The 144,179-nt window shown below is 44.7% G+C and overlaps 1 protein-coding gene across 1 annotated transcript; it reads right to left on the bottom strand.

The window, feature by feature from the left end:
* Positions 1-34,625: 34,625 nt before the first annotated feature.
* CMKLR1 (chemerin chemokine-like receptor 1) lies at positions 34,626-97,520 on the bottom strand. Its single transcript, XM_030218269.1, has 3 exons — positions 97,439-97,520; positions 61,336-61,432; positions 34,626-36,299 (listed from the first exon to the last, which is right to left on the bottom strand). The coding sequence occupies exons 2-3, from the start codon at positions 61,393-61,395 to the stop codon at positions 35,235-35,237; spliced, it is 1,125 nt and encodes a 374-aa protein (XP_030074129.1). The 5' UTR covers positions 61,396-61,432; positions 97,439-97,520; the 3' UTR covers positions 34,626-35,234.
* Positions 97,521-144,179: the final 46,659 nt, after the last annotated feature.

The raw sequence follows: 144,179 nt of genomic DNA, 5'->3' as shown, positions 1-144,179 counted from the left end.
CAGGAAAGAGGGGGCTCTTTCCTGCCCCGAAGTCACTAGACCACCAGGGAAGATCGTGAGTAAGGGGAGAGGTGGTGACGGGGCCGGGGGGAGGGGAGGTGAGGTGAGGGGGTGACCAGGGGGAGGGGAAAATGCGACAGGGGGGCGGGGTGAGGTGTGACAAGGGGCGAGGCGAGGTGTGGAAAGGGGCGGGGAGAGGGCGTGAAAGGGGCGGGGCAAGTGTCCTCTTTTTTTAAGGACAAAAAATGGTAACACTAGCGTGTTTTGGGCGTGCGCAGATCCACTTTTCAGCGCACCTGCAAAAAAATGTCTTTTTAAAATTTTTACTGAAAATGGATGTGCGGCAAAATCAAAATTGGCCCACATCCATTTTGGGTCTGAGACCTTACTGCCAGCTATTGACCTAGCAATAAAGTCTCATGCGGTAACCAGGTGGTAATGATCTACACGCCTCAAATGCCATTTGATGCGCGTCCGATACGCGTATCGGATGTGCGCAAAAATGAAATTACCGCAAGAGCCATGCAGTAGCCGGGCGGTAACTCCATTTTGGCGTGTGTTGGGCACGTGTAGATGCTTTCACGGCTTAGTAAAAGGGCCCCTTAATTGCTGTGTCCAGAAGCTAAGGGTGGCCCATCTCAAAGCTGGAGATTTACTACCACTGTGTTGGAGATTGAAGGCCAATGAGTGAGATTTTTCTCGTGGGCACCAGGCAGGTCTAACGCCAGTTCTGGTAAATCTGCATTCCAAAAACTGACATTATAAGCCGATTCTATAAAATTCAGGCGTACTTTAGAGAATACATCTAGGTGTATTTCTTTTCTGCGCAGATTTTTCAGGCGCCATATATAGAACCTAACCCTTAATGCAGTTTAGGCAAAGGGCCCCTTATTGTCATTCATGCTTTAAACTTATTTGAACACTAGTAAAAAAGCCCCGTTTCTGATGCAAATGAAACGGGGGCTAGCAAGGTTTTCTTCTGTGTGCATGTGGGAGTGTGTGTGTCCCTGCCCTCTGCCCTCTCTCCCTTCCCCTGTGCTGTCTGTCCTCTCTGTCCCCTCCACCCCTCGGAGTCGAGTCCTTCAGTGTTAAGTTTCCTGCTGTGCTGTGTTTATGTTACAGAGATAGTGAGGGCTTCTGCCCTCTCTCCCCTCCCCCCTCTGAGTCCTTCACTGTTACAGAGAGAGCGATTTGATTTCCTGCTTTGCTGTGTTTTCCTTCACTGTTTGTGTTACAGAGAGAGCGAGGGCGGGGCAGACACTCATGGGGAAACCGGATATCTCTCCCCCTTCACACTTCCGGCTGGAGGCTTCATTTAGAACGTTGGTGGTGCCTTTTATATATAGAGATATGACCCAACTTAATCCTATCAACCCACCTACACTGCTCTGACACTGACACTGACTCTGATACCGATTATTTCTTTGACCTTGTCTCCTAATCTCCTTATACTCATCCTCCAATCTTTTCTTCTCCATCTTCCTATGCCATACCCCTCCCAATCTCCTTTCCTCTTACCTATCCTATCCTTGTTTACCTCCCCATATCCAATTCACTTCATATATTCTTAAAACCTTACTATTATTATGTTTATTACAGCTCGTAATATTCTTCTTACAGGACTTTTGTAATATATATTTTTTTGTTTTTTTACTATGTAAGCCGCATTGAACCTGCTGTATGTGGGAAAGCTTGGGGTACAAATGTAATAAATAAATATAAATAAATAAATAAACATTCAAGGCAGGCATTTTCTAGAGAAAAAAAAATATAAAAGATGAAAAAAACAGTAATGACAATTTGAGAAGCGCTTGTTAGCTCCCAGGCAATATGGCAAATGGCTTTGCAGACAATTAGTTGCAATGGAAAGGGAGGTACAGTAGTCTAGTATGAACAGTCTAACTTTTATCTCTTTGAAATACAGCTGTTTGCAACATTTAAGGCAAATTCAGTGTGGAAGCGGAGAATTGAGCCCTGGAGTTCTGTTGCAGTGTATCATTCTGTGCTTCTGCTGACATTCAGCATCTCATTACATTGTGCATCTCCCTCCTGTCCTGTGGCAGCTGTCCACGCAGATTGTGATCAGGCCGGCTGCTCTGCACAGGTGGTGGGGAGTAGAGGGGGTCATTAAGGAATAAGAAGTTTCAGTAAAAAAAAGAAAAAACAATGATTTGTGACACAGCTGGTACCACAATGGGCTGCTCATTACTATCCAGTGAGGCCACTGTTGATATTAGATGCCAATAGGATCTTTCATCCTGAGCTGTTTGTAGGCGTCTGTCAGACAGATCTCAGATGGGATTTCAAATGAGCTTGTAGTACTCCACTGCATTCCTTTAGACTGATATACATACATAGTAACATAGTAGATGACGGCAGAAAAAGACCTGCACGGTCCATCCAGTCTGCCCAACAAGATAAACTCATATGTGTATACCTTACCTTGATTTGTACCTGTCTTTTTCAGGGCACAGACCGTATAAGTCTGCCCAGCACTATCCCCACCTCCCAACCACCAGACCCGCCTCCCACCACTGGCTCTGGCACAGACCGTATAAGTCTGCCCAGCACTATCCCCACCTCCCAACCACCAGACCCGCCTCCCACCACTGGCTCTGGCACAGACCGTATAAGTCTGCCCAGCACTATCCCCGCCTCCCAACCACCAGCCCCGCCTCCCACCACTGGCTCTGGCACAGACCGTATAAGTCTGCCCAGCACTATCCCCGCCTCCCAACCACCAGACCCGCCTCCCACCACTGGCTCTGGCACAGACCGTATAAGTCTGCCCAGCACTATCCTCGCCTCCCAACCACTGATATGTCTCACATCTAAAATCATACAAAACACATTTTTAGGGAATAATTATATTTATTTATTTATTTATTTGTTGCATTTGTACCCCACATTTTCCCACCTATTTGCAGGTTCAATATGGCGATAAAAAACATATGAATGATTTCTATATGATATATGGTTAAGGTGGAGGTTAAAACCATATATGAGCCTTGTTAGGGGAGTAGTTACAGTTGAAGGGCTCTTAAAGAGAGAGTTAGTAGTGCCAAGTACGTGCGGTTACATGTATTATATACAGGTGCTTTCTCTGTCCCTATGGGGTTCACAATCCAAGGGGCCCTTTTACTAAGTGACGGTAAGTCCACCATGGGCTTACTGTGTGCCAAACAGGAACTACCGCTGGGCTACACCCCCAGGATGCGCCATTTCCGGTGCTACAAAAATATTTTCTATTTTTGTAGTGCTGGTGTTTACCGGGTGGTAATCGGGCAGTGCTACATGCTGCCCAGTTACCACTGGGTTAGCGCAGGAGCCAGTACGGCCACCTCAATGGGTGGTGGTAAGTGCTCCCCCCTGAAATGGCCATGCGCTAAGTGGTTCACTTACCGCATGGCAGGGGCGTATCTGGACTTCGCTGTTAGGGGGGTCCAGAACCGAGGTGAGGGGGCACATTTTAGCCCCCCCCCCGGCGCCATTGCCGATGCCCCACACCACCGCCAGAACCACCTCCAACAACTGTGGCCCGCCCGCCGATGACTCCCCGCTCGCCGTCGCCATCGCCTTGACGTCACCTCCCTTTGCTGGCGGGGGACCCCAACCCCCGCCAGCCGAAGTCTTCTTGCTTCGTTTGGTTTCTGGGTCTGTCTGACGTCCTGCACGTACAACGTGCAGGACGTCAGACTCACAGAAATAGAACAAAGCCCTGCAGATCGCAAAGCTTCGTTCTGTTTCTGTGAGTCTGACGTCCTGCATGTTGTGTACGTGCAGGACGTCAGACAGACTCGGAATCCAAACGAAGCAAGAAGACTTCGGCTGGCGGAGGTTGAGGTCCCTCGCCAGCAAAGGTAGCAGACGGCGACGGCAGGTTGACGGTGGGTTGGTGGCGGGAGGGGGTGTTGAGAGGGTCATTGGCAGGGGAGTTCAGGGCCAAATCTACGGGGGCCCTGGCCCCCGTGGCCCCATAGCAGCTACGCCCCTGCCGCACAGCCATTTCTTTTCTTCAGAAAAAGACAGCCTTTTTACCTGCTGCGGTAAAAGGGGGCCTCAGCGCACATCGAAAACGTGCGTTGACACTACTACTACTATTTAGCATTTCTATAGCGCTACAAGGCGTACGCAGCGCTGCACAAACATAGAAGAAAGACAGTCCCTGCTCAAAGAGCTTACAATCTAATAGACAAAAAATAAATAAAGTAAGCAAATCAAATCAATTAATGTGAACGGGAAGGAAGAGAGGAGGGTAGGTGGAGGCGAGTGGTTACAAGTGGTTACGAGTCAAAAGCAATGTTAAAGAGGTGGGCTTTCAGTCTAGATTTAAAGGTGGCCAAGGATGGGGCAAGACGTAGGGGCTCAGGAAGTTTATTCCAGGCATAGTGTGCAGCGAGACAGAAGGCGTGAAGTCTGGAGTTGGCAGTAGTGGAGAAGGGAACAGATAAGAAGGATTTATCCATGGAGCGGAGTGCACGGGAAGGGGTGTAGGGATGGACGAGTGTGGAGAGATACTGGGGAGCAGCAGAGTGAATACATTTATAGGTTAGTAGAAGAAGTTTGAACAGGATGCGAAAATGGATAGGGAGCCAGTGAAGGGTCTTGAGGAGAGGGGTAGCATGAGTAAAGCGACCCTGGCGGAAGATGAGACAGGCAGCAGAGTTTTGAACCGACTGGAGAGGGGAGAGGTGACTAAGTGGGAGGCCAGCAAGAAGCAGATTGCAGTAGTCTAAACGAGAGGTGACAAGGGTGTGGATGAGGGTTTTGGTAGAGTGCTCGGAAAGAAAGGGGCGGGTTTTACGGATGTTGTAAAGAAAGAAACGACAGGTCTTGGCAATCTGCTGGATATGAGCAGAGAAGGAGAGAGAAGAGTCAAAGATGACCCCAAGGTTTTGAGCTGAGGAGACAGGGAGAATGAGAGAGCCATCAACAGAAATAGAAAATGGGGGGAGTGGGGAGGTGGGTTTGGGGGGGAAAATGAGAAGCTCGGTTTTGGTCATATTTAATTTCAGGTGACACTAGCACAGGTCCCCTTTTACCGCAGCTTAGTTAAAGGGCCCCAACATTTTTGCACTTGGGGCAACGGAGGATCAGTTGGTTTGCCCAGGGTGACAAGGAGCTGTCCTGGGAATTGAACCTAGCTCTCAGCCCACTGTACTAACTGCATCTGTTTTATGGAAGGAAAAGAAGAAGGACGGTGAAAATAACTGGGTAAAAAAAAAAAACCTAAACATGTAGATGATACTGCTGGTATGTGTTTCTTCCGATCAAGAAATTGAAACTAAAAATATTGAGTTAGCCTGACAAGGCCTATGAATTATTTGCCAAATTAACTGTGCATAAAATTGGAAATAGACAATGAATCAGTCTGTCCTCCATATAAGTGATTTATTGGTGTCTTCAGGACAGTAGAGGACAAGAAGCAAAAAAAAAGAAAAGCCACCGAATGGTTGAAGGAAATCTCAGACTGGCTGCATGACTTATAGTCTTTCACACACATGATATACCTTGCCGTCTGACAAATAGAGAGGCAAGGACTGTGTGTGTGGTCATCCAGAGTGCTTGTGGTGAAGCAGAAGGTGTAATTAGCCCAGGATTATTTAGGATCTAAAGCCCGCACCTGTCACTTACTCACAGGCAGATAATCAAAAGCAAACGCCTGAGCTAGAGGAATGGCCTAGTGGCTAGGGTGGTGGACTTTGGTCCTGGGGAACTGAGGAACTGAGCTCCATTCCCACTTCAGGCACAGGCAGCTCCTTGTGACTCTGGGCAAGTCACTTAACCCTCCATTGCCCCATGTAAGCCGCATTGAGCCTGCCATGAGTGGGAAAGCGCGGGGTACAAACGTAACAAAAATAAAATAGATACTATTGGAGATTCTACATGGAATGTTGCTACTATTGGAGATTCTACATGGAATGTTGCTATTCCACTAGCAACATTCCATATAGAAGGCTGCGCAGCTTGTGAGTCTGACGTCCTGCTGCGGTAAAAAAAATGGTCCAGTGTGCACCAAAAACATGCACCCACCAGGGGCGTAGCTACGGGTGGGCCTGGATGGGCCCAGGCCCACCCAGTTTAGCCTCAGGCCCGCCCAGAAGCAGATCCTTACCCTCTCCCACCCCTGCCGCAGCGCTTCATTTAATGCTGTCGGCGCTGCTGTTGCACAGTCTCCCACCCCCGCAGCGGCGCTTACACTTTGCTATGGCGCTGACAGCAACTCTACAGATGCAGCACCGACTTCCTGCTCCGGGCCTTCCCTCTGCCGCGCTGATGTAACTTCCTGTTTATGGAGGCGGGACGCAGAAGGCCCCGGAGCAGGATGTCGGACATCGGTGCTGCATCTGTAGAGTTGCTGTCAGCGCCATAGCAAAGTGTAAGCACCGCCGCGGGGGTGGGAGACTGTGCAACAGCAGCGCCGACAGCATTAAATGAAGCACTGCGGCAGGGGTGGGAGAGGGTGAGGAAGTCAGTGGGGTGCTGGCCCAGTAAAGGGAGGCTGGGAGGGGAGGGGCCTGAAGGGAACAGAAGGGTGCTGGACTTGCCAGGGGCAGAGGATTAGAGGGAAGGGGAGAGGTTTTGGATTTGCAGAGGGGAGGTTGGAAGGAAGGCGAGAGGTTTTGGATTTGCAGAGGGGAGGTTGGAGGGAAGGGGAGAGGTTTTGGATTTGCAGAGGGAAGGGGAGAGGTGCAGGGAGAAAGATCCAGATGCATAAGGGGAAGGAAAGAGAGGAAGAGAAGCTGGTTGGGGGGGGGGGGGGGGGATCAGCGAGGAGAGGGACACATTGGTGTGGAGGAGGAAGAAAGGGGACATAGGGAAGTATACAGATACAGAAGGGAGATGATGGGCATTAGGTGGGAGCATGGGGACAGGGACACAAATGTGAGATGCTGTATGGGGATGGCACATGGGCACAGAGGGGTAATGCCTGACAAGGGGGGGGGGGGATATGGAATAGAGATAAAATGCTGGACACTGGAGATGGGGGTATATGGACATGGGGGGGGAGAGATACCAGATAAGGGGGAGAATAGGAACACAGAAGGGATATGCTGGGCATGGGGTGCATAGGTGCACAGAGGAATGATGATGGATGAGGGGATATGAACACAGGGGAGATACTGGACAAGGAAATATAGGGAAACAGAGATGGGAGATGGATGATGGGCATGAAGAAAGAAGAAATGTTAAATAGGAGACCCTGGCAAGTGAGTTAAAAGAAGACAGAGGGAAGCAGAAACCAGAGACTGGGACCAATATGATTTGAGAAAAAATGACCAGACAACAAAAAGGTATAAAAAATATTTTATTTTCAATGTTGTGAATATAATATGTTGGATTTGGAATGTACATCTTGCCAAAGTTGATGTTAAACATGGCTGGGGTCCAGGACAGAAATCTAGGAAAGGACCCCAAAGTCCATTACCAGGCTGCACCTTCAGCTTCCAGCATGCAGGCTTTCTCTGGCCAAGGAACCAAGCACAATTGCCCTAGTTGCATCCCCTAACACCATCCCTGGCATGTGCCATCTTTATATTTTGTGCAGGAGCAAATGCCTGTCTTTCTTGTTTCTCTGGTGTTGTACTACATGCAAGGTCTAGTTTCTTGGGGTTTCTGTTTAATTTCTATTTCTAGAGTTTGTGGTCACTTATTCTGTATTTGGCATTTGTGTCTTGTGTGTGTGACTGAGGTATTCTGTTAGCATGAAGTTTCCATGTAGCATTCTGTAGTAATTTGGCTTGCTCAGCTTTCCTGATAAATGCATTTGTATTGTAGGGCCCTACTATAATATTTAAGGCACTTCTTTTTCATAGGTAGGATCTTTGTTTTTGGAAGTTAGTGTTGGCATGGTAGATTTGCTCAAGGTTCTGAGTGACTTTTGTTTTATAGATTTTTTTAAAGTTAATTTATAATATGTCTGTAATTGAGATTACACTAGAAAACAAAATTTCTTTATATGATGAGTTTTATGGAGAATTGTCCTTGCTGTGCTCTGTATCCATTGTTGGTGGAGGGCCAGGAGGTTCTCTGGATGCAGAATGTGTTTGGCTTCAATACCATATATGTGTTGGAGGACCATGGCTCAGTGGGGCTGAATAGTGAGTCTATTGTACTTCCCTTAGGTCTCAATTGGCCTGCAGCCAGTGAAGCCTGCACTGCAACCCTCATTGAAGTTATGGGGAGTGGGGTAGGGACAGAGCATGGGTGCATCAGGTTGCTGTTTTTTCCCTTTCAAAAAAGTTGGCAACTCTAGTGCCCACCCATCCAACCTGTTGGCCCACCCAAAAATTGCCTTCTGGCTACGCCACTGGCACCCACACTACCGCAAGCCACTTTTTACCGTGGTTTAGTAAAAGGAACCCTTAAGCCTCCGTTGTCTCAGGTACAGAGTTAGATTATACAACTCTGGGACTGGGAGCTAGAAAAAAAAAACTTGCTCTATTTGAAAGTAATTTGCCTTGAGCTACTGAGAAAAAGCTTGAGCTAAGCCCAAATCTCTTTACCAGTATGTAAAGCAGGAGATCTCAACCCAGCCTCTAGGATACAACCAGCCAGTCAGGTGTACGGGATATGCACAATGAATATGCATGAGATAAATGTTCAAGCACTACCTCCATCCTATGTGGAGAATAAACAAGCAGATCAAAGTGACATCCAAAGGATTTTATTAGAGATATCGTATATAAGAAAGTTGCCTGACACAGGCCATGTTTCGCCCACAGAGGGCTGCGTCAGGGGCTACAACAAACAAACAAATCAAATTATAAAATATCAAACTCATAAAAACTATATAATATACAAAATTTAAAAACATAAGATATTGCTATTGCTTTTAAAACAGAGACATAATCAACATTAAAACTTTCTTGTGAAATATTAATAAATATAATAATCACAACAAACATAACACGGAAAAATATAAATATATTAATATAATATACAAATGAATCGGGAGGATACGTTTTAGGTACGTGTCCCTTTATTATTTTATTATTTGACCTCTTGTTATGCTTATGTATATATATATTTTTTATTTTTTATATTTTGGTTGCATTAGTGCCCTTGCTTTGCTGATATTATATATTATATATATATGTGTGTGTGTATATATTCTGTTTTAGTCTATCAGTGGTACTAGAGACGTGACTTCTTAAGTCGGAGGGATTGAGACCAATCAATCCTCCTCATATTGCCAAAGTTATTTGCCTCATCTACCTCAGTTTTTCTTATTGTTTTCCTTGGTTCTTTATCATTTTGGATAGATGAGCACAGCAGTTCCCCTACTTAATCTAGCCCTGACCCACATCATTGTTGAGGTGCAGTCTACAGAGCAAAAGCCAGATAAACTTCAGTTTTCCTTGTCTGTGGGCAGTTCTTCCAGTGAACTTGTTGATGATTCAATCTGCTTTTGCTGCAAAATAAATTGATGCTGGTTTATTCTATAAAATAATAAGTCAGCAAGGTTCCATTATAGGAAAGGTGTTCTAGCTACTGTTAATCTCTGGAACAGTAGAGAGAGCTTACTAAATATTGTCACTAACAGAAAAAAACTATTTGAAATAGTAGATGATCTCGCCTACTTCGGTCCCAGTAAATCAGTTTATTTAGATGTATTGAGTCTGATTTACTGAGGTCTTTACCCCGTGGATCTAGAATACAGCGTGAGTATTGTATGCAGTTCTGGTTACCACCACCTCTTAAAAGAGGTGGAGTGGTTAGACAAGGTACAAAGAAGGGCAACCAAAATGTGAGGAAAGGTTAAAGATATTAGGGCTTTTCAGTTTGGAGACGAGATGGAGAAGGAGAGACATGATAGAGATTTATAAAATGAGTGAAACAGAAAGAAGAAATGCTAGTGTTGTCTGAAATGCTAGGTCAAGGTACGTAAGCAAAAGTATACACAAATGCATGTTTTAATCCTTAAGTAAAAGTACAGTGAAGAACACATTAAAAAAATTCACTTAAGTGACAATAAAAATGTTATTGCCTGATATGCGTTTTTTTTAAAATAAAAGTAAAAGTACGGTGACTACAATGAATGCAAATACTATCAACATTTTTATCCCAACAACTTTATTGCTGTATAATTCAGATTTAACATTTAACAGATTTAACAAGATTTAACATTTCAAAGCTGTGTGTGTACTAACAACTTTAAAACAGAGGATAATAAGTACATAAGTGTTGCCATACTAGGACAGACTGAAGATCCATCAAGCCCAGTATCCTGTTTCAAACAGTAGCCAATCCAGGTCACAAGTACCTGGCAAGATCCCGAAACACTACAATACATTTTATGCTGCTTATCCTAGAAATAAGCAGTGGATTTTCCCAAGTCCATTTTAATAATGGCTTATGGACTTTTTTTTTTTGAGAATGCTAGCCAAACCTTTTTAAACCCCGCTAAGCTAACTGCTTTTATCACAATCTCTGGCAACGAATTCCAGAGTTTAATTACATGTTGAGTGAAGAAATATTTTCTCTGATTCGTTTTAAATTTACTACTTTGTAGCTTCATTGCGTGCCCCCTAGTCCTAGTATTTTGGGAAAGAGTAAACAAGTGTTTCACATCTACCCACATCCAGTCCACTCAGCATCATATCTGATTTGAAATGTTAAATCTTTTTACTTTAAGTAAAGCTGAATTTTGAAAATGATTGTCACTCATGTGGGTGTGCTTGTGAGTCATTAATCCAGCACAGCTAAAAATGTGTTCAACAACTGTGTACAGGAAGTGGTATGTTCAGTCTGATAAAAAGTTCCTTCAGATCAGGCCAGGCTGCACTATTACTGATGCCTTCTGCCAGGTATTGATCGAGGGAATCTCTGTCTAGAACACTTGACTTCCTTAGAGCAAAGAATGCTTTATTATCATCATAGTTATTATCTTCTGTATTAGAAGTAAATCTGTCTAATTAATCACTTACACCTTCAACTTCATTATCAACACCAGTGGCGTAGCAAGGGCGGGGCGTTGGGGGGCGGTCCGCCGCCCCGGGTGCACGCCACTGGGGGGGTGTCGGCTCCGCTGGTTCCCTGCGCCCTCTGCCTTGGAACAGGTTACTTCCTGTTCCAGGGCAGAGGGAGCAGGGAACCAGCGGAACCGACACCCCCCCCAGCGGTGTGCACACGGCAGGCAAGAATGCACTCGGGGGGGGGGGGAGCTTGGGTGATGCATCATGGGGGGGGGGGGTTAATGCGCCCAGGGGGGGCTTGGGTGATGCGCAAAGGGGGGATGTCATGCTGCACCCGGGGGAGGGGGGTGCGCAGCGGCGAACTGCCCCGGGTGGCAGCTGCCCCTGCTACGCCACTGATCATCACCATGATGTCCAATTACAGAGAAGGCTTTCACAAAGTTGGAATCATTGTTCTAACAATTTTTTTATCTGATGACAAACTCTATATGAATATCTTTGAGAACTGATGTAAGAACATCAAATGTGAGAGCACCCTTCAGTCTTCTGAAGGCCAGGCAAAGAGATTTGCTCTCTAGAGGCTCTTATCAATCCAGTGGACAGTCACCTCAGTGTAAAATTTCCCATGAGATAATGAGCAGTCTGTTGTGGTAGCAGTGGCGTTCCTAGGGGGGCTGACACCCGGGCGGATCGTCAATGCGCCCCCCCCCCGGGTGCAGCGCGACCCCCCCCCCCCCCCCCGCGAAATGACGGACACAAACAGGCTGGCTGGCGGGGGCGGGCGTGGGATTCCCCTTCGCTTACTCTGCTATCCCTGGTGGTCTAGAGGTACCTCTTCGTCTTTGGGGCAGGAAAGAGCCCCCTCTTTCTTGCCCGGAGCGTTGCTGCTAGCTGCCCTGCATACTGTGAGTCCGGCTCTCGGCATTTCAAAATGGCCACCGAGAATTGAAGCAGCCTCGCGAGACTTCAACTCTCGGCGGCCATTTTGAAACGCCGAGAGCTGGACTCACCACAGGATGCAGGGCAGCTGTCAGCAGCGCTCCGGGCAGGAAAGAGGGGGCTCTTTCCTGCCCCGAAGAGGTACCTCTAGACCACCAGGGATAGTAGAGTAAGGGGAGGGGAGGTGACGGGGGGGGGGAGTGGAGATGACAGGGGGAGGCAAGGTGATTAGGGGAGGAAGGGAATATGCGCCAGGGGCGGGGTGAGGGTGTGGAAGGGGCGGGGCAGGGGACGTGAAAGGGGCTGCTCCCCCCGGCGAAACAACACCCCCCCCCGGTACATCTTTACCTGCTGGGGGGGTGGCGCGCGTCTGTCAGCAATGCTCGTTCCCTGCTCCCTCTTCCCCGTTACAGGAAATAACCCGTTCCGGGGCCAGAGGGATCAGAGAACGAGCATTGCCGACAGACGCACGGCACCCCCCCAGCGGCGTGCACCCGGAGCGGACCGCCCCCACCGCCCCCCCCCCTTAGTACGCCACAGTGTGGTAGAGACATGTCTGCTCACCAAAAATTGCAATTAGCTTCATTTCTGCTTCAAAGTGAGCCAACTCATCACTGTTCTGTTTGCGTGGAGACCAGTAACCGACAACACTGCTGTTTTCATAGATTGTTTCCTGAACAGCAAAATTTAAGATGAGATGATTCACTGTTGTTTGCATGACAAGGTTTTTGCATTAGCAAACTCCTGTTCCAGTTTCTGCTGCTTCATTTGGTTTGCTGAGAATTCATCATTTACATCTTCCTTCCTCTTTTAGGGGGGTCTTTTACTAAACTGTAGTAGCATTTTTAGCCCATGGCGTCTCTGTGTTTACCGCCAGCTGATTTCTACCATGAGCTCAAAACACTACCGTGGCTTAGTAAAAGACACCCTTAATTTTTACTTTTAACTGCAGTCATCAGATGTAACCAAGTCAAAGTATTAAAATTGGTGAAATTATTACTTCAGCAAAAAGAAAAGTAAAAATGTTTACTGTACTTCTTTACAAGTAAAAGTGACAAAACTTTACTTAAGTACGGTAACTAGTTAGTTTTACTTAGTTACTATACAACACTGATAAATGCAAATTGTATTTGATTTTTTATTTGGTTGTTTACTCTTTCGAAAAGTAGAAAGACTGGGGAGGGAGGGGGGCATGCCATGAAGTTAGTAAGCAGCATATTTAAAATACATTTGAGAAAATATCTTTTCATCCAGTGTACAATTAATCTCTGGAATTCTTTTCTAGAGGATGCGGTAAAAGCAGTTGGAATAGCTGAATTTAAAAGCGGACTGGATAAGTTCCTGGAGGAAAAGTTCATGCATCATTATTAACAATGCTTATCAAGGGAAGTGAGCAGCATGGAATCTCACTACTTTATGGGATCCTTTAGAAGACAAAGGGGCCCTTTTACTAAGCCATGTAGGCGCCTACATGCGCTCAATGCGTGTCAATTTGGAATTACCCGCCCGGCTACCGAGTGGCCCTTGTGGTAATTTCATTTTTGATATGCATCCACTCTGCGTGCCAGAAAAGAAATGTTATTTTCTGGCGTGTGGCAGAAACCGGGCAGTAATCGTCATTCATTACCGTATGGTTAACATGTGAGACCTTACCGCCAAGTCAATGGCTGGTGGTAAGGTCTCAGATGCAAAATGGACGCGTGCCAATTTTTATTTTACCGCACATCCGTTTTCTGCAAAAATAAAAAAAAAGCCTTTTTTACAGGCATGCCGAAAAATGGATCTGCGTGCTCCCAGTGCAGCCCATTTTTTGGCACACATTAGTAAAAGGACCCCAAAGATCCTTCAGCCACTAAAGTAACTCTATCTTTAATTTTCACCTGTAGGTTGTTTGCCTATCTGTTGACTAGACTGTAAAATCCAAAGATGCATCTTCTACATCTTTACAGCCCTGTGTGCACTTTGTAGGGCTATATGAACACTTAGTAGTAGCAACATTAGCCATGTTCGCGAGCTAAAATAATTCTGAATCCATGTTTAAGGTCAGAGATGGTACGACCCAGTTCCATTCCTCTCTGGAATGTACCTTCTAGGACAGGGGTAGATAGCCACAGTTCTCGAGAAACACAACCCAGTCGAGTTTTCAAGATTTCCGCAATGAATATGCATGAAATCGATTTGCATGCATTGCTTCCATTGTATGCAAAGATGTCATGCATATTCATTGTGGTATTCTTCATAACCTGGCTGGGTTGTGGCCCTTGAGGACCGTGGTGGCTCATCCCTGTTCTTGGAGGTATAAGAAACAGTAAAGGGAAACAGAGAGAATCTTCACCTGGATAAATACAGCTGAATATTGGGCAGTATTATTATTATTTGTTGCATTTGTATCCCACATTTTCCCACCCATTTGCAGGCTCAATACGGCTTACATAGTACCGTGATGGAGATCGCCAATTCCGGTATGAGAAATATAGTGTGGTATTGCGTTAGAGTTCATGAATGACAGAGTTGATAGGTAGTCAAGGATGAAGATTTAAGTTTTGTCCAGTTCTTGTATAAATTTCGTTGTGTTGCAGTGTTCAGGTGTTTAAGTTGGATCGTTATAGTATGCCTTTTTGAACAGGTAGGTTTTTAATGATTTCCGGAAGTTTGTTAGGTCATGCATTGTTTTATTGATAGGTGGACTATAAGGCTGAAACGGCTTGGGCCTTTCAGCTTGGAGAAAAGACAGCTGAGGGGAGATATGATAGAGGTATCTAAAATAATAAGTGGAGTGGAACAGGTAAATGTGAATCACTTGTTTACTCTTTCCTCAAATACTAGGACTAGGAGGCATGCAATGAAGCTACAATGCAGTAAATTTACAATGAATCAGAGAAAATATTTCTTCACTCAACATGTAATTAAACTCTGGAATTCGTTCCCAGAGAATGTGGTAAAAGCAGTTAGCTTAGCGGGGTTTAAAAAAGGTTCCTAAAAAAATCCATAAGCCATTATTAAAATGGACTTGGGGAAAATCCACTGCTTATTTCTAGGATAAGCAGCATAAAATGTATTGTACTATTTTGGGATTGTGCCAGGTACTTGTGACCTGGATTGGCCACTGTTGGAAACAGGATACTGGGCTTGATGGATCTTCAGTCTGTCCTAGTATGGCAACACTTATGTACTTATACGTACACATTTTTTAAAGTTGTTAGTACACACACAGCTTTGAAATGTTAAATCTTGTATATGGACTGATTTGTGCAGAAGAAGTATTGTCGAGTGGGGACTGTCGCTTACATGTTCAGTGTACAGTGCTCAGTCTGTTTAGTAGCGCTATAGAAATGATAAGTAGAAGTAGTAGTAAGTACATTGTGTTTCCCTCCACATCTCTTTCCCTACCATGGCTACACACAGTGGCGTATCAAGGGGGGGCAGTGGGGGCAGTCCGCCCCGGGTGCACGCCGCTGGGGGGTGCTGCGTGCCTGTCTGCTCCGCTCGTTCTGTGCTCCCTCTGCCCCGGAACAGGTTACTTCCTGTTCCGGGGCAGAGGGAGCATGGAAAGAGCAAAGCAGACAGGCGCGCAGCACCCCCCCAGCAGGTAAAAATGCACCCGGGGGGGGGGTGCCCTTTCTCCGGGGGTGGGGGGGTCGCGCTGCACCTGGGGGGGTCACGCTGCACCCGGGGGGGGGGGGCGCATCGGCAATCTGCCCCGAGTGTCAGCCACCCTAGGAACACCACTGGCTACACATAAAATGAAGGAAACGTCAAAACAGCATTTTCATAAATGCAAATGTTTAAAGAAATTAAGATCATCATCAGATTATGTAGGTTATAAATCATATTCCTTCAGAGGCGTATTTCTTTAAAAAAAACCCAACAAGGTTTGGACGGCTTCCTAAAGAAAAAGTCCATAGACCATTATTAAATGGACTTGGGGAAAATCCACTATTTCTGGGATAAGCAGTATAAAATGTTTTGTACATTTTGGGGATCTTGCCGGGTATTTGTGACCTGGATTGGCCACTGTTGGAAACAGGATGCTGGGCTCGATGGACCTTTGGTCCTTCCCAATATGGCAATACTTATGTACTTATGAACAGTAAATACATCCTAATAAATAAAAATATATATATTTCACAGTTTGGTCTCGGACTGTGTTCCCTGCCGATCTAAGCATGTGATTTAGAAGAAGGGAACTCCGTTTTCTCCAGAAAAGACATTATTTGGGTCGCGTTATACAAATTCCTGTGGGATGTTAACTCTCACCATTTTTAACCACTACAGCATGTGCTTTCCTTCCCTTTTCTATTCTAATGCTTTCCAATGTGATTTCTTGTGTGGCGTTTCTCTTCTTGCCTAAAAAAAACAAAACAAAAGAAAACAGTTGGAAAAGATTGACAATTACTCCCGTGTACTCTTGGCTGTCTGAAGATAATTCCTACTGCCAGATCCACAAAACACTAGCAATAGAACCATAATGGAGTCCAAAATGTGAGAGGGATAAGTGGATAAATGGCCTTCCTCACCTCTGGAGACCTGTTTCTCAGTTCGGCTTGCAGTGAGATGTTTAGTATTCTCATCCTCACCTTTACTGTTCGCATCACAAAACCGGTAGCAGCTAATCCACACTCACTGCCATTCTGCTCCTGAATGAAATAATGGAGCAAGGCCTTTTCACGTGTAGGTCTGTCAGACTCCGTCTTTCACAGGCCCTATAGCACCCTATAGGGAAATGTTATCGTCTCAGTCACAACAGAAAACTTTGTTTCCTGCACAGCCAAAACAAATTCCTCAGTTGCTTATTTTTCTGCTAGTGTCTAGGACAATTTCGTTTTATTTTATAGTGAATTGAAACCATCAAGACTACATGTGAAAGTTTGATTTAAGAAGAAGCTACAGGCAGACCGTCATATTGTTGGTCACATCTCTTCACTCATTAAGGATTGAATAATTTTTTTTATTATTAATTATAGCAAGAATAATGGGGAGCAAATCCAGTGCTGTGCAGACTTCTACGGTCTGTGCCCTGAATAGATATGGATGGGCTGGAGTGTAAATTTTAAGGGGCTTCGACGTTCACTTCAGAAATTTTAGTACAACAGTGCTGGGCAGGTCTGTGCCCTGAAAATGGCAAGGACAAATCAAACTCAGATATACATATAAAGTATTACATACCATGTAAAATGAGTTTTATCTTGTTGGGCAGACTGGATGGACCGTTCAGGTCTTTATCTGCCGTCATTTACTATGTTACTCTTTGGGGTTCTACATGGAATGTTGCTACTAATTGGGATTCTGGAATCTTGTAACTCTTTAGGATTCCAGAATCTTCAGAAATGTTAGTACAGGAACACTGCTGGGCAGACTTCTACGGTCTGTGCCCTGAGAGAGGCAGGGACAAATCAAACTCGGGTATACATATAAAGTATCACATACCATGTAAAATGAGTTTATCTTGTTGGGCAGACTGGATTTATGGTTTATTTATGGTTCATTTGTATCCCACATTTCCCCACACATGCAGGCACAATGTGGCTTACAGAAAATTAGGAAAAATTACAAATTGTGAAGATACAGATAAAGCGAACAAAGATTACACAAGGGGAGCATTAACTATCAGTGGAAAACTAGGCAAGATGGGGAATGTATTGGGGAATATTACTCAGCAGAGTAACTAGGAGAGTACGTTTTAACAAAGAGGTAAGTTTTCAGCAATTTCTTGAAGAGGATGTGGTCCATTTGCAATTTGAGGTGCTTCGGCAGTGCATTCCAGGATTTTGGGCAACAATAGCGGAAAGAAGAAGAAAAAATCATCTTGTATTTGACGCCCTTGCAGTTAGGAAAATGTAGTTGAAGATATGACCGTGCAGCAGGCACAGAATTCCTTAGTGGAAGATCAATCAAGTTGAACATATAGTCTGGATGGACCATAAGGTCTTTATCTGCCATCATTTACTATGTTACTATGGAAACAGAGAATGTGCTGTATCCAGCATCCTGTCTCTGACAATCCAGGCACAGGTACCCAGCAGGATCCCAAAGACTAGATCCATTCCTTGGTGCTCACTATTAGTGATAAGAAGTAGCTTTCCCAAGCCTATTTGGCTAATAATGATTTATAGACTTTTCCTCCAGAAACTTATCTAAAACATGTTTAAACCCAGCTGTGCCAACTACCTTGCCCACATCATCTGGCTAATGACATGAGGACAAAGTTTGTCCCCATCCCCACCCCAAATCTCATTTGTACAAAAAGTGAGCGATTGTCTTTTATTGAAAATGATGGAATAATTTCAGTGAAGTTTGAGGGGATGGGGTGGAGATGGTGTCAAAGCTTGTAGGGATGGGGACAAACTTTCTCCCCATGTCATTCTCTACATCTTGTGACACAATGCCACATCTTAATTGCTCACAGTCTTTGGAAGGCTAAGTGCTTTGAAAATATGCCTCAGTGTGAAAAAAACATGTTCTCCAAATTTGTTTATGTGCTATCTATTAATTTCATGAAGAATCCCTTAGTACTATTTGAAATGGAAAGCAGCTCCCCCTATTTACCTGTTCTACTCCACTCATGATTTTATGGACGTCTATCGTATCTCCTGTTAACCGTCTCTTCCTCATGCTGAAGATCTTCAATCTGTTCCACCTTTGTTCATAATGAGCTGTTCCATGTCATTTATCATTCTGGTTCTCCGCCTGTGTGCCTTCAACAGTTCCACTAAGGGGCTCATTTTCGAAAGAAGAAAAGCAGCATTTAGATGTTTTTTGCACAAAAATGTTCAAATTGTTATTTTCGAAACCCATTTTACAGATGTTCATCTATGCAGTTCATCTGCAATGCATCCAAATCTCAAGGGGGCATGTTAAAGGCGGGGTTTGGGTGTTCCTAAGACTTGGACATTTTTCAGCCATAATGGAACAAAAATTCCAGGACTGAAACTAAGACGTTTCGGTCAAGAGCTGTTTTAATAATGTGGCAATATAGATGACAAACTGCTAAGGGAAGAACAGAGAACTACTGTATATATACACTCGGTACAGTCATACCGCACGGACTCAATATGGACACGGATTTTAGTTACTTTTTATAATTTCTTCATGACAACACACATTTTTTTATGCTGATGTATGTTATGAGATTTGTTTAATTATTTTTTTATTCCCCCCTTTTTTTTGGTGATTTTCATTATTTTTGTTTTTTTATTATGCACATGGTTTCATTATTTTGGTTATTTTCATTTTTATTTTTATTTTTATTTTCATTTTCATCCTGATTGATTTTTTATTATTATTTTTCTATTTTTAATTTTTCAGTGTCAGTTTCAATTTTATTTTTATTTTTATTATTATTTTTTATTTTTTATCTCCATTTATAATACATCTTTTTATTTTTTATTTATTTTTTTATATATCACTATTAGTTATATATATATTACATATATTTTTTTATTGTCTTATCATCATCATTATGGATATGCCATCATCATATTAATCTTATCCTTTTTATTTATATACTAGAATTTATTATACGGTTGGCCCATATGCAGGGGATTTTTAACATTCCCATTTGTCTTACGCCTTCATAAACATTTTTTTAATTTTAATACAAAGTGATAACATTAGAATGGTTTACACTTAACTCTCATACACTCGGGCTCATTTTGTTAGCCATCACCAGCAGTGTTATTCAATTCCCTTTGTTTTTTAAGGGCAAAGCAGTTGGTTTTATCGCTTCATATTAGCACGTGCCGGCCCTATCCAAATGATACACATCACCTTAGCAACGGTGTTTGTTGATCACATGGGAAAGTGACGTCATCTTTACTTCCTGTATTTATTCCGTTATCGCGGGCCTTTTGAAATTTTGCCTTTGATTGCGTACGACTGAGTAGCACAGCTCAGTTCCGCATACGGTGAGTCTTTGCATTTTTCTTTGCCTTTTTTCTATTCTAGCCAGTTTTATTATGACAGAACTTACGTAGTACACATCGAGCCGTTAGATAAAACTAAACCCAGCGCTTTTTATTTGGCATTTTTTATTTGGTATTCATGAGGTTTGATTAGTTTATAGTTCTTTTTATGACATGGTTCGCTGATTACATCTTTTTTATTTTTTAATAATGTGTTTTACATTCATATGCCTTAGTCACGCATATCTTTTTTTACCAGTTGGGTGTTCAACTGACATCTCAGCTAGTGACGTCACCTTTACCTCCGGCACAGCGTTATGCTTTAGATGGCGTGTTCGCCATTTTTTAATCTTTTCAAAGTTTTGTTTTGTTCGCTACTTCGGTACAGTGCTATGCTTGAGTTGGCGAGCCTGTTTTTTACGATTATGATTTTTAAGGGCTATTTGGCGCATCCATAGGCACCAACCCCATTTCCAGTATTTGTGGCATATACTACGTTTTCGCGTTTTTGTAAGTTATCACAGCTCACGCGCATGTCACTCTCGGTGAGTGTGCATCAATTTTCACACTGCATTTAGGCGCAGTTTCATCCTTTTTCATTAAGCACAATATGATGTAAAAGGTTTTTACAGCTCATTTTTTGGTTTATTATCACAAGGTATGTTTTTTGATTTGATGTTTTCGTGTTTTCTTTTTTCTCCTTTTGTCTTTTTTCTTTCTCTTTTTTCACGGCATTTTTTCATACATCGGTTGCATTCAGCAATAGCTATTTTGCATATTATTTACATATATATGTTTGATTATTTTCTCTTTTTGACACTTTGATGTAAATTGATTTGGAAATCCCTGTTCAATGTTTGTGTCCTGTTTTGAGTTTAATACATATGGATGTATGGGTAGTATGTATTTATTAATTTTATTGATTTATATATTGATTTCAGATACTTGTTTTAGCAGTTTTTAGTGTTGATTTATCACCTGACCCACAAGGCATTTTATCTTCAGGTAATAATAGGTATGTTCCCCATTTTTGACGTTATATATTTCAATGTACCTTATATTATGTTTTGTCCTCATTTATCTCTATAAAAATTTTGTTTGATAATTATTTATTATCATTTATATTTATATCACTTATGTCCACAACAGTTTCATTCATTATCATATAAGATGTATACTTTTTTGTTTATTGACATTTTCAATTTTATTTATTACAATTTGAGATATATGTATTTGTACATTTATATTTGTACATTTATATTATTTAATTAAGTTGTCTCAATGGTTTAAATATGCATATTATTTTATCTGGAGTTTTATGATTTGATTATGTTTTTAACTACATTTGTGTGTGTTTTTTATGTATATTATTTTTTAGACCCCTGACGCAGGCCTCACGGCCGAAACACGTCACGTGTCGGGTCAATTGTGTTATTGTGAATAAAGACCTTGTTCAGGAAGACACTCATTGTGAGAGGACTTTTTTTGGATCCACTGTTTGTTTCATCCTGTTGGATTTGCTGTGGAGAGCTCACCTTCTGTGGGTGTTTGTTTAATAATGACTAAGCCACAAAAAAATGCCCTAAATGACCTCCCCTTACTCCCTCAGTGGTCACTGATTCCTTCCCACCCCTTAAAGATGTGAAAGAAATAGTACATACCAGCCTCTATGACAGCCTCAGATGTTATGGCCAGTCCTATTAGAGCAGCAAACAGGTCCCTGGAGATGCCTAGTAGTAGGTGCAGTGTACATGGACAAGGGGACCCAGGGAAGAGAAGTAGGATAGTCTGGCCTTCACAATAACCAAGGGAGATGTCTGAAATTTCAGTCTCTATTAGGAAACATCAATGGACTCGACACAGCAGCTGTGTTTCGACACCTATGCTCCTGCCTCAGGAATCTTAGGATGCTCCAAAGATGTAAAAAAAATGAGCACAAAACTTTCCTATATGTTCTGGCTATTTAGGTGTCAAATCCTAAATAATGCCAATCTAAGAAATTCACATTCTTCACCAGCAGTACCAGCAGGAAGTATAAAGAAAGGGACTCAGGCCCATAATCCACTCTAACTATTACACTTGTGGTGGAATTTGCCAGCCCCCCTCCCCCACTAAAAACCTACTGTACCCACTTATAGGTGGCACTTGCAGGCATAAGGGCTATTGTAGTGGTATATAGTTGGATCCAGTAAGTTTCTGGTGGGTTTTGGCGGGCTCACCATACAATATAAGAGGGTAAGGGTGAGATGTGTACCTGGGAGCTTTTATGTGAAGTCACTGTAGTGCCCCCTAGGGTGCCCCAGTGCTCTGCTGGGATTTCCATGTTGCCAGTCTACTGAGAATGCTGGCTCCTCCTACATCCCAATGGCTTCATTTTGTACGTTTTTCACTTGGACATTTTTTTTTCTTGAAAATGGACCAAAAAGATAGACGCACAGAGCACAAAAACATCTAGCAAATAGCCATTTTTGAACAAAAAAAAAATACATTTTGTTGTTTCGAAAATGGCTATATTCCCCACTTGAATTTTGGATGTTTTGAGCAAAATGTTCAAAATTGGACTTAGACGTCTTATCAAAAATGTCACTCCACATCTTTTTTGAAGTAGGATGACCAGAACTGCAACCTCTACCCAAGCTGCCATGGATCTATATAAAGACATACTACTACTACTACTTAACATTCCCTGCTCAAAGAGCTTACAATCTAATAGACAAGTGAACGGTCGGTCCGATAGGGGCAGTCAAATTGGGGCAGTCTGGATTCACTGAACGGTAAGGGTTAGGTGCCGAACGCAGCATTGAAGAGGTGGGCTTTAAGCAAAGACTTGAAGACGGGCAGGGAGGGGGCTTGGCGTAAGGGTTCAGGAAGGTTGTTCCAAGCATAGGGTGAGGCAAGGCAGAATGAGCGGAGCCTGGAGTTGGCGGTGGTGGAGAAGGGTACTGAGAGGAGGGATTTGTCCTGTGAACGGAGGTTTCGGGTGGGAAGGTAAGGGGAGATGAGGGTAGAGAGGTAGTGAGGGGCATGATGGTGTTCTCCATTCTTTTCCTAATACTTCCTAACGTTCCAATTTGTGTTGTTGTTTTTTTTTTTTTACCACCACTGTGCACTTAGTTTTTACAGCCAGAGTTGCCATCTAAGCATCACGTGACATGCAAACACATATGCAACCTTTTAAGTTTTGGGTTTTTTTTTATACCATTTAAGTTTTGTATATATTTTTAAAGGTTATATATTTGATTGTATTATGATCGCTTTTGTCAAGCAGTACCACTACTGTTACCCCTTGCTCAATATCTTGTGTTCCAGATTGGACTATATCTAAAGTAATTTCAAGTGCAATTCATAAATTGTCCTTTTTGTGCATCTCCACCATTCAACTACAGGTAACATCTTCTGCCTAGAAACATTTAAGTAACAGTATCCTCAGCTTTGGGCTCAGGGATTAGAGGTATTGAAAGTGATATCAGAACTGATAATGTGTGGGAAAGCGCGGGGTACAAATGTAACAAATAAATAAATAATTCCCTGTCACATTGATCTGCAGAATATCAACCGTAATCTTACTATGACAAGCATCATGGCAGTATTACTAGGCCCAGTGAGCAGGAAAATATGGCACAGGTTGATGGGGCTATTGGTGAAGCTGACATACATTTATGTATGTATTCATTCATTTCTTTATTTATATTTTGCTCACATTGGTTTGCCTTAAGTCCTAGACACTGAAGAGCAGCAGCAGAATTCAAGCTCAGGGGAATGGCTTTATATTTTCTTCCAAATGCAAACATGAAAAAGAAATAATTAAGGGATCCTTTAACTAAGGTGAGCTGAAAAATGACTTGCGGTAGTGTAGGTGCGGGTTTTGGGCGCGCGCCAATCCATTTTTCAGTGCGTCTGTAAAAAAAAAAGGGCCTTTTTAAAATTTTTGCCGAAAATGGATGTGCGGCAAAATCAAAATTGCCGCGCGTCCATTTTGGGTCTGCGACCTTCCCTCCAGCCATTGACCTAGTGGTAAAGTCTAACCTGGTAACTGGGCGGTAATGACCTATGCGCGTCAAATGCCACTTGGCACGCGTCCAAAAATAAAAATATATTTTTTCAGCCGCATGTATCAGATGCGCACCAAAAATGAAATTACCGCAAGAGCCACATGATAACCGGGAGGTAACTCCATTTTGGCGCACGTAGACACTTACGCGGCTTAGTAAAAGGGCCCCTCTATTTTACCTTTGATAATCATGCCAAAAAGTTCAGGAAACCATAGAAACAGAGAGAATGCTTCTAGTATATCTAAGCAGACTTTAGAATTTTTTTTACCGGGCTATTACCTGAATATGCAAGTTCACCCAATGTTTTGTGATCCTGAACAAAGTTCAAATGTGCCTACAGAGATGAAATTCACTTTGTAAAAATCATTCCTTTGTGTTCCTGAAGTGAGATTGGAGAGAGGGAGGCTCCCTCGAGCAGGCAACTGCAAGGTATTCAGTCTAGAGTAGAGAGTTGCACGGGGACAGAAATCTTACCCATCCCCGCCCGTCCCTGCTGGAATCTTACCCGTCCCCACCCATCCCCGCTGGAATCTTACCCATCCCCACCCATCCCCGCAAAAATTTAACCCATCCCAACCCGTCCCCACCCGTCCCCGCAAGAATTTAACCCATCCCCACCCGTCCCCGTAAGAATTTTAATGGTACATAAAAGAAAATTCCAGTTAGCTCCCTCAGTCTCTCTCTGGATTTGAGCCACAGCACTGTAGGCAAGGAAGGAACAGAAGTTGGAAGTTGGAACACTCTGGTGCGCACATGTAAGACTTGTCTCCAATTCACTTGCACTGTGTGCTGAGAGGTCGCCACATGCACGCGCCAGTAGGTCAGGTGACATCTGATTCTCGTGCCTGTGTCAGAGCTGAGGTCTGTGCACCAGCCTGGTAGCAAAGAGTAACACAGTAAGTGACAGCAAATAGACCTGAACGGTCTATCCACTCTGCCAATAGTCACACTCATGATCAAGTCATCATTAAATCAACAAGTGTGATATTATATACTTGATTATGGTCTTTCTTTCGTGTTTCTGGAACAAAGACCACAGAAGTCTATCTGGCCCTATCCTTATGTTCCAACTACTGGGGTTGCCGTTGAAGCCCACTCCAGTCTATTCGTCTTCTTATTTGTGGGACACAGACCGTAAAAGTCTGTCCAGCACTGTCCTCATGTTCCAGCCACTGAAGTTGATGTCTAAGCCCTTTCCAGCCCATCCTAAACCAGATTGCCATGTATGAGACACAGACCTTACAAGTCTGCCAGGTATCAGCCCTAGTTCATCACAGCCAGAGTTGCCATCTAAGCGTCACTTGACACATCCACACACATGCAGCCATTTAAGGTTAGGTTTTATATAACGTCCATTTTCTAATTAGAGATCCTCTGTGTTCATCCCACGCCTTTTTGAATTCCGTCATCATTTGTGACTCTACCACCTCCTTAATGGAAGACTTTCCACATTTGTGCTGTTAAAGCAAGGAAGAAGAGGAGGAGGAGGAGAAGACAGCACTCAAAGAAATTGGTATTCGGTAGATGAGAGGCTGGTGCAGCTTACACTTCTACTAGAAGACCGCAGAACTGCTTCCATCCCCGCGGGAACCCCGCAGGAACTGCCTCCGTCCCCACGGGAACCCCGCAGAGCTGCTTCCATCCCCGCGGGAACCCCGCAGGAACTGCCTCCGTCCCCGCGGGAATCCCGCGGGTTCCGCGGGATTCCCGCAAACCCCGTTCCCGTGCAACTCTCTAGTCTAGAGTCCCAGACACACAACCTCATCCAACAGGCTGCCATATCAAGTGACCCGGATAAGAGGGAAGATAGACCATAAGAAGCAGGACAGTTCTCCTCAGACAAGATGTGTTGAGGTTCTGTGATGAATAATTTATCACCTCACCACAGATCAACCGCACATTGATCCATTCTTGGTTTTGCCCCATTACATGCCTGCATTGATAGTTTTGATTTTCCTTAGGTATTAATTAGAAATAAAACAAATCAAAGAAAATAAGATGGTACCTTTGTTATTGGACTAACTTAGTATATTGTTTTAAATTAGCTTTTGAAAGCAATACCTTCTTCAGATCAGAAATAAGCAGATGAGGACATATATCTGCTTCCTGAACCATTACGTCAAGCTCCATCCCTGGCCGCCTTCAAATCCGGGCTAAAGGCCTACCTGTTTGATGCTGCTTTTGACTCCTAACTTGTCACTTGCTCGTAACCTTTATCTTGTCTTCCTCTCTTCAATAGTCTCTTTTCCCTATGGGTCCTGTCTGTCCTACCCTTATCCCTTATTTGGCCTGTCTGTCTGTCCTGATTTAGATTGTAAGCTCTTTTGAGCAGGGACTGTCTTTTCTTCATGTTCAACTGTGAAGCGCTGCGTACAACTGGTAGCGCTATAGAAATGATTTGTAGTAGTAGTAGTAGTAGTAGTAGAAGAAGAAGCCTGCCCTTGCAGATCAGCAACGCGGCCGCGCAGGCTTCTGTTTCTGTGAGTCTGACGTCCTGCACGTCAGACTCACAGAAACAGAAGCCTGCGCGGCCGCGTTGCTGATCTGCAAGGGCAGGCTTCTACATGGAATACTGCTAGCGGAATAGCAACATTAACATTCCATGTAGAATCTCAAATAGTAGCAACAGAATCTTCAATAGTAGCAACATTCCATTTAGAATCATTCCTATGTGTCCTATCTGTCTGTCGTACCCTTATCCCTTATTGGTCCTGTCTGTCCTGATTTAGATTGTGAGCTCTTTTGAGCAGGGACTGTCTTTTCTTCATGTTCAACTGTGAAGCGCTGCGTACGACTGGTAGCGCTATAGAAATGATTTGTAGTAGTAGTAGATTGCTCTACGACTTATAAGTCATGTCTTATCAGTTACAAATCCCCTCCTTTTTTTTTTGCACATTCAGCTACACGGTAAAATGCAGTAGGATTTAGAATGATTCTTTTAGGCATTAACATCATTAGACAATTCTTTCTACTTTCTAACGTTAGCTCCTCGAAGAATAATCCTGAGCAGTGCATTCCATTACAGCTGCTTTTTCACTTGGGGTTACTTAGAATGACTGAAGCAACAATTCTTTGCATGAGTCATATCATATTTTTCTTACCTGTACAGCAGAACAGTTTGTGCCTTTCTGGCTGAGCTGGAAATCCAATTTCTAGAAGATCTCAATTACAGCAATAAAAAAATTCAGCAGGCACTGCAGATACTGGCATCTTAGGAAAATAAATGAATCTCTGGAGTTCATATTGACTGGCAATTTTGTTCTTAGTTAGGGAAAAAAATGCCATCATAGGAAATTAAATAAAATACCATTGACCAAATGACCAGAGATAACAGATAAGTAGAATTATTGTGTCTCTCCAGCCTCAAGCTGTCCATCGTTTCCCATTGCAAAGCAAACTGGTAGATTGCTCTTGGACGAACAAAAAGAAATCTTCATCATGTGTGGATTAGGTAGGTCATCTTCAGGGAAAATCAGGATGGCAATAACGGGACAAAATTCCGAGTGAAAATAGCGTTTTGGTCATTTATCAAGATAACTCTAAAGTGCAAAGAATACAAAAGTGATAGGAAACTCAAGAAGTCCAAAACAGCGACAACGATAAATGCATTGTACATGCAGAGTGGAGTTGGATATCACATTCTACAGTAGACAGGAAGGGAGCAATACTGAACTATCATGGCAGCTTGTAGTTGAGTGGGTACTATGTACCCTGTGGATTTGCAAGATAATATAGTAACATTTATTTATTTAATTTATTCATTAGGATTTATTTACCGCCTTTTTGAAGGAATTCACTCAAGGCGGTGTACAATAAGAATAGAACAAACATGAGCAATAGGCAATTACAGCAGTAAAAATATTCAAATAACAATGCAAAGTAAGGCATAGTATACTACTTACAATGTCAACACAATACATAATAGAACATTTTAATTGATAGTGAAGGGTAAATGCAAAGATGTAACATATAGATAGGTAAGAGGGTAGAAGTGACTAAACATGTCCTGTTACAGAATGTGCATCCCAAGTCACTCTTTGTGTTTGTGAGTGAGACTAACAAGTTAATTACTTCTTCCATTAAAGGCTTGGTTGAAGAGCCAAGCTTTCACCTGCTTCCTGAAGTAGAGATAGTCTTTTGTTAAGCGGAGCCTTTCAGGCAATGCATTCCAGAGTGTGGGGGCTACTCCGGAGAAGGCTCGCTTGCGGGTATCGCATTGTGTAATGTCTTTTAGAGAGGGTGTGGTTAGTGATAGTCCTTGGGAGGACCTTTGTGTCCTTGACGGTGTGTGGAGGATCATCCTATTCTTCAGGTACTTGGGGCCATTCCCTTTCAGGGCCTTGAAGATCAGACAGTTTTAAATTTAGCCCTGTATTGTAAATGTCGGCAGATAAAAACCTGCATGGTCCATCCAGTCCAGTCCAGTCCTTGCCAAGTTTGGGGCACAAACCATAGAAGTCTGCCCAGCGTTGTTATTGAAGGCCTCTCCAACCTTGATCCTGATCTGTCTTTGCCATTTATGGGACCCAGACTGTAGCCTGCCCAGTACTGGTCTCAATTCCCAACCTCTGAAGCTGTCATCAAATATGAGCATCCATGCCTAATTTACGCATGGGTATTTGCACCATGTTTTAGTTGGTGCAAATGGCCGCACCTAAAGTTAGGCACAATTCCCGGGTGTAAATGCTATTGTACAAATCGTGCCTAACTTTAAGCGCAGTTTGTAGAATAGCACTTTTTTTTGGTGATGATTTTTTTGGCACCATAAATAAAATTTACCCCTAAGGGGGGCAGTTTTATGACTGGACATCTCCCACAATGCAGGATTCTATTCTATGAAGGAACCTGGGTTCCCTGGGTCCTTCATAAAATACTAGTGTAACCTGAAATTTATGCCGCTGTAGTTACACCAGTCAAGCAACTCCTGTAAGTGTGAATGCCTACATGCAATTTCACAAGTAATCTTCGATCTTTTAATGATCATAGACTGGTCTTACCCAGCCCATCACAAGCCTATACTAGACAAAGTGCTTTTTCATTTATTGCTTCAATTTTTATGGAATGAATTGCCTATTTTTCTTCAATACGAGACCTCACTTACCCAATTTAAGATTGGGCTTCAGACACATTTTTCAAATATGGTTTTTATGGTATTTCGAATGTCTGCTTCCTCGAGTATCTATGTGATGGGGGAGTGCTTACAGTCAGCTGCTGTAGAATGAATTTAGGTTTTATGAATGATAGTTCTGTGTGTTTGTTTACTGTCTTATTTACTATAGCATTCTCTTTCTAATAGAATATTTAATTTATTGTAATCTGCCTTGACTTGCATTTGTGAAAAGGGCAGTTTTAGCAAGTTTTAATAAATGATAAACTTATGGTATTCTGTAAGTTATGTGGGTAACTGGGAGTCCCACCCCTATTTATTCCGCTTGAATTTACATGGTATATAACTTACATACACCATTACAGAATAGTGCTTAGGCACCCTGCTGGGTACGTGTACATTTATGTGTAACATAGTAACATAGTAGATGACGGCAGAAAAAGACCTGCACGGTCCATCCAGTCTGCCCAACAAGATAACTCATATGTGCTACTTTTTGTGTATACCCTACTTTGATTTGTACCTGTGCTCTTCAGGGCACAGACCGTATAAGTCTGCCCAGCACTATCCCCGCCTCCCAACCACCAGCCCCGCCTCCCACCACCGGCTCTGGCACAGACCGTATAAGCCTGCCCAGCACTATCCCTGCCTCCCACCACCGGCTCTGGCACAGACCGTATAAGTCTGCCCAGCACTATCCCCGCCTCCCAACCACCAGCCCCGTCTCCCAACCACCGGCTCTGGCACAGACAGTATAAGTCTGCCCAGCACTATCCCCGTCTCCCAACCACCAGCCCCGCCTCCCAGTGCTGGTATTCTAACAGGCTCATTTTCAAAAGAGATAGACGTCCAAAAAGTGACATAAGTCAGCATTTGGTCGTTTATCTCACAGAAACATCCAAATCAGTATTATCAAATCCTCTTTTTGGATGTCTTTCTCGGAAGTTCATCAGAAGGACTTCCAAATCTCAAGGGGGCATGCTAGGGGCGTGTTCAAGGTGGGGGAGTTCCTAAGACATGAACATCTTTCAGCAATAATGGAACAAAACTTAAGACGTTTTGAGCTGGACCTGTTTTTATAACAACTAGCTGGAATCCTCACTAGAGGTTATTACCCAGAGGACAACTGTGGTGGTTTCCTTTGCTTTGGAGATGGATCAAGATGCTGTGTTGAAACTTACTTTTCATCATTTAGACTCTGTCTTCCTTGAATCTAAAATAAGAATTTATCCTGATTTGTCTAGAGAAACACAGAAAAGGCGTAAAGCCTTTTTGGCTCTACGCCCAAGGACTTTGGCATTAGGTGCAAATTTTGTACTTACATTTCCTTGCATATGTTGAGTATTATTTCAGTTTAAACATTTTCAATTCTTTGATCCCAAGCAGTTAGAAGAATGCTGTCTAAAGAAGAGGTAAATGTTATAGTCTAGTCACTGTATGATTGCTTGGAGTAAACTAGCTGGGTAGCAATAATTATAAATTGATTTCCTAGATTGGGTTTATTTAAGCTCTTGGATCTAATTTACCTAATTATAGTGGTCGAAAGTGGGGAAAAGATTTCTGTCATTGATAACATTGAAAATTTCTTTATGTTAAGATTTTCCAATTTCTTGTTTTATCTCTCTAAGAATCTATATATATAAAAGGCACCACTGAAGCCTCCAGCTGGAAATGTGAAGCGCCAGAGATATCCGGTTTCCCCATGAGTGAAGGAAAACAGCACAGCACGAAATCCCAGGAAACAGTGAAGGACTCAGAGGGGGGAGGGGAGAGAGATGCCCTCACTCTCTCTGTAACAAAAACACAGAACAGCAGGAAACAACACTGAAGGACTGGACTTGGAGGGGGAGAGGGAGGGAGAGAGGGCAGAGGCTAGGGACACACACACTCCCACATGCACACTTGAAGAAAACCTTGCTAGCCCCCGTTTCATTTGCATCAGAAACGGGGTTTTTTTTTACTAGTTGTATAATATATCATTTGAATAAAAATGAAGGCAAAAAAACCCCACTAGACCTCATATAATTGATGCTGCTCTTATCATCCCTTTTTAAACATTTTATTGAATAGGTGAAATATAAATAATAATCAATATATAGTCTCAAGTTCAGAAATGTGTGTTGATGCTGGAAATACATTACAGACCATTGACCAATAGTGACCATTGTTTCATATTTGCTGATATTTGCTTCCACTTCCTGATGCCATGCAAGCAAAAACAAAAAGGAAGCACAATTCAGCTTAAAACCTCAGGTCTTGTGCAAGTCATGTGTCTTGCCTGTGCATCAGAAAATTTCCACTTTTACCATCTACCATCTGCCTATGTTAAATATAGGTAACTCCCCCCTCCCCCTGTTGATGAAGAGTACAGGAAAGTTGGTTTATGCAAACTATATGTGTGCAATAAAGAACTTAGGGGCCCTTTTAAAAGGCGTGCCAACAAGTGGGCCGTGGTAGTGTGGCCACATGTGTTGGATGCGCGCGGACCATTTCTCCAGCACGTCTGAAAAAAAAGGAGGGTTTTTGTGGACTGGGAAATGGACATGCGGCAAAATGAAAACCAGTGTGTCTCTATTTACGGCCTGAACCTTAATGCCACCCATTGACTCAGCGGTAAGGGCTGACACGTTACGTGCTCAGTAACCGCCCAGCGCGTGCCAACTGCCGATTACTGCCGGGAACGCCCCTGTGGTAGAAAATTATTTTCTATTGTATGTTTTTGACATGGACAAAACTCAGAATTTCTGTCAGGTGTACACATTAGCTGGGTGGTAATGCCGATTTGACACATGCTGCACACGCATAGGCCAGTGGTGTAGGTACGTGGGACCACGGGGGCCGGGGGCCCACGTAGATTTGGCCCTGGACCCCCCCTGCCAACGACCTTCTCGACCCACCCTCCCACCGCCAACCCGCCGTCGCTTACCTTTGCTGGCGGTAGACCCCAACCCCCGCCAGCCGAGGTCCTCTTCTTCCGGCGCAAGGCTTCCTTCTGTTTCTGAGTCTGACAGACTCAGAAACAGAAGGAAGCCTTGCGCCGGAAGAAGAGGACCTCGGCTGGCGGGGGTTGGGGTCCCCCGCCAGCAAAGGTAGGTGATGGCGGTGGCGAGGAAGGGTTAGTGGTAGGAGGGGGGTCGAGAGGGTTGTCGGCAGGGGGGGGGTCAAAGTTGTTGTTGGTGGCGGCGGCGGGGGGGGGTTGGCAATGGCGAGGGGGGGCGAGGGGAGGGGGCGTGGGGCGGCACCAGGGTGGGGTTAAAATGTGCCCCCTCACCTCGGACTCTGGACCCCCCTTCCACCGAAGTCTGGCTATGCCCCTGGCGTAGGCCCTTACCAACCTTTGTAAAAGGGCCCCTTAAACAATTGAAAACAATTAGAAGTGGGTATCCTAGATCAAAGAGCACTAGCCACGTTTGCCAAGAAAGGTATAGAATGATCTAATGGTGCTTTAATTAATGGCAAAACAATGTCTAAATAAACACACAAATGTAGATTGTGGAATGCCAACTTCCATATGATCCTACTGGCCCTTACAGGTATAAATGATTGTGTTTTCTCCGTTTAGATTTTCAATAAGTATCTCTACGTCATCTACAATAATACCAGAATTATACATAGCAATTCTGATTTCTACTTTCTACTAAAATGAAGCTGCACATTCACACCATCTAAATATGATTCATATATGTGTAATTTACAAACCACACAGGAAGCCCTGCATCATCAGCTTGGAAGTTCAGAGAGCAAACAGTTTAAATCAATTCATCTCAAATTTGAGACTAAGCTTCAGAGTATACTAAGTTTGTTACATTTGTACCCTGCACTTTCCCACTCATGGCAGGCTCAATGCGGTGGGCAATGGAGGGTTAAGTAACTTGCCCAGAGTCACAAGGAGCTGCCTGTGCCGGGAATTGAACTGAGTTCCTCAGGACCAAAGTCCACCACCCTAACCACTAGGCCACTCCTCCACTAGCAAAATTCCATGTAGAAGTCAGCCCTTGCAGATCACCAATGTGGCCGCGCAGGCTTCTACATGGAATGTTGCTAGTGGAATAGCAACATTCCATGTAGAATCTCCAATAGTAGCAACATTCCATGTAGAATCTCCAATAGTATCTATTTTATTTTTGTTACATTTGTACCCCGCGCTTTCCCACTCATGGCAGGCTCAATGCAGCTTACATGGGGCAACAGAGGGTTAAGTGACTTGTCCAGAGTCACAAGGAGCTGCCTGTGCCGGGAATTGAACTCAGTTCCTCAGGAACCAAAGTCCACCACCCTAACCACTAGGCCACTCATTTGAATATCAGCTTTGCCATGGACACTTTACAGATATTTGGATACTAATATCATCTCCTCGTGTCTTAATTTACCCAATTATAAAAACAGCATTGTGATTTATAAGAATGAAAACTATTTTTGTGTTCCTCTTTGTGTATAAGATATTACAGAAATGGTGGATTCTGCTTTTTATACCATTTAACATTCTTTATTAATATAAAATCCATAAACAGCAGTCCTATATATCAATTTATTTAATAGCACATCTTGTTCCACAGTTGTTTTCAATAATCTTTCATCAAATGTAGTAATCATGTCAATAATTCAATAATTTCAATTTGGTGCAATCACAGAACAGTTTTACGGTTAATCCCTGTCCCCAATAATGTAGGCAATTTATTACACATTCAGTAAGCAGTTTAAATTACAGCGAGGCACACAACTGTGTTGACCGTATAAGGCGAGACGGCCCAGGGTGATACAGAGGGATATGGAGCCACGGTCAGAGACTCATTGTGGGGGCTTCATTTGCATAGGTCAGCAGGGGCTGAAAGGCGGGGCCATATGCAAAATACGCAGTTGCTCAGTGGTAGGGATTAGAGAATGACACAGGGACAAAATTTGTCCCCATCCACGTGGGTTCTATCTCCGTCCCCGCCCCGTCCCCGCAGGCCCTGTCTCCATCCCCACCCCGTCCCCACAGGTTCTGCCCCTGTCCCCATGGGCTCTGACCTTATCTGCAGAAGCCTCGAACAATTATGATTTTATATTTAAATTTTTTTCTTAAAGTATAAAAAGGAACAATATGCTGTGCAACTATTGTGTATAAATTACAAATAGAAAACAATAACAACAGCGATCAGCTATAATAACCCTCCTCACCACCACCCTCTACCCTTCCAACCCCAACAACAGCTGATTTCTACTACCCCAAGGAATCCTAATCCACCCTGTTAAAATGTCCAGGGGTACAAAATACAACCCGTTCTGTATGCCCTAAAGGGAAGAAATATGCCCTATGAAGCACTGTTATGATTTTTTAATCTGTGGATAAATAAGAAGTCATCAGCAGTCTCAGGATTCAGTCTAGCTCTCCTGTCTTCCACAGTTCTTCCTGCAATAGAAGGTGTCTTCTTAGAAGATGTACTGGTAGCAGGATGTACAAATTTTGCTAGTTGTGGCCAGCAAGTTTTCTTGCTTTTCCAAAAACTCAAAATATCATTGTCTGCACCACTCAAACATAAATAACAGTCCAGTTCATTAACAGACTTCAAAGTAGAAAATGACATGTTGACAAAGTTTATCCCCGTCCCTATAGGCTCTGTCCCCATCCCCGCCCACGCCCCATCTCCGCAAGCTCTGTCCCTGTCCCCATCCCCGTGTCATTCTCTAGTAGGGATGGCCTTGCATGTATATTTATTTATTTAACACCTTTATACCCCACATTTTCCCACTAGTTGCAGGCTCAATGTGGCTTACACAATACCGTAGGGCAGGCTACAGTTCATTAGGATACAATTAAACAATGTAATAATAGGGATAGTAAACATATAGGTATCATATTAAACAACAAAGTTAATAAAAGATAATAGAAGTTCGTTCGATAAGGCCCATGAATTTTGATGCAACCAAAAGAAGTGGGTTAAGTTACGTCTGGAGGGTAAGCCTTCTTGAACATGGTGGTCTTTAGTAGTTTTCTGAAGTTTAGATAGTTCTGAGTTGACTTTAAAGATTTGGGTAGTGCATTCCATAGCTGTGTGCCTATGAAAGAGAAGCTGGATGCGTACTTGAGGCCGTTGCAATCTGGATAATGCAAGTTCAGATAGGATCGAGAAAAATTGGAACTGTTTCTGGGAGGTAGATCTATTCGATTTAGCATGCATCCGGGGACTTCTCCAAAAATTCTCCTATATATGGTATATGTGGCCTTTGGTATAGTCTATCCTCAGTTTCTGCACATTTCTTGACTAAAAGTAGTTGCATGTGTTCTTTTCTGGATAAGGATGATTATGGCTTCATTCATATTGCTTTGTATATCTTACAGCGCAATACTTTCCTTTTCGGTTACTGAAGAAGCCTTGGAAAAGCTCCGGTGGCTAACCCGTGAATGGACAGTGTCATCGCTTAATGCATTTGCAAGCCTGGACAGGATACTCGTCTTAAATTGCTTAAAATCTTGACCCATGAAGACGTAAAGGAGAGGGTTCATGCAGCTGTTGGCAGTGGCAAGTGCAGTTGCGATGGGCAAGCCGAACTTAAATACAGAAGAATGAAATGACGAATGCTTGATTTCCAAGATGGACAATACATGATAAGGACACCAACATACAAAGAAGGCTACAATGATGCACAAAATAATTTTCAATGGTTTTTTGGATTTGGCTAGCCTGTTTCTTTTAAGTTTAAATATGAGAATGAGATAACTGCCTGCAATGATTATAAAACAAATGAGAAACCCAATGACAAAGCGCGCTATGGTTATGCTTCCGTGTCTTGTCTCTCCAATATCATTATTGCTGATACTTAAGGAGTAGTTATTGAAGCAGGAAATTACACCATCTTTGGTTACAGTGTCCCGAAAAAACAGAGCGGGTAAACTCATGAGTGAGGCAAGAACCCAGGCAGCAATGCAGATAAAACAGGCTAATTTAGTGGTCCGATGGTTTTGTGACCAGACTGGGTAAATAACTGAAATGCAACGATCGAGGCTAATGATAGTCAACAGAAACACACTGGTATACATGTTCAAAATCAGAATGAAAGAGGACAGCTTGCACATGACTTTCCCAAAAATCCAATGGAAATTCATAGCGGTGTATACAATAGTCACTGGTAGGGAGGATGTGAATAGAAAGTCGGCGATGGCCAGCTGTAAGAGATAAATGGTATGCACCGACTTTTTCATCCTGAGACCTATGACAGCAATAACAATGCCATTCCCCAGTACCCCCAGGACACAGGTGATACTGTAGATGACAACTGAGAAGATCCGGACAAAAAATTCTACTTCATTTTTGGGACCTGCTGGCTTTTTGATAACTTCTGGAAGACTGTAATCGTAATCCCCAGAGTAACTATAAGAGAAAGTGTTTGTCTCCATCATCTGAAAATATAAGAATATCAATTAGGATATAACTTCAGTTCTGAGTCTGAATATGAATGTTCATGCTATGACATTTGTCTACAGTACATCATATATTAGGATAAGGCTAACACCTGTGGTATGATTAGATCTTATAATGATAACAGATTATGGAAAATACAAGACAATACAATTTTTGTTCTACATAAACGCAAACCTTAGAGAATCCAGTATATAATCAACCAAACACCAAGGCCTATTTATTAAAGAAAGTTAACACTGATACAGGCGTTAATGTAGTAAACACTTGCATTACTGTTTACCCTGATATTAATGCATTTGTATTAGTCTGGTTGTGAGTCCTTGGGCCCTGGCCGAGGCCTAGTATAGGGTTAGGCCAAGGCCGAGGGTGGACCGAGCAGGTACTACACACTACCCCAGCTACCAAGCCCTGTACACACATGCAGCAACCAACTTGCACCTCCAGAAAAGGGAAGATAGGGCAATCAGGCGGGCCTCACGGCCTAACTGGAACCGACTCATACTTAGGGAGGGGAGAAAGAGACTAAATGAGGGGTCCCCCACGAGGACTGGAGCACCAGCAACACCCTCAGTGCTGCTGGTAATCATGGAGAAAGGAAGCATACACAGAAACACGTCAAGCCGTAGCCCACCACACACAAAGAAGGTGAGAGACTGTAATATAAGATACTGTAGGCAGAGACCCTCAGCAGACAGGGAAGGGAAAAATCCGCAGAATGGAGTGCGGAGCCTAACACACACACCCAGCACAGAAAGGGACAGTGCTCTGCAATACAGGAGGTAGTACAGCAAAGAAAGGACTGAAACAGTCACAAAGGGAAGACTGCAGTAAACAGACACCTGCCAGAAGCAGAGAAGCTCTGCAGACAAAGGGTTAAACCAAGCTCAGCACACACACAGCAACCAGAGGCAGGGAAGACTGCAGACAAGGGGGGGGGGGGATTCAATGAAAGAGCAAACAAACAACCTCCAGGGAGAGAAACAAAAGGGTCCTGAGTCTGCTACGAGGGCAGGACCTGCCAAGCAGAAAACAAACATGGCACAAAGGGAACTCCGAAGGAAGGGGAAGTAAAACAAACAAACTGAAAAAGAACGAGGTAGGAACTCACCACACAGCCCCACAGCCAAACAGAGAAACCCAGGTGTAGTGAGAGAGGTAATCAGACACACGCAGGCAGCAGCCTGCAGACAGAGACAGAGCAACAGAAACTGCAGGCAAGGGAAGGAGTAATAACTCCATGCAAGCACAGAGCTAATAGCTCAGACCGAGCAAAGGTAAGGCTTCAGAAGAATTGAAGTAACGCCAAAGCAGGGGTTGTAGGGATAGGTGAGCTTAAGTAGATCAGACTGACATCAGCTCAGACTCTGACAGACCAATCGGGAGCGGTTCCAAGCATTCCCCTGTCTGACTAGCAGAATTCTAACAGAATCATAACAGTTTGTATGATTCCTTTCCTACACCCCTTCCCGTGCACTCCGCTCCATGGATAAATCCTTCTTATCTGTTCCCTTCTGCACTACTGCCAACTCCAGACTTCGCGCCTTCTGTCTCGCTGCACCCTATGCCTGGAATAAACTTCCTGAGCCCCTACGTCTTGCCCCATCCTTGGCCACCTTTAAATCTAGACTGAAAGCCCACCTCTTTAACATTGCTTTTGACTGGTAACCACTCGCCTCCACCTACCCTCCTCTCTTCCTTCCCGTTCACATTAATTGATTTGATTTGCTTACTTTATTTATTTTTTGTCTATTAGATTGTAAGCTCTTTGAGCAGGGACTGTCTATCTTCTATGTTTGTGCAGCGCTGCGTATGCCTTGTAGCGCTATAGAAATGCTAAATAGTAGTAGTAGTCTCTTGTAACCAGAGCTAATATTGTGATGTCATAATGCCTCAGTCCACCAATAAGAGCCAACCTCATCAGTAATGTCACAATGGCTTGATTGTCCTATACTTGGCTCACTTTTATTACATAGCTCTTTGAGCAGGGACTGTTTTTCTTCTATGTTTGTGCAGCGGTGCGTACGCCTTGTAGCGCTATAGAAATGCTAAATAGTAGTAGTAGTAGTAATACACAGATTTTGACATTAATATGAACTAAAGATATAAATGAACAAACAAAACTTTTAGCAGGAAATAAAGGGGAAAGAGTATGCATGCCTCTTTAAGGGCTGGGGAAGGGGATGAATACAGTAGTCTCCGAATCTAGGGCAAGCTAGCTAGCATTGTCTGCAGAGCAAGATTGAGTGGCTACAGGTTCAGCTAGCTTAGTGGCCCTGAGAAACAAATGGGAGGAGGCAGAGTTCCCTGGTGCACTAGAAAAGATTGCCTTGTCAAAAAGGGGGAGGAAGGAGTCCACACCCTATGATCCTTGAAAAGGAACCTAAGTGAAAGGCCAGGGAAAGGCAGTCAAACTGACCCAATGCCACAGGCTGCTGACAGTGACTTGAGGGGTGTTTCCTGGTATTATCTTGTGGTTTTGATAACGCTGAGGGTGGAGAATAGTATGGTGAAGTTGCTGAATGTTTGGCAGTGGCGTTCCTAGGGGGGCTGGCACCCGGGGCGGATCGCTGATGCGCCCCGCCTCCCCAGGTGCAGCGCCCCCCCCCCCCCCCCCGATGCAGCGCGGACCCCCCCTCGGCGAAAGGACACCCCCGCGAAGGAACCCCCCCATCGGGTGCACGCCTCCGGGGGGGGGAGGGTGCTGCGCGCACCTGTCCTCCGTTGTTCCATGCTTCTTCTCTGCCCCAAAACAGGTTACTTCCTGTTCCGGGGCAGAGAAGAAGCATGGAACAACAGAGGACTGGTGTGCGCGGCACCCCCCCGGTGGCATGCACCCGTGGCGGACCGCACCCACCGCACCCCCCTAGGAACGCCACTGATGTTTGGTACTATCCAGGGATGGATGGCCATTAAAGGCTGAGCTGATCTTAATGGTTAAGGATACAGAGCCAGCCTTGTTGCTTTAAAAGATGTTGAAAAGAAGCCATTTTCAAAAGGGTTGTGAAAGCCCTAATTGCCAGTCCCTGTTGAGGGTTGGGGAGCAAATCTGCATGCTCAGACTGAGGAAAGGTTAACTAATTTGCATATTCTCTTGCTGCTGGAAAAACTGTCTACATTGCTGTTACGTTTCCAGAATAAAATTACTAAGAATTTGAAATTGAAAAAGAGAAATGTTGTAGACTGTTTTAATTGCAACAGAGTATTCCTAGGATGCATTTTTGGAGTTTCTGAGAAAATTCACCCTGAGTTTACAGGGACCTAAAAGGAGAGACCTTGTCAGTTTTAAGGGTTGTGGCTAGAGAATCCTTCTTTTCAGTAGTATGGTATGTTTATATGGCTGTTTGCTGATTCTGGTGAAGCTTCTGCTAGCACAAAGCCATTTCTAAAATATATTATAGGCAGGAGCATCCTAAGCTAGAAACATGCCCTGTGGAACAAGTAAGGGCAAGGTGCAATTTTGGCACTCTCTTGTCCCTAGCTCATCATAGTCTTGCCTGCAGGAATGTATGTGTATTTACTGGCACATACAGTAGAAGCAGCCATTTTAGATATCTATATGGTGAAAAAATGAATGACATAATCCTGGAGGTTTTCATGTGGAGGTGACAGCACCTCCACGTGGAAGTGGTGATGTCACAACATACACACGTAAGTGGCACAACTTCCGTGTGGACCTAGCCCATTTCACAAATCTATATGTGCAGGTGCTGCCAATTTAGTGAGGCCACAATTTTAACTTTTTCATTTTGGAAGTGGAAATAAACAATGGGAGATTAAGAAGAATGACTCTCTTAATCCCTCTTGTAAAACCCTGGCCAAAATGAGACGCTCATTATTGGGCGTCTCTAGAGCACCTTAGTAAAAGACCCGCTGTTTGTTTCTCCTGTAAGAAGAATAATTATGAAAGTTAATTAAATACACAGCATATTTTAATGATGAAACATTTATTCATATTTTAAAAATTACACTCCGTTTTATTAGGGTAATGTCACATTTGGGTGTGCTTTAAAACATTTCCTGGATGGTAAAATGCTCCACCATACCATACATGGTTTTATCAAAGGTAAATCGTGCCAAACGAATCTCATTGAATTCTTTGACTGGGTGACCGGAGAATTGAATCATGGATGTGCTATAGACATAATCTACTTAGATTTCAGCAAAGTTTTTGACACGGTTCCCTACAGGAGGCTCTTGAATAAACTTGACAGGCTGAAGATAGGACCCGACGTGGTGAACTGGATTAGGAACTGGTTGACGGACAGACGCCAGAGGGTTGTGGTTAATGGAATTCGCTTGGATGAGGGAAAGGTGAGTAGTGGAGTGCCTCAGGGATCAGTGCTGGGGTCGATTCTGTTCAATATATTTGTGAGTGACATTGCCGAAGGGTTAGAAGGTAAAGTTTGCCTTTTTGAGGATGATACCAAGATTTGTTACAGAGTGTACACCCCGGAGGGAGTGGAAAACATGAAAAAGGATCAGCAGAACCTAGAAGAATGGTCTAAGATTTGGCAATTAAAGTTCAATGCAAAGTGATGCAGTTAGGGAGTAGAAATTCATGGGAGACGTATGTGTTAGGCGGTGAGAGTCTGATATGTACAGACGGGGAGAGAAATCTTGGGATGATAGTATCTGAGGATCTGAATGCAACGAAGCAGTGTGACAAGGCGGTGGCCGTAGCCAGAAGATTGCTAGGCTGTATAGAGAAAGGTGTGACCAGCAGAAGAAAGGAGTTGTGGATGGCCCTGTACAAGTCGTTGGTGAGGCCCCACCTGGAGTATTGTGTTCAGTTTTGGAGGTTGTATCTTGCTAAGGATGTAAAAAGAATTGAGGTGGTGCAAAGAAAAGCTACAAAAATGGTATGGGATTTGCGTTACAAGACATATGAGGAGAGACTTGCTGACCTGAACATGTATAACCTGGAGGAAAGAAACAGGGGTGATATGATAAGACATTCAAATATTTGAAAGGTATTAAACCGCAAATGAACCTTTTACGGAGATGGGAAGGCAGTAGAACTAGAGGACATGAAATGAGATTGAAGGGGGGCAGACTCAAGAAAAATGTCAGGAAGTATTTTTTCACGGAGAGAGTGGTGGATACCTGGAATGCCCTCCCGTGGCAGGTCGTGGAGATGAAAACGGTAACGGAATTCAAAAATGCGTGGGTTAATCATAAAGGAATCCTGTTCAGAAGGAATGGATCATCAGAAGCTTAGCAGAGATTGGGTGGCAGCACCGGTGGTGGGAAGCGGGGCTAGTGGTTGGGAGGCAGGGCTAGTGCTGGGCAGACTTCTACGGTCTGTGCCCTGAAAATGGCAGATACAAAATCAAGGTTAGGTATACACATAAAGTAGCACATATGAGTTTATCTTGTTGGGCAGACTGGATGGACCGTGCAGGTCTTTCTCTGCCGTCATCTACTATGTTACTATCCTGCTTATTTTCGAAGGAGAAAGGTGGCCATCTTCTGACACAAATCAGGAGATGGGCGCCCTTCTCCTAAGGGCGGCCAAGTCGATATAATCAAAAGCCGATTTTGGCCGCTCTCAACTGCTTTCCGTCACAGGGCAAGCCAAAGTTCAAGGGAGCGTGTCGGCAGTGTACCGAAGGTGGGACGGGGGCGTGGTTAAGAGACGATAATGGAAAAAAGAAGGGCGGCCCTGACGAGCATTTGGCCGACTTTACTTGGTCCATTTGTTTTCAGGACCAAGCCTCAAAAAGGTGTCTGAACTGACCAGATGACCACCGGAGGGAATCAGGGATCACCTCCCCGTACTCCCACAGTAACATAGTAACATACATAGTAGATGACGGCAGAAAAAGACCTGCATGGTCCATCCAGTCTGCCCAGCAAGATAAACTCATATGTGCTACTTTTTGTGTATACCTTACCTTGATTTATACCTCTCCTTTTCAGGGCACAGACCGTGTAAGTCTGCCCAGCATTATCCCCGCCTCCCAACCACCAGCCCCGCTTCCCACCACCGGTTCTGGCACAGACCGTATAAGTCTGCCCAGCACTATCCCCGCCTCCCAACCACCAGTCCCGCCTCCCACCACCAGCTCTGGCACAGACCGTATAAGTCTGCCCAGCACTATCCCCGCCTCCTGCCACCAGCTCTGCCACCCAATCTCACCAACCCCCTCCCACCCTAAAAAAAAAATTAAAAACATTTTTTTGCCAGCCTCTATGCCAGCCTCAAATGTCATACCCAGCTCCATGACAGCAGTATGCAGGTCCCTGGAGCAGTTTTAGTGGATGCAGTGCACCAGTGGCGTAGGAAGGGGGGGGGGGGGGTGTGCCGAGGGGGGGGGGGGGTGCCGTGCTGCACCCGGGGGGGTGCGCAGCAGCGACCCGCCCCGGGTGTCAGCCGCCCACGCTACGGCACTGCAGTGCACTTCAGGTAGGCGGACCCAGGTCCATCCCCCCTACCTGTTACACGTGGTGGTAAATGGGAGCCCTCCAAGACCCATCCGAAACCCACTGTACCCACATGTAGGTGCCCCCTTTACCTATAAGGGCTAAGGTAGTGGTGTACAGTTGTGGGGAGTGGGTTTTGGGGGGGATTTGGGGGGCTCAGCATCCAAGGGAAGGGAGCTATGTACCTGGGATCAATTAATGAAGTCCACTGCAGTGCCCCCTAGGGTGCCCGGTTGGTGTCCTGGCATATGAGGGGGACCAGTGCACTACAAATGCTGGCTCCTCCCATGAGCAAATGGCCTGGATTTGGACAGTTTTGAGATGGCCGGCCTCGGTTTCCATTATCGGCGAAAACCAATGCCGGCCATCTCTGGGGTCGATCCAAATGTTGAGATTTGGCTGGCCCTGACCGTATTATCGAAACGAAAGATGGCCGCCCATCTTGTTTCGATAATATGGTCGGGGACACCTCTTTACGGTGCCATCCTTAGAGATGGGCGCCCCCGTTCGATTATGTCCCTACTACTACTACTACTTAACATTTCTAAAGCGCTACTAGGGTCACGCAGCGCTGTACAATTTTAACAAAGAAGGACAGTCCCTGCTCAAAGGAGCTTACAATCTAATGGACAAGTATGCAGTCAATCAATCAAATGGGGCAGTCTAGGTTTCCTGAGTAAAGGTAAATGGTTATGTGCCGAAAGCTACAGTGAAGAGGTGGGCTTTGAGTAGGGATTTGAAGATGGGGAGGGAGGGGGCTTGGCGTATGGGCTCGGGAAGTTTATTCCAAGCATAGGGTGAGGCGAGGCAGAAAGGGCGGAGCCTGGAGTTGGCGGTGGTGGAGAAGGCTACTGATAGGAGGGATTTGTCCTGTGAGCAGAGATTACGGGTAGGAACATACGGGGAGATGAGGGTAGAGAGGTAATGAGGGGCTGCCGATCGAGTGCATTTGTAGGTTAGTAGGAGAAGCTTAAACTGTATGCGGAATCTGATCGGGAGCCAGTGAAGTGACTTGAGGAGAAGGGTGGTGTGAGTATATCGGTCCATGCGGAATATAAGACGCACGGCAGAGTTCTGTATGGATTGAAGGGGGAATAGATGGTTAAATGGGAGGCCGCTCCACGACACACTGCATCCCCTCCACGATACATACAGTTGTAGCTTGTAGCTTGCAGAGAATTTTAAAAGGGAGCTACTTTTCATTGACACTTTAATTGTTTACTATTATCTAAAGAGGACACATGGAGCCAAAGAATCATTGTGGGGCTTTGTGACAAGGTAGAGTAATAAGGGGAGGGATTTGAGGAACCAGATTAGAATAGATAACATTCTCCTGCCAAGCACAGGCAGAGGGACGGCGGCTCCATTAGGCTTGCAGGTGTGCGCCACCATAAGGATACAGGCTCAAATTTGATACCTTGCATTCATTCATTTGCATGTATTGGAAACTAGGTATAGTGGAGCACTACAGCACACAGCAAAACTGACGGAGACTTAAAAATGTAAATGAAATTCACATTTCAAACACCTTCCATAACCATCACTCTCCAGAGCATGCAAAATCTATGATTCACTAGGTTTATACCTTGTAAACATTCTACAGGGAGACAGATAGCAATTTTACAAAAACAAACTGTGATGTGTATCAGTGAAGCAGGATATTAAGTAACCGCATAGGAGTGTTAAGTTCTGCTCTACTTAGTGATTAGATTGAGATTGGAAAGCCTAATTAAAGAGAGACTCTGTCTTTTATTGAAGTGCTAATGGCCATGGGATGCATGCTACCTCCTGAAGGCACACTACCAAACTCAGAAATTACCATCTGAATTGTAAAAGCATTTGTACACACTGACATTACAAAAAAATATAATAATCTTAGGACAGAATAATAGTGGCTTGTGTACAGTAAAAATAAACAGCATGTGACATGTATACGATATTGCTAGAATACTCCACAGTAAATGATGGTAGATAAAGACCAAAGTGGCCGGTTCTTCCTGCCCAATATAGATTTGTCCTTTTGGAATATGTGCAGATAAAATTTCAAAAATGCGACCCAACCCTGCTCTCCTCTTGCTCGTGCATTCATCTGACCTCTTAACTTTCTTCTCAGTTCCAAATGTGCCCAAAATTCATCACCGTGTTAGCTTCCCTGTGAGTTTTGGAGCCCTGATGCACTCCATATGGAGACTGGAGGGTCGCCAATTTAACGTCGATTTTTAAACAGGGTTCCAGGGATGATGCAGGAAATTACAGACCGGTAAGGTTCAAAGAAGTGTGACCAAAATGATAAAGGGGATGGAACTCCTCCGGTATGAGGAAAAGCTAAAGAGGTTAGGTCTCTTCAGCATGGAAAAGAGATGGCTGAGGGGGGGGGGGGGGGGGGGGATATAATTCAGGTCTATAAAATCCTGAGTGGAGTAGAATGGGTGAAAGTGAATCAATTTTTCACTCTTTCAAAAAGTACAAAGACCAGGGGACGCTTGATGAAATTACATGGAAACAGGGGCATAGCCATGGGTGGGCCTGGGTGGGCCTAGGCCCACCCACTTTGGGCTCAGGCTCACCCAGCAACAGTGCACCTAGACGCCCAAGCTGCCGGCGCACCGCAAGTTTTGTTACCTCCCTGCTCCCTCCTTCCTCCCCTGTCATCCCCGTCCGGACTCCAGCAGCAGTGGCGCCATCTGCTATGAGTGCTTCCTCTGCGCTGGCCCTGCCTCTTCAGAAAGAGTATCGGAGGTGAGGCCAGCCGGAAGGAAGCAGTCGTCGTATAGCAGTGTGCTGCTGATGGATGCGGCGCCATTGCAGACGTGCAGAAGAGGCTGGCTGGCGAGAGAAGGGGAAAAGGTGCGTGCAGCATGGCGGGGGCAGGCAGGGGGAAAAGGTGCAGCATGGCGGGGGCGGCGGGGAGAGGGGAAAAAGGTGCAGCATGGCGCTGTACAGCCGGTCTGCTTTTTTTGGACGGGGGTTGAGGGGGCAGTTGATCTCAAACATAATAAGGGAATGGTCCTTGAATGGCAGTGGGTCAATGGCTGTGGGGCAAGAAAGAATAGCAGTGAAAGATGCTAGATGGGGGACAGCTGCTGCAGGGGGAGAGGGAAGACAGGGGAAAGATGCTGCATGGGGGGGAGGGAAGACGGGAGAAAGATAATGCACACGGAGAGGGAAGACGGGACAGATGCTGCATGGGGGGAGGGAAGACGGGAGAAAGATAATGCACACGGAGAGGGAAGACGGGACAGATGCTGCATGGGGGAGAGGGAAGACAGGAGAAAGATAATGCACACGGAGCGGGAAGACGGGACAGATGCTGCATGGAGGGAGGAAACATGGGGGAAAGATGCTGCACAGAGGAGGGAAGACAGGGAAAGATGCTGCATGGAGGGAGGGAACATGGGGATAAATGCTGCATGGAGGGGAGGGAGCATGGGAAAAGGATGCTGCATGGGGGAAGAAGGGAGAGATGCAGCAAAGGGGTGGAGGGGCGAGAAAGGGAGAAATCTTGCATATGAGGTGAAGGGGAGGGAGACAGGCTGCATAGAGAGGTGTTAGGTGGCAAGAGAGGGAGAAATGTTGGACATAGGGGTGGAGGGAAGGGAGAAATGTTGGACATGATGGTAGAGGGGAAGAAGTGAGAGGCTGCATAGGAAGGGGAGAGAGATGTTGGAACCAGAACACAAGGGAGAGGGCTAGAGAGATTGTGGACAGTGGGAATGAGAGGGGGAGATGGACATGGGGGTGGATGAGAGAGAGGGAGAGGTACACAGGAGGTGGTGAGGGGGAAAAGAGGGAAAATGCTGGACCATGGGGGAGAGGGCAGGAGGGAAGAGAAAGAGGACAGGAAAATGTCAGGCTATAAGGGTGGGGGGGGGGGAGAAGAGGGATCAGATGCTGGCTAGAAGGGTGGAGGGAGGAAGATGATGGGAATGGTGGAACCTTGTGGGAGAGGCCAGGAGGGGGAGGAGGGAGTGGCAAGGAAATAAATGAGGATAGTGATTACAGAGGGTAGAAATATGGTAATGGGGAGTAGATTAAAGATGAAAGAGAATGTAGGGCTGGGGAAGGAGTGAGATGGGGAATGGGAGATCTAATGGATGAAAGAAGAAGATGGAAATTTGACAGGTAGTTGAAAAGTAAAAAGGAGGAGAAGGGTGTGAGAGAGACAGAAAAAAGCTAAAAAGGAATGATCAATATGTCAGAGGCAGGAGTAGTGAGGGAGCAGACAAGAGAGAGGAGAAAAGACAAATGGGACAGCAGCCGCTTGAAGAAGAATTAGCAGAAAAGAGAAATTGGAACCAGCAAGATGGAAAAATAGGATAACAAAGATAGAAACAAAGCATTTTGTTTTGAATGTTTTAAATGGAATATGTTAGCTTTTGGAAACGTGCATAGCAAATGTCTTGTATTGTGTTCTTTAGAAAAGGAAATGCATTTCTGTTTTATATCTCTAGTGTTGCAGTAATGCTAAGTTTAACTTCTTGGGGTTCCCATTCATTTTTGACTAAATATTCTTATTTCTAATTTGTGATCCTTTGTTCTGTATTTGGTGAGGGTCTGTTGGTGTGATAGTAATGGCAGGTGAGAAATTGGAGGGGAGATAAAGAGAAGAGGGAATCAAGGAGGAGGGGCTCTCTTTTATTTTCTGACCTGGGCCCAAGCAGGTCAAACACCAGTCCTGACCCTTGCTGTATAACTGGTGAGGATCCCCAAGCATCCACAGCTAAGAATTTCCTCCAAAGATGGCCAGAACTCCCTTCTACCAAGCTCCGCAGTTGGCAGCAGCATCCTTGAACCATTGACAACTAAGCATGTTTGGGGTGCTGGCATCAGTAAGAACTGCAGCATTCAGTGAATCACAGCATTGGTTATAGTCGGTTGATACCACGGACCCTGAGGCAGTCATCGAAATTCGGGCCGAAGTCAGGCCATGGATGGTGTGAGACATAACCACAAAGCTGTTGAGATAAGTGCAACTTAGAACCGTTAAGATTTAAATCATTAGGTTCAAGTGTGAAATTGCAATTCAAGAGGTTTTTAGCCCATGATGAATAAAAGGGGGCTCCCTTAAGTTGGTGTTCCAACGAAGGAGTTCTCCTTGGCATTTGAGGCTTTTTCCTCGTTCAAAACATTGCATCACGCACAACTAATATTTGGATATCTTAGTACATTTTATCAGTGGCATAGGGTGATTGCTGCTGCCTGCCAAGCTTGGTAAAAGAGAGTTCTGGCCATCTTCAGAGAAAGTCTTCAGCTGACATTAGCTAAAGTATTTATATTTTGGGGTGGGGGTAGGGCGAGGCAGAAAAACTTTTGTGCCCACCCACTTTGGGCTCAGGCCCACCCAAAATTGACTGTCTGGCTACGCCACTGCATGGAAATGCTTTTAAAACAAATAGGAGGAAATATTTTTTCACTCAAACAATAGTTAAGCTCTGGAACTCGCTGCTGGAGGATGTGGTAACAGCAGTTAGCATATCTGGGCTTAACAAAGGTTTGGACAAGTTCCTGGAGGAAAGGTCCATAGTCTATTATTGAGATGGACACGGGGGAAGTCACTGCTTGCCCCAGGATTGGTAGCATGGAATGTTGCTACTAATTGGGTTTCCGCCAGGTACTTGTGACCTGGATTGGCCACTGCTGGAAAGAGGATTCTGGGCTAGACAGACCATTGGTCTGACCCAATATGACTATTCTTATGTTCTTATGTCCACTTCTTAGGGTTCTAACCACTGTGCCAGGCAGTTACTTCTGTGCTTTTGGGAGCGCAAATGCATTTATACATCTACTATTTCGGGTTCTAACCACTGTTCCTGGTCAGTTACCCCTGTGCTCTTTGGAACCCTGATGCATTTATACATCTGCTGTTTCAGGTTCTAACCACTGTGCCTGGCAGTTCCCCCTGTGCTTTTGGGAGTGCAGATGAATTTGTAGATCTTGGATCCAATATTGAGCCCACAGCAGTAAGTGGCTCACAGCCGAAGGCCAAATTAACCCCGGATATTCAATAATTGGTCTCCAATATAAGAAAATTTTGGATGGTTTACAAGCAATAAGACCTGGAATAGTTTTCCCCAGGGACATTAGAACAGCTCCTTCTCATGCTACCTTTAGACATCAGCTCAAAATTTTACTTCATTTGATACGTTTTTGAGTGTTTAAGATAGATTTTTCTTAGTTTTCAATGTCAAGAATATAACGTGTTGTTCCGATTATTTCTTTTATTTTTATTCTCCTGAAAATGGTTGGTTGTCTTGGGTCTTTATGATCCACTTTGAACCCTGGTGGGATATAAGTACGTGGACTGGATTGGCTAAATTATTCACTTTGCATGGTGCCGCTTTCACACTGTGGGATTCTTACTGGCTCACTTCTGATTTGGCTACGTCCGTTCAAAAATTGCCATCTCACAGTATAACTTCAAAATCGTAAAGTGTGAGTGCTGTTATTTAAGGAGGAAAGACTTCAGAATCTCTGTATTCACCGTATATACTTGTGAATTACAGACTGTCAACGATCTCTAGCATAGCTTTACTGTAGCGATCATGATACAGGTTCCTCATTAGTCAAAACCTCCGTTAACATCATCAATGTTGAAACAATGGTATAAATATAACTCAAATACCAAATAAATGATAACACCTATCCGGGCTATGCGTGGACTGGAGGGTGTGCTTGACAGAAAGCTCCTGTTTCCCAAAACGCTTCATCGGGAGCTCCGCCCTCGAACGCCAGAAAAATGCCCTTCAGGGAGCTGATCGGACTTATTCCTTCTTGCCTTTACGATTTTGAAGTTGTACTCAGGGGCAAGTATCAGCAATTGGGTTAAATTCATCCCACAGTATAAAAATGCCCCGCAGAGTAATAATGCTCTACCACTTGGCTCTCTGGCTCCTCTAATGTTCACTTATGGAATCTTATGTTTTGTTAAATGTTTTCCGGCTCACAGATTACAGCTCGGTAGGAGAATGGAGATCTTGGAAGATAATAGACAAGAATTCAATGCTGGATGCTTGTTTAGTGGTTGCTGAATCTTTTCTTTTTTTCATTGGTTGACTGACATCACATCCGGCTAAATGGGGGAGGGACTCAGTGTTTTTGGATGGTTTCATGGCATAGAGTTCCCGATGTGACCTCTGCCAGTGTGTTGCCATTCTTTTGTATATAATTATTTGAAATAAGAAATGTTATGGAATATGTCATCATTTTTTGATGCATTACAGGAAGTTACAGAAAATGTTTACTTTGATTATGTATGTGATATTAAATTGTAATCCGCTTAGTTGTAGGTGGAATATACATTTTTAACCAACTTTTGTAAATCTCTGAAGACATATCTCTTCAACAAGGCCTACAAAGAAAACCCATAGCCTTACTAAATTATTTCACCAACCCAACCCAGTTAAGAAAGTCTACCTTCTATACTTACATACCTAACTCCTTTCTTTTTCCCCTTACTTAATCTTTGTACATCACTAATTGTATCTGATATCCTGGAATGACAATGCCATAACAGGACTCTGTAAGCCACGCTGAGCCTGCAAATAGGTGGGAAAATGCGGGATACAAATAAAATAAATAAAATAAATAAATATATTTTTTAAAACCCTGAAGAAGCATTTTGCCAAACATGCTTGTTGTTATGGAATGAGGGGGAATAATTTGCAAATGGCTGTAACTAAAGTTAGGCGTGAGTCCCAGGGATAAGTGCTGTTTTTTTTTTTGTACCCTGTGCTTTCCCACTCATGGCAGGCTCAATGGGGCTTAGGTACTTATTTGTACCTGGGGCAATGGAGGGTTAAGTGACTTGCCCAAAGTCACAAGGAGCTGCCTGTGCCTGAAGTGGGAATTGAACTCAGTTCCCCAGGACCAAAGTCCACCACCCTAACCATTAGGCCACTTCTCCACTGTTGCTGCTATTTGAGATTCTACATGGATCACCAATGTGGCCGCACAGGCTTCTGCTTCTGTGAATCTGACGTCCTGCACGTATGTGCAGGACGTCAGACTCACAGAAACAGAAGCCTGCGCAGCCTTCTACATGGAATGTTGCTAGTGGAATAGCAACATTCCATGTAGAATCTCCAATAGTAGCAACATTCCATGTTGTTGTTACATTTGTACCCCTGCGCTTTCCCACTCATGGCAGGCTCAATGCAGCTTACATGGGGCAATGGAGGGTTAAGTGACTTGCCCAGAGTCACAAGGAGCTGCCTGTGCCTGAAGTGGGAATCGAACTCAGTTCCTCAGTTCCCCAGGACCAAAGTCCACCACCCTAACCACTAGGCCACTCCTCCAATGTTGCTACTATTTGAGATTCTACATGGAATGTTCCAACATTCCATGTAGAAGTCGGCCCTTGCAGATCACCAATGTGGCCGCGCAGGCTTCTGCTTCTGTGAGTCTGAGACTCACAGAAACAGAAGCCTGCGTAGCCTTCTACATGGAATGTTGCTAGTGGAATAGCAACATTCCATGTAGAATCTCCAATAGTAGCAACATTCCATCTAGAATCTACAATAGTAGCAACATTCCATGTTGTTGTTACATTTGTACCCCTGCGCTTTCCCACTCATGGCAGGCTCAATGCAGCTTACATGGGGCAATGGAGGGTTAAGTGACTTGCCCAGAGTCACAAGGAGCTGCCTGTGCCTGAAGTGGGAATCGAACTCAGTTCCTCAGTTCCCCAGGACCAAAGTCCACCACCCTAACCACTAGGCCACTCCTCCAATGTTGCTACTATTTGAGATTCTACATGGAATGTTCCAACATTCCATGTAGAAGTCGGCCCTTGCAGATCACCAATGTGGCCGCGCAGGCTTCTGCTTCTGTGAGTCTGAGACTCACAGAAACAGAAGCCTGCGTAGCCTTCTACATGGAATGTTGCTAGTGGAATAGCAACATTCCATGTAGAATCTCCAATAGTAGCAACATTCCATCTAGAATCTACAATAGTAGCAACATTCCATGTTGTTGTTACATTTGTACCCCTGCGCTTTCCCACTCATGGCAGGCTCAATGCAGCTTACATGGGGCAATGGAGGGTTAAGTGACTTGCCCAGAGTCACAAGGAGCTGCCTGTGCCTGCAGTTGGAATCGAGCCCAGTTCCCCAGGACCAAAGTCCACCACTCTAACCACTAGGCCACTCCTCCACTCCACTACTATGCAGTAAACTGCACCTAACTTTAAGTGCCGTTTATAGAATAGCGCCGTTTATTGATGCTGATATTTTGGCGCCATATCTAGAATTCACCCCTAAATGGCCACCTTAGCATCTAACACAGAGGGATCCTTTTACTAAGCAGTTCTAACAATTAGTGCATGTTAGATGCTATGAAACTCATTTTATACCTCTGGGCTTCTTAGTATTTATTGCACACTAATTTGCTTGTGTGTGCTAAATCCATTAGCACATGTTAGTAAAAAGACTGGAAGCTATGCAAAGAAAAGCTACAAAAATAGTATGGGATTTCTGTTGCCGACATGAACATGTATACCTTGGAGGAAAGGAGAAACAGGGGTGACATGATACAGACGTTCAAATTTGAAAGGTATTAATCCGCAAACGAACCTTTTCCGGAGACGGGAAGGCGGTAGAACTAGAGGACATGAATTGAGGTTGAAGGGGGGCAGACTCGGGAGTAATGTCAGGAAGTATTTTTTCACGGAGAGGGTGGTGGATACATGAAATGCCCTCTTGAGGGAGGTGGTGGAGATGAAAACGGTAATGGAATTCAAACATGCGTGGGATAAACACAAAGGAATCCTGTTTAGAAGGAATGGATCCACGGAATCTTAGCGGAGATTGGGTGGCAAGACCGGTAATTGGGAAGCAAAACCAGTGCTGGGAAGACTTCTACGGTCTATGCCCTGATCGTGACCGAATAGATAGGGATGGGCTGGAGTGTAAATTTTAAGAAGCTTCGACATTAGCTTCAGAACTTTTAGTACAAGAACAGTGCTGGGCAGACTTCTATGGTCTGCGCCCTGAGAATGGCAAGAGCAAATCAAACTCAGGTATAAAGTATCACATACCATGTAAAATGAGTTTATCTTGTTGGGCAGACTGGATAGACCGTACAGGTCTTTATCTGTCGTCATTTACTATGTTACTCTTTGGGGTTCTACATGGAATACTGCTACTAACTGGGATTCTAGAATCTTGTAACTCTTTAGGATTCCAGAATCTTCAGAACTTTTAGTACAAGAACAGTGCTGGGCAGACTTCTATGGTCTGTGCCCTGAGAATGGCAAGGACAAATCAAACTCAGATATACATATAAAGTATCACATATCATGTAAAATGAGTTTATCTTGTTGGGCAGACTGGATGGACCGTACATCCAGTCTGCCCAAAAAGTGGCCTTATGTGGGTCTTTCTCATGGACTGGGGCCATTTTTAGCACAGCCAGAAAATGGCCAATTTTCCATTTTCTGAATTAATGACCACGCACTAATTTTGCGATTAGTTCATGCCATTCAAAAAAGATTAATGTGTGAGCCCTTACCGCCACCTATTTTGTAGGTGGTAAGGACTCACTCGGTCTTTATCTGCCATCATTTACTATGTTACTGTGTTACTATGACCCCAGAATGGGGTGGAGAATGGGCAATGACCTTGCCTTATAGTTAATGCAGAATTGGTGACCACACATTGACTGCTAATGCAGAAGATAACATCTGGATAGATGTATCTAACTGCATTGCGTTATTTGCCATTCACTTCACATGCAGTAAAGTCTTTTTCACTGTGTTAACCGAATGGCAAAATGTTGGGATCCCCAACAGTTCATGCAGAGGCTTTGCAGTCCCTGCTTGTTGATTTTGGTCGTTAACCCACCGTAACTGCAAAACCTCACTGACAGTACGACAAATGTTCATCTGTCACAGCAGTAGCTTCCATTGCCATAGGAGAAAGACAGTGTGCTTCAGCATTTATTTACTGATCTCTGGCAAAAGCCACAGGAACCTCAGAGCACAGAATTTATTACTGAATAGCTTCTTCACTGTAGAATAATGCATAACATGGAATAAGCAGGGGACAAATAAAATAAATTGAAGATTTTATTATAAGGATACTGTCTCTATACCCACTGTCTGATTTGTGGCAGGGGTTGTGACTACACAGGCTTGCGATCGGTACAAGAATAGAGACATTTTCACCTCTAAGTGTCTACATTCAATCTATTCCCAGGCTGTCTGAAATTACCATTGTCTGTTAGGGTGACCTCAATAGTTTGTGTCACAGAGAGATTCCAGAGAGTAAAAAAAAGAACTGAAGTATCTCCCAAGCAACAAAGTAAAACAAAACCAACAAAAAGAAGAAGTGGGTAGACCAATGTACTTCCAACACGTGGTATTTATTGGCAATAAATCAACCTTGTGCAACAACATCAATGATTCAATGTATCTGGAAAACTCAGAACATTATCCCATGGCTGGAAGAACATGGTCTACTTCAGTGACCAAAGTGTGAGTAAAAAAGAATCAAAGTATCTCCCAAGTAACAAAGTAAAACGAAACCAACAAAAAGGAGAAGGAGGTAGACCAATGTAGTTCCAACACACGGTATTTATTGACAATATTGACTCGTTGTTGTTGCACAAGGTTGATTTGTTGTCAATAAATACCGTGTGTTGGAGCTACATTGGTCTACCCCCTTCTTCCTTTTGTTGGTTTTGGTTTACAGAGAGATTCCCAATATCATTAAACCCAGATTCACACTTGGCTGTAACAGGTGGGAAATCTCAGCTGAGAGACCAAATACCAAGTGTAAAGCTCCCAGCCATGGAGGAGCGTGATAGGGCCACCACCGCCTGTGTCCTGCCCTGCTCGATCTCCGCCCTCTTACAGTCTGGAAGTTTTCTTTTTACCCTCCGTGTTCTGGGGTTTGGAATTCCACAGGGCCCTTTGCAATTCACTGGACCACAGGGAGAGCTATATTGTAATCCACAGTCCGGGCTATCTCGTTCAACCTCTTTGCTTTTACAGTCTGGAGGGTTTCCCTCTTAGTTGTCCCCTGCTTGGGACTAAGGCTCCTAGATGGGTGTGGGCCCCCCAGTGCTTCCCGGATTCCACCCCCACTTCCTCCTCTCAGTGCCAAACTCCCTCTGAAACAAACCCTCTCACTCCCTTCCCCTTTCCTACAGAAGGAAAGGAGAGTCTCTGTGCGCTCCCTTCTCTTTTCCTCTCAGGTTCCTTCCACTTTCCTGATTAGGGAGAGAGAGAGTCAGTGTTGCAGCACAAACCCCAATTTAAACAGTTCACTTTTATCACAGCACAAACCCCAATTTAAACAGTTCACTTTTCCGCTCCAACCTTTTCTCCCCCTGTCCACCTATTACCAGGCCAGGGGAATGTAAGGGTCCCACCCTTTCACTGTCAGCACCAACTCCTGACAACCTCCCACTTGACCTAGGTTGAAACATTCGTTCCTTAATCCCACCTCTGATGTAGCCACCTTTTTCCTCCCTGCATCAAGCTGGAGAACCAGGCTGCCATCTGCCCTCTTAACTCTCTACCTTTAGCTTTGGCAAGAGCTGAGATATCCATGGGTTCCTCTTCCAGGTTCTCCTCTCTCTCTTTCTCTCCAACGTCCCCTGATTGCTAATTCAAGGGTTTTTCTACCTTGCCCCCTCCCAGCTGCTCTTCATTCCCCTGATTGAAGTTATTCAGAGTCTCCTCCTTCCCCTTAGCCTTCTGGGACTGGTAGTGGGAATAATTCTTACTTGCTCTACTCGGTGTCTCCCTCAGGGCCAGCTGGGAATTGTAGTCCCTGGCACTACTTTGTATTTCTCTCAGGGGCTGCTGGGAATTGTAGTCTTTGCCTCTCACTATTTCCCCTGAGGAAGGTGACCAGCTGCTTTCCCTAACATGCTGGATCCTTGGGGACAGGAATCTACGGTGAACCCCCCCCCCCCCCCATGGGAGGACTCAGGCCACCCCGAAGGAACCCTTCTCTCCCCTTCCCTGGCCATTTCCCACTCCATGTCCTCATACTCTTCACACAAGTTAGCACAGAAAACCGGTGACACCAAGAGGTGATCCCTATGGGACAGGACCTATAAACCATTGGAAGGGAAGAGAAAAACACCCCCAGATTCTATATAGGTCATCCAAAGTTGGATGCTGGAATTTTCAGATCCGAACGCAACTCAATTGATCAATAGACAATAGCAAGCACCATTTAGGCACTTCATTGGTGCTAACTAGCACTTAATTGGAGTTGCACACAGATCTCATCTGCACGCTATTCTGTAACATGGCGTCTAACGTTTCTCGCATGCAAACCTAAAGGGAGTGTGGCCATGGGAAGGCATAGGCATGTCATGGGCATTCCCAAACATTAGGTGCCTTGCTATAGAATAATGTCCATCCACACCTAACATTGGGCACCAGACTTACCCCTGATAGAACCAGGTGTAAGTCTGGCACCCAAAGTTAGGCGCGACTTGCACGCTGTACTAGGCTGGGTGCCCTTTACAGAATATGGGCTTCATGTGGATCTTCCCGGCACCTAACTTTTGGCGCCATGTACAAAATCTGGCCCACAATGCTAATGCTAAGCCAATTTTGTAGATAAAGGGGGTGTGGGGGGGACTTTTCAATATTTTCTGTAGCAATAAATTGGCAAGAAAAGTGAAGATAAATTTAAAAATATAAAGAAATGAATTAATAAGAAAGCAAGGGAATCATTTTAGTAATGGCATTCTGAGAGGCAGGTACTTCACAGAAGTCAGCTCATAAGTGGGAAGAGCTGAGGTCCTTGAAGAAAACTACTACTACTTATCATTTCTATAGCGCTACAAGGCATACGCAGCGCTGTACACCAAACACAAAAGACAGTCCCTGCTCAAAGAGCTTACAATCTAGAAAGACAGATAAACAGACAGAACAATTAAGGGTAAGGGAATAAAGAGGTGAGGATAAAGGACAGGGCAAGTGAGTTAGGAGTCAAAAGCAGCGGTAAAGAGGTGGGTTTTGAGTCTGGACTTGAAAACGGCCACAGACGGGGCTAGTCCTATAGGCTCAGGAAGTCTATTCCAGGCGTGAGGTTCAGCGAGATAAAAGAAATGGAGTCTTGAATTAGCAGCAGAGGAGAAGGGGACAGATAAGAGAGATTTATCTACAGAACGGAGTATTCGAGGGGGGACGTAGGGAGAGACAAGAGTGGAGAGGCACTGGGGAGCGGCAGAGTGGATGCACATATAGGTCAATAGGAGATGTTTGAATTGAATTGAAGAAAACACAAGAAATTACCCACCATAACACTAAAAATGAAGCTCTGCCTGTTCTCTTGGGCTTCCGCAGCTAGTGTCACGATCATGACAGCTGTCCGAGTCATGTCATGTCCAGATAAATAGAACCAGTGTTTCAGCCATCATGCTGTGGCTTTCTTCAGGGTGTGCTGTGAAGGCTGCAGGGCTGTCTTTACATAGTGGGTTCTCAAACCTTGCTGGCTGTGGTTTGAGGTTTGAACGGAAACTTCCACACCTCAAATCCCAGCCAATCAGGTTTGAGAACCCACTATATAAAGACAACCCTGCAGGCTTCACTGCACACCGTGAAGAATGCCACATCATGAATGCTGAATCATCGGTTCCACTTACCTAGATGTGGCACAACCCGGACAACCACAGTGATCAGGATCTGCCTGATCTGAAGGTTATTACTATGATAAATACCCATAATGAAGATTAATTACCTATTTTGAAATCAATATTTTAATTTGTAAATGGACATTAGGCTGCCATAACAAATATTCCATTGAAGATTATCACTGAGACAATTGGCCTTCGATGTAAACAAAGTTGTATTATAGCCAAAGAGACTCACGGGGCTCATTTTCAAAAGAGAAAAGCATCCAAAAAGTGGCATAAATCTGCATTTGGATGTTTTTCTCACAAAAACGTCTAAATTGGTATTTTCAAAACCAATTTTTAGACGTTTTTCTATGAAGTCTGCCAGAAGTGCGTTCAAATCACAAGGGGGCGTGTCAGGGGCTTGTTAAAGGCGATATCTGGGCATTCCTAACACTTGGATATAACCGGCTAGCTGCCGATTTTCAGCCCCACTTTAGCGGTTATGTTTGGCCGTGTGAATACACGGGATATCTTTGGCCAGTTTGAACATAACTGGCTAAGTCTGAATATCAACTTAGCTAGTTATATCTAACTGGCAAAAATTAACTGGATATTCAGTGCCGGTCACCGGAAACGGCCTGGCTGACCACAGGAATTAGCCGGGCTGTATTTCAGCCCCTTAATGTTCACTGTGCTGAAACTGTATCATCCTGTGGGTTAGTAAAAAGGACCCTTATATTTTATTTATTTATTTTAGTTATTTATTAGGATTTATTCACCACCTTTTTGAAGGAATTCACTCAAGCCGGTGTACAGTAAGAATAAATCAAACATGAACAATAGACAATTACAGCAGTAAAAATATTCAAACAAAAATACAAAGTATGGCATAGTATAGTACTTACAATGTAAACACAATACGTAATAGAACATTTTAATTGACAGTGTAGGGTATAAGCAAAGATGGAACATATAGGGCCCTGTTTACTAAGGCGCGTTAGCATTTTTAACGTGCCTACAATTAGCGCGTGTGCTAACCGTGTAGGCGGCTATAGGGATATTGTAGGCGCATACACGGTTAATGCATGTACATGGTTAACGCGCGTTAAAAACGCTAATGTGCCTATAACACGGCTTAGTAAGATAGGTAAGAGAGTAAGAGGAGTTGGGTGGCGACGCTGGTAATTGGGAAGCAAAACCGGTGATGGGCAGACTTCTACGGTCTACGCCCTGATCATGACTGAATAGATATGGATGGGCTTGAGTGTAAATTTTAAGGGGCTTCGACATTAGCTCCAGAACTTTTAGTACAAGAACAGTGCTGGGCAGACTTCTACAGTCTGTGACCTGAGAATGGCAAGGACAAATCAAACTTGGGTGTACATATAACGTATCACATACCATGTAAAATGAGTTTATCTTGTTGGGCAGACTGGATGGACCGTGACTTCAGAGATATGGTTAATATAGATAGGTAAGAGAGTAAGAGGAGTTAGAAAATCAGATTAGTTTAAAGAAAGTTGCACATGAGGTCAGAGAGATGGTTAAATATGATCTCATCTAGGGTAAGAGTGGATAAACATGTCCTGCTGCAGAATGGGCAGCCTGGTATATTGTAGGCCTTCTTGGGCAAAACAAAATGGGTAATTCAATCAGGTCCATCTTACTAATCATTAAGAAGACTAGGCAATCATCTAGAGTGGCAGCTTTCTAGGGGACAACAAAGAGAAGCTAAGGCAAAGCAAATCAATAAATCCACACAGCCAACCATCAGTGCACACTTTTAGCTATAGGGAAGGTAGACAAATTTCAAACAGTCATAAGTACATAAGTACATAAGTACATAAGTAATGCCATACTGGGAAAAGACCAAGGGTCCATCGAGCCCAGCATCCTGTCCATGACAGCGGCCAATCCAGGCCAAGGGCACCTGGCAAGCTTCCCAAACGTACAAACATTCTATACATGTTATTCCTGGAATTTTGGAGTTTTCCAAGTCCGTTTAGTAGCGGTTTATGGACTTGTCCTTTAGGAAACCGTCCAACCCCTTTTTAAACTCTGCTAAGCTAACCGCCTTCACCACTTTCTCTGGCAACAAATTCCAGAGTTTAATTACACGTTGGGTGAAGAAAAATTTTCTCCGATTTGTTTTAAATTTACTACACTGTAGTTTCATCGCATGCCCCCTAGTCCTAGTATTTTTGGAAAGCGTGAACAGAAGCTTCACATCCACCTGTTCCACTCCACTCATTATTTTATATACCTCTATCATGTCTCCCCTCAGCCGTCTCTTCTCCAAGCTGTATAGCCCTAGCCTCCTTAGTCTTTCTTCATAGGGAAGTCGTCCCATCCCCGCTATCATTTTAGTCGCCCTTCGCTGCACCTTTTCCAATTCTACTATATCTTTCTTGAGATGCGGCGACCAGAATTGAACACAATACTCAAGGTGCGGTCGCACCATGGAGCGATACAACGGCATTATAACATCCTCACACCTGTTTTCCATACCTTTCCTGATAATACCCAACATTCTATTCGCTTTCTTAGCCGCAGCAGCACACTGAGCAGAAGGTTTCAGTGTGTTATCGACGACGACACCCAGATCCCTTTCTTGGTCCGTAACTCCTAACGTGGAACCTTGCATGACGTAGCTATAATTCGGGTTCTTTTTTCCCACATGCATCACCTTGCACTTGCTCACATTAAACATCATCTGCCATTTAGCCGCCCAGTCTCCCAGTCTCGTAAGGTCCTCTTGTAATTTTTCACAATCCTGTCGCGATTTAACGACTTTGAATAACTTTGTGTCATCAGCAAATTTAATTACCTCGCTAGTTACTCCCATCTCTAAATCATTTATAAATATATTAAAAAGCAGCGGTCCTAGCACGGACCCCTGAGGAACCCCACTAACTACCCTTCTCCATTGTGAATACTGCCCATTTAACCCCACTCTCTGTTTCCTATCCTTCAACCAGTTTTTAATCCACAATAGGACATTTCCTCCTATCCCATGACCCTCCAATTTCCTCTGTAGCCTTTCATGAGGTACCTTGTCAAACGCCTTTTGAAAATCCAGTTATGATGTCTAATTATTGATATTAACAGGAGCATTCTGAACAAATGATATAAGGGTTGATCAGAATTATTAAGAGGCTCATTTTCAAAGCACATAGCGGCCGATAGCCAGCTCACGGGAAGCAGGCTGGCTAAGTCCCGTGGTTGATGATGAGCCCGGATAGTCAATGCTGGCCTGTTTCTGGTGACTGGCATTGAATGTCCATTTTTTTGGCCACTTTTAACTTAACTGTCTAAGTTAATATTCAGCGTTGGCTGGCTAAGTTTATAGTGGCCAAAGATAGGCCTGCTATTTCAGTGGCCCAATTTGGCCGCTTAACTTGGCCGGCGAAGCGCTCAATATTTCTGCACAGCCAGTTATATCGTGTGAATATTCAGCAGGAGATAACTAGCTATCTACTGCTGAATATTTGCGGATTGCCAGATAAAAAGCTCTCAATATCGCTTGGATAGATTTACTACTACTACTTATCATTTCTATAGGGCTACTAGACGTACGCAGAACTGTGCACTGAAAGGTTTTTTTTATGAGTCTATATGCTTTGAAAATGAGCACCTAAGTGTAATTATCAAAATCTTTAAAGGGGGACACCAGGGGCCAGAAAGTTAATTGAGATTGGGGGTGCAAAGTTGAAGGTTTACCTAGGGTGACCAGTACCTTTGCACCAGCCTTGAATTTAATCTAAAATTTAGATCCAAATCACTCTCCCATCTCTCTTTCAGGTCCTCCACCATCAGAACTTAAGACAGAGGCTGGTGATACCTTATGGTATAACCAAATTTATCAGTGTCAAGCATCCACTTTTCAGATGCATGTCTCAAGAAATTGGTTAGTTTATATAAGGTGCCTCCAGCTTTTGTCATTATTGCTGCTATATTCCATCACAACTAGCCCTCTGGAATTTGTCATCAGAACTCAATTAAATAACTTACCACAGAGTATATGGAAAAGTTGTCCAATGTCTCCGAAGCATTACTGGTATTTTCATTCATTGCTCTTCAAGTACCCGTCTTCTTTGCTGCCCCCTTCCTACAGAACAGTAAGACACATGAGAGTGTTGCACACAAAATTAGTGGATAAGAAAATATTAATCTGTGCAATCGAGATCTTACTGCCTAAGGCAGTAGTTCTTAACCCAGTCCTCAAGGCACACCCAGCCTGGATATCCACAATGAATATGCATGAAAGAGATTTGCATAATGAGAAGGCAGTGCATGCAAATCTATCTTATACATATTCATTGTGAATATCCTGAAAACCTGGCTAAGGGTTGAGTTGAGAAGCACTAGCCTAAGGGATACAACTCCTGCATTCTATTTTCTCACAGTGGGCATTCTGGGGGTTTGAATGCCAATCAAATAATCACTTGACTAGAACAGCAGCCACTTTGGCTCAGGTGTTCAACACCCCTTCCTATACCCATCACCCTTTCCTTTACACTGTAGTCATTTCACCACTAACCTCACCATGTTATGGTGACAATCTTTAACTCTGCCTCTTTGTTAAAATTTTGCAGACGCGGTTTACTCCAAGGACTGTGCATCGAAAAGTGAATAGAGGAGTGCCCCACATTTCTTTAAGGGAAAGGAAAGGGGATGGGACTTAATATACTGTGTTTCCCATTCAAAGTGGTTTATAGAGTATATTTGGGGCAATGGAAAGTTAAGTGACTTGCCCAAAGTCACAAGGAGTTGCAGTGGGAATTGAACCCACTTTATCAGGATCAAAGCCTGGTACACTAACCACTAGGCTACTCCTCCACTTTACTAGGGAGCCAGTGCTTTTTAACATATTTATTAATGATTTAGAAATGAGAACAATGAATGAAGTGATTAAATTTCTACATGACACTAAATTATTCAAAGTTGTTAAATCACAAGTGGATTGTGAGAAATTGCAAGACAAACTTTCAATACTGAAAGATTGGTCAAGCACATTAAATTTAACGTCTTCTGCTCAGTGTGTTGCAGTGGCCAAAAAGGCAAATAGAATGTAGGAACAGATTAGAGAATAAAACAAAGAATATTATAACTCCTCCGTATCACCCCATAGCGTAACTGCATCTTAAGTTTTGGTCACCACATCTCAAGAAAGATAGAGAGGAATTAGAAGAGGTACAAAGAAGGGCGACCAAAATGATAAAGGGGATAAGACTACTCTTCCGTCAAGTTTCAAGTTTATTAAGACTTGATATACTGCTCTCAAGCAGCAGTCAAAGCAGGTTACAATATGTAAATATAATTGGAAAACAGAAAATAGATGCATAACTCAAAGGATAGAAAAGAAAGATGGGGAGGGGTAAAGAGTGGGATGCCTGTATCAGTGGTCAACTGCAAACAAGTCGGACCACAGCTTGTCATTCACGAAAAGCATCAGTGAATTAAATTGGTTTTAAGGCCTTGTTTAAATGTACAGAAAAATCTTTCTAAGCAAAGAGGCAAGGGTAGAGCAATCCAGAGTGATGGACCAATTACACTGAAACTACGAGTGCGGATAAAGGTGTGGCATACCATCCAGAGAAAGGGAATGAGAATCATATTTGCTGATAGGCAACGAAGGAGTCTTGATATCCACAATGAATATGTACCTTACCAATAATGAAAAATCTCAAATACTTTGTTCAATTATTCAATTCATATATTTTTCTCTATCGTTTTGACATACTCATACAAACGTACAAACAAATACAAAAGACAAAAAACAGAATCAAAAGCAAATGATGTCCAACATTTTCCTCTGTCCCGTTGTGGATACCGTGTGAAAGTCTTAATCACAAGTATGTGTGTTAGTTATATTCCAAGCTTGTCTGTATCCAACATGAAATGTTCAATGGTAAATACTTGTAATAACTGTTCATTCCAAACACCTATGCGCGTCCAACGTGCATCAATGTGGAACTACTGCCTGGCTACCACGTGCCCTGGGCGGTAATCCCATTTTTTACATGCGTTCGATATGTGCAGCAGATAATATTTTTTATTTTCTACCATGTGGTGCTAACTGGACGGTAATCGGCAGTGTGCGCTGACGATTACTGCCCGGTTAACGTGTGAGACCTTACTGCTAAGTCAATGGGTGGTAGTAAGGTCTCGGGCCCAAAATGGATGCACACCAATTTTTATTTTGCTGCATGTTCATGTTTGGCCCCACCCCCCCAAAAAAAGGTATTTTTTTGCAGGTATGCTGAAAAATGGACCTGCGTGCGTCCAATAAACACGTCTACAACAGCGCAGGCCATTTTTCAGCATGCCTTAGTAAAAGGACTCCTACATTTACAATATATAAACACCTAGGAATACAATCGTTAGGAATATCTTTACTTGCCGACACAGCCCATTCAAAGTGAATAGGCTGTGTTGGCACTTGCGCCAGCCAGCTGCGCTACCAGCTTAGTAAACCCCAATGTTAATTATCATCAGGAAAGGGAACTTAAAATGTATCATATTTTTAATTTCTAGCCAACTACCTGGTTCATTTCCTAGTAACTATTTTTAAATGCCTTCCTGATTTCAATCGATGAATTATCACTGCCATCCCTACAGCATGATGCCCCAGCACCCTGACCTGTTTCCTTCCTTATTTTTAATTACACTGTACAGTTCAAGAAACAGAAAAGCCGAAGGACAGAAGCCATGAAATGTTTGACTCCACACATCAAGGGCTTGGTAGCTTGAGGACAGGAAGTAATCTTTAATTACAGAATCTAATTAAACTTAATGCCATTAAAATCGGACACTTCAAGAACTGATCATCAATCACGCCCGGGTAGCCATTAGAAAAAAATCTGTTTCATGTTTTGTCTTTAATGGGATAGTACAAGTCAGGCATTTAACAGTATGAGCAGTTTCCCCTTTCAGAGTCGGCAATCTCTTTCCATAAAACACAACAAAATGAAAATGAGGCATCATTTATGCCAGCTGCAGGTTGGCCTTGATAAAAGGTAGCAATATGAAAATCACCGGTTCATAAAGAGAGCGGTTTATGGTGGCTCATTAAACAAGAACATTAGTAGTCAGCTGTATAACGACAAGATCTGCTGATATTGTTACTTCCTTTGGATCGTCAACTTTAATTCCTCCCTCAGACATTAAAGGTTTTCACAAAACCAGGCATCCTTTTCACATCGCACTCATTCACAGGTCCTTTTCTTAATGTCACTTTTGTTTGTCCTCACATTATGAGGCTTGCTCCAAGACTGAATACTAGATAGTGATTTAATTCAAGGCTTCTCAACTGTAATCCCGTAGTAGAGTTGTCTAGATACTACTGAAAAAGTGTGAGCTGAATCTTAATATAGGAAGAAATAAGTATGAATAGTATGAGGTATAACTGTGGCACTGGCTGTCCTCCATGGTTAATTTTATTTATTACATTTATTTATTACATTTGTATCCCGCGCTTTCCCACTTAAAGCAGGTTCAATGCGGCTTACATAGTAATAGGGAATACAGAATATGGTAGAGAGAGTAAAAATTAAGTATAACCGAGTAGTAGAATAGATAAGTAGGTAAAGATAGGTAGTGGAGAAGGGATTAAGGTGGGAGATATAGACTGGGTCAATGTAGTTGTCTCTTGGGTATTTGTTGAGTAGATGGATTCATTAATTTGGGTCATTTGGATAGGCTTGCTTGAATGAATGGGTTTTTAGTGCTTTCCAGAAGGGTAGATGGTCACGGATTGATCGGATAGGTCTGGGGAGGGCATTCCAGAGTTGGCTTCCTAGGAAGGAGAGATTGGATCCATAATATGTTTTGTACTTGAGTCCTTTACAGTTGGGGTAGTGCAGGTTGAGGTAATTTCGCGAAGATTCAGCCATGTTTCTTGTTGGAAGGTCAATCAGATTTAGCATATAGTCCGGAGATTCACCGTGGATAATCTTGTGGATTAATGTGTGGATCTTGAAGTTGATTCGCTCTTTGATAGGGAGCCAGTGAAGTTTTGCACGGAGAGGAGTTGCGCTCTCAAAACGTGATTTGCCAAAGATGAGTCTCGCTGCTGTATTTTGGGCAGTCTGAAGCTTTTTCAGGATGTGGGCCTTGCAGCCTAAGAAGATACTGTTGCAGTAATCGACATGGGTAAGTACCGTGGATTGCACCAAATTCTGGAATGCTTTCGGGGGTAGATAGGGTTTTACGCGTTTCAGTATCCACATCATATTGAACATTTTCTTTGGTTTCAAAGGGCCTTATCGATTTTATACCACAATTTAAAGGTGATGATAATAGGGGTCACATATAGTAACATAGCTGAGGTAATATTTAATCACCTCTCTGACCTCATGTGCAACTTTCTTTAAATTAGTCCCCATATTTTCTAACACCTCTTACTCTCTTACCTATAAATATGTTCCATCTTTGCTTATACCCTTGCTTCAGGGGTCACATACACTGTCAACCAGTGCGGGTAAATGTGATTGGAGGTGTAGAAGTGAGCATGAACTGCTAGCAATCGATATAACTTCCTGATAAGGCAATGGAAAAGATTCTCTCTTATGTAATCCCTCGCTTTTATCACCAGGGATTACACAGGAGAGAATCTTTTTTATTGCCTTTCAGGAAGGTTTATTGATCGCTAGCAGTTCATGCTCACTTCTGCACCCTGAATCACATTTACCTGTGTTGGTTGACGGTATATGTGACCCTGAAGGAGGCAGTTTGTCCTGCCGAAACACGGTCCCATGTCGGGTCCTTTTCATGTAAGGTGCTTTTGACAATAAGCAAGTTTTTACTTTCCATCGTCTGCTGAACGTTTTTTGATCCACTGTTACTATCCTCCTCCTCCTCTTGCCTTTTGTCCATAGGGGTTTGTTTCCTGTGCCTAATTTTGAGCACCATTTATAGAATCCTCCCATAGAGGCTGAATATTGCTGCTACACAGCCCCCTGCCGGATCATTTAGGAGGTAATTCTCTAAAATGCATTCCTATAAATAGATGTCCAGAAGATGCCTTGTTAGGGTCTATTCTATGGCTGCCTACTTTCATTTACAGAATACCAGGGGCGTAGCCAGACAGCAGATTTTGGGTGGGCCTATACAAGACGTGGGTGGGCACCAAATGTTCTCTCCCCCACCCCCAAATCAAAAAATATCTCAGCTGGTGGGAAAATGCTTCTCTCCAGTCTCCACTTTGGTAGTCTGCAGCAGGCATGCGCTGAAAACTGAGCATGCGAAGGTGCCAGTATTGTGGAGAACAGCATTTTCATTACCATGTGCTACTGTTGGATGGGCCTGAGCCCTAAGTGGGTGGGCCCCGGTCCACCCAGACCCACCTGTGGCTACACCACTGCAGAATACTAGTGTAAAAACAAAACAATTTAGGGGCAAGGACTTACACCAGACATAGGTTTGGCACAAGTGCTCGCACCTAAATACGGGAGATACACATGTAACTTATAGTATAACCCATGTGTATGCCTACCTGTAAGATATGCAGCAGAATGCAACGGAGAGGGTCAAAGTACACAGCACAAGTAGTCCAAAAGGAAGCAGAAATGGCTTTCAAGAAGGGAACAAGTACACTTTTAATAATGACCCGACACGGACCGTGTTTTGGCATAACCTAATGTCTGCCTCAGGGGTCAATTCTAAAATATAAACAACAATAACATTATGTTACATAATTTAAAAAGCTACACATTGAAAAATGAATGCTTTATTTACAAAACTGTACTTTGACCAAAAAAAAAACTAATATTGATCTCCAATGAAAGGTGATTTCAATGCATAAAAATGATCCATTTTACAACAGTACATTACGCGCGAGTGTTGTGATGCTCATACATACCGATCTCTAATAAAAACGGTGTGATGTATAATGAGTGTGAATTGATTGATTTGTGAAATTTAAATTATAAATATTATGATGAAAGTGAAAACATGATGTAAAACCAGGCCTTTTTTTGAGGGGGTACTTGGCGGTACTGAGTACCAGCACCTTTGCCATTGTCTGCTAAAATTGACCCATGGTCCCCAAGTTTTAAAGAATGAGCTCAGACTCTACACACCAATTCTGCCTTGTCATAGATTCTGTGACTGGTTGCAGGGGACCAGGATATTGTGGGGTGGGTCCCTCAGTGATCACCCCACCCCTAAAGGGTGGCCTAGCATTTGAGTACCAGCACCTTTATTGCTAGTAAAAACGTACTGTGTAAAACCAAATTAGATTACGCACCCTTGAGTGAATGTGAAAAGAAAATGAAAACAGAACTAATGGCTTACCAACCAAGCAACACTAAATGCTTGAATACTTGCTCATAATGCAATAACTCATCATCACGATTATCCGCACTTGCAAAAAAATAAAATAGAAATAAACATAAATCTTAATATAAAGTCATCAATCAAAAATGCCCTCAATGGAATTTCAAAGTACAGTTGTGTAAATAAAGCATTTAATTATGTAATGAAATGTTATTTTTGATCATATTTTAGAATTGACTCCTGAGGCAAGCGTTAGGTTATGGCGACACACGGCCTGTGTCGGGTCATAAATAAGTGTACTTGTTCCCTTCTTGAAAGCCATTTCTGCTTCCTTTTGGACTACCTGTAAGATATGTACATATTTACAGAACATATCCAAATTTGTTCCCAGCATCATACGCAACTCATATATCTAACTATTTTGCAGACATATCATTTAAATAATACGGACCTTCAGATATAATAACACAGGAACTGCAGAATCAACTTATCTTAAGCAGCCGAGTGTGAATCGTCATCAAGAAATTTTTGTTTGAATAGCATTGCAGTAAAAATACAGCTACTTAGCTCTATTTAGTAACTAGTAAAAAAGCCCCGTTTCTGATGCAAATGAAACGGGGGGTAGCAAGGTTTTCTTCTGTGTGCATGTGGGAGTGTGTGTGTCCCTGCCCTCTGCCCTCTCTCCCTTCCCCTGTGCTCTCTGTCCCCTCCCCCCTCGGAGTCGAGTCCTTCAGTGTTAAGTTTCTTGCTGTGCTGTGTTTGTGTTACAGAGATAGTGAGGGCTTCTGCCCTCTCTCCCCTCCCCCCTCTGAGCCCTTCACTGTTACAGAGAGAGTGATTTCATTTCGTGCTTTGCTGTGTTTTCCTTCACTGTTTGTGTTACAGAGAGAGCGAGGGCGGGGCAGACACTCATGGGGAAACCGGATATCTCTCCCCCTTCACACTTCCGGCTGGAGGCTTCATTTAGAACGTTGGTGGTGCCTTTTATATATAGAGATGTGCTCCTTTGTAAAACGGTGGATCCTGCTTGATGTGCACAAGTTTCACATGGATTTCCTTGCACTCTTCTACGTATTTTATAAAAGCCTCTACATTCAGTAAAATACTTTAAAAACTAAACACGTTCTGACTTGCATCTCCCATTTCCTACTCAAATGCCCTGTGCAGAATCAGGCATTGCATGCATTAATTCAGCCCAATGAAAAGGTGTCATCTTATATAATTCTGTTTGTTTGCTGACCTTTATTTCGGAGCATTCGAATGAATAATAAGGCAACCAAACTCATTTCCAAGGCAAATTTCAGGAAAACAATTATGGTGCTTTTACCTTGATCTAATCACCCATTTGTATTGTTATTTGAATATTTTTACTGCTGTAATTGTCTATTGCTCATGTTTGATTTGTTCTTACTGTACACTGCCTTGAATGAATAAATAAATACAAATTGACCAACATTTATTGTATCACTTAGAACAGCACAAAATGTTTAACAAGGTCAACCCAATCTCAAGCAACCTAAAATGCAAAACAGGGCAGGGGCATTGTCAAACCTCAAGGTAGGAGGGGGCCAGAGCCCAAGGTGAGGGGGCACATTTTGGTCTACCTCCCTGCCACCCCCCCCCCCCCCACACACTGCTGCCTTGCTGCCCCCACCCACCGCTGCCGCTTCTGCTGCCGCACATGCCTTGGCTGGAAGGGGTCCCGAACCCCCACCAGCTGAAGCGCGTTTTCCAGCGCTGTTCTCTGGTGCCTCCGCATTTCCTGCCCTGCTCTCTCTTCTCTTCACATCATGTCCAGCAAGCTCCTTTTAATGAAATTGAGCATGCACAGGAAATGTGGCAGCGCCAGAGACCAGCGCTGGAAAAAATGCTTCAGCTGGGGGGGGGGGGGGGGGGGTGGTTGGGGACCCCCGCCAGCCAAACCAGGGTCCCCCCCTGTAGCTATGCCACTGCACCGGGGTATCTATTTATATCTTGCTGTTTGCACCAAGCAGACACCTGGAATGCATTGTTCCCTCTAAGCTAAGCGGGAGTCCTCCAACTACAGTTCTGCCACCGGAGGGTGCTGTTTCACTACCACATTTTCTGCAGGACTGTCTGCAACATCCTGTCTGTCTCTACTGATTGACATCACAGTATTGAAGCCCAGCTCCCCACTGGTAGCAATGCAGTTGGAGGACTCCTGCTCAGCTTACAAGGAACAGTGTTAGAATGGCTCAAAAAGTTCCAGAGATCTTCCAAAATATCAGGCAATATTCTCTGTCCTTAATATATAAATCACACAGCAACGCACGTGAAGACTGACTGCATTAGTCCTTACTAACAGCCCTATTTATGATGCTGTTAGCTGCTTAACGTGGGTAGGGTTACCATATTTTGTCCTCTCAAAAAGAGGACACATGCCCCGCCCCCTGCACCACCACTGCCCCGCCCCCTTCACATCCTCGCCCCGCCCCCTGTCACATATTCCCCTCCCCTCCCTCCGGGTCACATATTCCCCTCCCCTGCCCCCCCGTCACCTCCCCTCCCCTTACTTACTATCTGCGTAAGCCTTGTAGCGCTATAGAAATGATAAGTAGTAGTAGTACTATCTACTGCCCTGGTGGTCTCGGGATTCAAAATGGGTGCCGAGAGTTGAAGTCTCGCAAGGCCGCTTCAACTCTCGGTGGCCATTTTGAATCTCGAGACTGTCACAGCAACAGGATGCAGGGCAAGGGCAGCGCTCCAGGCAGGAAAGAGGGGGCTCTTTCCTGCCCCAAAGAGGTCACTAGACCACCAGGGCAGTAGATAGTAAGTAAGAGAAGGGGAGGCTAGGATAGGCCCGCCGCCCGCCCACCCGTTTGTCCAGAAATCTGGACAAACGGGCAGATTGGCAAAACCCGTCCGGACGCCCGGCCATGTCCTAAAAAAGAGGACAAGTCCAGGTAAATCCGGACATATGGTACCCTAAACGTGGGGAATTGCCATGCACATGGCGGGCAATTTTTTTAATAGGATGCCAAGCTTAAGGGAGCTGGAAGGCACCTGTTTTGCATCTATTTTACAAGGACAGACCCTGTGCTTAAATTTACACATGTAAGTTCCAATTAAATCTAATTAGTGCCAATAATTGCTTGTTAAAAAGTCAATTATTGGCCCTAATTGGCTCGTTATTCAATTAAATTTGCATGTACAATTTTTGCAACTTTTATAGAATTAGGGGTTAGGGTAGCTGAGTTTAAAAGATTTGGACTCATCTCTATTACCATAGTCCTGGATAAAGCCACTGCTTATCCCTGGGGGTACAGTAAGGAGCATGGAATCTTACTGCTTTTTGGGATTCTACCAGGAACGTATGACCCGGACTGGCCACTGTTAGAAACAGGATACTGGGCTGGATGGGCCTTTGGTCCGACCCAATATGGCAATTCTTATGTTCTTATGTAGACTGAGAAATCTCTGAATTTAATTGCTGGGAGTAATTCCCAGCAGTTTTGTATTCAGTTAACACAGAGGAGATATTATTACCTTGTGCTAATTGCATTGCAGATAAAGTAATAGAGTTAACTACACCCTATTGTGTTAATTGTACCACATTATCTGACAGGTTGACGCACAGTAACTAGCTCCATGTCAGCTGTAAAGCATTGTCCATGCCCATCCTCCACCCATTCCACAGTTCTTAGGTATTGATACTGTGTACATTTGGGTATTTGTTTTGCAGCTAATTAGGGGTTATTTGAGAGGACAAAAAAAAAAATCAATGTTTATCAGGGTTATCAGGGTGTAATTCCTTGGCTTCTTTTCTATGGATTCAAATATACACATTTGTGCAGCTGAGGAATCATCAGCAAGGAAAAAGCATACAAAGAGAGTGGTGAATCCATAGGAGGATGAAAGAGTACTAGGGACCAAAGGGGATTTTCTGGTATTTCTCCAATAAACACCTTTTTTTTTGCACTGGGGTGTTTAAGTGTCTTATATCAGTTAATACCGAAAATTAGAAACAATTTCTATAGGTCATTTGGGGCCCTTTAACAAAGGTGCACCAAAAAGTGGCCTGCAATAGCGTGGACTTGAGTATTGGATACGCGCTGGACCATTTCTCCACCGCATCTGGTAAAAAGGGGGTTTTGGGGGGGCCAGGAAATGAATGTGCGGCAAAATGAAAACCAGCGAGCCTCTATTTATGTGCTGAGCCCTTAACACCACCCATTGATTTAGAGGTAAGGGCTCACACATTACCCGCACAGTATCCGTCCAGTGCATGCCAACTGCCGATTACCACCGAGAACGCCCCCGCAATAGAAAATAGAAAATTATTTTCTACCACATGTTTTCAGCGCGCACCAAACAGGCCCTTATGCGCCTTTGTAAAAGGGCCCCTTAGGTAGGAAAAAATGCTTTGGTCTGCCATTTAAAACTGCAGAAGTATTTTTAGTAAAGGGCTCAGTGGGTGAGCCCCAAACCCCAAATTATATAAATGACGCCTTAAATTGTGCATGCTAATTTCGCTGCATGGCCAAATTGCATGCACAACTTAATTAACAAGCCAATTAGTGCCAATAATTGATACTTAACAGCCAATTAGCGGCAGAAGAGGAGTCTCAGCCGGCATATTGTACATAAGTACAAAGTACATAAGTATTGCCATACTGGGAAAGACCAAAGGTCCATCAAGCCCAGCATCCCGTTTCCAACAGTGGCCAATCCAGGTCACAAATACCTGGCAAGATCCTGTCTTGGACCGCCACTATCGGAAACTCAAACTTTTAAAAAATGGAAGTGGGTCTGAAATGCCAGCCAGGCAAGAACAAATTCTCTCCTCAAACACTCTTCCACACCCAGAACAAAACAAGAAGTTACTGGGGATTATGCAGGACTCAAAGCAGGTTCACTGCTAATGGATGACAGTTCTGCTGCAATTATATGAATCAGATGAATACTGTGAAGGACCCCCTTGAAATCTCTGCGTGCCGGAAAGGTGCTGTTCACTAAGTATAATCATTTTTTTACAGTTTACTCTGGTGCATTTCACTCATATGAAACTCACCTTTTATTAAAGGTAATATTTTTATATATTTGGAGACTGCGATTTTCTTGCACATATATTCATCAGTTCACGTTTTGTTCACAGCATGTTTCATTATTAATTCTTGTCCGCATGCTTCTTCTTTCTACATATGTTTTTGTGGTATATTCTTTTACTCCTGTCTGGTTACTTAGTTGTTAATTATATCTATTTTTTTATTTTCTACTGTCGTTATTGATAGACCCCTGAGAAAGGTTTTATGCCGAAACACGGCCCATGTTAGGTCAGGATTACTTATGCCTTTGGCGGGTCAAGGTTGTACAAGCATCGAAGAATAAAGGGGTCCTTTTACTAAGGTGTGCCGAAGAATGGCCTGCCCTAGTATAGACGTGTGTTTTGGATACGCACAGGCCCATTTTTCAGCGTACTTGCAAAGAAGGCCCTTTTTTGGGGGCCGAAAATGGACGTGCGGCAAAATAAAAACTGGCGCGCATCCATTTTGGGCCTGAGACCTCACCGCCACCCATTCACTTAGCGGTAAGGCCTCACGCGTTAACCAGGCGGTAATCATCAGTGCACGTACGCTGCCGGTTAGCGCCACGCGGTAGAAAATAAAAAAAAATATTTTCTGCCGTGCGTATTGGACACACGTTTAAAAAAATGGAATTACCGCACAGGGCACGCGGTAGCCGGGCAATAGTTCCGAATTGACGCTCATTGGACGCACGTAGTAAAAAGACCCCAAAGCGTTTCTTAGAAGCTTGGACTTCATTTTATTTTTTTTTCTGATCTTTCTTGGAACATGTTCTTTGCAATCTTCTTGATCTCCTTGACGTATTGTGGAAACTCTGTGTCACCCAGGGGCGTATCTGCGTGGGGCCACAGGGGCCTGGGCCCCCGCAGATTTTGCCCTGGCCCCCCTCCCTGCCGTCAACCCTCCCCCGCTGCTTACTTTTGCTGGCGGGGGGCCCCAACCCCCGCCAGCCGAGGTCCGACCCGCAGTCTTCATATTTCGTCTTCCTCCGACTCCTCCGTGGCCATGCTGTAAGTAACGCTGCTGAGTCATTGAATCCAGTTCGGAGTCTGATGTCGCACTGGATTCAACGAATCAGCAGCGTTACTTACAGCATGGCCACGGAGGAGTCGGAGAAAGACGAAATATGAAGGCTGCGGGTCGGACCTCGGCTGGCGGGGGTTGGGGCCCCCCCGCCAGCAAAAGTAAGCAGCGGGGGAGGGTTGACGGCAGGGGCATGGGGTGGAGAGAGGCGGCGGCGGCGGGCGGGCGGGGGGGGGGAGGGAGGCAAAAATGTGCCCCCTCTCTCTGGCTCTGGCTCCCCCTACCGCCGGATTCCAGATACTCCCCTGGTGTCACCCCTTTTTTCTGCTGCTCCTGACAGATGCCACCAGCTGATATTTGGTGACACTATCCGAAAATCATTACTGAGCACCCCGGGGTGCAAGAGAGCATTAGCAAGTAATTCACCATCATTTACTTAACAATAGGATTACTCTCTTCCTATACCGTATTGTTTAATTTTAATATGCAATCCATGTTCAATAAGTGATATCATTTGTATATTTTCCCTTTTTTACCCGACTGTTCATTTAGCATTCATGTTCTATATATGTTACCAATTGCATATGTATTCTGAAATGACATAAGTCATGACGGAAAAATTGTAAGCCACATTGAGCCTGCAAATAGGTGGGAAAATGTGGGATACAAATGCAACAAATAAATAAATAAATAAATACAGTCAGAAGTTATCTGGTTACCCCCAGATTCTATATATGGCGCCCCTAATTGTGCAAGCAAACTTGGCGCATGCGTAATTTAATTGAGTAAACAACGCAATTAGTGCCAATAATTGGACACTAGCAATCAATTATTGGCATTAATTGGCAGCAATTTGGATTTACGCGTGCATCTTGCTAAGCGCTATTCTATAAATACGCACACGCAAATCTTTTAGTGTGCAGTTGAAAAGAGGAGGGGGTATGGGTGGGTCAGGACTATTTGTTAAAAATGCACACAGTATTATAGAATTCAGGGGATCTGCGCCTAATTTGCGCATGAGGGTTTACGCCAAGTATCAGTTGGTGTAAATTCTTGCACCCAAAGTTAGGTGTGGATCCCAGTGCTACACACTCTGCTATAAACAACGCCCAACTTGGAGTGTTGTTTATAGACTAGTGCTCAGCGTACATTTTTTTTCAGTGCCCAAATTTGGCCAGTTACTGAATCCAGGGCTGCTGAGAGGGGGGGGCAGGGGGGCAAAATTCCCCGGGCCCAGGCCTCCAAGGGGGACCTGGCGCCAGAGTCACACTGCCGGTGCTGTAGTCCCCGGTCTCACCTGCCTGCCTCCTCGGCTCCGGGCCCCCTGCATTCAAAGCGGCAGTCGCAGATCGCGTCTCTTCTGGCCTTCCCTCCCTGTGTCCCGCCCTCGCAGAAACCGGAAGATACATCAGACGAGGGCGGGACACAGGGAGGGAAGGCCAGAAGAGATGTGATCTGCGACTGCCGCTTTGAATGAAGGGGGCCCGGAGCCGTGGAGGCAGGCAGATGAGACCGCAGACTGCAGCGGCGGGGGGAGCAACGGGGGCGGCAGGGGGCGGAGGCAAGGCGGCCTTGCTCCGGGCCTGGCCTAGTCTCTCGGTGGCCCTGACTGAATCTAGTCCTTGGCGGTGATATTAAGTCCACTAACTGCATAACTATCCAGATAAAGATATGACAGCAAAAAAAAACCTGACCCCTCTTATTCTGGTTTGTTATCTGGCAATGGACTCGATATTCTCACTATAGAAGTAGACTCACCGGTCTCTGCTCTTTCCGGATTTGCGACACTGGCCACTATCCAGATACTGGCACTGAACATCCAGATTTTGTTGGCCTCTGTGGCCGACGTTCAAGAAAAGGTCAACCATAGTAACTGTTTATTGGCTCATTAGTGCACGCTAAAATCAAACGGCTCTTCACCTAGGCCTTTAATGGAAGAGGTAACTAACTTGCTAGTCACACACAGACACACACAGAGTGACACAGGCTGCACACAGTGCAGCAGGATGTATTTATCCACTCCTACCCTAGCTAAGATAATATTCAAGCGATGCCCGATTACTGCCATGCAAGCCCTTTCCAGCGGTTTTCTGTTTCCCCCAGAAATGGCACGCACTCAGGGCAAGACTACCGCTGACAGCCATGTTGGGCCGGCGGCAGTCCCAAAAAAGTGAGTGGTAAGCACATGTTGGCCTTACCTCCGTTCTGTAAAAGAACCCCTTAGATTATGAGCCCTCCAGGGACAGGGAAATGCCCAGTATACCTGAATGTAACTCACCTTGAGCTACTACTGAACAGGTGTGAGCAAAATCTAAATGATTATAAATGTACAGTTTAGCACATAGTAACAGCCTATTACATTTTAACACATTTCTACAGTACCCTGTTACTATGCGCTAACCGCGTATTAAGGGCATAGGGGTAAATTCGGTAAAGGGTGCCTCAAAAATGCAAAAAACCCACTTAAGCAGTATTCTATATACCACCCCTAAAGTTTGGTGCAGTTTATAGAATACACACGCTTACATGGAGAGTTGTGTGTAAATTTAGACACAGCCCTTGGCACCAATGAAAATGTGGTGCAAATGCCCTCATCTAAATTTACATGTGAATCGCCATTATTCTGTAATTATGCGTGTAACTTGAAGACATGCCCCCATTCTGCCATGATACACCCCCTGCCCCTCCCATTTCTGTGCCCCCTTTATTGGAACACATGTAAATTTTAGGCATGGATCCTGTGCCTAATTTTACGTGCACTGGTCCCAATTAAATCTAATTAGTGCCAATACTTGTTTGTTGAAAGCCAATTATTGGCACTAATTGGCTTTCTATTCAATTAGGGCTTCTTTTACAAAGCCGAGCTAGAGATTCCTGTGCGGCAAATGAGAGGAAGCCCATAGGAATTGAATAGGCTTTTTCTAATTTGCCGCACTGAGAATCAGTAGTGCGGGTTTGTAAAAGAAGCCCGTAAATTGTGCATGCAAATCGGGAACGTGCTGAAATCTGCATTTGCAATTTTTGCAACATTTGACGCCGTTTAGTAAAAGGACACCTTACAGTTTCAAGCACAAAGAGAACTCCGTGTTCACTGTTTTCAGTCAGTGCTATGTACAGCAGAGATCAACCTCAATAAAACGCTTGAGTTTTGAGTTTTTATTATCAGGAAACTGATGTGGAACCTGGCTATAGATAAACTGATTACAAAACAGAAATAAACACAAGAAACTGATGGACTTCTCCATTCTTGTGGCGACACTATTAAAATTCATTCCGATGCAATCAGCTTGATGGCGGCACCACAAAAATAACGACACAATCATTACTGATGAATATTAACACTCTTACTTTCCTGACCAATTATTTGTAATAATTTCTGACAGTCTTGAGGTCAAAGATCTAATTAACGAAAATGAAGCAGATACATAATTTGACTTCTGGGTAAGCGGTATAATAATGATTAATGAATCACTAAGAATCTGGAAAATTAGGCTGAAAAGGCTCTGAGTAATGTTTAATGAGGGAAAAAGATAAGCATATCCGCTATGATTATCAGAAATACATTGCATCATAGCTGGGGGCTAAACTAACATTTTAAACTTCTGCAAACCAAACAGGATGTTGCAACTACCGTGTTTCCCCGAAAATAAGACACTGTCTTATATTAATTTTTGCCCCCCAAAATGTGCTAGGCCTTATTTTCAGGGGCTGTCTTATTTTTCGGGGAAACATCGGGGTTGGATCGGGGTTGGCCCGCCCGCCCTCCGTCGCTCCCGGAACTAACCTTAAACACCTCCTTTCACCTTCGCAGCAAGCAGCAGCAGGGCAGGCCACTCCTTCCTTCCGTGTCCCGCCCTCGCCTAAGGTAACGTCCGCGAGGGCGGGGCACGGAAGGAAGGAGAGGTCTGCCCTGCTACTGCATGCTGCGAAGGCGAAAGGAGGCGTTTAAGGTTAGTTCCGGGAGCGACGGAGGGTTGATGGAGGGGGGGCCCGGCAACTTCAGGTGGGGGGGGGCGGCCCGGGGGTGGCCTTGTCCGGCTCTCGGCGGCCCTGCTTTCAAACAAAAATTTGCTAGGTCTTACTTTCGGGGGAGGCCTTATATCTACCAATTCAGGAAAACCTCTACTAGGTCTTATTTTCGGGGGATGTCTTACTTTCGGGGAAACAGGGTACCTAAGTGTATCAAATGGAAAAAAAAAAAAAAAGCAGCCCTTAAAAACAAGTAGGAAAAGCATGCAAAGCATGGCTCATGGAATTCTTTTCAACTCCCTGTGTGGATATGTGCGTGTGTTTGCCCATCTGTGTGTGTGTGTGTGTGTGTGCATGCGTGTATAAGTGCATGCAAATCAGTGAATGCCACACCCTATAACTCACTTGGAAATAACCCAGAGTCATTAGAAGGAGGAAAAAGCCTCAGGGGCCCTTTTACTAAAGGGTTGCCATGTGCCAACCCGGAACTACCGCTGGCCCAACGCGGGTGCCGGAGGTAGTTCCACCCCCAGCACGCGCCATTTCCAGTGCTAGTGGAAATATTGAAAAATATATATATTTCTGCAGGGTGTTACCCGGCAGTAATTGGGCAGCATGGTTACCGCCAGGATAGCATGAGAGCCCTTACCGCCACCTCAATGGGTGGCGGTAGGTGCTCCCCTCCGAAATGGCCGTGCGGCAAGTGCGAACTTACCGCAGAGCCATTTCATTTTTGGTCCAGGCCCCTTTTACCCCAGCTTAGTAAAAGGGCCCCTCAATGAGCCAAGACTTACTAAATTCAGTCCATCAATGTCTTCAATATAATCATAGGCTAAAAAGCCCTCCTGTGGTTAGGTTAGAAAATGACTTTTTTAAAGATAATTTTCAATCAATTTTATATAAATCATTTTCTTAAGAGTTCAAAAAGCACTTAGCTTCAAATCTCATATGTTTCAAGCTTTGTAGGCTTCTGCCCAAAAACTCCAGCAGCTGTCTTCTAACACACCACAACCATCCAACGATGGCCAGCGTTTTGAATCTTTGCTTCAGGGATTTGTTGGACTTTATTAATTAAATTCAGCAGAGTGTGGTGTGTTCACTGATTTCCATTTGCTGATTTAGTACTCCAATTTCTTCCCTTGATTTATAAGTTCATGGCTGTATGATTGCATCTATGTGTTTTGGTGTGTATCTGTTTTATCTCTGTATGAATCTCTGACCTGCAGGGGCGAAAGGAGAAGTGGTTCGAATGGAACAGATCTCAAATATTACATTGATCCTGGGGAAATGGGTTCAATTCCCACTGCAGTTCCTTGTGACCAGTGGCGTAGCTACATGGGGCCACAGGGGCCTGGGATCTCCCAACTTTCCTCTGGGTCCCTGGTTATGCTGGCGGGGGACCCCAACCCCTGCCAGCTGAAGCGCTGTCCAACAATGGTCTCCGGCGCCGCTGCGTTGCCTGCCCTGCTCTGTCTTCTCCTCACATCCAGCACGCTCCTTTTAGTCAAACTCAGCATGCTCTATTTCACTAAAAAGAGCGTGCTGGATGTGAGCGGAAGACATAGCAGGGCATGCAATGTGGTGGCGCCGGAGACCGGCGCTGGACAACACTTCTGCTGATAGGGGTTGGGGATCCCCGCCAGCCAAGGTATTTGCTGCGGCAGTGGATGGGGACCAGCAAGGTGGCTGGGGGGGGGGGATGGAAGACCACAATGTGCCCCCCCCTCAGGCTCTGGCCCCACTGTGAGATCTGGCTATGCCCTTGCTTGTGACTCTGAGCAAGTCACTTAACCCTCCATTGCCCCTGGTACAAAAAAAGTGCCTTTATATAATATGTAAACCGCTTTGAATGTAACCACAGAAAGGTGGTATATCAAGTCCCAGTCCCATTCCCACAAAAACAAAGGGACCCTTTTACAAAGCAGCGCTACCTATTTATGATACGCTGAATGCAAAATGCCCTCCCGCGGGAGGTGGTGGAGATGAAAACAGTAACGGAATTCAATCATGCGAGGGATAAACATAAAGGAATCCTGTTCAGAAGGAATGGATCCTCAGAAGTTTAGCGGAGATTGGGTGGCAGAGCCGGTGGTGGGAGGCGGGGCTAGTGGTTGGGAGGTGGGGCTGGTGGTTGGGAGGCGGGGCTAGTGCTGGACAGACTTCTACGGTCTGTGCCCTGCAAATGGCAGAAACAAATCAAGGTCAGGTATACACAAAAAGTAGCACATATGAGTTTATCTTGTTGGGCAGACTGGATGGACCGTGTAGGTCTTTTTCTGCCATCATCTAGTATGTTACTATGAATGCAAATAAGCCCATTCAATTCCCCTGGGCTTGTTCGCATTCAGCACAGGCTAATCGTTAGCGCCGCTTCATGAAAGGAGTCCTAAGGGATTCTTTTACTAAGCTGTACTAAAAAGTGGTTGGCACTATTCCCAGCACGGGTCTTTCCCGTGTGCTGAGGCCAGCTGTAAGCACTTACCGAACCTATTTTGTAAGCGATAAGGGCTTGCGCACTAACCACGTGCTAATTGGTTAACACATGACGATGGAGCTACACTAACCAATTAGCGCAGTACACGCCCACTCTCTGCCCCCGGACATGCCCCCAGCACAAAAAAATAAAATCTATTTTTTAGATCGTGAGAAGCGCAGGCCAATCTCAAAACTAGGCCTGAGCGAGCCCCACAGTAGTGGTTTTTAGGCTGCGGTAAGCACATGTTAGTGCTTACCGCAGCTTTGCAAAAGGGCCCCTAAGGGACCTATTTACAAAGGCACACTAGCATTTTTAACGCATGCTAACCAGGGGCGTAGCTATGTGGGGCCACGGGGGCCTGGGCCCCACCGACCCTTTTGACCCCCCTTCCCGCTGCTGCTAACCCTCCCCCACCGCCGCCATCGGGTACCTGTGCTGGCGGGGGTCCCCAACCCCTGCCAGCCGAAGTCCTCTTCAGCCGTCTCCGGGCCGGCGCGTTGCTGCAGCTGATGTGGAAGCCTAGGATGCAGTTTCTGTGTGAGTCGTCCTGACGTCCTGCACATTCAACGCGCTACAAAAATCTCAAAAATTACTGTTGCGCAGGAAATGGTGCATGCTGGGGGTGGGAACTACCGCTGTGCTCCTGTGGTAGCCTGGCAGTAGTTCTGGATTGGTGCGTGGCAGCGGGCTTGCTGCACACCAACCCTTTAGTTAAAGGGTCCCTAGGTGTCGCTGTACGTAGCAAAATCCATGGACCTCATCATTTTTTATTCACTCTTATTATCTCTGTTTTTCTACACGTTACCTATATGTTTACTATTTTACTATTGCACTGTTTTTTTTTAATATTCTTTATTAATTTTCATAATTTACAAGATAAAACTTATAAATGGAAATGTAGCAAAATTAGTTACAGAGATTGCATTATTATCAACAAATAGAAAATAATATTATCAGCCATAATCTCTAAATAAATAAAGTAAATAATTAGTAATACAATTTGCTTCCTTAGACCACCATCCAATTGGGGGGAGGAGAAAGAAAAATGAGGAGAATAAAGTATAATATCAATTTAAAGTAAACGGCCTGACTCATTAAACCCCCAGCCTTTACATTCTTTCTCTTAATTACTCAACACACACTATTTAGACAGCTTTTTACTTTCTATAAACAATTTAAGCTGATCTGGTTCAAAAAATATATATTTGTTTCCCAGATATTTAATGCAACACTTGCATGGATAAGCTAACAAAAATGTAGCCCTCATTGCTTTAACCTCTTCTCTGTAAGCAAGGAAAACTTTTCTGCATTTTGTGTAGATCTAATCACATCCGGAAAAATCGAGATTTTTTTGACCACAAAATGTTTTATGTGAATTTTTGAAGTACAATCTTAGTAAACCATTTAAGTCCTGTTCAAAGACAAATGACACTAAAAGCGTCCCTCGAGTGGACACCTCTGACACAGATTCTTCCAACAAAGCTGAAATATCTTGAAGATTTAGTTCAGGAGCTTGGTTATTTTCTGTTGGATTCACCTTAGATTGTTTAGAAATAGGCAAGTAGTAAATTTTATTAATCGGTGGAATAGCAGACTGAGGATATGCCAAAACTTCAATCAAATATTTTTTCAAGAAATCTATCGGCGATATTCCAAAAGAAACAGGAAAATTTTAAATCCGCAAGTTTAACCGTCTATTATAATTTTCTATCTGTTCCAGCTTTAAGGAAACCTTATTTTTGTCCTTTATCAACGTTTCCGTTACTGTTTTCAGAGATGAGATATCCAGTGGCGTTCCGAGGGGCGCTGACACCCAGGGCGGATCGCTGATGCGCACGTCCCCCCCCCCCTGGGTGCAGCGCCCCACCCCGTGCAGCGCGACCCCCCCCAGCAAAGGGACACCCCCCACCCTGGGGCAGAGGGAGCATGGAAACCAACGACGCTGACCGACGCGCGGCATCCCCCCAGCGGCGTGGACCCGGGGCGGACCCCCCCACTGTCCCCCCCACCATCCCCCCCCCCTTGGTACGCCACTGGAGATATCAGATTTCTGGGTTAACGATTCGGTTTTAACATTTTCAAGCGCCAAAGTTAATGAGTCTATTTTATTTACCAGTAAAGTCATATCTTGAGAAGTTTTTGTAACTGCAACCGCTAATTGTTGAATGGCTGACCAAATAGATTGTAGAGTCACCGCTTGGGGAGCGTCAGGCTCCATAGTTGTAACCTCTGATTCCTGGGGAAGTGTACCACCGTCTGAGGCCCTCTGGACACCGACTTCCGGTTCCATCGAGTCCTCCACACTCACCCGAAGAATTGCAGGACAAAGCGGCGGGTTAAGGTCCGGTGGGGCTAGAGATGTTTCAATCCCTAATGGAGATGTCACTCCTCCGACAGATCCATAAGCGGGATCCCTCTCACCAGCTTCCACTGGGGTACTCGAGACGAACCGCAGGAGCGTTTGCTGACCGGGGGTAAGTGTTCGGGCCGACGTTAGTAGACCCTTTACCGCCCCCTTTCTCTTAGTATGCGGCATATTAGAAGGATAATTTCAGTAACGCAAAAGAGTTTCAGCTCAGGCCAGTGGCGTACCAAGGGGGGGTGGGAGTGGTCCGCCACGGGTGCAAGCCGCTGGGGGGGTGCCGCGCGCCTGTCGGCTCTTCGTTTTCATGCTCCCTTTGCCCTGGAACAGGTTATTTCCTGTTCTGGGGCAGAGGGAGCATGAAAACGAAGAGCCGGCAGGCGCGTGGCATCCCCCCCCCCAGCAGAGTGCACCCGGGGGGGGGGGGTTCTTTCGCCGGGGGATCGGGGTTCTTTCACCGGGGGGGGTGTCGCGCTGTTCTGGGGGGGGGGCACTGCTCCCGGGGGGCAGGGCGCATCGGCGCCACCGTGGAGCCTCAAGCACGAGCTGCCATCTTGGCTCCTCCCACTATTGCACTGTTTAAATGTATTTTACTTAACTGTAGTTTGCCCTACGGTCTTGTGTAAGCCACATTGAGCCTACTACTAGTGGGAAAATGTGGGGTGTAAATGTGTTAAAATAAATAAATAAAAGGCTCACTAAAGCAATTTCATGCGGATAGCGTGTTACACACTTACCTTTCATATGGCTAACTCACCACAACAGAAGTATGGCAGCAGTAGGGGCTTATTGGTGAAGAAAGCATGCAGAGTATATCTCATGGAATAATATCCAACTCTTCTATGTGTCTGTATGCATGTATTTCTGTGTACGTTTTGTGACTGTGCGTATGTGTTTGTTCATCTATTTATATTTTTCTGTGTGCTTGTGTGTATGCTTTTCTCTGAATTTTTCTAATTTTTTTTCTATTCAATTAACACTGAAATGTATTGGACCTGTTCTCCTTACACGATGCGCATATTGTACTTCCCAGTAACAAGCCAAAACTCATGGATTATTGAAAATGAATAAACAGAAAAGTAGAGGGTCCAGGACAGGGCCAAGGGATGTATCAAGAGAAATAACTAGACCTGTATTAAAGGCTTTATGAATATATAAATCTCATGAAAGACCCAATATGGCCATGCTTCATCACCTTGCCTGCATCAGGGTCATAAACATTTTACTATATACAATCACCATAAAGAATGACCACTCAGTTACACTGGGGGGTAGCATAGTAGATTAAGCCACCAAAGGCCGTCACTTCATTCATAATTGGCTATTGTGCTGAAAGTCTATGGTGTGCTCTTTTCGTTAACAACAGCACAAAGCAGGGGTAGGTCCAGAGAAGGAGCAGACTCAAGGTTTTCCACAAATAGGTTTATCGATCATTAACCGACTTGGCCAAGTTTCAGCACTTATGCCTTCATCGGAGGTTAAAGATCCTTCCTTACACAAAAGCAAGTGGGCCCAATAAAATACATCCAGTATAGCCTGCATAACCGAACACAGTGATTTTATTTGATCTACTTGCTTTTGTATGTAAAAGAATCTTTGAGCCCTGACAAAGGCATAAGTGCCAAAACTTGACGAAGTCGGGTCAATGATCAATAAATCTACTCAAGGAAAACCTTGAGTCTGCTCCTTCTATGGACTACCTCTGCTTTGTTTGTGTTGAGTCTGCAGAGTGTTTCGCTTCTTTTTGGTTGCACTGTGCTCTTTTCATTGCTACACATATGAATTGGCGATTGCTCTTTATGGTGATTTTATATATTACAATTTTTATGACCACTGATGCAGCTAAGGTGCCAAAATATGTTTTGTTTGTAAGATTCTTGATATACTGCCTTTCTGTGGTTTACGTATTACCATGTTGGGTCTTTTATGCTATGTGTATGTTAACAAAGTCGTTAATACAGTTCTATTTATTAGTTAATTTTGTTATTTATTTCCGCTTGGTACATTCCTAGATCCTGTCCTGACCCTTTGCTCTTCCCATTCATCTTGGTAGCCTGCAAAGTTTATACCCATCATCTCTCCTTTCCTTGATAAGTAAATAAGCAACGTAATCTCCCAGGATGGTCTTCTTAGGACAAAGGGAGAGGAATTTTATAAGCAGATGCCTAACTCGCAGGGCAAGTATGCACATAGGTTCTAATTTCAAAAGGACAGTATGCATGCTTTCCCTTTGAAATACTCCACAGAAAGAACATATCTACTATAATAAAACTCACCCTCAACGTTCTGAAGACAACGTTCTGAAGTCACTCAGTCACTCACTGAAGGGTTCATGGATTCATGGTGGTGAAGCTAGAACACTGACCATGTCTCTCTGCCCCGCCCTCGCATGACGGACCAATCAGAAAAAACACCCTCAACATTCTGAAACACAAAGGACCATCACAACACCGTTCCCAGGCAACACTAGGCAACGTAAGACGGACCAATCAGAGGAAACTACGTGACAATAAGGGAGGAGCATTCCCCAGCAGCACGGAGAGCACAGAACCACCGCTGGAACGAGAGAAGAATATTCCTGCTGTGGGTATGTGCAAAAATAGACCGGGGGAGGGGGGGGGGGAGAAATTTTTAAATGCCTAATGCCAGTACTGAAGAGTGCCAGATGGCCTATAGCACAGACTATATTTGGGATCGCTTGACATGGAGTCAGAGGAACCGGAAAACAACGTGCCCGTCACCATCTGGGACGTGGGCGAACAGGACAAGCTGCGGCCCAGCTGGAAGGATTACCCGCAACCCAGCCAGCAGCAAACAGCGACCAAGGAAGGGGGAGGAGTACTCCTTCCCTGCCTAGGAATCGCTGGAGACTGGCTGCCAAACTAACGAAACAACTGCACACCGACACACCACCTCCATCATTCGAAAGGCATCCACTCTTTCTTCAACAGAAATGCAAACTAATAATACAAAACAAACAAAGAATACATGGTTTCTCAGGCGGCTGCAGGTAACTCCCCACCCCCTTCCTCTTCCCCTTTTGTCGAAGCGGCCAAGGACGTGCCCAACCATCCCCAGCCTCAGGCAAGCTGTCTCCCACCTCGGGGATTCCCCGAGCACCCGGAAAAAGACGGCGCTGATTCCTGCAGCGCATAAATGTTCCAGCATTCCCCTGCAGCCGGCCTGAAATGGACCAAACATACCGGATCACCCCCCGACGGCCCGAGACCGTGCTCTTCTCCCTTCCGCCAACTTAAAACAACCATCCCCATCCTCAGGCAAGCTGTCACCCACCTCCAGGATGCCCAGAACCCCAGCCCAATGGAAAAAGATGGTGCTGCTTCCAACAGCACATTTCTCTTCCAGCATTCCCCTACAGCAGCCCTGAAACGGCCAAAAAATACCGACAGACAAAGAACGTGCTCCTCAACCTTCCGCCCATCTAAAACAACACTGCTGCCTCAGCACAACACAAAAAAAAAAAAACCATGGAAAAAAACAACAACACTCAACAAAGGCTGACCCCCCTACATTTCACCAACAGAAAGACCCCCTCCACAAACCTCCTTGACAGACAAAACTACACACACACAATACAACAGAAACACACCCTCAAAGCCACACACCAATCCAACCCACTTTGCCAGCACAGCACAGCACATCCCCAACCCCCAAGCAAAAAACAAAACAAACCAAAAAAAGACACACATCGACAAGCTGCACACACACCGCACCCTCACACACTCACACACACACACATACAAAAATAACTCTGTGACACATACACACACACAAAAAAAACCCCACATGCTAGCGCCCGTTTCATTGGTTTCGGAAACGGGCCTTTTTTACTAGTCTAATATAATAATTTGCTCCTCCAATATTCCAATGTGTCTCACTGGGATCGTAACCACCTGCTGACATCACTCCTCCAACGTTCCAATGTGTGTCACTGGGATTGTAACCACCTGCTGACGTCACTCCTCCAACGTTCTCCGTCTCCCCTCCCTCCCAGTTCCATGGGACCCTGGAACTGGGAGGGACGGATGGAGGGACAGAGGGAGGGGGGACCCTTGGAATGGGAGGGAGGGAGAGGAACACTGGAACTCGGAGGGGGGAGGGAGGGAGGGAGGGGGGCCTGGAACTCGGAGGGAGGTGGAGGGGTCAGGGGAGAGATAATGCACATGGATGGATGGAGGGGGCAGGGCACAGAGGATGTTGCCTGCATAATGGATGAATTCAGGGGACAGAGCATAATGCAGGGGAGGGAGGGGACCCTGAAACTCAGAGGGAGGCAGGGAGGGGACGACCCTGGAACTCGGAGGCAGGGAGGGAGGGAGGAGACGACCCTGGAACTCGGAGGGAGGGAGGGGGACAACAACCCTAGAACTCGGAGGGAGGGAGTGAGGGAAGGGGGGGACTACCCTGGAACTCAGAGGGTGGGAGGGAGGGGGACCCTAGAACTTGGAGGGAGGGGGGGGGGGGCCCTGGCACACACTCTCATTCTCACACATAAGCTCTCTCTCTCACAGACACACTCGCACCCAGTCTCACTCTCTCTCTGTCACACACACGCGCACATTCACTCTCTCTCTCTAGGTTTCTATGGAACTTTGGAAGGCTAAGTGCTTTGAAAATATGCCTCACAGTCACTCTCACACACACTCTCTCAAACGTACACACTCCGAGGAAAACCTTGCTAGCGCCCGTTTCATTTGTGTCAGAAACGGGCCTTTTTTACTAGTACATATATAAAAAACAGCTAGGCAGAATGGGACTTGATATACCACCTTTCTGTGGTTACAGTCAAAGCATTTTACATATTATATACAGGTACTTATTTGTACCTGGGGCAATGGAGGGTTAAGTGACTTGCCCAGAGTCACAAGGAGCAGCAGTGGGAATTGAACTCAGCTCACCAGAGGTCTGCTGCCCTAACCACTAGGTTAGTGGTACCCAGACTTGATCCTGGAAGCACCCCAGCCAGTTGGGATATCCACAATGAATATTCATGAAAGATATTTGCATGCATTGCCTTCGCTGCATGCAAATCTCTCTCCTGAATATTTTCATTGTAGATATCCTGAAATCCTGACTAGCTGGGGTGCCTCCAGGATCAAGTTCGGGAACCACTGCACTAGGCTACTCCCCCACTCCAAATATCCCAGCTTATTTTACATGTATATCTGCATATTTTATAAAGCATGCTCATGTACTTTTTATTCCACCACAACCCTGCTCCCAGGAACACATCTGCTCAGATCAGGTAGCTTTAGGAGTATAATGGCAGTGACGATACCCAATCCAGGAGGGAGACTTTTTGGCCGGTCCTGATTTTAAACATATCCCAAAGCAGTGTGGGACTTGTAGTCCATGATTCTATCCATTGAAATCAGTGCTGCAGGTCCCATAATGCACCAGGATGAGGTTGGCAGAAATCCAGGCCTGGTCAAAAAGTCTCCCTCCTGGAACGGGTAACTTGGCAGCTCTTTAGGCTGTATGTGTCTACTTTTCCCAACATGTAATCAAGGCAAGTTTAAAAGAAGCCCTTTCTGCACACACATTTCCGTTTTAGGTGTATAAAGGACCTTTAAAAATACCACCATGCAGATGCAGCAGTACAGTGCAGTTCTTGACTTATCCAGATGCTGAAGAAACTGAACCCATGCCCGCCAAAGAGATTTACAGGCAGGGGCGTAGCCAGACAACAGATTATGGGTGGGCCTAGGCAAGAAGTGGGTGGGCACCAAATGTTCTCCCCCCCCCCCCCCCCCCACCACCAAAAAAATATCTAAGCTGGCAGGAAAACGCTTCTTTCCACCTTGGCAGTCTGCAAAGGAAGGCATGCGTTGAAAACTGAGCATGCGCAGGTTCCGGTATCATTGAGAGTAGCGTTTTTGTTACCATTAGGCAGAAGTCTTCAGCTGGCGGAGCTTGGGATCTCCACCAGCTACCGCTAAACTTGTGCTACTGTTGGGTGGGCCTAAGCCCTAAGTAGGCGGGCCCTGGCCCACCCAGGCCCACCTGTGGCTATGCCACTGTTTACAGGTACTTCACAATGCCATTTTACATGTGAAAAGGCTGACAGACCTCAGCAGCATAAGCTACCCAAAAGAAAGGAAAGTAGCCAGCCACTTGTATGCTGATGATAATACAAGCACTGGCGTAGGAAGGGGGGGGCGGTGGGGCGGTCCGCCCCGGGTGCATGCCGCTGGGGGGGGGGGGGGGGGTGTCGGCTTTGCTGCTTCCCTGCTCTCTCTGCCCTGGAACAGGTTACTTCCTGTTCCGGGGCAGAGAGAGCAGGGAACCAGCGGAGCCGATGCAGCTCCCAGCGACATGCACTCGGGGCGGTTCGGCACTTCTGCCCCGCTTTCGAAGTAAGTACGCGCTCCAGAAGGGGGGGTGCATTCCAGAGGGGGTGGTGCGTTCCGGAAGGGGGAGGGTGCGCTCCGGAGGGGGGAGGGTGCGTCGTGCTGCACCCAGGGGGGGGGGGGTGCGCATCGGCGACCCGCCCCGGGTGTCAGCTGCCCTCGCTACGCCACAGATTACAAGCCAGGAAAATGGAAACCAATGCAAAATAAAAGGCTGTGATGTTAAGAATGTGGTAAAGGTAAATCAAGAGAAGGGCAAATCTGCTGTACTGAGTGGAGGAGTGGACTAGTGGTTAGAGCACTGGTCTTGCAACTCAGAGGTGGCCAGTTCAGATCCCACTGCTGCCCCTTGTGATCTTGGGCAAGTCACTTAACCCTGAGGTGCAAACTTAGAACGTGAGCCCTCCTGGGACAGAGAAATATCCAGTGTACTACTACTACTACTACCACTTGACATTTCTAAAGCGCTACCAGGGTTACGCAGCGCTGTACAATTTAACATAGAATGACAGTCCCTGCTCAAGGAGCTTACAATCTAAAAGACAGGTGTACAATCTAAAAACAAGTATAGAGTATAGAGTCCGTCTGATAGGGAATACTATAATTCACAAAAGGTTAGGTGCCGAAAGCAGCATTGAAGAGGTGAGTGCCTGAATGTAACTCACCTTGAGCTACTTCTGAAAAGGTGTGAGCAAAATCCAAATAAAATTGAGCTCAGTTCAGCCATTTCATCTGACAAACTTTCTAGAAACTTCTCAGGGTAGTATTACAGAACGCGAGAGATAAAATGACTATGATAATAAGATCGTACTTTAAGAAAAAAAGATTCCTCTTTTTTGTGCTGTTAAGTTGCAATCTTTCTGGATGTGGCTCGTACCACTCAGAAACATAAGGAAGCCTTTATGCAGCTGAAACGTGACTTTGCACTGGGTGCAAGCTTCTTTTTGGAGTTTCCCTGCAAGAGTTTAATTACATTTTCTGATAGTTGCTATGTTTTCTTTGATCCTTCCCAATTGGAAAGATTATTGAATGGGAAGTTAGATAATTGTTTTATTTTATTTTTTTTTCTCAGTTAGGTGGGAGAATTGTTACACATAGATTTATAGTTAGGGTCTAAAGCAATATAGATACTACTACTACTACTATTTAACATTTCTAAAGCGCTACCAGGGTTATGCGGCGCTGTACAATCTAACAAGGAAGGACAGTCCCTGCTCAAAGGAGCTTACAATCTAAAGGACAAAAAAGTGCAGTCAATCAAATTGGGGGCAGTCTAGATTTCCTGTATAGAGGTACAATGGTTAGGTGCCGAAAGCGACATTGAAGAGGTGGGCTTTGAGCAAGGATTTGAAGATGGGCAGGGAGGGGGCTTGGCGTATGGGCTCAGGGAGTTTATTCCAAGCATAGGGTGAGGCGAGGCAGAAAGGGCGGAGCCTGGAGTTGGCGGTGGAGGAGAAGGGTACTGAAAGGAGGGATTTGTCTTGAGAGCAGAGGTTGCGGGTAGGAACGTAAGGGGAGATGAGGGTAGTGAGGTAGGGAGGGGCTGCAGATTGAGTGCATTTGTAGGTTAGTAGGAGAAGCTGTTTTGTGATGGAAGTGATTGCCCTCGGATTATTGCTGGTTTTTTCTCTTCTCTCTTCCCATTGATGTGCACTTGGGTATTTTTTTCCTTTGCTGTAATGTCATTTGTATGTAAGTTAATTACAAAAATAAATAAAGTAGGGGGGGAAAGGTGTGATGTTAGTGGTTATGAAAATGAGCTTGAACTCAATAGCATGACATTGCACCTTTAGGGAACGGAAAAAGCATTGCGAAACCTGCCGTAGCATCAGTCCCATTTACTGGTGTTCTTTTCACACTTTTGTCCCCAGCACACAGCAAAAGCACTGGGCTGGAAGGGTCTGAGCTTGGTAGAGCTCAGGTACTCAGCACGGCCAGTCTTAAGGGCCCTGTAACAAAGCAACGGTAAGCCCAACGCAGGCTTACCGCTCACTACAAGGGAAGTACTGCTGGGCTACCGCCCCACCCCCAGCGCACGCCATTTCCAGAACTAGAAAAATATTTTTATTTGTTTAGCACCAGTGTGTACCCAGCAGCAGTAATTGGGCAGTGCGCAGGAGCCTTTACTGCCACCTGAAATGGGCATACGACAAGTGCTTCACTTAGAGAGTACACTGGAGTCGTCGTCGTCGCGCAACTGTAAGACTTTAACACTGGCTGAACGAATAGAAGTTCTTAAAAAATTAGAAAACAAAACAAAGTCAAGCATCTATTGCTAAAGAATATGGTGTCAATCCCAGTCAAATTTCACGTGTCCTGAAGCAGAAAGACCAGCTTCTGGAAGACTGGCAAAACAATATCTTGTTTATCTTCTTGGGCAGACTAGATGGACCATGCAGGTCTTTTTCTGCCGTCATCTACTATGTTACCATGCTACTTAGGAGTAGAAATCCAAGAGAGGCGTATGTGTTAGGCGGTGAGAGTCTGCTAGGTACGGATGGGGAGAGGGATCTTGGGGTCATAGTATCTGAGGATCTGAAGGCGATGAAACAGTGTGACAAGGCGGTGGCCGTAGCTAGAAGATTGCTAGGCTGTATAGAGAGAGGTGTGACCAGCAGAAGAAAAGAGGTGTTGATGCCCCTGTACAAATCATTGGTGAGGCCCCATCTGGAGTATTGTGTTCAGTTTTGGAGGCCGTATCTTGCTAAGGATGTAAAAAGAATTGAAGCGGTGCAAAGAAAAGCTACGAGGATGGTATGGGATTTGCGTTACAAGACGTATGAGGAGAGACTTGCGGACCTGAACATGTATACCCTGGAGGAAAGAAGAAACAGGGGTGATATGATACAGACGTTCAAATATTTGAAAGGTATTAATCCGCAAACAAACCTTTTCCGGAGATGGGAAGGCGGTAGAACGAGAGGGCATGAAATGAGATTGAAGGTGGGCAGACTCAAGAAAAATGTCAGGAAGTATTTTTTCACGGAGAGGGTGGTGGATGCTTGGAATGCCCTCCCGCGGGAGGAGGTGGAGATGAAAACGGTTACGGAATTCAAACATGCGTGGGATAAACATAAAGGAATCCTATGCAGAAGGAAGGGATCCTCAGGAGCTTAGCCTAGAATGGGTGGCAGAGCTGGTGGTTGGGAGGTGGGGCTAGTGCTGGGCAGACTTATACGGTCTGTGCTAGGAAGCGTACAAAGTTGACGGGGGCATGTCGGAGGCATGGCGAAGGTGGAACTGGGGCGTGGTTATCGGCCGAGGAGAGATGGGCGCCTTTCGCCGATAATGGACAAAAAGTATGCGTTTGTAGCTAGAATTTAGGGCACTTTTCCTGGACCCTGTTTTTTCACGAATAAGGCCCCAAAAAGTGCCCTAAATGACCAGATTACCACCAGAGGGAATCAGGGATGACCTCCCCTGACTCCCCCAGTGGTCACTAACCCCCTCCCACCACAAAAAAATTATGTTTCACAACTTTTTATTTTCACCCTCAAATGTCATACCCACCTCCCTGGCAGCAGTATGCAGGTCCCTGGAGCAGTTGTTAGGGGGTGCAGTGGACTTCAGGCAGGTGGGACCAGGCCCATCCCCCCCCCCTACCTGTTACAATTGTGCTGCTTAATGCTTATTAGTCGTCCAACCCCCAAACCCACTGTACCCATATGTAGGTGCCCCCCTTCACCCCTTAGGGCTATAGTAATGGTGTAGACTTGTGGGTGGTGGGTTTTGAGGGGAATTTGGGGGGCTCAACACACAAGGGAAGGGTGCTATGCACCTGGGAGCTCTTTTACCTTTTTTTTTGTTTTTGTAAAAGTGCCCCCTAGGGTGCCCGGTTGGTGTCCTGGCATGTGAGGGGGACCAGTGCACTACGACTCCTGGCCCCTCCCACGAACAAATGCCTTGGATTTATTCATTTTTGAGCTGGGTGCTTTCATTTTCCATTATCGCTGAAAAACAAAAACGCCCAGCTCACAAATTGGCGAATAAAACATGGACGTCTATTTTTTTTCAAAAATACGGTTCGGTCCGCCCCTTCACGGACCCGTTCTCGGAGATAAACGCCCATGGAGATAGACGTTTTAGTTCAATTATGCCCCTCTATGTTTACTATATTTGCCGCACGCCCATTTCTTTTTTAAAAATCCCTGCCTTTTACCTGCTGTGGTAAAATGGGACCTTGGCATGCGTCAAAAACATGCGCTGACGCCAGCACAGGCCCCCCTTTTGCCACAGCGTCATAAAAGGACCCCTCAGTTACTACCTGGATGAAGGGCCACAGAAAAGATAAATCACCTGTTTCCATAAAGGTCACCAAAAATTGAACACGCACAATTGAATAGAATAACAAGCCAGTAATTGTGGCTCCGTTCACTAGGCAAATCTCTCCTAATTGCACCCTTCTCCTCCATCGCTAACTCCAGACTCCGATCCTTTTATCTTGCCGCACCTTATGCCTGGAATAGGCTTCCTGAGCCGTTACGTCTACCTCCATCCCTGGCCGCCTTCAAATCTGGGCTAAAGGTCTACCTGTTTGATGCTGCTTTTGACTCCTAACTTGTCACTTGCTTGTAACCTTTATCTTGTCTTCCTCTCTTCAATAGTGTGATACTTTGTACCATACTTTGTAAGCCGCACTGAACCCACTCTATGTAATTATGTCATCCCTGTGATACATTGTTTCCATACCTGTTTTATCTCCGTGATACTTTGTACCATACTTTGTAAGCCGCACTGAACCTGCTATCGAGCGAGAAAGAGCGAGGTATAAATGCCACAAATAAATAAAAAATTAAAACACGCAGTTCAGTTAAAGGGACCCTAACAGGACACTCAACATCTAGAGATATGAAAACAAGGAGATAAGAAAGACAAATAGTTTCAATCTGGGGGGGGGGCGGGGGGAAGAGTAAACATTTCAGCAATGGTTTCAAGTTTCAAGTTTATTGAAGTCTTTCTATCCCGCCCAACAGAATAAACCATCTGGGAGGCATACAATCTAAAAAGAAGAAAGGAAGAACTGATATACAATACTAATATGAAAGAAATGGAACTAGTGAAGAACTATAATATAAACAGTAAAGAAGGGAAGTATGGGAAAAAAACACAATATGGTAGGGAAGTCTGGGGAGGCACCTTTTGAACTGGGTGTGGATCCATCCTCGTGACTTTGGTGTTCATTACTACTACTACTACTTATCATTTCTAAAGCGCTACTAGACGTACGCAGCGCTGTACACTTGAACATGAAGAGACAGTCCCTGCTCAACAGAGCTTACAATCTAATCAGAACAGACAAACAGAACAAATAAGGGATAAGGACAAAGAGTAGCAAGATTCCGTGCAGAATCCTAAAGAGTAGCAAGATTCCGGAATCCCGTAGTAGCAAGATTCTGTGCAGAATCCCAAAGAGTAGCAAGATTCCGGAATCCCAAGACTACTACTACTACTACTAGTTATCATTTCTATAGTGCTACTAGACGTACGCAGCGCTGTACACTTGAACATGAAGAGACAGTCCCTGCTCGACTGAGCTTACAATCTAATTAGGACAGAGAAACAGGGCAAATAAGGGATAAGGACAAAGAGTAGCAAGATTCCGGAATCCCATAGTAGCAAGATTCTGTGCAGAATCCCAAAGAGTAGCAAGATTCCTGAATCCCAAGACTACTACTACTAGTTATCATTTCTAAAGCGCTACTAGACATACGCAGCGCTGTACACTTGAACATGAAGAGACAGTCCCTGCTCGACAGAGCTTACAATCTAATTAGGACAGACAAACAGGACAAACAAGAGATAAGGGAATATTAAAGTGAGGATGATAAAATAAGGTTTCTGAACAAGTGAATAAGGGTTAGGAGTTAAAAGCAGCATCAAAAAGGTGGGCTTTTAGCTTAGATTTGAAGACTGCCAGAGATGGCGCTTGACGGACCGGCTCAGGAAGTCTATTCCAGGCATATGATGTGCAGATAAGTACTCATACACAGCGGGTTAACCACATGATTTTTCAGCTCTCAGAAGAGAATGTTACCTTATTAAGAGATACATCATTTGACTATTCATATCAAAGTGTTGGTTCAATATTTGGTTACAGTTTTAGCCTGTAAAGTATGAGATATGCATATTTAACATAAGCATCTTTATTCAGTATTAATATTTTTGATGTCAACCTTTGAAGTATACTCTTCTGCTATTAATAGCATTTATATAGTTATCTAATCAAGGTTTCTTGTTGTTGGATGCTCTATAGGGTCAATGCGTTTGATCCCGCACAATTGAGAACGCCAAGAGTGCGATGATGGTTCTCTACTCAGCCAGTTACGTTCATTATATATATATATCACTCCTCTTCTCTTGATTCTCTAATGTCGTTTCTTTACATATACACTTTTCTATTTTGCTATCAAAGAACTTTATAAAAAAAAGGAACATATCACAAATATTTTGGAAAGCATCAGCCTTTTTGAAATTTGTCTGTTGAAGCCTCCTTTGTCATTGGTGGGGAGAGTTATCGTCTCATTATTCTTGTTCTTAATTGATTTTATATATGTATGTGTATGTGTATACATATATTGGATACATTAATTTTATTTGCATGTTTGTTCTTACTACTGAATGAAATATATTTATAGAGTTTTTACATATATGTTAAAGATAATTTATATCTGTCTTTTTTTCTTTTCTTTTGTGTTAATGAGTTCGCAATACATAATATTTTATTTTATGTATGTATCTAGATTGTTTTTTATTAAGTCATATGTATGTTTTTTGGTTCCTATCAAAGAGATATTTTTAGATTATTTAAAATTTATATATTGATCTAGTTGATTTTGTTATTGTTATCATTATGTGTTTGATACAGACCCCTGACGCAGGTGCGGTAGCACCGAAACACGGCCCGTGTCGGGTCTTTCTTCAATCAAAGTTCACTATTAAAGGATTTTTTGATGAAAGAACCGTGTTCCTTTTGTTTTTAAAGGCCCTCTGTGCTGTTTTTTTTTGTCTAATGTTCTGTAACAACATCACTCTGTATTTGTTTCATCACCGGAGGTGGCTAACACCTCACGGTACTTTGTAAGCCACATTGAGCCTGCAAAGAGGTGGGGGAAATGTGGGGTACAAATGGAACAAATAAATAAATTATGACTGATGTGTGAACTGAGCACTTTTCATAGTATAATCATATTTCTAATTTATCATTTGAGTATACTTTTGAGCATATTTTGAAAAATGTTTTGTAAAAGATTCCTATACCTGATGTATATATAATATAACTTATACCCCTTAATTAAATTTACAGTTTCCTAGTTATATATTTTGTGATAGGGAAGGTACAAGTGACTTACTACTACTACTACTACTTAACATTTCTAAAGCGCTACTAGGGTTACGCAGCGCAGAGGAAAACTAGGTATAAGCATCCTGAAAGAGGAACGTCTCAGAGAGCCCTCTACACTAACAAATCCTTCATGTTTGTAAAGGATATCAGAAAAGCTGCAGTATAAAACGAATATTTTTCTGTCTCACACAGGCTACTTTTCTAAAGGACCTGGGGTGCTAGATGCAAACACGTTATCCCTTCCTGGACACAGTGAAGGAGGTTGCTCAGGACTAAGGGTCTGCAAGGAACCACAAAGTTAGCAGCAACAGCTGATCGTAAGGCTGGCATCTTAAATACGCCATTAATTAGTTTAGCTTTTCAATTTTCCTTGTCTAGTTTGTAGTTCCTGAAACATAGCAAAAAGAATATGAAGAAATATGGGATAGAAGATTTTTTTATGATTGTCTGAGACAATAGAAGATCTAGTCAAGAATAAAATGAGACTTGCAGTCAAGTCTGGGGGCGGACGACCTTATTTGGGTCCTGATTTCTTTCGCCTTTTCTCTGTCTAGAGGGCAAGAAAGTCATGATTGAGGGCAAAAGAGAGAAAGACAAAAAACAGTCAGGGCTAGTAACGTTTGTTTTTTAAAAAAAAGCCAAGATCTGGTCTTGAAGAGGAAAGCTGGGCATTGACAGAACTGTACACCATGGTTGCCACACTTTACATCACCGATGGCATTTGATGGTGTCAAAGATTCCTTTTCAAAGTGGCATCTACTTATAGAGTGGAGGAGTAGCCTAATGGGTTGTGGAGTGCCCTGAGGACCCAGGTTTGATTCTCACTATAGCACGTGACCCTAGGCAAGTCACCCAAAACTCCATTGCCCCAGGTAAAAAAAAAAGAAAACAGCTTAGATTGTGAGCCCACCAGAAACAGAAAAAGTACCTTACATAATATGGAAGCTCACTTTGATTGCTAACCATAGAAAGCAGTATATCAAATCCCTTTCCCTCTTAGAGAGCAACATTCCATCCTCTCTTTTAAAGAAGGTGATACTGATGACTGAATTCAAACAAAAGCTCACAGACTTCCGGACAGTTTTTTGTACGCTCAAAAGTTACTACATTTAAATCTTTACAATTAGTGCAGCCAGAAATGTAAATATTATGAACAGTGAACATTATGAAAAAAATGCTCAAGTGAAAAAAAAAAACACCCTGAGAAAATTTACAATCAATATTAATCATAAGGAAAAGTAGAGTTACCTTGCCAAGTCCTTCTCCTCTCAGTGGCAATTTAGATAAAGACTTCTGCTTATTTTCGAGGTTGGCATGTTATGAGCCTGAGACTGACTCGTGTGGTTCCGATCTTCTTAGAAATAATGAACAGCAAATTCGAAGAGGAACTGATGTCAAAAACAGGAAATGAATTCACTCCACTGCAGCATATAGGGCAGTGTTTTTTTGTTTTGCCTCTTCTTGCATTCTCTTATTCCTTCCCTGTCTGTTCCATCTGGAGGATATGGGAAGATTAATTAGCATAAACGGGTTTCAAAAAGATTCGGACGAGTTCCTGGAGGAAAAGTCTATAAGCCACTAATAAAACGGTAGACCTGGCGAAAGCCACTCCTTATCCCTGGGTCTATGCAGCATGGCATCTTGTTACTTTTGAGATCTTGCCAGGCACTTGTGACCAGGATGGGGCTTGATGGATCTTTGGTATGACCTCGTATGTTCTTATTTAGTAAGATTGGTTTGGTGTTATGTTGCTTTACTTTGATTTCAACGCCTCACGTTACTGCAGTTTATAGAGAAAGCGTTCGACCAACCTCATTGTTGGACCGATATTAGCTCTCCATTTAGTGAGAACCGGTGTTGCTGCAGGAACTTTACAACAAGTTTTCATTTGCTGACACGATAGACACCAAATGGATCCTTTTGCTTTGGAGCCTCCTGATGCAGACCTAATAGGCCCGTGTTGAGTCTGGGCTGCTAATAACTATTTGAACCTTTTACATCGTCTGGTCATTGTTTCAGTCACCTTCGCTGTGTTAGTGTTTGTCTGGCTAACTACGAGGGCGTTTGTTCTTCTGTACCCATTGTGGATATCCTGAAAGCCTGACTGGTAAGGGGTACTCCAGGTCTGGACTTGGGAAACACTGTTTTAACTAATATTTAAACACAGATAGCGGAGACTCATTTTTTTTTTATCCTAAGGGGCGGTTTATTCCACTCAATTGGTCCAACAACAGAAAATGCTTCCTTTCTTGCTTGATCCAGACGCAAACACTGCAGAGAAGGAGCAATAAGATCATATCCCATCACTGACTGCAAGGGTCGTGGAGTCATATGCTATGCACTGGGGGGTCCTTTTACTAAACGTTGCTATGTGGCAACCCGGAACAACTGCTGGCCCAATGCAGCCGCTGGTGGTAGTTCTGCTTCCAGCGTACACCATTTCCGGCACTGCTGGATTTTAAAAATATATATACTGCAGGGGGTTACCGCTGGGTTAGCGCAGGAGCCCTTACCGCCACCTCAATGGATGGCAGTAAGTGCTCCCCTCCCCACCACATGGCCACGCGATAAGTGCAAGCTTATCACGTGGCCATGTGTTTTTTCGGGCTCTTTACCTGCTGCGGTAAAAAGGGCCCTGGTGCATGACAAAAATGGCCGCCGCCACTACTGCAGGGCCCTTTTCACCAGGGGACTCTCGATAAAGTGCACAATGAACCATTAATAACAACTTAAACCTTATCCGCTAACCAACTGGCAGCCACTTCAATCGTCAATGCACAAATGTATAATACCTCGAAGCAAGACTTTTGGCTGTTGCCGTTTTGGCACCGGTATTTCAGCATCGTTGTCAGGGCGCAGAACTTTTGGCTGCAATAATTTGGGCCACACTGGAATTTTGGATAGCAGCATCCAAATGTCTTCCCCTCCCCCCCCCCCATTCCGCTCCCTCCACTCCCCCACCCCCAACATACTGACCTCCAGTACTCAGGAGCAGGGCCCCGTGCCTGCTGGCTGCTGAAGCCGGGGGTCCTTGAGCAGAAGGGAAATGGGGGTTGCCCAGGTAGTGCCCATAATACAGAACAGGCTTCCTGAAGAACTGTGCTTTCTCTCCGGGATCACTTGAGGCAGACCGCATTCCCCTTCTGCTCAGGGAGAGATCCCCGGTAACTGCAGCAGCAGGCATGGACCCCACTCCTGAGGACTGGAGGTCAGCAGAGATGCCAAGTCTCACTCATTAAGAGTGTGTCACACTCATTTGAAAGCTCTCTCTCACTCTCGCACTCTTTGAGCCCTATTTCTCACTCATCCACTGCCTCAATTATTGGGGGTGCTTGAGCACCCACAGCACCCACGGAGTTGGCGCCTATGGATGGGAGCATCTTGACTTGACTGACCTTGCTGAGATCAGTCCAGAGAGCCTGAAGTTTATCTACCCTGCCTCTAGTTCAGTGAAAGGTTATTGCTTTTGTCCTGCATCATGCAGTTGTGTCTTGCCACTGTTTCTTGATTCTTGTGCCAGATTGTTCTTCCAGTGAGTGCCCTGGATTCCGGTCTTGTCTTGTTCCAGGGTTCCACTGCATTCCAGAATTCCAACCTTGACCTGATTCACTGTCTCTTCTCTTCTTTTCTTCTTTGGGCTTTCTAGTTATGGATAATAACAAGGCTTAGTCAGGTTAACTTACCTATTGCGCCCTAGACTAACTGTTCTGTAGACTTGTCTTATTTTCATTAAGGTTGAGTGCTCTTAGCTCATTTCCAGGGCTAAGCAATGGCTCTGTCAAGTCAACTTAGCTAATAAATTTTTTTAGACTTTTTCTCGCCAAGATCTTGCCCAAACCTCTTTTGAAGTCCACTATCAGGCTTATTTTCGAAAGTGATTGCCGGCCATTTCCCGACATAAATCGGGAGATGGCCGGCGATCTCTCAAATGCGGCGAAATTGGTATAATTGAAAGTGGCTTTTTTGACAGCACTGCCGCTTTCCCGTCGCCTCGCCGGCAAAAGTTCAAAGGGGCGTGTCGGCGGCGTAGCAAAGGCGGGACATGGGGGGGCATAGGCGTGGCTACCAGATGGCTGGCTTTCGCGGATAATGGAAAAAAAAAAAAGCGGTGTTAAGCAGTATTTCGCCGGGTTTACTTGGTCCTTTAATTTTCACAACCAAGCCTCAAAAAGGTGTCCCAATTGACCAGATGACCACCGGAGGTAATGGGGTATGACCTCCCCATACTCCCCCAGTGGTCGCCAACCCCCTCCCACACTAAAAAAAAATAAAAATAAAACACTTTTTTGCCAGCCTCTATGCCAGCCTGAAATGTCATACCCAGCTCCCTGACAGCAGTATGCAGGTCCCTGGAGCAGTTTTTAATGAGTGCAGTGCACTCCAGGTAGGCAGACCCAGGTCCTTCCCCCCCCCCCCCCACCTGTTACACTTGTGGTACTAAGTGTTGAGCCCTCCAAACCCCCCCAAATCCCACTGTACCCACATGTAGGTGCCCCCCTTCAGCCATAAGGGCTATGGTAATGGTGTAGAGTTGTGGGGAGTGGGTTTGGGGGGCTCAGCATCCAAGGGAAGGGAGCTATGCACCTAGGAACACCACTGTAAAACGGCGAAATCCAGGGGCGGGAAAACCCGTATTTTCAAAGCAAGATGGGCGTCCTTCTTTCGTTTCGAAAATACCGTCAAAGGACTCGGTCGTCCCTAGACATGGACGTTTCTGACTTTTGGCGATTTTCAAAACCAAAGACGTCCATGTCAAAAACGGCCAAATGCAAGCCATTTGGTCATGGGAGGAGCTAGCATTTGTAGTGCACTGGCCCCCCTGATATGCCAGGACAGCAACCGGGCACCCTAGGGGGCACTGCAGTGGACTTCAGAAATTACTCCCAGGAACACAGCTCCCTTACCTTGTGTTCTGAGCCCCCCAAAACCCCCTACCCACAACTGTACACCACTACCATAGCCCTTATGGGTGAAGGGGGGCACCTATATATGGGTACAGTGGGTTTGTGGTGGGTTTTAGAGAGCTCGCTGTTTTCTCCACAAATGTAACAGGTAGGGGGGGGGGGTATGGGCCTGGGTCCACCTGTCTGAAGTGCACTGCAGTACCCACTAAAACTGCTCCAGGGACCTGCATGTGCTGTCATGGACCTGAATATGACATCTGAGGCTGGCATAGAGACTGGCACAACATATTTTGAAAGATATTTTTTGAGGGAGGGAGGGGCTTAGTGACCACTGGGGGAGTAACGGGAGGTCATCTGGTCATTTTGGGCACCTTTTTGTGCCTTAGTCATAAGAAAAACAGGTTCAGGTGAAAATGTTCAAGCGTCCTTGTTTTTTTCGATTATGAGTCAAGGACGTCCAAGTGTTAGGCACACCTTCGCTACGCCTCCGACACGTCCCCTTGAACTTTGGCTGTCCTTGCGACGGACTGCAGTTGCAGACGAAAGATCTCTTTTCGAAAATGAGCCCAATAGTAACATAGTAACAATAGTAACATAGTAAATGACGGCAGATAAAGACCTGAATGGTCCATCCAGTCTGTCCAACAAGATTAACTCATTTTACATGGTATGTGATACTTTATATGTATACCCAAGTTTGATTTGTCCATGCCTTTCTCAGGGCACAGACCGTATACGTTTCCCAGCACTGTTCCTGTACTAAAAGTTCTGAAGCTAACGTCAAAACCCCTTAAAATTTACACTCCAGCCCCTCCATATCTATTAAGTTACGATCAGGGCGTAGACTGTAGAAGTCTGCCCAGCACCGGTTTTGCTTCCCAATTACTGGCTTTGCCACCCAATCTCTGCTAAGATTCCGTAGATCCATTCCTTCTAAACAGGATTCCTTTGTGTTTATTCCACGCATGTCTGAATTCCATTACCGCTTTCATCTCTACCACCTCCCGCGGGAGGGCATTCCACGTATCCACCACCCTCTCCATGAAAAAATACTTCCTGACATTTTGTATGACTGGCTAAACAACTTTTCCTTATTTAACCATTCCACCCAACTCATGATTTATAAACTTGTACCATTATCCCTTCTCAATTATCTTTTATTTTGTTACATTTGTACCCCGCACTTTTTCCCACTCATGGCAGGCTCAATGCGGCAGGCTCAATGCGGCAGGCAATGGAGGGTTAAGTGACTTGCCCAGAGTCACAAGGAGCTGCCTGTGCCTGAAGTGGGAATTGAACTCAGTTCCTCAGGACCAAAGTCCACCACCCTAACCACTAGGCCACTCCTCCACTGTTGCTACTATTTGAGATTCTACATGGAATGTTGCTATTCCACTAGCAACATTCCATGTAGAAGTCGGCCCTTGCAGATCACCAATGTGGCCGCGCAGGCTTCTACATGGAATGTTGCTAGTGGAATAGCAACATTCCATGTAGAATCTCCAATAGTAGCAACATTCCATGTAGAATCTCCAATAGTATCTATTTTATTTTTGTTACATTTGTACCCTGTGCTTTCCCACTCATGGCAGGCTCAATGCGGCTTACATGGGGCAATGGAGGGTTAAGTGACTTGCCCAGAGTCACAAGGAGCTGCCTGTGCCTGAAGTGGGAATCGAACTCAGTTCCTCAGGACCAAAGTCCACCACCCTAACCACTAGGCCACTCCTCCACTCAGACCCTAAATGGCAATCAGGTGAAATGCCGGAGAATGTAGTGACAGCAGCTGGCCTTACGGAGTTTAAGGGGGATTTGGACAGATTCCTGAAGGAAAAGTCCATTGAACATTATTAAATAAATAAATAATTGGGGGGGGGGGGGGGGTTGCTGGGTTCTTGAAGCCTAGATTGTCCGCTGTCGGAGACAGGATGCTGGGCTTGATGGACCCTTGGTCTTTTCCCAGTATGGCGGTGCACCGAGAAGACCCCATTCTAAAACCCAAATATATAGTTTTTGGCTTTGGTCTTCCAGCTGAGGGCAATGAGTGCTTTTTCTTTGAAACCAATTTTTTCCCATCTCGCTAACTTTTCTGTTGTCTGCTTGCATCCCTGAGTGAGGCAGGGATATTAATAATCCATGTTTGAATCGGGCAGAATTGTTGTACACGGTATTCCCAGCTGCCAACAGCAGTTCTATTATTAAAACCTTTTAGCTGATTCAGGCTTCAGCTGCCCGAATGCTGCTTACCACTCATAAAACTTAAATAAAATAAAAATTATTTCATCATATAATTCCTGTGATACCGGTACAGTATAAGTTTCTGGTTAGCTTAAAACTGAACAAAATTATAACTACGTAGAAATTACTATGTTGTGCATCTCATCACTTAAAAGGAGCCCTGCATTTTTTGCAGTAGTGACATGGAGCTGTGGACTGTATAAATCAAATTTATCATCAAATATAGTCTCTCTGAAATGCAGGTTGCGAAAAAGAGAATAGAATATTTTCGGTTATGTTTCTTTTTCTACAGGTATAGGGGCCTTTTTACCAAAAGACATTAGGGCTACTGCTGGGATTGCACGCAGCGATTTGGCCCTACGGCCAGGCTTGCCCAGGAGCCCCAGAGTAGCTGCAGGTCTAGAAATTATTTTTATTTTCTAGCAGATGACGTTTAATGTGAGCAAGTGCAAGGTGATGCATGTGGGGAAAAAGAACCCGAATTATAGCTATGTCATGCAAGGTTCCACGTTAGGAGTTACGGACCAAGAAAGGGATCTGGGTGTCATCATCGATAATACACTGAAACTTTCTGCTCAGTGTGCTGCACCCAGGGGGGACGGATGACGCTGCACCCGGGGGGATGGATGACGCTGCATCCGGTGAAGGGGGGGGGGGGGGGGTGTGCACAGCGGAGATCCGCCCCGGGTGGCAGTCAACCAAGGATCTCCACTGGATTTGAACTTCGGTCCCTAACCAGTGAACCTACTACTACTATTACTATTTAGCATTTCTATAGCGCTACAAAGCGTACGCAGCGCTGCACAAACACAGAAGAAAGACAGTCCCTGCTCAAAGAGCTATGTAATAAAAGTGAGCCAAGTATAGGACAATCAAGCCATTGTGACATCACTGATGAGGTTGGCTCTTATTGGTGGACTGAGGCATTATGACATCACAATATTAGCTCTGGTTACAAGAGACTACTACTACTACTTATCACTTCTATAGCGCTACAAGGCATACACAGCGCTGCACAAACACAGAAGAAAGACAGTCCCTGCTCAAAGAGCTTACAATCTAATAGAACCTACTCCTCTGACCCCTTTGTTGCTTTATTTAGAATGGCCACAATACCTGCAGCTGACCCTGAGCCTGGTTGATCTTTCCAGTTTCACTTCCAGGGAAGAGTGAAGGGGACAGCAACCACTGGGGGTATTAAGGAAGAGTCTTGCCTTCAGTGCCGTAGCGAGGGTGCCTGACACCCAGGGCGGGTCGCCGCTGCGCACCCCCCGGGTGCAGGGCACGGCATACGCCCCCCTCGAAACGCACTCTTACCTTGCAGCGGAGGGCAGGCGGGAGGGCCGATCCGCCCCCAGTGCACGTCACTGGGAGCTGCGTCGGCTCTGCTGCTTCCCTGCTTTCTCTGCCCCGGAACAGGAAGTAACCTGTTCCGGGGCAGAAAGAGCAGGGAACCAGTGAGCCAACACCCCCCCAGCGGTGTGTACCCGGGGCGGACCGCCCCCCCCTTCCTACGCCACTGCTTGCCTTAATCCCTCCAGTGGTCAGCTGCTCAATTAGAACAATGTTTCGTACCTTGGATGTGACTGAAACAGGTCTAGATAAAAACATCCTTCTTTTTAGACATGGATGTTTCTTCCCAATTGAAAATCCCTATTGGACGTCCTACTTTTGGGCATCCCCAAAAGACTTCCAGAACACGCCCCCTTGCTATTTGGACGAACTGGTTTAAACATCCAAATTCTGACTTTCCAAAATCAGGATTTGAATGTTTTTTTTTTCTTTTTTTTTTTTCATATGGACATTTTTATAGACATTTTAAGACATCCATCTGCTTTAAAAATGAGTACCCAAAGCACACTTAAAAATTACAGGTGTGAACATTTATATCTGCTTCAGGGTAAGTGTAAATGTCTATTCCTGCAATTTAAGCCCAATTTCTACCCCTTATGTTAGTATTTTAAAATGACAAGTAGACGCCTCAGTGGCGTACCAAGGTGGGGGGGGGGGGCGGTGGGGGCGGTCCGCCCCGGGTGCATGCCACTGGGGGGTGCCACAGTGCGTGCGCACCTGTGGGCTCTGACTTTGCGAACTTCGCTCGTTCGCTGCAGCTCCCTCTGCCCCGGAACAGGTTACTTCCTGTTCTGGGACAGAGGGAGCTGCAGCGAACGAGCGAAGTTCGCGAAGTCGGAGCCCACAGGTGCGTGCTGTGGCACCCCCCCCCCCCCAGCGGCGTGCACCCGGGGGGGGGGGTTCATTTCGCCGGGGAGGGGGGAAGGTGTCATTTCGCAGGGGGGGGGCGAGCTGCACCCGGGGCGGATGCATCAGCGATCCGCCCCGGGTGCCATCCATGCTAGGAACACCACTGAGACGCCTACTGGTCTTTATAAAACTGACATAAAATAGATGCCCGAAAATGGGACTTCCCTTGGTGCACCTTGTAAAATTTACCCTCGTTACATGGAAGGGTTTCCCCAGTTGGTACTAATTAGTCTTTAATTCCTTCTTTGCTACAGATGTATCAACTGAACTACACACTTTTACAATGTAGATATTGATTTCTTTCAACGTACACGATAAAGAATTGATTTTCTTTTATTACTGTCACCACAGAGGCTGCACTGCAAAAATAACACAATATGAATTTCTGAACAAAATATTTTAAGACCATCAAGCTATCAAACATTGAGTGTCCAGAGCTTGATAACAACTCTATTAAAAACTATTTATCAAGTTATGGGTAATATGCTTTGTTCTGTGTCCTGGAATTGTTGAATGGAGATTGAGAAGACGTCCTTGACATGTTCAATCAATAAAGTTTTTTTCAGCGAAGTGCATCATTGGCGGTGAAGCTGCTCACATAATGGGCTGCTGGGTAGAGATCCCACAGCTTATCTCCTTTCCATTTTCCAAATCCATGCAATGTTTCTTAATAAATTCAGCCATATGGCCTCCATAAGAAAAGACAAATGAGCTTTTCACCGCATGTGGTTCATCTCAAGGAACAGAAGCAGAGGTTGCTTTTGCAGTTTGCTGGCACGATGCAATTTCTTTATATTTTACCCTTGGGGATTTAAAAAAAAAAAAAAAAACCAAAGGTTCTGCAGGTACTGTTTAGTTGTTTTATCACAATGATGTAAAAAGTATCTGTAATAAACTCAGGACACTAATACTAGCACGAATACAAAGTTTTATACAACAAAAAGCTCAAGATGGTATATCATATTAAGAACAAAACATAAAGACATTCATCTCTGAATTAAAAATATACAAATCTCCATTTAGCAATACTAACATAAAACCATAGTATATATTTTTGGAATAAGTACATAAGTAATGCCACACTGGGAAAAGACCAAGGGTCCATCGAGCCCAGCATCCTGTCCACGACAGCGGCCAATCCAGGCCAAGGGCACCTGGCAAGCTTCCCAAACGTACAAACATTCTATACAATCAAGCCATTGTGACATCACTAATGAGGTTGGCTCTTATTGGTGGAATGAGCCACTATGACATCACAATAGGTTAAATCACTGCTCTATGTAATAAAGGTGAGCCAAGTAGAGGACATAAGTACATAAGTAATGGCACACTGGGAGAAGACCAAGGGTCCATCGAGCCCAGCATCCTGTCCACGACAGCGGCCAATCCAGGCCAAGGGCACCTGGCAAGCTTCCCAAACTCACAAACATTCTATACATGTTATTCCTGGAATTGTGGATTCTTCCCAAGTCCATTTAGTAGTGGTTTTAACAGTTTGCTAAACTGTAAATAATCATAAGGAAGTGAATTCCATAAACCAGGTACTATAACCATGAATAATTTCTTATATGAAGATGAAAACCAGGAATGAGTAATTAATGACAAATCTAAAATATTGGTATGAAACATTTGTTCCGGTCTAGATCTCATTCAGACTTCAAGAAGAGACATTAAGTAAAAAGGACATATTCCGTTTAAAATTTTTTTAATAAAACAAAGAGCCTTAAATTGAATACACACAACAACAGGTAAGTAGGTATGGGGTCCTTTTGCTAAGGTGCGCTAAATAATGGCTTGCGGTAGTGTAGGCGCAGGTTTTGGGTGTGCGCCAATCCATTTTACAGCGCGCCTGTAAAATAGCCCTTTTTAAAATTTTTGCCAAAAATGGACATGCAGCAAAATCAAAATTGCTATGTGTCCATTTCGGGTCTGAGACCTTACCACCAGCCATTGACCTAGCGGTAAAGTCTCAAGCGGTAACTGGACAGTCATGACCTATACACACCAAATGCAACTTGGCGTGCTAACATGCACCAGAAAATAAAAAATATTTTTCGGGCGCGCATGCCAAAAATGAAATTACCCCAAGGGCCACGCGGTACCCATGCACACGGTATCGCATTTTGGCGAACGTTGGGCTCATGTAGATGCTTACACGGCTTAGTAAAAGGGCCCTTTTACTAAAGCCACATAAACATCTATATGCGCCCAATATGTGCCAAAATGGAGTTACCACATGGCTACCACGTGGCCCTTGCGGTAATTTCATTTTTGGCACATGCCTGAAAAAATATTTTTTATTTTCATTTGGCGTGCGTAGGTCATTACCACTCGGTTACCGCGTGAGACTTTACCGCTGGGACAATGGCTGACGGTAAGGTCTCAGACCCAAAATTGACGTGCGGCAATTTTGATTTTGCCGCACATCCATTGTAAGTAAAAATTTTAAAAAGGGGTTTTTTACAGGTGCGCTGAAAAGTGGATTGGCGTGCGCCCATAACCTGCGCCTACACTACCGGAAGCCATTTTTCGGTGCCCCTTAGTAAAAGGACCCCTTAGTTATTTGCCAAGCTGTGTTATGGTAATGATGATAATTATTGACTAATTACAGTTTTATAGTTCATTAAAATTTACTATACCGCTGAAACTGAAATCAGAGCGAAGCAGTTTAGAAATCTAATATACAGCAAGAAAGGAACTCCATAAATCACAGGAAAGAAACACAAACACTACCAAGGAAGTAAATCAGGGCATAGTACAAAAGTTGACAAAAAGACAGGACAGAAGAAATGGGTCTAAAGGGTCAGTGCCAGACAGTCCTAGAAGTCAATCAGGAAACCCCAAACGCTTCTTTCAATATCCAGGTTGTGAGTCCAGCCTTAAAACCTGCAATTGATGAATTTGCACATAAAGAGAGTGGTAAGTTGTTCCAAGTAAAAGGGGGGGTGGGGGGGTAAGTCTATAGTAACATAGTAAATGACAGCAGATAAAGACCTGAACGGTCCATCCAGTCTGCCCAACAGTCACACTCATTATCAATTCATGATTAAACCAACAATGAATGTGATATAAAATACTTGATCCTGGTCTTTTGTTGGCATTTCTGGGACATGGACCAAAGAAGTCCTTAGGTTCCAACTACTGAAGTTGCTGTCAAAGCCCACTCCAATCTATCTGAATCTGTTGACACCTATGTATTAGGTGCCAACACTTGCACATAAAAATGTTTAGAATAATGACATTAATGCACATACTAGTAAAAAAGGCCCGTTTCTGACACAAATGAAAGGGGCGCTAGCAAGGTTTTCCTCGGCTCCCCAGCAGCCACCCATGTCCAGTGACCCTCCTCTCCCCCTGCCCCCCCTCCTGCCACCCATGTCCAGGGACCCTCCTCTCCCCCTGCCCCCCCTCCTGCCACCCATGTCCAGGGACCCTCCTCTCCCCCTGCGCCCACTGCAGCCACCCATGTGCAGCTAACCTCCTCTCTCCCCTGCCCCCCTCCTGCCACCCATGTCCAGGGACCCTCCTCTCTCCCCTGCCCCCCCTCCTGCCACCCATGTCCAGTGACCCTCCTCTCCCCCTGCGCCCACTGCAGCCACCCATGTGCAGCTAACCTCCTCTCTCCCCTGCCCCCCCTCCAGCCACCCATGTCCAGGGACCCTCCTCTCTCCCCTGCCCCCCCTCCTGCCACCCATGTCCAGTGACCCTCCTCTCCCCCTGCGCCCACTGCAGCCACCCATGTGCAGCTAACCTCCTCTCTCCCCTGCCCCCCCTCCTGCCACCCATGTCCAGTGACCCTCCTCTCCCCCTGCCCCCCTCCTGCCACCCATGTCCAGGGACCCTCCTCTCCCCCTGCGCCCACTGCAGCCACCCATGTGCAGCTAACCTCCTCTCTCCCCTGCCCCCCCCCTCCAGCCACCCATGTCCAGGGACCCTCCTCTCTCCCCTGCCCCCCCCTCCAGCCACCCATGTCCAGCGACCCTCCTCTGGACATGGATCAGCTGTGAGGCATGTTTGTTTTCCCCCTGGGTTCTGAAGTTGACATCATAATGGCTACGGTGATGTCAGCCTGATCTACGGAGCCTAGCAGACCAACTCAGAATGAGCCACGGTCCCAGGCAAGTCAGAACGTTGGAGGTGAGAATTAATATATAGGATGTGTGCACATACACATACGTGTCAAAATTCTACCAAAACTGTATTCTGCAAATACCCATTTAACTTACATAGCTCATATTTGCAGGGGGGGGGGGGGGTGCGTACACAGGGGCGGAGGATGGGCAGGGCTCACATGTGCGTAAATGAGAGAATATTATAACTTATGCACATATCTATGGCTGGCATAAATACTTGAGCCTAAACGTTAAGCACATCTACATCCAATTATGTATTTGCTAAAGGAAAGTAGTCACTTAGGGCCCCTTTTACTAAGTGGTGGTAAGCCCAATGCGGGCTTACCGCTCGCTAAACAGGAAGTACCGCCGGGCTACTTCCCACCCCTAGCGCGCCATCATATCCGGCGCTACAAAAAATATTTATTTTTGTAGCGCGGGAGTGTACCCGGTGGTAATCAGGCAGCGCCGCTCGCTGCCCGGTTACCGCCGGGTTAATGTGGGAGCCCTTACCACCACCTCAATGGGTGGCGATAAGGGCTCCCCCCGAAATCGCTGTGTGGCATGCAGGGGCTTAGCCAGACTTCGACGGGAGGGGGTCCAGAGCCTAAGGTGAGGGGGCACATTTTAGCACCACCCCCGGCGCCACCGACCCCCCCGCCATTGCCGACTTTGCACCCCCCTGCCGCTGACCCTCTTGACCCCCCCGCCACCAACCCGCCGTCGCCTACCTATGCTGGCGGGGGACCCCAACCCCCACCAGCCGAGGTCCTCTTCTTCTCGCAAAAGGACGTCAGAAACAGAAGGAAGCCTTTTGCGAGAAGAAGAGGACCTCAGCTGGCGGGGGTTGGGGTCCCCCGCCAGCAAAGGCAGGCGATGGCGACGGCGGGGTGGCGGCAGGACGGGGGGTTGGGCGGGTCATTGGCAGGGGGGGTCCAGGGCCAAATCTATGGGGGTGCAGGCCCTCCCTGGCCCCACGTAGCTACGGCACTGGTGGCATGTGTTTCACTTGCCGCATGGCCATTTCCTGCAGGAAAGAGAGACTTCCCTTTTACCTGCTGCGGTAAAAGGGGGCCTCGATGCATGTGAAAAACACACGCCGACTCCAGCGCAGGCCCCTTTTTGCCCCAGCTTGGTAAAAGGGGCCCTTACATTCCTTTACAGAATAGCTTACTACCAGGTTCCCTGGGCACCGAAATTTAACGCCCTATTAATTGGCAATAACATTGTTTCGATGGTTTCTATAAAAGAATGCTTTGTGTTGCAAGCGCTGTTGTCTACTGAATTATAGCTAATATTATTTATCTAAATGATATTGTTTTTATGATTCACTGAATTGTAAATGCTTTTTTTGTTTGTTTGTTTGTTTGTTTGTTTATATGAAAGGCAGGATAGCCAACATCAACTAAACTAAACTAAGGAGCCCTTTTATTAAAATGCATTTGGCACTTAGGGGGACTTTTACTAAGCTGTGTTATTATTATTATTAGCATTTGTATAGCGCTACCAGACGCACGCAGCGCTGGACACCTGAAGCTAATGCAGCGTTTTCAGTGCAGTAGACAGTAGTGCAGGACCACGGTAATGTCAACTGCAAGCGAGCCTTCTCCGGAGTAGCCCCCACTCTCTGGAATGCATTGCCTGAAAGGCTCCGCTTAACACAAGACTACCTCTACTTCAGGAAGTAGGTGAAAGGTTGGCTCTTCAACCAAGCCTTTAATGGAACAAGTAACTAACTTGTTAGTCTCACTCACACACACAAGGATTGACTCGGGCTGCACATACTGCAGCGGGACATGGTTTTCCACTCCTACCCTAGCTGAGATAATATTTAACCATCTCTCTGACCTCATGTGCAACTTTCTTCAAATCGATCACCTTACTTTCTAATTCTTCCTACTTTCTTACCTATCTATATGTTACAACTTTGCTTTACCCTTCACTACCAATTATAATGTTCTATTACGTATTGTGTTGATGTTGCAAGTATTATACTATGCCATACTTTGTATTGTTGTTTGAATATTTTTACTGCTCTAATTGCCTGCTGCTTATGTTTGATCTATTCTTACTGTACACCGCCTTGAGTGAATTCCTTCAAAAAGGCGTTAAATAAACCCTAATAAATAAATAAATAAATGCATGCACTAAAATGGGAGCCTGTGTATTAAAAAAGCCACATTAGCTACCTAATGCAGAAGCGAGCCTGGTCTGGGAGAGACAGGAGCAGGTGGAGGTGTGGCCAAATGTGATAGCTAGCCCCTGGCTCGTTACCGTGCGCTAGCTGTCCCGACTGCTGCTAACACAACTGTACGTACCGCCACTTCAAGGGGAGGCAGAAAGTGTAGCTGCGCTACCAGCAATCCAATAATGCAGACTGCTGTCACAGGAGGTGTGGAGGCACCGGTTCCTGATTTCCCCCTCCCCAGCTTCCAATCCCTCCTGCACATATCCCACAACTCCTGATGATCCCCCATTTTGGGATCTGGCACCAACTTGGGCAGCAGTGGAGGAAGATCGTTGCTGCCTTGCCCCACTGCTCCACAAAATCGAACGTCTAGGTAGGCCCTGGGGGGGGGGGGGGGGGGGGAATAATTTGCTGTCCACACCACATTCAGGCCTTTTTCTAGGAGGGCGGAGGTGTTGATTCAATGGGGGGTTGGGGCCCAGACTTGGGGTTTGTCTGTTAACAGGTGGGGGGATTGGGGGGGGGGGTTCAGGGTTTGTGCAGGAGAGAGATCAGAGGTGAGGGGGGGGGGCGGAAGTTACAGAATGGGATCGGAGGCTGGGGAATTGGAAGGTTCCGGGGGAGGGATCGGAGGTTGGGGAGGGATCAGAGGGTGCAGGTTTGGTCTGGACCGGGATCATGAACCGGTTGCACCACTATTGGTATGTTACCGCAAATGGTGTTATATATAATCCATGCCTTTTATTTTTTGTATACCTTACCAATATCTGAATGTTGAATAAAAAATCCCCCCATATATCCCCCCTTCAATCCGTTCAGAACTCTGCTGCGCGTCTTATCTTCCGCCTGGACTGATATGCTCATATCACCCCTCTCCTCAAGTCACTTCACTGGCTCCCGATCAGATACCATATACAGTTCAAGCTTCTCTTACTAACCTACAAATGCACTCGATCTGCAGCCCCTCAATACCTCTCTACCCTCATCTCCCCTTACGCCCCTATCCGAAACCTCCGCTCACAGGACAAAGCCCTCCTCTCAGTACCCTTCCCCACCACTGCCAACTCCAGGCTCCGCCCTTTCTGCCTGGCCTCACCCTATGCTTGGAATAAACTCCCTGAGCCCTTACGCCAAGCCCCCTCCCTGCCCATCTTCAAATCCTTACTCAAAGCCCACCTCTTCAATGTCGCATTCGGCACCTAACCATTATACCCCTATTCAAGAAATCTAGACTGCCCCAAATTGATTGATTACACATTTTTTTGTCCTTTAGATTGTAAGCTCCTTTGAGCAGGGACTGTCCTTCTTTGTGAAATTGTACAGCGCTGCGTAACCCTAGTAGCGCTTTAGAAATGTTAAGTAGTAGTAGTAAATTAAAAAAAAAAAGAACACACCTAATTTTGTACAATCAAAACTGTGCTCGTTGTTTCAGATAAAGAGCTCTACGCAGAGAACGCAGGCGGTGAAGGTGAATTTTCTAGGAACAATAATCCAAAGCAAATACCCTGTGTGGACCTTCTGCCTTGATTACTGGTGGTGCACACCTTGTTGGTTAAAGCGCCTGTAAGCACTGAGAGGAAGATGCACTAAAGTCGTTGGTAATTCCCGTTCCCTACCGATTCCATAGCGAATCGGTAGGGAATGGGAATTCACTAAGGAAAGGGAATGCAAATGAGCTACTCGTTGTAGCTCCGTTGCATTCATCATTACCTCGGTAGCCAGTCGGAGAATCGGGACGTCCCTTTCGGTTATGCTCCTCTTCTTGGGTCTCTTCAGCCAATCAAAGCGCATCTAGCTTGCTGGTGTCAGCTACACGCACTCTGATTGGCTGAAGAGACCTGGAAGAGGAGCATAATGGAAAGGGACGTCCCGAACTCCGGATCGACTCGAGTCGCAGGTCCCCGATTCCCTAATCCCTTCTCCTCGCTGCTACAGAAGGTGAGCAGCGCAGGGGAGACAAAACTAAAAAAAAAAAACGGCGAAAAGACGTCCCTCACAAGCGCAGGCAGAGTACGTCCATAAAGGACGCCCCTCACGTGCGCTCGCTGCTTTTTTTTCTTCCTTTTTTAATTTTTTTGGGGCTCTTTTCCTTTCCGATTCTCTCACAGGAGCCCTAACGAGAGGTGCAGACCTCACGTTAGGGTTTCCACGGTAAGGGAATCGGAAAAATGGTAGTGCATCTCATTATAATGAGCTGCAACGGTACTGCAGCTCATTATAAAAGCCTTTGGATAATTTGCATTCCGTTTTCATTCCCTGCTACCGTGACAGGAAAAATGCCCTTGGTGCATGCCCCCGGTAAACTACTTGCGTTTTAAACTGCCTGGAACCAGTTTAAAACGCAAGTTGTGGGCTCGTTAGGTTTTGTGCATCTGGCTCTGAATGTGGACAGGTTTGATGATTGTCCCCAGGATGGATTTTCTGCATGTGCTGCTGTTCAGCATTGCACATCATTAACATCTGGTATTGCACAATTATTTTTACAGGAAAAAGAAGTGACGCCTGCGGGAAAACCTGCTGGGTCAGCACAGTCTTTTTAAACCACAAAAGCATTCAAGCAGAGTAGTTTGCTCATTTGACAGGTCCTCAGACACAGGCAGAAGGTCATTCTGTTCTGTATTGACCGTTAGAGGCAGATGCACTAAAGGGGTTTTTCTCAATTTGTATTTGCTACCATAAATCCAATTTTGTCTGCTGATCACATTTTTATCTGGCTCCCGGTACAGGAGATTGCAGGTTTGACTTCTTCTGTGACTTCTTCTTGTATATCCATCATTAAGACTTGGGGGCCACTAAGCATATGTTAAAGTTGAATGTTGATAAAACAAAGATCTCATGGTTTAGTAACGGAGTAACATAGTAACATAGTAGATGACGGCAGAAAAAGACCTGCATGGTCCATCCAGTCTGCCCAAGACAAACTCATATGTGTATACCTTACCTTGAATTTGTACCTGTCCTTTTCAGGGCACAGACCATATAAGTCTGCCCAGCAGTATTTCCCGCCTCCCAACCACCAGTCCCGCCTCCCATCACTGGCTCTGGTACAGACCGTATAAGTCTGCCCTCCCCTATCCTCGCCTCCCAACCACCACCCCCTCTTCCCCCCACCTGCTCCGCCACCCAATTTCAGCTAAGCTTCTGAGGATCCATTCCTTCTGCACAGGATTCCTCTATGCATATCCCACGCATGTTTGAACTCCGTTACCGTTTTCATCTCCACCACCTCCTGCGGGAGGGCATTCCAAGCGTCCACCACCCTCTCCGTGAAAAAATACTTCCTGACATCTTTCCTGAGTCTGCCCCCCTTCAATCTCATTTCATGTCCTCTCGTTCTACCACCTTCCCATCTCCGGAAAAGATTTGTTTGCGGATTAATACCTTTCAAATATTTGAACGTCTGTATCATATCACCCCTGTTCCTCCTTTCCTCCAGGGAGTACATGTTCAGGTCAGCAAGCCTCTCTTCATACGTCTTGGAACGTAAATCCCATACCATCCTCGTAGCTTTTCTTTGCACCGCTTCCATTTTTTTAACATCCTTCGCAAGATATGGCCTCCAAAACTGAACACAATACTCCAGGTGGGGCCTCACCAACGTCTTATACAGGGGCATTAAAACCTCCTTTCTTCTGCTGGTCTGCCTTCTCTCTATACAGCCTAGCAATCTTCTAGCTACTGCCACCGCCTTGTCGCACTGTTTCGTCGCCTTCAGGTCCTCAGATACTATCACCCCAAGATCCCTCTCCCCGTCCGTGCCTATCAGACTCTCCCCGCCTAACACATACGTCTCCCTTGGATTTCTACTCCCCAAGTGCATCACTTTGCATTTCTTCGCATTGAATTTTAATTGCCAAACGTTAGACCATTCTTCTAGCTTCTTCAGATCTTTTTTCATGTTTTCCACACCCTCCGGGGTGTCCACTCTGTTGGAGTAACGTGGTAAATAGTGACGGCAGATAAAGACCTGAACAGTCCATCTAGTCTGCCCAACAGTCACACTCATTATCAATTCATGATTAAATCAACAACAAATGTCATATTATATACTTGATCACAGTGGCGTAGCTACGTGGGGCCTGAGGGGGCCTGGGCCCCCGTAGATTCCAGCCTGGACCCCCCCTCCCGGCGAACCCGCCCACGCTGCCGCCTACCTTCGCTTTTGCTGGCGGGGGACCCCGATCCCTGCCAGCCGACGTCCTCTCCGTCCTGCTCCTGCTGTTGCACGCTGACGTCCTGCACATTGTACGACTGAAGAGGAAACTACACATTTTCTTTCCTCCTCAAAACTAACTACCTGTTCCTCTGATCCTATTCCCACCCATCTACTTAGCGCTATCTCTCCTACTGTCGTCCCTTCTATCTGTCAAAATCTCCATCTTTCACTTTCCACTGTGACAGTTCCTGATGCCTTCAAACATGCCGTAGTTACACCACTCCTCAATAAACCTTCATTGGACCTTACCTGTCCTTCCAACTATCATCCCATCCCCCTCCTCCCTCTCCTATCTAAGACACTTGAACGTGCTGTTCACCGCCGCTGTCTTGACTTTCTTTCATCTCAAGCTATTCTTGACCCACTTCAATCTGGCTTTTGCCCTCTTCATTCAACCGAAACAGCACTGGCTAAAGTCTCCAATGACCTGTTCCTGGCTAGATCCAAAGGTCTCTATTCTATCCTCATCACTAACCGTTAGGCCACTCCTCCACTCCACTTTGATGGCTTTCCCTTTTAAATTTAAGAGTTGCATAAAATCGTTCTGTAGCTGTGAAATTGTTTGTGTCTTATATAACAAGAAACACAAGAAAAACAGAAAAAGCTTCTTAACTGAACTCACTTAATAAATTTGTAAGTAGCCTTACATTCCCCTTGCTAGCTCTAAGCAAAATGAGTGAATCCGCATGTACAAGAAAATTGAATCCTAGTACCTGTGCTTGTTTTCAAGGTGTGAATGAGTTGTTAACTAACAGACTGTATGGAGAGTCTTGTAATTTTCAAACACCCACTGTTGGAGGTGTAATCTGGAACCAGCGGCATAGCCACAGGTGGGCCTGGGTGGGCCAGGGCCCACCCACTTAGGGTTCAGGCCCACCCAACAGAAGCACATGTTTAGTGGTAGCTGGTAGGGATCCCAAGCTCTGCCAGCTGAAGACTTCCCCCTGATGGTAACGAAAACGCTACTCTCCAAGATACCGGCACCTGCGCATGCTCAGTTTTCAGCGCATGCCTGCTGCAGACTACCAAGGTGGAGAGAAGCATTTTCCCACCAGCTGAGATATTTTTTTGGCATGGGGGGGGGGGGGGGGGGAACAGTTGGTGCCCACCCACTTCTTGCCTAGGCCCACCCTAAATCTGCTGTCTGGCTACGTCCTTGTCTGGAACAGAAGAATATCCTAGTGGGTAGAACTGTGGACTGAGAACCTGGGAAGCCAGAGGTGAAATCTTACTGCAACTACAGGCAAGTCAATTAACCCTCCTTCACCTCAGGTACAAACTTAAGCCCAGATGCTCAAAACTCCAGCGCTGTACAAATCAGATCTGGAAGATAAAGTCACAACAGCGCCGAGGAATTACTTCCTAATGCTCGATGCCAATTGTATGCAAATGATATGCACACTATTAGCATTGAGCATTAGGAAGTAAAGGAGGCGGATGGTGCCTGGCACGTGTGCTTAAGAGTTGTGCATCGAGCATAGCATTTCAGCGCATTCCCAACGCACCAGAGAGGAGGAGGAAGAGGTGCCAACCAGGGATGGAAGGAAATAAAACAGACGCGCAGGAGACAAGAAGGTATGTCAATGTTTGTGCTTCTTGAGCTTCGGGGCATAAAACAGAATACCTGTCCCAGAATGATTCAGCACTGTTTATTTCTATTCACTCGCCAGGATAAAAGATTTGTTTGGTTCGGGCACCTTTTGCTGCCTTCCCTATTCCTCACAGCGGACAGACCTTCCAGCTGACAACTCTAATGCCAGTTCCAAGCGGGCGAAGGGTTTTCAGCTGCAAGAGCGCCCTTGTTTGGCACGCTGTCGGTGAGCATTGGGGAGGAATAGGGAATCAGCTGATCTGCATGCATTTGCAGTTTTGCTACATTATCCCTCGGTAAGCTCATTATTCCGCACAGTGGGGGCCTCTAAGCATGGTGCATAGGCAAAAACAGGGACCTGCATACTGCTGTCATGGAAGCTGAGTATGACATTTGAGGCTGGCATAGAGGCTGGCAAAAAATGTTTAATTTTTTTTTTAGGGTGGGAGGGGGTTAGTGACCACTGGGGGAGTATGGGGAGGTCATCCTCGATTCCCTCCGGTGTCATCTGGTAAGTTGTGGCACCTTTTTGAGGCTTGGTCCTATAAATAAATGGACCAAGTAAAGTCGGCCAAATGCTCGTGAGGGCCGGCCTTTTTTTTTTTCCATTATCGGCCGAGGGCAGCCATGTGTTAACCACGCCCCCATCCCGCCTTCACTATGCCTCCAACACGCCGCCTTACACTTCAGCCACTCCTGCGACGGACTGCAGTTGAGGCTGGCCTAAATCGGCTTTCAATTATGCCGATTTCGCCGGCCTTGAGAGATGGGCGGCCATCTCCCGATTTGTGTTGGAAGATGGCCGGCCTTCTCTTTCGAAAATAAGCAGGATACTGCCCTTGTGTCAACAGCCTTCACTGGAAAGCTGTTCCATGCCTTTCCCTAAAGAAATATTTCCTCCCGAGTCTATCCTCTTTCACCCCATATTCCCACTGTGCATTTATACCTTGAAACTATTTGAATGTGTCTGTCATATCTCCCTTATCCCTCCAGGGTATGCGTACTTAGCTTTAATATTTCTGTTCCAGCTTATCTTTCGTTTTCAGGCTAGGAAGCTCTTTGTTAAGAGTTTCCTCCTTATTTCAAGGCATTGCTCTGTTTAGCCACATTCAGCTTAAAAGCAAATGTGCTGTCATTTTTAAGGGCTTGACACCGATCAACCTTACAGATATCTTTTATGTTTTCTACCATTTGGGCTCCAGAGCGGTGCTAATAGCTGATACAGCTTTCATTTTAAACAATAAATTCAAATGTCACCCACCACTCTAAAAGGTTACAGTTTGTCTAAATCCAATATGCATTTGAGAATGCCACAGGAGCTACAGTAAAACAATCTAAGGCCTAGCGACGCATGAGAAAAGGCAAAGGGTTTAATCCATACATGACAACTAGTGTTTTGATGCAACCTGATTATTTTCCATGTAATAAAGGAGCATCATTACGGAATCATCACATAATGGAGGTTTTATCTGATCCTCTGAGTTATAGCTCAGTTTGCTGCTACTGAGTCATAGAAGTATTAAAGATTCTAACCCCCCTTTTTTTTGAAGGCCCTTGGTGCTTTTTTTGTTCTTCTGGTTTCTGCTTGTTCTTTGCTCCCTCTCTCTGTTACATAATGTATACCTGGCAAGATCCCCGAAACGTACAAAACATTTTATACTGCTTATCCCAGAAATAGTGGATTTTCCCCAAGGCCATTTAATAATGGTCTATGGACTTTTCCTTTAGGAAGCCGTCCAAACCTTTTTTAAACTCTGCTGAGCTAACCGCCTTTACCACATCCTCTGGCAATGAATTCCAGAGTTTAATTACATGTTGAGTGAAGAAAACGTTTTTCTGATTCATTTTAAATTTACTACTTTGTAGCTTCATCGCATACCCCCTAGTCCTAGTATTTTTGGAAAGCGTAAACAGACGCTTCAGGTCTACCCGTTCCACTCCACTCATTATTTTATAGGCCTCTATCATATCTATAGGCATCCTGAAGGAAATCTTCACCAGTGTAACAGTACAATATGCTGACGGGCTGTCTCTTGTTCCCCTTGCTGCGTGGTCAATTTCAGGAGAGACCATTGAGAAAGCCATAGTAGAGAAAAGAGCTTAAATAATTCACCTAAATCCCAGAATGGTGCCTCAAAAATCAGAAAGGTGATTGTCCAGTTCAGAAAGTAGAACAGTATCGATGCACTTGAAGATCCAGACTGGTGCATTCTATAAAGAAAATGTCATTTTCCCGTGGTGATGAAGGAAAAAAGAGATTGCTCTCCAGGAGAGAAAGAAATGGATTTTCTACTTTTATAACCTAATGAACCACTGGCTCCTCAATTAAGCGAGGGCTAGCTGCGGGATTCTGTCCATGTGAAGGCTGACTTGGCTCAGGTAATGGAGAAGAAATGGGAAGAACATGTACGACAAGCTTTTCCCTAACGGGATTTTTTTCAAGGCCCAGCAAGATTTAATTTAACCCATACTGTGTACATCATTAGCAAAGTTTCCTGTTAGAACACAGCACAAAGTAAATCAATGTCATCTTTATTATCATACTTTGCTGGTTTTTCCTACAGTCATAAGAAGATGACAGTGATGGGAAATCCTTATGTAACCTTCCTTTTTACATTGCAGGTTTTCCGATTACTTGAAGAAATTCAATAAATGCCAGAGTACGAAACACAGCTATGGACACCAGCAAAAATTAGCCAGCAAGATGGAAGATATGAGTTCCTTTCCAGCCTTTTTTTAAATATAGAGCGCAGAGATCTTTGAATTTCTCAAAACACAGGAAGTCCATATTTAAAAACACAAATGTGGTTAGTGATGATGGCCACAGCACAGATAATAAGTGTTTGTTTTTTAAATCCATGGAGGATGATTGTCTAATTTTAGACATTTGACTCATACATGTAATCCTCTCGAGCAGAGGCGTAGCCAGACTTCGGCGGGAGGGGGGTCCAGAGCCCGAGGTGAGGGGGCACATTTTACCTCCCCCCCGGGTGCCGCCGAACCCCCCCCCCCCGGCACCGCCACCACCACCACCACCACCAACAACAACAACTTTGACCCCACCCCCTGCCGATGACCCTCTCGACTCCCCCTCCTGCCGCCAACCCTCCCCCACCGCCTACCTTTGCTGGCGGGGGACCCCAACCCCCGCCAGCCGAGGTCCTCTTCTTTGGCGCAAGGCTTCATTCTGTTTCTGTGAGTCTGACGTCCTGCACGTACGTGCAGGACGTCAGACTCACAGAAACAGAACATATGTGCAGGACGTCAGACTTACAGAAACAGAACAAAGCCTTGCGCCGAAGAAGAGGACCTCGGCTGGCGGGGGTTGGGGTCCCCTGCCAGCAAAAGTAGGCAACGGCGGCAGCGGAGGAGGGTGGGCGGCGGGAGAGGGGTCGAGAGGGTCATCGGCAGGGGGGGTCCAGGGCCAAATCTACGGGGGCCCAGGCCCCCATGGCCCCACGTAGCTACACCACTGCTCTGGAGAGTCGCTGGTGGGGGTGGGGAGGGTGACTGAGATGTCCCTGGGTGGGAAGAAGCCCAGCTTTGAGGGAAGATTAGAGGAATAAAGTGCAGTGAGATAGTGGTGTATATGGGCTGAGTCACAGGTGAGGAGGAGTTTAGATGAGAGGTAGGTCCAGAGGGAGGGAGGTCCTTCGTTGCCTGACAGTCCCCTGCCAAGAGATCTGGAGGAGTAAAGGGGAAGCCTAAGGGAGGAGTGTAACCTCTGGCTGTAGAGGAGGGCTGTGGCTTCTGAAAACGGCAACCAACAAAAGTGTGTGAGCTATGGGTGGGTAACAGAGAGGCCCAGCCCAGGAGCAAGGGGGCAGAGCTAGGGAGAGCTCGTCCCAACCAGGGTGGACCCAGAGTGGGGTCACCGCTGGAAGAGGGTCAGAGCAGAGGAGGGTCTGGACCCAATGAGTTGGAGTTTGTGTGAAAAAAGGGAAAACGGCCCTTGGGAAGAGCACTGCCTTGCAGGATAGGCAGGTGGTACGGGAGAACTGTATATACTGTATATATACTAGTAAAAAAGGCCCGTTTCGTAAACAAATGAAACGGGCGCTAGCAAGGCTATAGAGAGAGTGAGAGTGTGTATATGTATGTGTGTCTGTGTGTGTGTGACACAGAGAAATTGTGTGTGTGTGTCTCTGTGTGAAAGAGAGTGTGCACAGGTAGGGTGAAAATGAAGAGACAGCAGTGAAAGTTTACATAGGACAGCTGAACCATTTGAGGCGTGTTTGTGTGTCTGTGTGAGAGAGTGTGTATATGTGTGTGGGTGCATGTGTGTGTGAGATACAGACAGTGTAAGTGTGTGTGTGTGTGAAAGTGAGTGTGAAAGGGTCCGGTCAAAATGAAGAGACAGCATTATAATTGTACATAGCACAGCACAAACATTTGAGGCAGTTCTTGCCTTATCTCCCCTGCCACCCCCTCCATACCCAACGATTCGTTCCTTGTCTTCCATCCCCTCTGTGTCCCATGTGTATGTGTGTGTGTGTGAGAGAGAGAGAGAGAGAGGTGCTAGCAGTCCCTGTGATAGTGGCAGGTCAGTTGCTCATTATAGCCAGTTAAGAGTAAAAGTGTGTGTGTATGTGCTGGTTTTTTTCCTTCCCTCATATGCCCTCCGTGTCCGTTGTTTGTGTGGAGAGCAGAGATCTATATGGTCCTTTTAGCGTTGCTGTTGTCGTCGCGTAGCAACTGTTGCTGCTGGTTTTCATTGTTCCGCGATGTGTCTTATGTCACATTCCGTCGCTTAATAACGGGTTCGTGCTGCGATTGGTTGAGTGTCATTGGTCCGCCCTCAACGTCATGACGTTTTATGTGGGGGGCGGGGCCAACACTCATGGGCGAATTCCTGGTTTCACCACCATGCATTTAGAACGTTGGGACTTGTGGAGGCTTCAGAACGTTGGAGGTGCATTTTATATATATATATATAGAGAGAGAGAGAGAGAGAGAGAGCATTTATATCCCACATTTTCAATGTGGCTTACATCAGTCTGCAAAAACATACATCAGTTCAGCAAACAATCAAAATCAATGAAGTAAAGAGATTAGCGAGTAACAGCAAAGGAGAGGAAAAGGACAAAGAGTAATATGTCGTAGCCACTGCAGCAGTTCAGAAGTTAGAGATGCCAGGCGAGTCTGTAGCGTAAGCTTTCCCAAATAATAGGGTCTTTAGAGATTTTCTGAAGACCAAATTATCTTGAATAGATTTTACAGATTTTGGTAATCCATTCCACGAGTGAGCGCTATCATAAGGAAAGGTGGATGCGTAGGCATTTTTTTTTTGTTACATTTGTACCCCACGCTTTCCCACTCATGGCAGGCTCAATGCAGCTTACATGGGGCAATGGAGGATTAAGTGACTTGCCCAGAGTCACAAGGAGCTGCCTGTGCCTGAAGTGGGAATCGAACTCAGTTCCTCAGGACCAAAGTCCACCACCCTAACCACTAGGCCACTCCTCTACTGTTGCTACTATTTGAGATTCTACATGGATCACCAATGTGGCCGCGCAGGCTTCTGCTTCTGTGAGTCTGACGTCCTGCACGTATGTGCAGGACGTCAGACTCACAGAAACAGGAAGCCTGCGCAGCCTTCTACATGGAATGTTGCTAGTGGAATAGCAACATTCCATGTAGAATCTCCAATAGTATCTATTTTATTTTTGTTACATTTGTACCCCGCGCTTTCCCACTCATGGCAGGCTCAATGCGGCTTACATGGGGCAATGGAGGGTTAAGTGACTTGCCCAGAGTCTTGTGCCTGAAGTGGGAATCAAACTCAGTTCCTCAGTTCCCCAGGACCAGAGTCCACCACCCTAACCACTAGGCCACTTGATGCCTCAGCAGGCTGGGTAGTGAACATTAAAGTACGTGCCTGACGATCTGGAAGAGTTCCTTGGTGGTAAGCTGATAAGGGCATCCATATAAGCTGCAGCTTGTTAAAAAGCCAATTATCAGCATTAATTAGCTCATTAGTCAATTAAATTGTACTTGCAAATTTGACATGTGCCCGATTTGCATGCACAATTTTTAGTGAGTTTTATAGAATTTGGGAGATGAGGTAAATTCTAAAAAAAAATAGTCGCCAAAATTTAGGCACCAGGAAGATATGCATTAAGAGTGGCAGTTGTGCATGCATGACTGCTATTATAAAATGCTAGTATATGCCTACATTTACACACCTAACTTTCGGCATGAGCACTTATGACAGCTCAATGACTGGCATAAATGTTTGCAACTAACTGGAGGCACTTAGAGGCGTAAAGGATAGTATTCTATAAGTTTAGAAGTGTAAAAGATAATATTCTATAACCCACGTGCCAACTGCCTGACATGCCCCTGACTTGTCCATGCCCCTCCCAGGTCTACTTCCCTCTTGAAACTGCACACTCTGGAATTTGAGGGGCCCTTTTGCCAAGCTGCGGTAAAAAGGGCCTGCGGTAGTGTTGGCGGCCATTTTTGACAGGGCCTCTTTTACTGCAGCGGGTAAAAAAGGCCAAAAATTGAGATGGCCCTGCGGTAAAATTGTATTTACCATGTGGCCAGCAAAGGTAGGTGACGGCGGATTGGCAGCAGGAGGGGGGGTCGAGAGGGTCATCGGCGGAGGGTGGGGTCGGCAATGGCGGGGAGGGGGTCAGCGGCACCGGGGGGGGGGGCTAAAATGTGCCCCCTCACTTCGGGCTCTGGACCCCTCTCCCGCCGAAGTCTAGCTATGCCCCTGCTTAACAGTAGCCAACCTTGATATCTTATCACCTAAAGGCAGTTACCTGCGTACCTTCTAATGGGTGCCAATTAGTGCCCACTAAGGCCAAGTATAGCCACCTATTGCTCAATAACATCAATTAATTAAGGAATCCTGTTTGGAAGGAATGGATCCAAAGAAGATTAGCGGAGATCAGTTAGCAACACCACTAACTGGTGCTGGGCAAGACTTCTACGGTCTGTGCCCTAAAAATGGCAAGGACAAATCAAGATCAGGTATACATACGAAGTATTGGAGAAAAGGAGAAAACCAAAAAGAATCCCACATGGAATGTAGTCAACAAATGGCAGTGGGAAGTTAGAGAAGGCTTGAGAAAAACCAGGGACACGAGATGATCATCAACGGCAAAAACACTTTATTTCTTGCAGAAACATACAAAGCCTGACACGGCACTGTGTTTTGACACAAAGTGCCTGCCTCAGGGGTCATGAAATATTGATATATCCAAAGCAGCATGTGGATGTAGCACTAGGAATTCGCTTCTATGATTTTTAGATTGGTCTTTAGAAAATTCTAATAAACATAGAAGCGATTTCCTAGTGCTACATCCACGTGCTGCTTTGGATAGATCAACATTTCTTGACCCCTGAGACAGGCACTTTGTGCCAAAACACAGTGCCGTGTTGGGCTTTGTATGTTTTTGCAAAAAATAATGTGTTTTTGCCATTGATGATCATCTCGTGTCCCTGGTTGTCCTCATGCATTTGAAGTATCACATCATACCATATGTAATGAGTTTATCTTGTTGGGCAGACTGGATGGACTGTGTCGGTCTTTATCTGCCATCATCTACTATGTTTCTATGTAATTATCAGCTCATTATTAAATTAAGTTGCACATGTAACTGACCTTATTGTATAACTTGTGTACATAAATTTATGTGCTAGTTGCAAATTTGGGCATGCAATATTCTAGAATTAGGGCGATAATTTGAAACATGTATGGTATGCTCAACACACAGCCAAATAGCGACATACTGTCAGAAGTAACATGTATCTTATTTGCATTTCATTAACATCTATTAATATGCACATTAAGTACCATCACCTGGATTCTATATACGGTGCACCGAATAGCATGTGTAAATTCGTGCACGAAGCCAATTTAAGCATGCTACCAAATTAAGTAACGAGCCAATTTGTCTTGATAATTGGCCAACAGTGACCAATTATCAACACTAATTGGGCATAACTGGAATTTACACGCACTTCTTTTTAGGTGTATTCTAAAAAGCGGCACAGATAAACTCCCACGTGTGCAGCCAAAAGGGGGGATGCAGTCATGGGAGGAGTGTGGGTGTGTTGGGACCATCAATCACATCTAGAATTTGGGGGAGCACGCCTATGCGCTATTCTGTAAACCGTGTCTGAATGTAGACACAGCTTATAGAATACCGTTAGCGTATGATTCGGATACGCCTAGCTTTTAGTCGCCATGTATAGAATCTGGCCCTATGTGTATGCATGTTGATGAACAATGTTAATACCCTGTGGAACATTAGCTCCAAGAACTTCAGAAAAGACTGACAAATGCCACTCCGCCGATAGTATCTTATGGGACCTTGGCAACCAAGAGAAGGCTTTATATGAAAAACAGGGTTCCAGTGGTGTACCAAGGAGGGGGGGTGGGGCGGTCCGCCCCGGGTGCACGCCGCTGGGGGGTGCCGCGGCGCGCGCCTGCTCCTCCGAGTTCGCTAAACTTCGTTCGTTCGCTGCAGATCCCTCTGCCCCGGAACAGGTTACTTCCTGTTCTGGGGCAGAGGGAGCTGCAGCGAACAAATGAAGTTTAGCGAACTTGGAGGAACAGGCGCGCGCCGCGGCACACCCCCCCAGCGGCGTGCACCCGGAGGGGGGTGTCATTTCGCCTGAGGGGGGGAAGTGTCATCTAGCAGGGGGGGGGCGCTGCACCCGGAGGGGGGGCGCATCGGCGCTCCGCCCCGGGTGCCATCGAGTCCAGGAACGCCACTGCAGGGTTCCGTACTCATTTATTCTGTTTGTGTGACACTTCGCAATGGAAAAAAAAATCTGTATTCAATTCAATAAATGAGCCTGAATGCCATGTGTGAAATGATGTTTAATTGTAATTATTACAAAAATTTCCTCAAAAATGAGTGCTGTTTCAGGACGTGTTTTTCTTAAGTAGATTTTTTTTTTTTTTTTGCAGCGTTTGGGATTTCTCCCCACTCACCCTCCCCGATCTCATGCAGAAGTTATTCTTAGCTGTGCCTGTAGGTGCTTCTTGACAAAGTGCTTAGGTCATTTCTCTGCAGATGTTTTGCTTTTTTTCATGGAAACTGCGGAATCAGCTTTTCTATTGCACATGGAGGATGATCCCACAGATGTTTTAATCTTGGGTAAAATTAGGCAGAAAGACAAGGCAGTTCCAGCTCACAGGAGCCAGAGATAGGTATGCTTTCAGGATACCTTAAATATGCAATTTGATTTGGCTCTTAGACTAATTAGGTCCCTTTGTGCTAAACATTTATGGGGTTATTTATTTTTACATCCAATTTATTACACACACCTTAACCGCAAAGCCCCAAACATGTTGCAAAGGTACAATTTATAAATTGCAATCATAGCATTTTCCTTTAACAACTAAGTTGCAAACCCGACATTCCCCTATAAGAACATAAGAATAGCCATACTGGATCAGACCAATGGTCCATCTAGCCCAGAATCCTGCTTCTAACAGTGGCCAATTCAGGTCACAAGTACCTGGCAGAAACCCAATTAGTAGCAACATTAAACCCATCTTCACCCTCACTACTCCTCCACCCACCCAGAACTCTTCGTAAGTCAAACGATCCAATATAAAACGTTGACTTCCCTAGCCCATTCGACTAACCCTCCTTCACCTTCTTCAATGTATCATCACAAACATACCCTACAATCAGAGATAAAGCATGCTGCTGATCCCTGCCAAACCTTAATAGGGTATTTAAAACAGTCACTAAAGCATTGTATTCAACTAATCCTATCAGATTTCCTTCTGCAGTTCCCTTTAAGCGTGCACCCGCTATCCCCTTTAACTATTTCTTGCAGAATTCCCACACACACAATCAACAAAAAGATGAAGTGAAGAAAATGAAGGATGTAAAGCTTTGTCAAATAACCAGGCCTTTACTAAGTTTATGAATCAGAGGAAATACCCTCAAATCATAACTTCTCTAGATATGAAGGCCACAGTTTCCAGACACAGTAGATAAAAGCTCTCTGTCTGGTACTGGTTAGCTGAGTCATCTGTTGGGCTGGAACATAGCAGACCCTGATGTGAGGATGGAGGGACCTTACCTGGGCCGTAGGGAGTCAGCAGTGCATGAAGATATTGTGGTCTTTGATAGCTAAGATCATTGTTCCCTCTAAGCTACGTAAATTGAGCATGAAAAGGTAACAAACATAGGATGCGTAAAAGGAAAAGAATATGAGGAGGGTAAGGCATAGGAAGGATGGGGAAGAAAAGATAGGAGGTGAGCATAAGGAGAATGGGAGACATGGTCTAATGTATAACAATCGTCAGGACAGGTACCATGTGGGTGGGCTTTAGTTAAGTTGGATCATTGGGGTAGGCTTTCTTGAAGAGATGGGTCTTTGTAACACTTTTCTGAAGGGCAGATGGCCGTTGATTGTTCGGATGGGTCTTGGTAGAGTGTTCCAAAGCTGGCTACCCAAAAAGGAAAAATTGGATGCATAGGAGGGTCTGTACTTAATACCTTTGCAGTTGGGAAGGTGTAAATTGAGGTAAGTACGGGAAGACATCGATCTGTTTCTGGTTGGGAGGTCGATGAGGTTCTTCGTGTAGATAGGGGCTTCTCCGTGTATTATCTTATGAATCAGTGTGTGGACTTTAAAATTAATTCTTTCTCTGACATAGATTTTAGAACTACAAATTGTTTCTATAGCACTGCTAGATGAATGCAGCTCTGACACATAATATGCAGGTACTTTCTCTGTCCCTAGAAGCCTCACAATCTAAGCTTTTATACCTGGGGCAACAGAGGATTAGGGGCCCCTTTTACTAAGTTGCATAAGTGCCTACGTGCGCTCAATGTGCACCAAACTGGAGTTACCGCCTGGTTAGCATGTGGCCCTTGTGGTACTTTCAATTTTGGCACACGTCCGCTATGCGCGTATGAAAAATATTTTTTATTTTCTGGCACATGTAACGGATGCGCGCCAAGTGGCATCTGACATGCGTAGGTCATTACTGCCCAAATTCTTTACTGCTAGGTCTGTGGCTGGCAGTAAGGTCTCAGACACAAAATGGACGCACAGCAATTTTGATTTTGCCGCACGTCCATTTTCGGCAAAAAAAGAGGCATTTTTTGCAGGTGCACTGAAAAATGGACCTGCGTGCGCCCAAAACCTGAACCTACACTACCACAAGCCATTTTTCAGTGTGCCTTTGTGAAAGGACCCATAGGTGAATTACCCAAGGTTATAAAGAGCTGCAGTGGGAATTGAACCCAGGTTACCAGGAGCAAAGCCTGCTGTACTAACCATTAGGCTACTCCTCCACTCCTTGAAACCTCCCAGTAATGTAGATCTCCACAGGTAAATAGTGGCCTGTTGGACTCACTTTTTCCATGTGTATGTAATTACATGTGTAAATGCCATGTTTCTAAAATAATGACCATTGTATTTTTCAGCAGCATCTTCACACCTGGTTATTTGAAAAGATGGAGAAATGAAAATCATGGTGTGAAATGAGCTAACTAAATTTATATCATTTTTAAAGTGTGTTTTCATTTTATTTTTATATGTTTTTTATGTATTTTGTTTTGTAGACTCAGTAATTGTATTTATATATAAATATTATATTCCACCTTCTACATCCTTTAAATTGAAAAGGTGGAAGGATACTGGGAACCCTTGCGTCACAATGTAACCCCCAGGTCCTATCAAGGTCACTCAAATTTGGGTGCGGATCCTAGAACTGTGTGCCAACTAATTAGTTAATTAGTTGCTAACAACCAATTATTAATTGGCACTAATTAGGATTTATATGTAGATCTGCCTATGCACTGTTCTATAACACCGGATGCATAAATTGTCTCACATGCAACTCAGAAGGGGGCATGGCAATGGGAGGGGGCATAGGCGGGTCAGGGGCATTCCCAGAAATTAGCTGCGATGTTATAGAATACTTAGATTTGCTTGCCCAACTGCCATCAGTTGGGCATGAGGATTTTACACCAGCTTTTGGTAGGCGTAATCAAAGTTGGGTGCACGAATCCATGCTAAGAGCCAGATTCAAGATATGGTGCCTAGAAAATCCATGTGGAAAACATTTCTGCCTAAACATATTCTATAAGGAGTGCCTATATATAGGCGCAGTATATAGAATACACTTAATTGATATGCTAGTGTCTAAAACTACGTGCCTCCATTTACACGAACAAAAACATGGTGTAAATCCCCGTGTGTAGATTTAGGTACATTGGGCCATATTCTATAACTACAAACGTAAATTTTGGAATGCCCATGAAATGCCCATTTCCCCACCCATAACCATGCCCCTTTTTGCCTGCATGCATTAGAATTTAGGTGCAGAATATCCTTAGCAGGTTATGTGTGTAAATTCTAATTATTGCCAATTAGTGCTTATTATTGCTTGATAAGTGCTGTTAACAATGCTGATTGGCTGGTAACGCGTGTTGTTACAGAATACACTTGGATTTTGGTGCCGAATGCTAGGCTCGCTATAAAGAATCCATGGGTAAGCGTTATTTTATAAAGGTCGCTTAGAACTAAGTGACTTTTATAGAATTGGCGCTTGGCTTGGATTTTAAGAGCTCTTAACTTGGGTGCCATTTACCCCGGATTCTATATATGGTGCCCAAATTTGGGTGCATTCCTGAGATACACGCATGACTTCATTGGCTAATGAGCTTTTAACCATAAATAATTGGATGCTAATAACCAATTATTGATGTCAATTGGCACCAATTAGGATTTGTACATGCATCTAATTCCCATAGCATGCAACCCAAAAGGGGGCACATGGCCATGGGAGAGGCATGGGCAGGTCAAGGGCATTCCGAAAATGTGCAGTGTTATAGAAGAATGGGTCTCTGTGCCCAACTTAGGGCCGGGATTCACACCAGGTTTCAGCAGAAGTAAGACTGGGAATCGGCACATGCCCTTTATAGACTAGCGCTTAGCCCTGATCTTATCCAGTGCCGATTTTTGAGCGCAATTTATAAATTTCCCCCTGTGTGCACTTTTCAACTTCTTTTGCCTTGTACGGTATTTTCCACAAATTTGTTTCTTTTCTTTGAGTATGGTCTTCCGCATATCAATATAAATTGAAACATCAATGTTAGTTGTTTCAAGTTATACATTCACAGCACAGCTGAATATTTGTAGTGAGGCACATACAGTCTGTCATAGTCTTACACTTCTTCTCATAGGCCAAACCATCCAGAAATACAATTTTCTCATATACCAAATGAACAAAAACTTACGGTGCAGCTGACAAATACAAGAGACAGAAGGTGCCCTTTTCAAGAAAAGTCTGAACTTTCCGCGAACAAGCAAAATCTGGTAAATGTTTTCAGAGAAAGGGGGGGGGGGGGGGGGGGAAGTAACCAGTTTTGTACAACTAACAGCAAGATCTCACAAATTCTGGAAACAAAAAGAAATGCAAAAAAGATGATTGGATCATTGATACAATGCCTCCATGAGTTTGAGGCAAACCTTTACGGTGCAAAGTGTTATATTTTGCTAATAATTCATGTGTGCAAAATGTCTAACTTTCACATTTTCCATGTTTAGTGCAAACCTTTTCATGCATATAAAGACACACATGAGAAGGTGGAGCTCTAGCGAATGATGAGAATGATCACCGGGGTCTCGCAACAAATCAAAATAGCACTTGTTGTGCTCTTCCATCTATGTCATGGAAACATAGAAATATGGATGATGATGGCAGAGAATGACCTTATGACCTACCCCCACTATTTTACAACTAGGGATCTGCTCTGCTTCTCACAGGTTTTCTTAAGTTCTGTTACTATTTTAAGAGTTCACTAGAAACATAGAACGTAGGCAGATAAAGACCATATGGCTTATCCAGTCTGCCCATCCATGCCATCTATTCTCCCTATCACTCCCTTAGACATCCTATGTGCTTGTCCCAAGCTCTCTTGAATTCAGATACTGTTTTCATCTCCACCGCTTCCACCGGGAGGTTGCTCCATGAATTTACCACCATTTCCATGAAGAATTATTTCCTTGGGTTACTTCTGAGTGTATCCTCCTTCACCTTATGCCCCCTCATTCCAGAGCTTCCTTCCAATTGAAAGAGACTTGCCTCCTGTGTATTGATGCTGCATATGTATTTAAATGTCTCTATCATATCTCCCCTCTCCCGCCTTTTAGCCAACGTATACATAGTGAGATCTTTAACTTTGTCCCCATACGCTTTATGATGAAGACCACTGACTATTTTAGTAGCCACCCTCTGGACTGGTTCCGTCTTGTGTATATCTTTTTGAAGGTGAGGTCTCCAAAATTGTACACAATATTCTAAATGAGGTCTCACCAGAGTCTTATACAGGGGCATCATCACCTCCGTTTTCCTACTGGCTATTCCTCTCCCTTTGCACCCAAGCATCCTACTAGCTTTCACCATCGCTTTTGCTATCTGTATGGCCACCTTAATATTATCACATACGATCACACTTAAGTTCTGCTCCTCTTTTGTGCACAAACGTTTTTCACCTCCTAAACTGTACCATTCCCTTGGTATGTTTTTGCAACACTACCGCTAAGGACACTAAGGTCCTCCCAAGGACTTTCACTAACTATGCCCTCTCCAAAAGACATTACACAATGTGATACCCACAAGTGAGCCTTCTCCGGAGTAGCCCCCACACTCTGGGATGCATTGCCTGAAAGGCTCCTCTTAACACAAGACTACCTCTACTTCAGGAAGCAGGTGAAAGCTTAACTTTTCAACCAAGCCTTTAATGGAAGAAGCAACTAACTTGTTAGTCTCACTCACACACACAAGGATTGACTCGGGCTGCACATACTGCAGCGGGACATGGTTTTCCACTCCTACCCTAGCTGAGATAATATTTAACCATCTCTCTGACCTCACATGCAACTTTCTTCAAATCAATCACCTTACTTTCTAATTCTTCCTACTTTCTTACTCATTTATATGTTACAACTTTGCCTTACCCTTCACTACCAATTATAATGTTCTATTACGTATTGTGTTGTCATTGCAAGTAGTATACCATGCCATACTTTGTATTGTTGTTCGAATATTTTTACTGCTCTAATTGCCTCCTGCTCATGTTTGATCTATTCTTACTGTACACCGCCTTGAGTGAATTCCTTCTAAAAGGTGGTAAATAAATCCTAATAAATAAATACTTGTATGTTACAGTCATTCCACACATTTGCCATCCTTTGCTTAGAGCTTCACACCATGTCTATGTAATGCTTTGGAGGTTATACTTGTTCTCTCCGAAGCAGGGTGGCAGTGAAAACAGATGGATCAATATCCAATACCAAAATGCACATCTAGGTACTATAAAATATATTAAGAAATCAACTACTGTGCATTACAGTGCAAAAGTACTTGATCAACCCTAGGCATTCCTAGGGGGACAATGGTTTATGGTTAATGTAACTAAACATATGTTATGCATTACCATGTGGTATGTTGCATGAAATTGCTAATTTATTCTTGTCTCATTACTTGTAGAAAACATAGGTACAGTATATCTTTTCAGCAGTGATATCAATTTGCAAAAGTCATTAAAAGAATAAAGGAAAAGAGAATTAAAATAGGGCAACGTACAGAAGCGATTCACTGTTCACATGCATTATTGTTTGCACATTACCCCTTCAAAATAGTGTCATTGCATAGCCTTATTACCATGTGTCGCCATTTGGATTCATCCTATAGTGACCTAGGATCAAATAATGGTTCATGCAGCTTTTGAAACAAAAGAACTTCCTCTTTCTGAAGCCCTTGTTTTATGGAGCAATTCCCATATGCTGAATCAGCAGTGCTAATGTGGATTTGGACATATGATGTTCATAAAGCAGAGAGCCAGCAAAAATTATTCCACTGTGAGCATATTGAGAGAGATGGGGGATGGGAAGCAGATGGCATCTTTATTGACCTTGGAAACACTTAAACACATGACCACTTTTGAAAGCATGAGTTCATGTTGGCCAAAATGACGATCTGAGCAAAGTGATGCCTGAAGCCTTGCTAGAAATATCTATTTATGCTAGATTGTTTTAATTGGAGGGGGAAAAAAGGGAAGTAGTGTATTTGATGATGTTTCCAACTCAAAATCAAGAAGGCATAAGGTCCAAATGAATGGGGAATTTATTGTAATCAGAACGCCTCTAAGATTTGACACGGTGCCACGTTTTGGCGTTGCTGCCTGAGTCAGGAGTGTATAAGAACACATAAATATACACATATAACCCTAGAACGCATGACGTTAAAAATATACATATTAACATCATGGGGGCCTTTTAGGCCCCCATGCACATAATGTAGAAAAACACACTTAAATAACTTTCACAAGTTTATTTCAAAATTGCTCAATAAAATATGAATAGTGGACAACATTTTAATTATAATTTTTCACAGAAAACACCAAAAAATCTTTTTTTTTCCCAAATTTCACGCAAAGACATGAAAACACACAAAAATGCATAGAAATCTATAGCAAACTAGCTGCAGCTACATTTTTATTCTAACTTTCTTTTCTATTATATTAGTCTTCCAAACAATTCTGACATGTTATTTTTTCAGAAGAGTGTTCTTTGCAAACAGTTTCCTTACAAGTGGAACAATATCGCTCAGTTTTCCTCTCTATGTTTCTTGGACACATGAAACAACGCTTTCGTTTTCTTTCTCCTGGCTCTGGAGTAATCTGAAACTGTACGCCACACCGTTTCATTGCTTCTTTAGTTTTCTTTGGCAAGCATTTCAAGTCGCTTCGCTCTATCATGTGAGGTATTACAAGTTCATGACAAAGGTCCTTCAAGAATAAGCGTCTCCTGTCCTTCCTCTGTGCATGAAATTCAGGATGAGTTTCTGTATAAATAATGAATGAATTTAGGGCTGCTACATCAAGCATATTTGAAAATAGTACTACAGGCCATCGTTTTGTTTGCCTCTTACACGAATATTCTCCCACCATCTCATCCATTTTATCTACACCTCCTTTTGTTGCATTGTAATGCAGGATGATTTCTGGTTTCAATTTTTGGTTATTGCTGTCAACACTGCAATCGTGATGCATGGTACTGAGTAAAATTACATTCTCCTTCTTTGCCTTGTAAGATACCAAAGTCGCTTTGTTATTGAATCCAAAGACACTCTCATAAAGTGCTCGCTGACGATTGTGTTTGAGTGCTGCTGGAATTTCTCGTCTGTTTTGCTTTATAGTACCAACAAGTGTAATAGCTTTTGCAAGCAGAAAATTGCCTAGTTCAACATTGGTGAAATAATTGTCCATGGTGATGTTTCTACCTGAATTGAATATTGGAACAGCAAGAGTTTTGACTATTTCAGACCCCAGATCCTTCTGTACTGGTGCACCAACCTCTTTGCCACAGTAGATTACGCCATTTATGCCATAATAATTTGCAGAATCACACATCCAGAAGATTTTTATACCGTACTTGGCTGGCTTGCTGGGCATGTATTGTATGAATTTGCAGCGTCCTCTGAACGGTACAAGTTGCTCATCTACAGTAACATTAGTACTAGGATTGTAAAGTTTTGTGCAATTTTTGATAAATATGTTCCAGATATAACTGATAGGGGCTAATTTGTCTGTTTCAAACCTCGCTGCACGAGTTCGCTTATCATCAAAGCGAATGATCCTTCTAATTTCCTCATATCTGCCCACTGACATTGTCGCCTTATAGTGTGGATCAGAAAGTGGGTCCAGAAATAATTCTCGTATTGGGACATCATACGATTTTTGACTCCCTGCCAGCAGGAAAAGTCCAATATATGCATAAAGTTCCTCTTTTGAGATATTTTTCCAGGACTTATTTTTTGCTGAAGCGATACGTCTTCCTTCTAGGTTTGAACATAATAGGACCTCTTCTGCAATATTGTCAGAAAAATAAGTACAGAATACATCTTTAGGGGTAAAGTAACTGGGACTTCCCACAGCTCCTTGAGCCTGTCTCACAATATTGTGTATTGGAGTACGTCCGACTAATGTAGGATTACTGTCCCAAAAAACATTCGTTTTGGATGTTCTACTTATCACTTCTTGAGGATCCACTAGATTCACTTCTTCATCATCAGAAGAATCACTGGATGAGGATGTTTGATTAGCTGGTGGCAGATATTCTTCATCAGACAAAGATAGTTCACTTTCATCATCGCTTTGAAACATAATCGCTTCAATCTCTTGGTCAGTCAGACACTTGGAGGAAGACTGTGCCATTGCTGACTAGATGTTAGAAAATGAAACAGATTTCCTCTCAACAGCTTATCTTATCACAGGTCCTTCAGCAATTAGCTCACAGTGTATACTGTCCTCAGTGTTCAGAGGACCTGAGGTGATGTCATGGCCTTATCACTCCCTCCAAAAATCACATGACATCCTCACATGTTATTATCCACACCCTGGCCCCTCCACCAGCATTACTGAGTACAAATAAAGTAACTTGAGACACAAACACTTCTGAGAACATGATAAAAACAGCGGGGGCCTAAAAGGCCCCCAATTCGTACAGATGTAGTTTTCACCAAACAAGCATTGTTACACCATAATGCCTATGAAAAAAAATTATATGAACAACTGGATATTATCAACAATGACATACTTGAGTAATACCTTGAGTTTCAAAATTCTAACTAAAGTAATTTTGCAGATAATAGCAAAAATGTAAGCATGGGGGCCTAAAAGGCCCCCAATATGCGTTCTAGGGATAAATACAAGTATTATTATAAAATGTTACATAAAATAGATTATAGGTTATAAAAAAACAGCAATAAAATGTGGTGATACAGTATCAATCCAAGGTATACATCTACATAAAAGCACATACATAACATACGAAAAAATGAGAATATTAGGAACAGTCTGTGAATAAAAGCATAACGAGCGAAGTAAGTACATCATATACATCTACACAGAAGTACACGAGTTACATAAAAGTATGCAACATAAAATCAGTATCAAAATCAACATCAAAATCTTGATTTTGTGTTGGAAGTAGCATAAAATGTATTGTACTGTTTTGGGATCTTGCCAGGTACTTGTGACCTGGATTGGCCACTGTTGGAAACAGGATACTGGGCTTGACGGACCTTCGGTCTGTCCCAGTATGGCAACTCTTATGTACTTATAAGCGTCATCAGATACCCTACTTTCCTTTTGGTTCATGCAATTCGTCGTAGTGGGGTCTTCGTTCCTCTACCTCTGACTCCAGATTGTTTTAATCGGAAGTTACAGCTGTGAAATGCAATCATGGCAAACTCACAGGTAAAACATTCATAGGCTAAGTTGGAAACTACTCAGGTACATTGGGGGTTATGGCACAATAATAGAGAAATATTTATTTTATTTTATTTGAAGCATTGATATTCCACCTATCGAGAATTCCTAAGTGGATCACAGAATATATGACAAGCTGCTAATGACCTTTCAAGACCACATAGTTCTTATCTTCCGGTGTAGAATGAATTATTTATAGCTAGAGAATGTTATGTGCTGAGGAGTAACTGCAGAGGAGTAACTGTCCCTTATGTGTCTGTAGAATGCTGTTAACCTCTGGTCGCTCTACAAAAACGATGAAGAGGTAGCAATAGAGATCTTTAGAAAGGATGAGCCTCATCAGTTAGTATCCATTACTAGAAGCTTCCTTCTAATCACCAAGGGGTCCTATTACAAGGCAGCAGTACGGCTACCGCACATGTAACGCAAGCCAAATCGACAGTACTGCCCGGTGTGCGCACCCACCCAGCATTAATTTTGAAGCTGGTGTGTGCTGCTTCCTGCGATAGAAAATATTTTTCTATTTTCTACCGTAGGGGCATTCCTGGCAGTAATCGGCAGCGCAACCACATTGGTACCGCGCATGTAGCGGGTAAGCCCTTAGCACTAGGTCAATGGGTGGCGGTAAGGACTCAGGCAGTAAATAGCTGTGTGCTACTTTTAATTTTGGCACACAGCCGTTTACTGCCCCTATTAAAAAAAAGAAAGCCCTTTTCCCAGCCACGGTAAAAAAATGGCCCAGGACGAGCCAAAAATACGTGCCCACACTACCGCAGGCCACGTTTTACCATGGTTAGTAAAATGACCCCTAAATTTCTTCTAAGTGATACTAACTGATGTTCCTGGAGACTTTTAGAGTGGGAATCCCTGCATTTTCTACAAAAAAATACTTCCTTCCTTCAGGCTGATGCTCGAGTCTGAAGACGAACGCTCATGTACAGCATAATTTTTTATGCAAGTGTAAAAAGAGATATTGTGACCTTCCAAGATCCCATTAGAGGCTCATAAATGATTTTCAACTCAGTCAGAGGGGTTTAAAAATGAGAAAACTAATTGGAAGAACTGTTTAATTGCAACAGTCTTTCTTATGAGCATTTCTTCTACAAAATGGCCATGCTGGGTGAAAGACTTTCTATAGGGACACTTTGGGGAAGATTCTATATATGGCGCCTACAAAATTGGTGCTGAAATCAGTGACAACTAAGCGTATTCTATAATCAGTGCCTAGATTTAGGCGCCGATTATAGAATATGCTTAGTTGATATTTCAGCGCCTAAATCCATGTGCGTCCATTTATACCAATGAAAATACGGTGTAAATCCCAGCGCATAGATTTAGGTGCACTGGGCCATATTCTATAACTAGGCATATACATTTCAGAACGCCCAAGGAACGCCCATGTCCCCGTCTATAACCACACCCCTTCTTGCCTGCACACATTAGAAGTTTGGCGCACATCGTTACAGAATACGTTTAGCGAGTTGTGCACCTAAATTCTAATCAGTGCCAATTAGTGCTCATTAGCTTGTTAAACTTGTTAAATGAGGCGCATTGTTATAGAATATGCGCTGATTTCAGCGTCGATCTCTAGGCGCATTATATAGAATCCGGGGGTTTATGCCACGGCCCTGCATTTCAATGATTACATTTAAAGGTGATGAAACCTGTTACACATTTATGCTCAAATTAATATCTCTATTCTTCTTCTCATCTCTCAGTTCAGATGGTCTAAAACCTTTCACCTCCCCAAATTTTCATTGCCCTCTCTCAACCTTCAATAGCCCCCTCATTGCTTGCTCCCTTTACCAGTCTCTAGCTATCTTGCTCTATAAGAACATAAGAATATAAACATTGCCAGTGGACAGGGAGAGTGGCAAGATGGCGGCCTGACTCTCTGGAGGTTCTTACCATGTGCCTTCGTGTCTGCTGGCATTTTTCTCAATTTTTGCCTCTGTTGATTTTGCCACGTACTAACTGTAAGGGGAATGTGAGGGTTTCAACCGCCACTGATCAGATCATCTTCCCCACTCCAACCGACATTGGATCGGTACGCTGCCTGCGCCCTTCTGAGAGCTCAGACAAAGAAGCGTCTGGTTTCTTGGAGCTGTTCCACTCCACTCAGTATTTTAAAGACCTCTTATCATCTCTCCCCTCAGCCATCTCATCTTCAAGCTGAAAAGCCCTAGCCTCTTTAGCCTTTCCTTATAGGGAAGTCATCATATCCCCGTTATCATTTTCGTCACCCTTCTCTGCAGTGTTCCTAGGGGCGCTGACACCCGGGGCGGATTGCCGATGCGCTCTGCCCCCCGGGTGCAGCGCCCCCCCCCCCGGAACAGCGCGACCCCCCCCCCGGCGAAATAACCCCCCGGGTACAGCGCGACCCCCCAGCGAAAGAACCCCCCGGGTGCACGCCGCTGGGGGAGGTGCTGTGCGCCTGTTGGCTCTTCGTTGCCATGCTCCCTCTGCCCCGGAACAGGAAGTAACCTGTTCCAGGGCAGAGGGAGCATGAAAACGAAGAGCTGACAGGTGTGTGGCACCCCCCCAGCGGCGTGCACCCGGGGCGGACCGCCCCCACCGCCCCCCTTGGTACGCCACTGCTTCTCTGTACCTTTTCTAATTGTGTTATATCTATTTGACAAGCAGTGACCAGAACTGCTCACAATATTCAAGGTGCAGTCGCGCCACGGAGCAATACAAAGACATTATAACATTTGCAGTTTTGTTCTCCATTCCTTTCCTAATAATTGTATTTGCATTCTTCACTGTATCATCAACAATGACATCTAGGTCCTTTTCCCGGGCAGTGACTCCTAATGTGGAACCTTGCATCACGTAGCTATAGTTTGGGGTCCTCTTTCCTTCATATATCGCTTTGTACTTGCTCACATTAAATGTCATCTGCCATTTGGATGCCCAGTTTCCCAGTCTTGTGATGTCCGCTTGCAATTTTTCATAATCCGCTTGTGATTTAACGACTTTGAACAATTTTGTGTCATCAGCAAATTTAATTACCTCACTAGTTATTCCCATCTCTAGATCATTTATAAATATGTTAAAAAGCAGCGGTCCTAGCACAGACCCCTAGAGAACCCCGTTATCTACCCTTCTCCATTGAGAATACTGACCATTTAATCCTACTTTCTGTTTTTTATCTTTTAGACAGTTCTAAATCACAATAGGACACTGCCTCCTATCCCATGACTTTCTAATTTCCTCAGGAGTCACTCATGAGATACTTGCCAAATGCCTTTTGAAAATCCAGATCACAATATCAACCGGCTCACCTTTATTCACATGGCCATTCACCCCTTCACTTCCTTGTCCTCTTTTCTGTTTCACCTCCCCTCTAGTTCTTTACACCCTCGCTCTCTCTTTACACCCTCGCTCTCTCTCTGACCATCTAGTTTTACTTCTCCAAATTATTCCTTTTCGTTCCATCCCTTTCCAATCTTCCCCTTTCACTTCCACTAGTCACCCCCTGGTCCTCACCACCACTTTATCCTTTCCCTCCTTTCCCTCTTCCACATCTTTTATTTTGCACCCTTCCTCCTCTCCACTTTGGTTTTACTACTCCATCTACCAATCTACCAATCTAGTGGAGGAGTGGCCTAGTGGTTAGGGTGGTGGACTTTGGTCCTGGGGAACTGAGGAACTGAGTTTGATTTCCACTTCAGGCACAGCCAGCTCCTTGTGACCCTGGGCAAGTCACTTAACCCTCCATTGCCCCATGTAAGCCGCATTGAGCCTGCCATGAGTGGGAATGTGCGGGGTACAAATGTAACAACAAAAAAAAATCCACTGTCACCTATCACCATTGTCCTTTCTGGTCCTCATTCTCCCTTTTTCCCCCCTCTAACCTACATACCAGCTTTCTAATTCCTATTTCTCTTTCTTTCCTGTCCAGTTCCCCCTTCTCAATTTCACTTATTTTCAGCATTCTGTCTCCTGCTCCCTTTCACCCCTACCTAAGCCCCATTTCCACTCTGTACATACCTCTCTCCAACCCTCATATAATGTCCACTGCCTCTCATCATCCCCAGCTCCTTCCCTCTCAATCAACCCCTTCATTACCTCCAGCCTCTTTCTTACCCCTTCCTCTGGTTCCCATTATTTTTCTTTCACCCCTTTCCAGCCTCTCCTACTTCTGCTCTCTTTTAAATCTCCTCCACTCTCTCTCTCTCATTCCTTCCCCATGATTCTAGACGTTTACATATCTCTCAACCCTTCCCTACCCTTTATTCCCCCTCTCACTTACCACCATCTTGCGTCACCAGCTAGTATCTTTTAGTGTCCAAATCCCAGTTTCACCCCAATCTCACCATTTCATGTGTGGCTAAAACCATGCATGATTTTTACTCACATATGAGGGGTGGGGCAATTTTCAAAGGCCATTTTACACAGGTAAACAAATGGTTAGCCAGTTTTGAAAATTGCTCCGTTTGTGGACTATTGAACTACTTAGCAGGAATTCAGAGTTTAGCAGTTCCTCTTGGTTTGTTCATAGGTGCTGCTTGCTCTCTCATTGTTGGGATTGCTGACCCCTGATGAAGGCATAGTGTCGAAACTTGGCTGAGTCGGGTCTCTGCATAATAAAATTGCATGTGGCGATCCGATTGTCTTCTCCTTCTCTAGACCCCCTACTCAGGCAAAAACAGGAAATTTCAGTTTAGAAACAGGAAAATTGGAATGCAATTTTGTGATCTTTTTAGACTTAAAATTCAGCATTGGCTTTAATTTTTTCACAGTCTGAAACTGTGAAATCACACACATAACCCACACAGAATATATCAACAGCGGAGTTACATCTGCCATATGTTCAGCTCACATTTCAACTTCCAGAAAATCAGATCAAAACATATCCTGAGTAGGCTTTATGTGCATTCTATTCAGGGCCGCCGAAAGGGTGGGGGGGAGGCAGGGGGAACAAGATTCCGTGGGCCCTGCCTCCAAGGGGGGACTGGCACTGGTGCCCGTCTCTCTCTTGCTCCTGTGTGTCGGGACTTGGGTGATTGTGTTAACGTTATAACCCAGGTCCCGGCACACAGGAGCAGGAGAGGGACAGACTGAGGGAGCAACAGATGCAGGAAAATAAGGAGGCGGAGCATCAGCAGCCAGAGTGGGGGGTGCAGCGGCGGTGGCTCTACCCTGGGCCCGGGTCTGTCTCTCGGCAGCCCTGATTCTATTCAATGTGTCTGAACTGCAGATAGAATGCATTTTCACACTTAATTTATAGAAACATAGTCAAAAAAGTATTGTATATTTACTACCTCAAAGAAATGAGAAGAAGATATGGTAGAAATATTCAAAATGTGACAGGTTTGAATAATGCATGAGAAGGTGAGATCTTCTATAGAAACATAGGAAAAATGAAGGCAAATAAAGACCATGAGGGGCATAATCGAACGCGAACACCCATCTCCATGGGCGTGTATCTCCGAGAACAGGTACGTGAAGGGGCGGGACAGACCGAATTTTCAAAAAAAATTGGCGTCCATCTTTTTTTCGATAATATGGTTTGTGCTGGGCAAATGCATCAGATTTGTGCTGATTTGAGCTGGGCGGTTTCGTTTTTCAGCGATAATGGAAACCAAAGGCACCCATCTCAAAAACAACCGAATCCAAGGCATTGGGTCATGGGAGAGGCCGGGATTCATAGTGCACTGGTCCCCCTCACATGCCAGGATACCAACCAGGCACCCTAGGGGGCACTTGTAACAATTTTTTAAAAAAAGTAAAATACCTCCCAAGTTCATAGCTCCCTTCCCTTGGGTGCTGAGCCCCCCCAAATCCCCCCAAAACCCACTGCCCACAACTCTACACCATTACCATAGCACTTATGGCTGAAGGGGGGCACCTAGATGTGGGTACAGTGGGTTTTGGGGGCGGTTTGGAGGGCTCCCATTTACCACTACAAGTGTAACAGGTGGGGGGGGGATGGGCCTGGGCCCACCTGGCTGACGTCCACTGCACCCACTAACAACTGCTCCAGGGACCTGCATACTGCTGTGATGGAGCTGGGTATGGCATTTGAGGCTGGCATACAAGCTGGAAAAAAAAGTTGTTAAAGTTATTTTTTTTTTGTGGGAGGGGGTTAGTGACCACTGGGGGAGTTAGGGGTGGTGATCCCCGATTCCTTCCGGTGGTCATCTGGTCATTTAGGGCACTTTTTTGGGACTTGTTCGTGAAAAAAAGGGTCCAAAAAAAGTGACCCAAATTCGCGCTAAAAACGCCTTTCTTTTTTCGATTATTGGCCGAGGGCGCCCATCTCTCCTCGGCTGATAAACACGCCCCAGTCCCGCCTTCACCACACCTCCGATACGCCCCCGTCAACTTTGGCCGTTTTCGCAACAGATTGCAGTTGAAGACGCCCAAAATCGGCTTTCGATTATACCGATTTGGGCGCCCACGGGAGAAAGACACCCATCTCCCGGTTTGGGTCGAAATATGGGCATCTTTCTCTTTTGAAAATAAAGCGGCATATGACCTTTCCAAGTCTGCCCATCCTTGCCATCTACCATCCCTTCCTCTGCCTTAGGGATCCTATGTACTTGTCCCAAGTTTTCTTGAATTCAGATACAGTCTTCATCACAATCACCTCCACCGGAAGGCTATTCCACATATTTATTTATTTATTATTACATTTATATCCCACATTTTCCCACTGATTGCAGGCTCAAAGTGGCTTACATAAATCTGTAGCAAGGCTACAATGCAATAAAAAGCAATTATATAAATTGAGAATAAGATAGGAAGTAACTATTAAACAGCAATAGTCAAGAGATAATAAAAGGTAATTACTGTCTTGGATCTTATTAATGGTAAATGTTAATTCAAATTAAGTTGAACCTGGGGAATAAGCCTTCTTGAACAATACTGATTTCAATAATTTCCTGAACTTTAGGTAGTTCTGGGTAGATTTTACTGATTTGGGTATCCATCGCCCTTTCCATGAAGAAGTATTTCCTTGGGTTTACTCCTGAGTAGTTCTCCTTTCTCCTATCATCCTATGCTCTGACATTCCAGAGCACCCTTTAAATTAAACAAGACTCACTAACTCATGCTATTTTAGCACAGATCTCATTTTATACGAAGAGACCTAGTTACTAATAACTGGGGTTAACAGTAAAATAACCAGTCTTAATGAAAAGAAAAAAAGAAATGTTTAGAAATTGAAATCACTGCTATAATAACTAATAAAAGTGAGCTA

This window comes from Microcaecilia unicolor, chromosome 11 (assembly GCF_901765095.1).
Source record: "Microcaecilia unicolor chromosome 11, aMicUni1.1, whole genome shotgun sequence".
NCBI classification, from domain to species: Eukaryota; Metazoa; Chordata; class Amphibia; order Gymnophiona; family Siphonopidae; genus Microcaecilia; species Microcaecilia unicolor.
Note: the sequence above shows the minus strand (reverse complement) of the source record. Positions and strands in the feature narration are given on the sequence as shown.

Excerpts from the sequence above, each read along its gene's own strand:
- CMKLR1 (XM_030218269.1), bottom strand. The coding sequence starts at position 61,395 with ATGAATGAAAATACCAGTAATGCTTCGGAGACATTGGACAACTTTTCC. Across the intron at positions 36,300-61,335 it reads ACTTTTCCATATACTCTGTG|ATGATGGAGACAAACACTTT; the intron begins GTAAGTTATTTA and ends TTATATTTTCAG.